The sequence below is a fragment of the Plecotus auritus genome, assembly GCF_963455305.1.
Source record: "Plecotus auritus genome assembly, chromosome: 6".
Lineage (NCBI taxonomy): Eukaryota > Metazoa > Chordata > Mammalia > Chiroptera > Vespertilionidae > Plecotus > Plecotus auritus.
Window position 1 is genome coordinate 20931054 of NC_137773.1, and position 143791 is coordinate 21074844.

The 143791-nt window shown below is 45.6% G+C and overlaps 3 protein-coding genes across 9 annotated transcripts; 2 read left to right on the forward strand and 1 right to left on the reverse strand.

Annotated features, from left to right (window-relative positions):
- Nucleotides 1-14419: 14419 nt before the first annotated feature.
- G3BP1 (G3BP stress granule assembly factor 1) lies at nt 14420-66647 on the reverse strand. 5 transcript variants are annotated; one of them, XM_080674172.1, is made up of 13 exons: nt 66514-66615; nt 65835-65884; nt 45366-45478; nt 42411-42492; nt 41156-41329; nt 35432-35522; nt 34420-34513; nt 32751-32952; nt 31661-31762; nt 31289-31400; nt 30946-31074; nt 23497-23606; nt 16014-18878 (listed from the first exon to the last, which is right to left on the reverse strand). In XM_080674172.1, exons 2-13 carry the CDS (start codon nt 65853-65855, stop codon nt 18672-18674), a joined length of 1437 nt encoding a protein of 478 aa, XP_080530298.1. In that variant the 5' UTR covers nt 65856-65884; nt 66514-66615; the 3' UTR covers nt 16014-18671. The 5 variants fall into 5 exon arrangements, with proteins under 5 accessions (XP_080530299.1, XP_080530298.1, XP_080530302.1 ...); XM_080674173.1 differs by lacking the exon at nt 65835-65884 and having other exon boundaries at nt 14420-18878; nt 66514-66647; XM_080674176.1 differs by lacking the exon at nt 66514-66615 and having other exon boundaries at nt 65835-65924.
- Nucleotides 66648-73294: 6647 nt separating this feature from the next.
- Nucleotides 73295-83913, forward strand: ATOX1 (antioxidant 1 copper chaperone). Of its 2 annotated transcripts, XM_080674432.1 has the most exons (4): nt 73295-73443; nt 78034-78109; nt 81028-81197; nt 83777-83913. In XM_080674432.1, exons 1-3 carry the CDS (start codon nt 73438-73440, stop codon nt 81153-81155), a joined length of 210 nt encoding a protein of 69 aa, XP_080530558.1. In that variant the 5' UTR covers nt 73295-73437; the 3' UTR covers nt 81156-81197; nt 83777-83913. The 2 variants fall into 2 exon arrangements, with proteins under 2 accessions (XP_080530558.1, XP_080530557.1); XM_080674431.1 differs by lacking the exon at nt 78034-78109 and having other exon boundaries at nt 73325-73443.
- A 38514-nt stretch (nt 83914-122427) lies between these two features.
- SPARC (secreted protein acidic and cysteine rich) lies at nt 122428-143613 on the forward strand. 2 transcript variants are annotated; one of them, XM_080675827.1, is made up of 10 exons: nt 122428-122692; nt 132090-132158; nt 133593-133658; nt 134261-134348; nt 135715-135836; nt 136494-136614; nt 138305-138438; nt 139462-139610; nt 141821-141969; nt 142463-143613. In XM_080675827.1, exons 2-10 carry the CDS (start codon nt 132102-132104, stop codon nt 142489-142491), a joined length of 915 nt encoding a protein of 304 aa, XP_080531953.1. In that variant the 5' UTR covers nt 122428-122692; nt 132090-132101; the 3' UTR covers nt 142492-143613. The 2 variants fall into 2 exon arrangements, with proteins under 2 accessions (XP_080531953.1, XP_080531954.1); XM_080675828.1 differs by having other exon boundaries at nt 122608-122692; nt 133596-133658.
- Nucleotides 143614-143791: the final 178 nt, after the last annotated feature.

The window sequence follows — 143791 nt, forward strand, 5'->3', positions numbered from 1 at the left end:
CCCCAGGTGATGTGGGCAAAACCTGGAATCTTTTTCTGAGAAGCACTGACAGAGGGGAGCCACATGGGGGGAGTCTCACACACAAGACCATCCTTTCCCACTACAAACTTGTGTCTATGGAGGAAAAGTTAAATAGAGGGATTGGAACTACCACCAGTTCAAGACCAGAATATCCGCCTTTGAACTGCTATTAGCACCTTTTGTTAGCACGATATTCACTTTATTTAAGGGAGGGGGGAAAGCTCCATTCATGAGTCTTTGAAGAGGCTATTAGCCCCTTTCACTTAGCACTTTATTTAAAAGGAAAATTATTTTTTAATGAAAAAATTAAAGAGGCCCTTCTCCCTACTTTACTCATTGCTGGTCTGAATTCAGAAAGCCTGAAGTCTGGGTGAGTCAGGCAACGAAAGCACCAGGCCCTGTCCGAGACTAGAGACAGTGCTAGTTGTTGAGACATTCTGCCTCCACCCAAAGAGCAAAACCCACAGATTTCAAACTGGGCTCCCTGAATGAAGTGTCCGGAAACTCTCTGAGACAGAAATCACCGGGCCATTTGCCCAACCTCGGCTGGGTCCTTGACCTTCTGCCCATATTCAACTTGCGGGCCCACTGGGAGCTGCCGGGTCTAGCAGACAATATCCAACAGACAACAGAGTGATCTCCTTAGGACACAGAGTGGGGATATCACTGGAATCTTCTCTCGGATTATTCCAAACATGGCATCCCTCACGGAAAACAAATGTGAGTGGGTGCCTGATAGCAGTGAAAGGAACCTGAGTTCTAAGCCTGCCTCTAACCTGCTGGGTGACTTGGGGTAAATGACTTAGCTTTACTTTCTGTAAATGCATGTGGGGAGAGTGGTATAGGTGGCCTCTAACTCCCTCCTCGCTCTAACTGTGCTTGAGCTGGTCTTCGGGACATTCATACAGCAAACAGTCTAATGTCACTCTGATTTCTGAACCTCCCCAGTGGACACGCACATGTATGTGCACACATATGTGGACCCACACAATTCTTGTTGCCCTCCTTTGAAAAATGGCAGATTCATTTTTCCTCTTGCTCTGCTTTATCACAAGGGAACCGTGGTGAGGTAAACATCAACCATTATAAAGTCAATACTAGCATCATGAACTAGGCAGGGCGCATGCTCAAGAAGACATTCTCATAAGTGTATAATGTCGCTAAGGATTTAGCAATAAACTACATGGACTTCATCATTATAGAAAATCAAACTAGATAATTTAGGCCAAATACTTTTTAGGTGGATCCAACAAATAGGACAATACTTTCTTTATTTATGGTTTAGAGGATACCATGGCTTAGCACTACACCTGCCAAGTGCCACTGTGAGGGGGAAACTGATTTAGGTGTAATGAGTAGTTCACTGGTTTTCAAACCCTTTACATGTATAGACCAGTATTTATGCATGAAGGGAGAATTTATGCTGGCACAGAGGAGTTGATTTCACCCACCCCCAAAACTGCAGCTATTCCTAGGAGCCAAATTTAGGAGATAGCAATTAAGCAGACAGATTAATACCAGTAACTTCCCACCTATTAGTTTATAATGTATCTCATTTGTTTCGAGAGCAGCCAAAATAAATGGCTCAGCTCTGCCACCCTCTGGTCCTTTTAAATATTCAAAAGTCCGCTCTTTGCTAAAGCTATCGGGAATGACCAAGGACAGCTGTAAATAGAAAGAAGATTGAGTGTGCATGCTCATGAGAAATACCTTGACTATAGTTCTATTTTTAGTTCAAGTCTAGAAAGACAAAAGGTCATTTGATCCAAATTATTTCTTCTTTTAAGCTTTTGATAAATAAGAAATGTATCCCTCTACAAAGCTCACCAATATTTTTCATAGGCTTTTTTTTATACTGGGGAGAAAGTAAATATGGCAGGAGATGGTTCCTTTCCTTCAAAGTACCCATTTTCATGAGCATCATTACAAAGAGGTGGCTTTGTGAGGCTCTATAATGTTAGGTTGCCAAGTAGATTGGTGGCCCCGCTAAGGTGATACGATCACTGGTAACTCGGTCTTTTGTGAAAATTAGATTCCTTAGTTAATTGCAACACACCGACACTGGAGGGAGTTGTCATTGTGTCTGCAGGAACTGCCTCCTTAGTAGGATCAGCTGGCAAGCAGAGGGCTCGATAGTGTTGCAATCGTGCCAGCTTCAGGACTGGGTTGAAATCTGGGATTTGCCGCCATTCCCCAGTCCAGCTGGAAGCCCAGGCCTGGACAATGAGCACCCCTCTGGAAGCTATCTGATTTATTCAACCAGCACCTGCTGCACACTCTACCCCCCCCCCCCCCCCCCCGGCTGCACACTCTAGGCGATGGGAAAATGGAATTTTCTCTCTGAGCTCTGTTTCTCGGGTTAACCAGAAAGCTTCTCTGAGGGGCAGGTGAGGTCTGCTGAGAAGGGGTGAATGGCTCTCTACCCATGATATAAAGCATCGTTAATTCTTGAACCAACCAGACCAAAAATTCTCTAAACAGACAAGCAGGAAAGAGGTTTTTAAGATATAGCTTAGCTCTTTTCGCTCCACTAAGCCCCTTCTCTTGGATACCCACTCTAGAAGTTTGAATTAAGGACCCCCCTCTTTTCCTGCAGCTCCATGAAGCTAGAAACAGGAGCTTATCCTGGCCAAAGGGAGGAATAAAAGAACTAGGCCTTGCTTGGTTGAGTGGGCTTACTTTTAACAACTTGTATCAGTATAAGGGAGAGCGTATGTTGGAAAGGTTTTGGTCTCACCGTATCCTGAAATTCCAACAATAGAACACCTTGGATAGACTGAAATCCCTGTGGATTTAAACTTTTAAAGCCCTAGTCGGTTTGTCTCAGTGGCTAGAGAGTTGGCCTGTGGACTGAAGGGTTGTCACGGCGTGTGCAGAAGGCAACCAATCAATGTGTTTCTCTTACATCGATATTTCTCTCTGTTCTTCCCTCTCTCTTCTTTTAGTTCAAGTCTAGAAATCACTTTTAAAAATCACTTTTAAATAACTTTTAAAAATCCTGAAATGCTACCTCCCCACCCTAGCCCAATATCAAGAGAATGAAAGCACTGACTTTTTCTGACTGTCCACGCTGAAGATCTGAGGATATCAAAGCGTTCAAGGGTGCCCTGCAAGCATCCCTCCCAGGCCCGAGTGGCCTAGAATCACGAGGGCCCAGGCTAGATGATGCTTCTATCAATTTTTCATCCTGTTGCTTCCTTAAGGATTTCTCAAACTGTAAAGACAGCAATGGCAGGAGATGGGTTTGCTCATACGTGGGTGCTAATTCATGCTGTTTTGATGGAGCTGTGTGGTTATTTAAAGTGATAATTAAGGTGCTTTATCATTCTTTGGAACAGCAAAATGAATTCCAAAGTAGAAATTATTGCCCAATAATTTTTAGGATCATTAAGGCTTTTTCAGCATCCAAACCATTACTTCTTCCTCCGTTGCTTCCCTCCTCCCACCGCCTCCCTCTGTCTGCATCTCCTGTCTCATCAGTCTGCACATCTCATTTTGAGACTAGCCTCTGCAGAGGACGCTGGTTTATTTCTGAGGGGGCAGGGCTGTGTGGGGACGAGAATGGACCAGGAGCTCCTGTCTCATTTGTTTTAAGGCTGCAATTTGTATTCCCTCCACTGGCCCATGCAGTTTGAAATTTCACTGCTCTGAAAATCTCCACGGGAACACTGGGTCGAGAAGTCAGAGTAAAGAGAATGGCAAGCCAAAAATATACCCTTCAGAGAGCCCAGCAACAAAAATGATGTTTTACATAAGGCCAATAACCAGCTACAGAGCAGAACCAGCTAACTAGTCTGAGGATGAAAGGCACTTGCTGGCTGCATGCAGGTTCCAGGCATAATGGGGTTCCCATCCCCACACCTGAGCTGCTTCACAATCACCTGCATTGCCTTGTTCCTGGCCTGCCCGCCTTTTTCAGATCCAGCTGCTTTCTTATGCAACCTTAGAAACCCAGTGTCCTATTTAAACACATCTGCCGTCCAAGATGGACAGAGGTCAGTTAAAAAGGGTCCTCGTTCTGGCACTACCTGGGGCTCACCTTTCTTGGCTGGCTTGCTGCCCTGTAAAAAGAAGGGATTGGCCCTCGCCGGTTTGGCTCAGTGGATAGAGCATTGGCCTGCAGACTGAAGGGTGCCTGGTTCGATTCTGGTCAAGGGCATGTACATTGGTTGCAGGCTCAATCCTGGATGGGGGACGTGCCAGAGGCAACCAATAAATGTGTCTCTCACATCAATGTTTCTCTCTCTCAATTTCTCCCCGTCCCTTCCACTCTCTAAAAATCAATGGAAAAATATCCTCGGTTGAGGATTAACAAAAAATAAAATAAAAAGAGGGGGTTGAAGGAGAATTTTCGAAGCCAAACTCTAGATACTTTCATGGAAAGGGCGTGTTATAAAATGCTCCACTGTTTCCCCATTTCAATGTCACACTTAGAGCCCCTCCCAGGCCTTCTGGGGACAAGTAGGGAGAGGTGGAGACAGAGGGGTCTTGGCCCTCAAGGAGATTACAGTCTTCACTTTCCTGCCATCAGTCAAGGTATTTCCCAGCACCAAGGACTTGCCTCTCAGACTAGCTTCTCACCTGCGAATGCCATCAAACACCAGGACATTGCACCGGGCATTTTAGCTGGCATGTCCTGTGGAGGCTGTGGCCCACTTTCCAGGGCACCTGTGTGAATGCACTCTGCCAGAGCCTCTGGAAGAATCAAAGAGAAGTGTGTCAGAGCAGAACCTCTGAAACTGCCCTCGGGAAGTGATTGCAATGACTCCAGTCCCCTCCCAGCCTGATCCCAGCCCCCAAATAGACATAATTTAAATATAACCAGAAACTTCCAGCAAGATTGAAGAATATTCCCTGTTGATGTGTAGGTGTAGTTACAGGCACAAAAAAATGGTACTGCTCCAGACCATTGGGGGAGGGGGGCATCTAAATTCATACCATTAGCTAGGCTACACTAATAAAAAGAAAAAATACAGCAGGTGTGGCTGGAGTTGGGCCAGCGCTCTCCACTCCAGCTGTCTCCACTCCCCACCCCCAAACAAAACCTCACCCTGGCAACCCTGAAATTGCTTCCACACTCCCGTAGCTCCAACAAACACTGTTTGTCATCAGAAAACACTGCTCCTGTCTTTCCCAACAGGGATGTGTTTATGCTCTATTTCAACAGAACCTCTTCAAAATGTCTATAGGGTGACATGACAAATGTTCTTCAGTCTCCCTTCATCTGGCCCTGGAATTAATGAGAATATTGCAGACAAACTTTTTTCTTGTTCCCAATGTTAAAAATTAAGACTTAAAATTAACACTGTAAAGAATTTTCATATTTCCCATAATAACATGGAAACCATATTGTAAACCACTTCCTGCCATCACCATATAGCTAGCCACTCCTTTGCCCCTGAAAAAGATTCAAATCAGGGATATTTTTTAAAAGACCTCAAAAAGTAAATAAAATAAAAGCCCTCTAAAAGGGATAGCTGTTTCAATAAAACAAATATAGCAAAATGGTAACTGTGTATTCTAGGTGGTTAATATAGTCATCTAAAATGCTTCCACATTTTCTTCAGTTTCCTCGGGCCTCAATTTTTCTATCTGTAAAACAGTAGTCAAGCTTGAAGGGTTTTCCCAGCTGTAAAGTTTTCAAAAGGCCATTTCTCTAGTTGTCTTTTAATTGCAGAAAAATAAGAGGACTTCTCACAGACTCTAAGGTGGCCCCACTCTACATCTCATCCTTTCAGCTTTCCTCTAAGATCCATTCCAGGTTCCCTCGTATGGTGGGAAGGGCACTAGCTTGGAGCTGCAACTACCAAAAGGCACACTATCCTGAACAAGACCATTACCTCTCTGACCTTCAGTTTCTTTATGTGTTCCGGGACAGTAATCTCCACATCACAGGTCCAATGTCCAGGTAAAATGACATAATGACTGCTAACTCCACCCCTACATCGCAAACTGGAAAGCATTCTCAGGATCTCAATCACTATGACTCGCATCACTTCTTCCTGTTTGCCAGAAGAGGTCATCAAAGAGCTTTCTTTACTGAGATAGGCTCCAAAAGGCCAAATCCACCGCCCTGACATCTCACGACCAGCTCAAGGACCCCCTCACTGGTGAATCACTTCATGCTCACTGCTGCGCCTGGGCACGCTTTAGAGACCTAAATTCTACTCCTGGTTACACTGATCAAGCACCTGCATCCCTTTTACCCAGAGATGTGAGCACCCACTGAACAGAAGGCACCATATTAAGCTCTGCAAATAGTTGCCACTCACATGCAGAGAGTGGACTGTGAAGAAACCTGGACTATCACAATACTGCTATTGACCTCCTGTGTCTTTAAATTAAATAACGAAATTTCCACATTGGCCCTGATCTTATTTCTCATTTTACAGTCGAGGACAGTATGCTCCAAAAGTTCCTTTCACCAACCCAAGTTGAAGCCTTGCAGAGTTTGGACACGATTCTAAAGACAATGGGAAGCTAAGATTTGGAAACAGCCTTGACAGGTTTACATCTTCCACTTTCTGTTTTTGACTTTCAACAAATTATTTCACCCCGTGACCTCAGTCACCCACCTACCTCCCAAATTGTTGACTATAAAAATAATTAATGTAGTTTGTCATTAAAAAGCAGAATACATGAGATTAGTCCATTTTAACTGAATCTTATAACTTAATAAAAATTATGGAGCCTTAGGCCTGAGTACTTTCCAGTATACAAAAATTTAACTCCTATAATCTGTTAAATACCAGGGAATACTATCTTGTACTAGAATGGAAATCCATCATCTTTTAGATCAAGAACCAAACAAGACAATCCTCAGTCTTCACCTTCTCAGAACTTGGTCATAAGCAGCATAAACTTTGAGCACCTCCTAATCCAGTGTCTGTACATGATGTGGGGCCATGTTCCAGCTAGAGTTATGGAAGAACCCAAGCGGGGTGAGCAGCAGGCAGGTGGTTATCGATGGCATTTGGAGGACAGTGAGAACACACTCCATTAACAGTCCTGCAGGAGAGATCAGTGTATGCCGGGAATGGCCTAGATTTGCCCGGAATCAAGAGTAAGGACTAAACCTTTTCTGGAGGTCCTCCCTAAATCTGGAATCCCTTTAAAACATCACTCAACTAAGACGAGGCACCTCCTACAAACATGGCAAGGCATGGGAGCCAGAAAGAAGCACTGTCCCTAACTACAGAACTTAAACTTAGTGAAGTGAGATGTGATCTGGATATGAGTTCTCTAACTCAGGGAAAGATGTGGTAATAGAGACCGGAGGAAGAATTCAGAGGCGAGCAATTGGGTCTCAGAGGAACCTCTCTTGGAGAACAGGATAGGTGAGCTCAGACTCCTATTTCCCATAGCAGTTTACTATCTGGATTTATATAATTGTGGTTTCACCTTTTAAATATGAGTAACTACTTCCCCCAAGCGGTGTTCAGGTAAAGAGGGAGCACCTCTATGAGATGCCATTGAAATGAGTATTAAAAGTGGTGGCAGGCCCTAGTCAGTTTGGCTCAGTGGATAGAGCATCAGCCTGTGGACCAAAGGGTCCCGGGTTGGATTCCAGTCAAGGGCATGTACCTCAGTTGCAGGCTCCTCCCTGGTCCGGCCCTGGCCCTGGTCAGGGTGCGTGCAGGAGGCAACCAATCCATGTTTCTCTCACATCATATTTCTCGGGTGAGAATTTTTTAAAAAAATTTAAGTAGAAGCTGCTGCTTGTCTCTCCATCCTTTTGCTTCTGACCTAACAATCCCTTAGGTAACTTGATGTGCACAAACTAGGCCAGACCAGTTCACAGGACAAGGCCTCTGCTTACTACAGTTCCCAGGACTCGGTTGGCCTATCCATGTCTCTCCGCCTGCATCCAGAAGCTTGGCCTTTGGCAGAACAGGACCATGAGCTACAGCAGTAATGCCAGAATGTGTAGGCCACTGCTCTGAAGGCCAGGGCCAGTCCTGCATAGCTCTGCGTGCTGGTGAGACAAAGGGCACTCTGAATGGCCTGTTGAGTGACCTCGTCAGGGTCACTGGGTAAGTAGGTAACTGCTATGTAATTAATTGCCTTGATATGATTTTTCAAAATGTCTCAGCATGGAGAAAGCAGCTGGGCCTCTCAGGGTACACATCAGAAGTGGAAGCTCAGGGAGGAGGTCTCCAAAGTTAGTGTCATAGCCAGGACTAACCTCCCTACACCTGCCTGTCATCAATCTACCTGCTGTTTATTAAATCGCTGTGGCAAGAAGTGCAGTGTAAAAGCAGGGCATCAGAATAAAAGCCTCTTTTCTTACAATGTAAGAGGGGGCAATAGAACTTCCAAAACAATCACTAATGAGGAATGCAGGAAATATGAGAAAGGAGGGTGCCCGAAGTGGACAGAAAACAGATCATGGAGCCTTTCAAGACCTGAGGACCATTTGAGCAGTAGCACCTTAAAGAACAGAGGAAATAGCAGGAGTGAAAACATGGAGGTAAAAAAAAAAAAAACAGGGGCACATACAATGTACAGTGATTATCCGTTTGGTTCAAGTGTAGTGAATGGTAGGCACAGATAAAGCATGGAGTACATCATAACAACCTTAAACTTCTGACAGACCTGGGGCACACCTTCAGGGGCCGAGAGTTCATTCTATCTCCTTCCCATTAGCTGACACTTCCAGCCTCATTCAGATTCTCCTATACTTATTTGGGGGAACTTACCTTTTCCTTCATCTTAGAAGTAGAGTACCCACTAGAAAGTCTCATCTTCAAGGGCATTAATTCACCCCAACATATAGGAGGCACTTAGGCTGTGCTCAGTAGGCACTGGAGAGGGGATAATAGAGTACAATCAAGTCCTGATTCTAGACTGAGATTGCTAGTCTATGGTGACTCTGAAAAACTTTATTCTGGAGCTTCATCTTTTGTCAGCCAGCCAGCCAGCCAGTACTTAGTGCATGCAGGTATTTCTAAAGGAGAGCTTGTGGTGCAAATACTATTACCTTTTGTTGTGCTGAATTAGAAAACAGAGCTGACCTGGTAGGAAAATATAGCATATCCTTTTTATTTTCAGCTGCATCTAGAATGACTTCTCCCAACCTAGATCGTCTCTCCCTAGTCAAAGCATGAAGTCTTGTTCATAGAGAAAAAAAGGTGTGAAGAGGAAGAGCCAAATACGAATTTTTTAAAAAGACAAATGTAACTGGTTTTTAATCAAGTCATTGCTAGTATGCAAAATGAAGTTTTTTTCATAAAGAGTTGCCTTTCTTGGTTAAACTCTTTAGAAAGAATACTGTGGGGGGAGAGATTAGAATTACCTAGCCTAGTAAATGATTGGCCCAAATCTTTTTTTTAAAATGGTGCTTACATATCAAATAATTTGCTAAAATCAAATTTTTTCCACATTAGGTATTTCTGCCTCATTCAAAGGTATGTGTACCGTGCTCTCAGCATGCCGTTTAGCCCGAATATAGTAAGCTTTAAAAGTAGGTGTTCCCATAATGCATTTCAAAGCTTAAAATTTATACCATGAATTTAAGTCATACTATTTCATATTTTAATAGTTCTATTTTCCAAGACTTAATCCATTATAGTATTTTCAGCACTAACAATAGTTAAATCCCAAAGGAGTGCATCCTGCTCGTCTATTGGACAGATGAAATGCCTACCCAATGTGATTCTTGTGCATTTTAGACAAACAATGGTGCAAAGGTCTCAAAAAGAACCCAAGAAAACTATGCAGGCAAGTTCTAATTTCAAGACAAAACACAGCAAGGACCTCAGCTGCCTCTAAGTTTGAAAAACTGGACAGAATACCCATCTTCCCCTTCTGTAATTACACTGAAATGTACAAAGTGAGCCACAAAGTGACCAAGACAAAACCCTTAATAATTTTAAGCCCTCTAGTAAGGTTGTCAAAGGGTGTCCAGCTCTCCTTGTCTGGATCTCATTGTCATGATCGATCTATTGGCTAAAATCACTTCTCTAGAACTGAGAATTACTTCAATATGAAGAACTAGTGTCATTTGGGCAGAGAGCGGCTGATGAATGATTGAAAGACAGTGACTGCTCACTTTCTATGTGTTCAAACACACTAAAGTGCTTCCAAATCACAAATTGTTTGGTCCTCTCTCCCAGGAAGGAGGCCATTTCCAGAGACCTCATTCTCAAACTTGACTGGCCCAGGGAACCCATGGGAGGAGACCAAATTAACTTGCAGCCATAGCTGTGAATACGCAGGAGGCATACCTAGAAACAGGATGAACAGGGCTACTGGTGACATTCAATTCACAGCTAAGACATTAATGAGAAAGCAGTTATTAGATTGATTTAAGACAGTCCAAAGTGAGTTAGAAATTATCAAATAAAAGCTCACTCATTCACTGAGGAAAGGGGTATTTTATTTACGATTTATCATAAACTTAGTTTTTTAATTTTTTTTTTACTCAAGATTATCCACTAAGATAGGCCAGTTTCTGCCAATAGAACCAGTGTCTGATCTCAAGTCTCACCAAAGCAAATGGCTCCTGCGTAACTGCAGTCATCTCCAAAGGATGCACCCTTCGTGTTTGCTCCATTTCATTAGATATCTGCACGAAAGACCTACCCTTCGTCTTAGCAGTTACCTGATTTGATATTTAGGCAGAATTCTTCTGCAAGTGACTTTACATTTCCTTTTTTCCAAAAAGGTAGCTGCCAACTGAAATGTGTTGTGACAGGGGGTGGGGTAAAAGTTCAGTATTAACTTTCAAGAACTCCAGGGTATGTTATCTGAAACCTCACACTTCAATTCATTACACTATATAGCTATTCAAAAAGTTACTTTTAACCCCAAAGAACAGAAGGGCACCCATAATTCTTCAGGTGACAATATCAGTGCAGGCTGTGGAGACTGCTACAGGTAAGAGAACTGAAGTTACAATTCTGTGATTCCCATACTTTAGGGAGATGTAAAATATATGCTGCGCTGGGCAGTGTGAATTAGGTAAGCTACAAAGTGCTTGATCACCTATGATGGAAGAAGTTCAAGATCACTCATATGTCCACAGAAGAGACTACAAAAGTCATAAGCCCACAGAGTAGTAACTGACAGCTAGCCAAAGTAAAAGAGAGTTCTAAGAAATAGCCTAGGGAAATCTTAAACAATTACTTGGCCTGGAAAACTGGGTCAGAATTACTCACAAAGCTCCTCATCCTTTCCCATAAGAAAATGTGACAGTATGTCTTTTATATGGAAATTTCTTTGTATATATGTATAAACTTGGTATGGCCTTAATGCTGCAGTTAAGGATTTGTTTGGCTACCACCTTAAGCAGCGTGTTAAGCAATCGCTTCCTTAATGTAACATTTTTACTTCTTACAGGACTCTTAACCTTAACCAACCTATTCCCTTTTGCCCCTTACTCCTCCCTTTTTTGCATGAAGTCATAAAAGTTATGGCAATTATTTTTTGGCTTGTAAAAAAAAAGTCTATTTCTGCAGTTTGAAGATGGAATGTAAAATTTCTGTGATACATGTATATAAAAATATATTTATTGAACCATCCATATACACATATCCATGCTGATTCCAATGAAAAAAAATTAAAGTTTTCTGAAATTTTCTTTGTGGTTAACCCATAGTTGTTATTATTCAACCAACTTTGTTAGAGAACTTTTGAAGTCTTGCAATTACCCCAGAAAGAAACCTACACATGATCTAGAAATCATTTCACTTACGACAGGCTTTATATTAATTCAAGAAATATTTATTTATATGTGCGCTAGGGAGATACAAATATGACTCAGACACAGATCCTGCCCATCAGGAGCTTACAGTCTAGCAGGGGAGATAGAACACACACATGGGACCATAGTCAGAGCTATGTTTCAGTAAGGTGAATCTAGCATGGGTATCAGTAGGCTGGGGTAAGAAGAGGTCAAGGAAGCCGAGAGGCCACTGAAATTATCCCAGTGAGGAGAAAAGAGATGTGAAAGACTGTTGAGGTAGAACTGATAGGACTTAACTGGACACTGGATGTGGGGAGCAAGAAAAAGGGAAGCAGACAACTTAGACTTGGGGCATGGGTGATGACATGAACTGAAAGAACAATGGAGTAGGTTTGTGAAAAGAAATTAAATTTGGCACATAAAATTCTTCTACGTACAAACAAAATGCCTGGGATATACTGGGCACTTAAGTCAGGCCAAGGATGGAAGTACCTCAAAATGACCAGTGACTTCCTCCCTCCTCTGTCCCCCTCCCTTAAAATTTCCCAACAATCCCCTCCACTATGAAATGTCACAGTGCCTAAAATTTATTCAATTAAGTCCTGGCTCTAGGCATGCCTCCCTTTTGAAAATGAAAACAGAAATACATTAATTCATTCAACTCAACGAGTCATCATTAAATGCCTCTTTCCTATAGTCACTGTACCTTCGGTGGAGTGCAGGGATCAATTTCCCAGTCCTTGTCCTCTAGGAGCTGTGGTCTAATGATGTAGTAAAACAGATACAGGTCATTCTAATTCCAGGTTGAAGGCATAAGTTTTCAGCTAGGAGAAAGGTAGAAAGTGCTCTAGGAACACCTATCTTTTAAAAATGAAGATTGGGACAGACTGTCAAACAAGAGGGACAATGTGGAAGGAAAGAAGATGGGAATGAGTTTGTTGTTCCTCATTTCAAATTCTAGCCAGATCAACCACCAAATAAAGGTTCCCCGGTCCTGTTGCACATTTTTCCTCTCTCAGGGAAAAAGAACAATTAGTTCTTGAACTGGATCTTCAAAAAAATGACTTCGATGGCAAGGGATCTGGACGGGGGAAAGCAGATGTAAGTGTATCTTCAGGGAAGAGAGAGGCACTTGAAGCCACGGAGTCGCAATGCCTGGCCTCTCAGAGGAGTCAGGAGTAGTTCAGGATGGCTGGAGCATCACTTCCACGAAGAATGGGAGAAAACACTGGAAAGGAAGGTTAGGACCCTGATACACACTGCCAGGCACTGAACAGGGTACCTGCCTAAGACCAAATTGCTGCCCCTTAGGAGCTTACAGTTATAACAATACAAGGTGGAAAAGCACCACAATGTACAGAATGTAAAATGCTGACAGATTTAGGAGAAAATTACAGCTGAGTTTCAGCTATTAACACATTAGGATACCCAATAGCTTTCTGACAGCTAGTAGTAAACCCATCCCTGAGGGGAACACATGTTAATGTCCTTCAACAGGCCCTGGTAGAAGTGGGCATTAAGAGAGTTCTAAGGAAATGGAGTAAACCAAGGTATGAAAACTGAGCTACATAGGAGCAACTGAGTGAGCATGTAAAATGTGGTTCCTTCCCCTTTCTCCCATATCCGGACCTTCAGCCAGCCTAGGGAGGACTAGCAATCCCCTCCATGTTACTTCTACAGGACAATCTGGGACTCTGTACCAATAATCAATTCTCTGAGTACCTAGATCTTTGGAAAAATGAAGGTGTTATACAAATCATTTTAGTCCTTTCCAGCACTAGCCTTCTATAATTCAATGAATTCTAGGAGCTCTTCTGTCTCGTGCTAATAATCAGAATTAGAAGAAATCTTTTAAGGAAACATTCAATTGTTTCTCATTTAAAAATTATGTTTTTCTTATAAATCACAAAATGATTCCTATACCATCATTTAAGTTCCACCTCCACCTCATTCACCTTCAAAATCTAACAACTACCGATATGAATTTACTTTTAACAAGGTATGTTCTACAATCTAAGTATGCACTGAATCTTTAAAGGAAGAGAAGTCCTTTTCTTCTCCTTACTCCCTTATGCCAGCTTCTCAGTATGTCTTCATTTAAAAGGGCCAAATCAGTATACATACACAATCTTCAGAAAGACATTTAAGAATTTAAATAAAATCCAAAGTAAAATAGGTGATTCTAACAAAGCTTGGGGAAAGTTTCAGTAACCAAAATGGTTAATTATAACAATAGTTAAAATTGCTTATATCCAGATTAAATAAGATATGATCATCCCTGAAATTACTACCAAAAGTACAGGCAAACTTCCCGTAAGTGGGTTTATGAAAAAATACTTTTGTTAAAATAATTCAATAGTAAACTTTCGGTAAACATCCCCTAAATTTTCTTTTTTTAAGAAAATAAGACACACTGGGTAGATGCAAGTCCCTTGGAATCTGTGACATAGGCCACGTTTCAAAGTGCGAAACGTGTGGATTTCTAGTTGGCCAGGTCACATGGTTTATGGGAGTAATAGTGGAACTGACTTCTAATACTATTTTCTTCTCCCAGGGAACTAAAAAAAAAAAAGCTACCAGGTTCAAGTGGAAATTGGAGGAGGAGAGACTGTCCAAGGTTTCCAAAATAAGTCACATAATCAAAAAGCGAACAACCTTTATTCTAAGCCATACTTTAGCATAAATCAAAACTAAAATAAAACTAGTGATTTTAGGCCACCTCTAATCAACTCTTTATTCATTCAGGCCACGATGAGACTGTTTCATGAAAGCACAAGCAAAGCAGTCTAATTTCAGCATTATTCTGAGCTAGATACATAGTCACTAAAAAGAATATAAATGGAAGTTTTATCTCACATGTGCCACCATTTTTCCTTTACTAAGAATTCACAAGCCTGCCTATGGTCCCCAGAACTTCAATATCACAGTATACAAATGCAAATCCCCAAAGGAATTACTACCTTTAAAGCAGAAATCCTTACATAATTATCTAGTACCACATAGCCAATACTTTACTTGATCATCAAGTTAAATCTACAACCTCATCCCACACAAGACATTGCTAAGTTGCTAACATTCATTCCTAAGGTTTTTAAACATTTGTGAAAGACTACCATGATTATCTAATGCCCATTTTCAATATATTAGGCAGTTAGCTAGAACCTTATATTCAAATAAATGTTGAAGTTGCTTATTTTTCAAAGTTCAAGATTGCTTAACTAAAAGGTCTTCTGTATGTAGTTCCTGCAGAAATTCTTTTAAGTAGCACAAAAATAAAACTTCAATATAAAAGATAATCTTTAGATCAGTAGGTTTGACAAATGCAACCATTTACATAAAAGAAATAGGCCACTCAGCATAAACAATGGTCTACAAATTTAAACCTCATAGGAAGATTATTTCCATATAGATTCTAACAAATTGTTTTCTATAAAGTGCCTCATTTTCCACTAACCCATTAAACTCTACAAGGATTTTCAAATAAAGGGATGAAGAACGTATCAGAGGATGGCAGTTATAAGCACAAAACGTAACTGCTATAAACTCACCTGGATTATGCTCTGATAAAAATATTATTCACTTCCAGATTTCAAGACTGTACTAAATGTATTATCAAACCAGATAAGAAATTAACCTAAGAACAAGTCATTAATATTGTTACCAAATAGTCTGTAAATCAAAAGAAGCCCTAAACAAATCATTAATTATATTATTTACCCTAAGGAAATGAAGAACAGAAATGCTAACCTTGTTATGAATGTTTTATAGACCCTGGTTTTTATATGGTCATATCCTGTATCTTAATATGTCATTCAAATGTACATATGTAGGCATTTTGGTTTTGGAGAAAAAGCATCAGTTTCGGAGGTCAATGTGCTCCTTGCTACATGGATGGTTTGGAGGCCTAGTCACATAGCTGCTCTGATGCCGTTTCTCCTTTATCTATTACTTTGGGGAAAATAGTACCTAATCCAAAGAGTCATGAAAATTATTTTTCCAACCTAAAGTGCAATTCAACTAATACTGTGCAGTAACCTACTCAAATAATTATTTTTGGATTATTCTTTTCACTGCTCCCCAGCAAAAGCTCAAAAAGTTGAGAACACAGGCATACATAAGTCAAGACCAACCTCACCATAAAAGCAAATAAAAGTACTTTTTTAAGTCCCAAGGTGTATTTATTTTCAACAGGTCTTAAAAGACCAAGATGCACATTGAACTAAACTAATCTTATACCTAGTAAGATACCAGGTAAGTAAGTGAAGGGTGTTAAGCTCAGTAGAAAAGAACTAGACACTGGGCCATTCCTAGAAATGAAAAATTGTATTTTAAAACGTGAAAAGGTTGAATATGATGAGCCAATGCTGCCTATAGAAAAATCTTGCCTTATTTTATTTTCACTTTCTACCTGTGCAAATATATTTATCTCTACAGTATCATGTTTATTCCATCAGCAATAATGGAAACAAAGATACCAGGATTTTTATAGTGTTAAAACATGATGCTAAATCCTATATATAAAAGTCCTATGCTATTCAAAACTCCACAATCACCCAAATTCTGATGATCTGAAATTACTGAAGTAAACTTTTGTTTTCTGGGATTATACAATAACTCCCTGCAACAAGTTACAAGCAGCATCTAGCATAATGCTACCTTCTCCAAAAACTTTTTTGAACCACATATTGGTACAAATGAAGGAAAATTAGATAACTTACAGTAAATGTTACTATAATTGCTAAAAGAGCTATCTATTTGCTAATTCATTTATTTTTATTTATCTGAAGCTTTATTGCAAAGGAATGAGTCTTCAACTCCAGTTGTAGTAATCCATCGCTCCGCCCATCATGCATTTATAGAAGTAGAAACTGTTTTTAATGCCGTTGCTTCATTTTTACAGAGCATGTGGCATTGTTGATCCCCACCCACTAAATGCCAAATGCAGTGTTCCCCTCCAACACCCTTCACAATCTCACACATTTCCAATGTCCTCTAGGATATAACAGCCCCAAATTGGGTACCACTGCATCTATTTAGTAGCCTTAAACCTGAGTAGAAAGAACTCCTATTTTGAAATGCATGGTTTAGTATTCACTTGTGAAAAATGACTTCTAGGTTATCCATAATTTATTCTTTACAGTTACTGCAAAAATAACTCAGGCTAAGTTTGTTTTCTTTCCACAAGCTTAATATAAGCTATAGAAGTATAAGCTGAATTTCTCCTAATTATCACTGGCTAGGCCAAATGAAGTGGTTACCAAATAATCATTTAAACTGAACACCAAAACAGCCATGTGATTCAGTTATGTAAGTTTCTTTATATGAAGGAGATGCTGCCAATTTTCAAATATTTGAGGTATTGAGGACCAACTGATAACATCAAATTTCATTTTAGTTTAAGACTACTCCCTTCAGCAAACCTAGTTTCCCAATAACAGAAAAACAAACATTCCTACTCCTACTCACACTATCCTCAAGCAACAGTCCTAAAGATGAATACTGTTAAAAAGAAAATAAGTTAAATTTGATAGCCTTCTTGCCCTTCAACTGGTAAAAATGACATGATACTACACAAAGGCTTGCTTCACAAATGTGTAAACAAAACCTTCACCCAAGTCATACACAGCATTCAACAAACATACTATGTAAAACGAGTATTAGTCTACATTGACAGATTAAATTTTCTTCCAGAAATATTTTAATAAAAATTGTCCATTTCAAATAAACACCTACTGCATGTCCATCGATAAAAGAGAACCAGTAACAAAATAGAAAATTTACCAAATGGCTATGATTTAAAGGAAAAAGACTAGCAGACTACTCAAGCATATCAGCAAAGTCCAATAAGAAAATCACATTCCTTCTTGTGAGCTGATTAGAATTCTGAATAGATACCAAAATAAAATGCTGAGCTATTTAGGTCAAAGAACCTCTACAGAAGCACCCGTCCTCAAGGCATTCCAGTTTGAGACTCAATTTCAGACTGAAGCATAACAAGTGAACAGAAGACGCACAGTGTAAGAGGGGTTCCACAATTCCCAACATACTCTATGAACCTGGAAAAAAAAAATATCTAGATTTTTTTTATTATTATTTTTCTTTAAACAATTGCCAAGACCGGAATCAAAGATAAATAGAAGGCACAACAGTTTTGCTCTGGTTTTGTGTTATTCGGATTGTGGCGGGGAGGGTGTTGTTGTTTTTTTTGTTTGTTTAACAAATACAAATTAAACATGAAAATAAATTCTACTTCAAAATAACCCCTAATAATTTAAGAAAAGCACATCAGTTGCATTCTAGACATTTAAAACCTATCTCACAATTTAAATTTCAACAGTAAAAAGAGTGGATTTTATAATTGTTTTGTGATCACATATCAAAAGAAAAAACTTCACTAACATCTTTTATTCAGTTTTTATCCATATCAGCGAGAATCAAAATTGTCAAATTTTCCAATGGCAGTTTCTCCACAACTAGAAGGTAGTCATGACTCTCAAAAGAAACAATTTTTGGGTTTTTCCTGCCTTCAAAATGTTTATCAAATCCTGTATTTCTCAAAGGCTTTTGAAACATGTAGAAAATAAGTAAGAAATATCCCAATGAATGAAACATACCAAATGTCAGTAATAAGCGACACATTCCTTTGGGGAAATGGCTGTTTAAAAAAAAAAAAATCCAGTCTGTATATGCAAAGCAAGGAAATTCAGTCTTTTTTTTTCTTCTTTAAAAATCCATTTTTCCTAAAATATCATTCCACAAAATTGGAAGTGAAGGAATAAAAGGTGAGGAGAGAAAAGAGGAAGGGAGGGAACACACACCATTAACACAAAAAGTAAAATTGTACAAACTTAAGCAGTTTATAAGAGACCAGGGTCATACTGCAAGATACCAAAGGATGGTTGAAGAAATCACCATTCTGCAGGAATGGGGTTTGTATGCTGCGTGAAGATCAGTGAAGAGCAATTCACTGCCTTGGAGCAATTCCCCTTCCCACTCCAAATCCTGGTTTCTGCACCATGCCTCCACGGGGAGGGCCTCTCATTCCACCACCCAGCCCACCTCGAGGGCCTCCAGGTCCCCGCAGGCGGTTATCTCGCCGGTCTCCTTCCCGGGCAGCTCGATTCTTCTTCTCTTCCACATTCAGACGGACCTCACCCCTGAACATGATGGGCTGTAAGAGTCAAGGTGAGAAGACTTACACACAGTGCTGACCAGCTACCAACTGGCAAGGTTAAAACAAAGTTATTATACAGAACCAACAGCTTACAAATCACCTACGTCCTCACAGTTCAGTTTTTCTTTTAAATTCAGAATACATAATGTTCCCATTAACTAAAACATGGAAAGGTGATCTGGTATGCAGGAGTATGCAGGCTAGTTCAAAAAAGTCCATTTAAACAGCATAGGAGCATAAATAACTCTTTAATTGTACTTTATTAAAGTAGATCTCATTTTCCCATAGAATTACACAAATAGAATATAAGAATTATCATCTTCTCTATGAATTTCAAGGCTTAGAATAAAACCCCATCATCGAATGTGGAAATATTGTGCTGCACATACTTATACAAAGTACATATACATCTCAAAAGCATTAATTTTATCTAAATACTAGTGTCCCCGTACATGGATTAGTGCACACTGAAAGGAAATTAATTAGAATATTTTAATAACGCTATTCACGTCTTGCTAATGAAAAGAAAACAGGATTCTACCAAGTCTCCTACCTATCTACTCCAGGACTTCTGTGAGGATCAAATGAGATGAGGCATGGGAAAATGCTTCACAAACATTTGGTTAAACTGTAAAAATGTTTGCACCTGGCTATAAAGCAAGTCGAGTTCCTGAGCTGAAGAAACTCCAAGGAGGCTAGTCTCTAGGGAGAGGAAGCCAGGTATTGCTACATGACGTCATTACCCGGCACCCACAGCCACCGTTTCCAGGCTGGGCTGGGCTGTGGGCCGCATTTGGCACCATGGGGTCTAAGCAGCGTTGGCTGCAATTTGGTGGGGTGTTACTCCAGGGTGGTGGCGGGCCTGTGTCCCATTGGGGGAAGCCAAATGTTGGTTTGTTGACTTGGTGCCACTTATTTTTAAATGACTAGTGCGCCATCATGGCAGCTCCTGCGTTGAGCATCTGCCCTCTGGTGGTCAGTGTGTCATAGTTACCGGTCAGACTGACGAACACTTAGCTTTTTATATATATATATAATTTCCACAAAATGCTATTTGCCTTAGAATTTTGAAAAATACTGAGGACAATAAAGGTAACATTATCTTATTAAAATGAAAAAGAAAATATATACACGCTAAGTCTTTGGCTTTCCTTTTCACTCAATAAAGCTAAAGTAGGAACAAAAGGTTACTCCAGATTCTAATGAATTCAATGTACACATTTCATTAGCAATCCTGTTTGCTGAAATATTTTTAAAAATAAATATCTAACGGTACTTGCTCTGCAGATATGTGTTCTATATACTTCACATGTATTCTCTCATTTGACTTTCACAACCCTCTAAGGGTTGCTGTTATACCTATTTTAGAGGCCAGCAAACATTTTTACAGTTTAAGGCCAAGAAGGTTGAGGAACTCTCAGCTCATGGGTCACAACATTAGTGAGTGAGTATGGAAGAGGACTGTAAACCAAGCCATCCAGACTGGAAAGTATAAGCTTTGAACCACTACGCTACATGAAAACATGTCAAATATCATGGTCATCAGACTACTTCTGTACTCATAAAAAATTACTGAAGGGATTTCTACCAATACAGTAAGATGAGGGAAAAACCAAGATACATTTGAAGAATCTAAAAGTATACATTTAAAAAAGGCTTTTTTGAATTCTAATTTATACTTTAAATTCTGATTAAACATATATTTATATGTGTACATTTATATTTTAACACAAGATAAATAACAAATATTTTTATATAAAACACTTCACACGCAATCTGAAGCACTGTTCCAGGCAATCTTCTAGATACAATGGGAAGAATAAAATCTTATTAAAATCTGAAAGATTAAAGGGACAGAGGTTTGGGCTGGGATATTTTGAAACATAGTTATGGAAAACATCTCTGGGAGTTATCATAAGGGTAGAAGCAATCTGAATGAAAACGTATCAGACATACAACCCTTTTCTGAGACAATTTACTTCAAACAATTCTTATACATAAAGATACCCTGGATTATGCACATTCATTAAAATAAACAAATTTCTATCTTGGGCAATTAACTAGGAAGCCAGTTATCAAGTCTGACCTCCTTTGGCCCACTGGGAATATCATACGCTGCAAGGCGGGGGTCAGGAACCGTTTTTCTGCTAAAGGCCAGTTGGGTATTTATAACATCGTTCACAGGCCATATAAAATTATCAACTTATAAATCAGGCTGCTATATTTAGTCAAACATTTAATTAACTCACCCCTAATGTCTTGGCAGGGCCAGACCAAATAATTTTGCGGGCTTTATACAGCCCACAGGCCAGATGTTTCCCACCCCTGCTGTAAGGAAACAAAGAATTCAAGGGTGCACCACAAAGGTTGGCCACTAAACCTATTGTATGCTCGATGATGGATTTAGCCACAAAGCCTACTGGAGATTTCTAGGTTCAGTATTCTATGGCCTTGGTGAGATAATAAGCTAGTTTTCTCACTTCTCAAAGTTGTGCAGGAGATGCTTCACAAAAATAGTAGATTCAATGTACACATCTCACTGGCACTCAAGATAATGCACACCTAGAGGTTAAGGCTCACATAATATTATGACTACATCAAACTTTGCAGTATATATCCATTAACATTCTGGAGAACCTCTGGGAAATAATGATCTACAACATTCGTATTACATGGTTAATAAAACTTGTAGTTTTAATTTGCAGATACTGAAGGCAGATTACTGGTTGCCAGGGGCTGGGTAGAGAAGATATGGGAAGAGACTGCTTAATGGGTAAGGGACTTACTTTTGATGAAAATGTTTGGGTTTTTTGGTTTTTGTGTGTGTGTTTTTCTGATTGCTTCCTTTTTTTTTTTTATTTCAGAGAGGAAGGGAGAGGGTGAGAGAGAAATAAACATCAGCGATGAGAATCTGACTGGCTGCCTCCTGCACGCCCTCTACTAGGGATGGAGCCTGCAACGTGGGCATGTGCCCTTGACCAGAATCAAAGCCAGGACTCTTCAGTCTGCAGGCTGATGCTCTATCCATTAAGCCAAACTAGCTAGGGCTGATGAAAATGTTTTGAAACTAGATAGGTGTTAATAAATGTTACTGTACTGTACTAAAGTTATAGGGGGTACCTAGTAAATTATATGAATGTCTAACCACTATACTGCACACCTCATAATATCGAATGTCAATTATAATAGAAACAATTTTTTAAAAGAAACAAACAAGCCTTAGCTGGTTTGGCTCAATGGATAGATTATTGGCCTGCGGACTGAGGGGTCCCAGGTTCAGTTCTGGTCAGGGGCACATGCTCAGGTTGTGGGCTTGATCCCCAGTGGGGGTCATGCAGGAGGCAGCCAATCAATGATTCCCTCTCATCATTGATGTTTCTATCTCTCTTTCCCTTCCTCTCTGAAATCAATAAAAACATATTTAAAAATAAGTAAATAAAATAAAACTAAGATGAGCCAGTGTGCCTCAGTTGGTTGGGCATTGCTCCGTGCACCAAAAGGTTGATGATTTGAAGGTTGATGGTTCGATTCACCATCAGAGCACATGCCTGGGTTGTTGGCTGGATCCCCAGGAGGGGGCGTTCAGGAAGCAACTGACCGATGTTCAGTTCTCACACTGTTTCTCTTTCTCGCTCTCCTTCTCCCTTCCTCTCTCTCTAAAAATCAATAAAAATATTTTTTAAGACTTAATTTTGTTTTGTGAATTTTACCTCAAATTTTAAAAAGTGAGGGTTTTAAGTTCCCATACCCATCTCAGAAAATTAACAATTATTTATCTCTTTGTTCTTCTCTACTACTAGTGCTACAAAAAGTATTTTTTGCCAGTAATGAAAGATGTCAGGGAAGGGAAAAGTTCTTTAAAACTATACAGCAAGACAATTCCATTTCTACAAATCCCTCTGTAATTAGACTAACTGATTTTTTTAAGATATTTTTTTATTGATTTCAGAAAGGAAAAGAGGGAGAGAGGGAGAAACATCAATGATGAGAGAGAACCACTGATCGGCTGACAGTGTCCTGCACGCCCCACACTGGGGATTGTGCCTGCAACCCTGGCATGTGCCCTAACTGGGAAATGAACTCAGGAACCCTTCAGTCCGCCACAGGCCTACACTCTATCCACTAAGCCAAACTGGCTAGGGCAGACTAACAGTAATTTTAGTAAAAGTGGTTTCAGGTAATGTGACTCCAAACCCAGACAATTTATAGAATAAAAGGCAAAGGTCCTCCTAATTATAATCCAGGCAGCGGTTTTATACCAAGACTACCCAGGGCAAACAGGCTCTTAAGCTATCTTAGCTAAATGCAACATTGCATTTCCTGTTGTACACCAGAAGCCACCACCAAGAAAAGGAATTTGCATAACTCTCAGTGAATCAGGAATTATTCTCATCATTCACTTATTAAAAAACTAAGTTATTTAGGCAGAAGCTTTGTTTTTCTAAACTCCCAGGCAGTTCTTTTGATACGAAGGGTCGAACATCATAGAATATATGACCCAAATACGTTGGAATAAATTGCACTTTACATATCACACATAGTTATAAGGATAAATATTCCAAGAGCCAACACACATGCTTATAAACAAACAAAAAAAAGATGAAAAGATGCTTACCCTGTTGCTAAGGACCTTTTGGACAGGCTCAGAATCATCAAACACAACGAAACCAAAATTGGGTAATTTCCCACCACTGTTAATGCGCAGCTCCACTACATTCCCATAATCTGAAAGTGAAATACAAATTCTCAAATAACTTATTAGGATATTTCTTTTAAATATTACACGCACACTATCCAATACGACATGGCTACAGAGTATGTGAAATGTGGCTAGTTCAAAACAAGACATGCATTAAGGGTAAAAACACATGACTCTGAAGACTGATAATAGAAAAACGTATACTATCTCTTACATATTTTTATATGTTGAAATGACAGCTTAGATACCTTGTGTTAAATAATTACATATGGAGAGAAAAAAATGGCGGCGGAATAGACAGACGTGTCCCGAGCCTTATCCCGGAGCAGATACAAAGAACAGCTGAGAGTCACAGGGGGAGTGTCTGTTGGTGAGTTAAGGGACAGCTATACCCCAGGAGAAGGTGGGGGACTGCTGGACGGGGCTCCCCTGACCGGGCAGCCCCTACTGCTGCTGGGTTCCCTCCCGGAGCCACTGGCTCGGACGTGGAGAGCGCGCCATCTTGAAGGGGAAAGTGGATGTTATTGGAAGCCTTAAAATCTACAACTGCGGCACTCACCGAACAGCTGCGAACCCCAGAGCACTGGTCCCCAACTGGCGCAAACACGCGATTCAGAGGAGCTCTACAATCCACCACGGAAAGGTCAGATTTTGCCTGGGATAAGGTGAGGTCTCTGGTCCCGGCGGAAAGAGAAACACCCGCAAAGTGGGAGCTGGAGGACTGGGGGAAGTCTGCACCTAAAAAATCCATGGCTGTTGGGGCTGGCGTGATCCGTGAATGTGGAAGGGTGTCCTCAGAGCTGCTAACAGAGGGGATCTCTAAAAAGCAACCCATTTTGATCTGACACAGAAGGACAGCCTAAAAATTTTTAAAGTGTGTGGGCTGCTTGGACACAAGGGAGAAGGAAGGAATGCGCAAACTTGAGCGCAACCCCAGAGTTTCGCACACTTGGGCTTTTTCCTCTTTGAATCCTTACTTCTGATTGCTAAGCCCAGTGCATGGGATCGCCCAGTTGGGGACACCCTAGGAGACTGCAGGGGAAAGTTGTTTTTCTGGAGCCTGGGGATCAGAGCGGGGAATGACGGTCGGAGAACCAGCTCTGGGGCAGCCCGCTCCCACAAACCGGTATTGAGCGCCACAAGGAAAGCAGGATCTAAGCACAGGCTAGAGAGGACCTATAGACCCGGAGATCAATCCAGAAACACTGCCACCCAGGGGTTGAATCACAAATTGACTGTGTAATCACAAATAAAGGAATACAAATATTAAGACACAATGCCTGCTTAAAAATCAGGACTGGCTTACAACACTGAGGAGCAGTGGAATGCAGGGAACTGCAATACTGTCCTGACTGGGAAACAGGTGAGCCAAACAGAACAATAGAGGAAGTGAATGACCTTCACTACTTCACATTTTTTTTTTTCATCTTTTACTTAAGAAACTAATTTTTTTTTCCTCACTTGATTTTACCTTTTTAATTATTACATTTTTATTTTCAATCAGTATTATTACTACTACTATTTTACCTTTTCTTTAAAGTCTCATTTTATTTTCTCTTCATCTTACTTTGAGATTAGTGTTCTACATTGTATTTTCATCTTTCCTTTAACATCATTCTACTCTATCTCAACTCTACCTTTATGCCATCACTCTCTTCCTAACTTTTCCCTTTTATTGTCGTTCTCTTACCCTTTTCCTGCTTTAGATTTTCCCTATTCTTTCTTTTTACCCCGTTAAAATTTCACCCTACTTATATATCTAATTTCCAATCCCCTAATCTGAGTCCATACACACCTCTCTCTTCACTATCCAAAAAACATTGTTTTTCTCTCTGTCCTTTTGTTGTTGTTTGCTTGAATTTTGATTATATTGATTTTTTTATGCTTGTTTGTGAGACTGTTATGCTTCTTTTTTTTTTGTTTGTTTTTCTGTTTGCTTTTTCTTTCTGTTTTCCCTCGCCTAGCTTGATATTAGTTGTTGTTTGTAGTTTGTATTCATCTCCAGGTACTTGTTGCTGGCATTTGCTGGGATTAGTGGCAGTTCTATTGGAGTTTTCTCCCCATATATATATATATAGTTTGTTCCCCTTTTCTTATTCTTCTTCTTTTCTCTCTTACTTTTTTTTTCCTTTTCCCAATTTCATTTTCGCATGCCTTTCTTTTTTTTTTCCCCCCGCTTCTTCTTTCTCTCCTATCCTCTAATTTGCCTTTCTCTGGTGGTCACCTTCATTTGGGGTTATTAATATCGTTCAGTGCCTTGTGTGTTGTACCTGGTTGTGTTGTATGTTGTATTTTGTCCTTTAAATCAACACAGGAGAGAGAGAACTACATAACCAGACACCCAGAGAAGAGAGACCATGGGGAGACTCTAAAGAAACAGCCCACATATGAAAGAAAAGCAGGCATCACCAGAAAAGGAAGCAAACGAAATGGAGGCAAGCAAGCTGTCAGAGAAAGAATTCAGAGAAATGGTCATAAGGTGGCTGAAAAGAATGGAAGACAAATTCGACAATATGAGTAAGAACCAAGAGGAAATGAAGAAGAACCAAGAAAAAATGAAAAGTGACATAGCTTCTGTAAAGAATTCAATAGAAAGCATCAAGAGTAGACTAGAAGAAGCAGAGGACCGTATCAATGAGCTAAAAGACAAGGTAGGAAAAAATATCGAAGTGGAGCAGCTTCTAGAAAAAAAAATCAAAAAGCAGGAGGAAAGCCTAAGGGAACTTTGGGACAACATGAAACAAAACAACATCCGCATAATAAGAGTTCCATGAGAGGAAACTGAGCAAGGAATAGAAAACCTGTTTGAAGAAATAATGACAGAAAACTTCCCTGATATAGGGAAGAAAAACCCCACACAAATCCAAGAAGCTAACAGAGTCCCAAGCAAAATGAACCCCAAAAGACAGACGCTAAGGCACATTATAATTAAATTGGCAAACTCCAACGACAAAGTAAGAATCTTAAAAGCAGCCAAAGAGACAGAAAGTTACCTAAAAGGAACACCCATCAGACTAGCAACTGATTTCTCAACAGAAACTCATCAGGCCAGAAAGGAATGGAATGAAATATACAAAGTCATGCAAAGGAAGGTTCTGAATCCAGGAATACCTTACCCAGCAAGGCTATCAATCAAAATTGAAGGTGAAATCAGGAGCTTCACAGACAAAAAAAGGACTAAGGGAATTTATTACCACCAAACCAGCAATGCAGCGAAGAAGGAACACGGGGTAAAGAATAAAAATGGCAAAGAAGGACCTATCAATAATAACTTTAAATGTAAATGGGTTAAATGCCCCAATCAAAAGACATAGGGTAACGGATTGGATAAGAAAACACGACCCATATATCTGCTGTCTACAAGAAACCCACCTCAGAAAAAAAGATGCACAGACTGAGGGTGAAGGGATGGAAAAAGGTTTTTCAGGCGAATGGAAATGAAAAAAAGCTGGGGTAGCAATACTTATATCTGACGAATTAAATCTCAAAGTGAAGGACATAACAAGAGATAAGGAAGGCCACTTCATAACACTTAAGGGAGCAATCCAACAAGTAGAAATAACTCTGGTAAACATATACGCACCCAATATGGGAGCACCCAAATACATAAAAAATCTCCTGGAGGATATCAAGGGAGAGATTACAGCAATATAATCATAGTAGGAGACTTTAATACCACACTATCACCATTGGACAAATCCTCTAAATAAAAAATCAGCAAAGAAACATCAATCCTAAATGACTCACTAGACCAGATGGAATTAATTGACATCTTCAGAACATTTCACCCCAAAGCCACAGAATATACATTCTTCTCAAGTGCACATGGGTCATTTTCAAAGATAGACCATATGTTCGGTCATAGGCAAAGTCTCTTCAAATTCAAGAAGATAGAAATCATATCAAGCATCTTCTCAGATCACAGTGGCATAAAACTGGAAATCAACTACAATAAAAACAATCCAGAAATATCAAACACATGGAGACTAAACAGCATGCTATTAAACAATGACTGGGTTACCAGAGAGATCAAGGAAGAAATAAAAAACATCATGGCAACAAATGACAATGAAAACACAACAATCCAAAATCTATGGGACACAGCGAAAGCAGTCTTGAGAGGGAAGTTCATAGCTCTACAAGCCTACTGCAAAAAACAAGAAATAATGGAAATAAATTACCTAACCCTACAACTCAAAGAGTTAGAGAGCAACAAGAAAAGCCCAGTGTAAGCAGAAGGAAGGAAATAATAAAGATCAGAGTGGAGATAAACGACATTGAGACCCAAAAAACAATACAAAAGATCAACAAAACCAAGAGCTGGTTCTTTGAAAGGATAAACAAGATTGATGAACCTCTAGCCAGGCTCACCAAGAAGCAAAGAGGGAGGACCCAAATAAACAAAATCAGAAATGAAAAAGGTGAAATAACAACACCCCCCCGAAATACAAAGGATTGTTAAAAAATACTACAAACAATTCTATTCCAACAAACTGGACAACCTGGAGGAAATGGACATATTCCTAGAAAAATATAACCTTTCAAAACTCAATCAGGAAGAATCTAAACATCTCAATAGAAGAAATTGAAGCAGTCATCAAAAAGCCAGCAAACAAAAGCCCGGGGCCAGCCGGCTTCATAGGGAAGTTTTACCAAACATTCAAGGAAGAACTAAAACCTATCCTCCTCAGACTATTCCAAAAAATTCAAGAGGAAGGAACACTTCCAAGCTCATTCTATGAAGCCAGCATCACCTTAATACCAAAACCAGATAAAGACAACACAATGAAAGAGAATTACAGGCCAATATCCCTCATGAACATAGATGTCAAAATTCTCAACAAAATTCTAGCAAATCGAATCCAGCACTATATCAGAAAGATCATACACGACCAAGTGGGATTTATCCCAGGAATGCAAGGATGGTACAATATCCGCAAATCAATAAACATGATACATCATATAAACAAACTGAGAGATAAAAATCACATAGTCATATCAACTGATGCAGAAAAAGCATTTGACAAAATCCAACACCCTTTCTTGATAAAAACCCTCAACAAGGTGGGAATACAAGGATCATACCTCAACATAATAAAAGCTATATATGATAAACCCACAGCTAACATCATACTCAATGGGCAAAAACTAAAACCATTTCCCCTAAGAACAGGAACAAGACAGGGATGCCCACTCTCACCACTCCTATTCGACATAGTACTGGAATTATTAGCCATTGCAATTAGACAAGAAGAAGAAATAAAAGGCATCCAAATTGGAAAAGAAGAAGTAAAACTGACCTTATTTGCAGATAACGTGATACTGTACATAAAAAACCCAAAAGACTCCATCAAAACACTAATATACTTAACAAATGAATTCGGCAATGTAGCAGGATATTAACGCCAAGAAATCTACGGCATTTCTATACACCAATCGCGAACTTACAGAGAGAGAGACTAAAAAAGCAATCCCATTTACCATCGCACCAAAAAAATTAAGATACCTAGGAATAAACTTAACTAAGGAGGTAAAAGACCTATACGCGGAAAACTACAGGACACTGTAAAAAGAGATAGAGGAAGACGTAAACAGATGGAAGAACATACCATGTTCATGGATTGGGAGAATCAACATCATTAAAATGTCCATACTACCCAAAGCAATCTATAGATTCAATGCACTCCCCATTAAAATACCAACGGCATATTTCACAGACCTAGAAAAAACTCTCCAAAAATTCATCTGGAATAAAAAAAGACCCCGAATAGCCACAGCAATCCTGAGAAAGAACAAAGTAGGTGGGATCTCAATACCAGATTTCAAGCTGTATGACAAAGCCACTGTTCTCAAAACTTCCTGGTACTGGCACAAGAACAGACATACAGATCAATGGAATAGAACAGAGAACCCAGAAATCGACCCAAATCACTATGCTCAATTAATATTTGACAAAGGAGGCAGGAACATACATACAATGGAGTCAAGACAGTCTCTTTAATAAATGGTGTTGGGAAAATTAGACAGATACATGCAAAAAAATGAAACTAGACCACCAACTTACACCATACACAAAAATAAACTCAAAATGGATCAAGGACTTAAACATGACGGGAAACCATAAAAATACTAGAGGAATCCACAGGCAACAAAATCTCAGACATATGACGAAGGAACTTCTTCACTGATACTGCTCCTAGGGCAATGGAAACTAAAGAGAAAATAAACAAATGGGACTACATCAAAATAAAAAGCTTTATTTGACCATCAATAAAACAACAAGAAAGTCCACTGCATGGGAGAACATATTTGCCAATGATATCAACGATAAGGGTTTAATCTCCAACATTTACAGGGAACTCATGCAGCTTAACAAAAGGAAGATAAACAACCCAATCAAAAAATGGGCAACTGATCTAAATAGACTTTTCGAAAGAAGACAGAAGGAAGGCCAAGAGACATATGAAAACCTGCTCAAAGTCACTAATCATCAGAGAGATGCAAATCAAAACAACAATGCAGTACCATTTCACACCTGTCAGAATGGCAACCATCAACAAATCAACAAATGACAAGTGCTGGCGAGGATGCAGAGAAAAAGGAACCATCGTGCACTGCTGGTGGGAATGCAGACTGGTGCAGCCACTGTGGAGAACAGTATGGAGTTTCCTGAAAAAAACTAAAAATGGAACTCCCATTTGACCCAGTGATCCCACTTCTAGGAATATATCCCAAGAAACTAGAAACACCAATGAGAAAGGATATATGCACCCCTATGTTCATAGCAGCACAATTCACCATAGCTAAGATTTGGAAACAGCCTAAGTGCCCATCAGCAGATGAGTGGATTAAAAAACTATGGTACATCTACACAATGGAATACTATGCTGCAGTAAAAAAAGGAGTTCTTACCATTTGCAACAACATGGATGGAGATGGAGGGCATTATGCTAAGTGAAATAAGCCAGGCAGAGAAAGATAAATATCACATGATCTCACTCATTTGTGGAATATAATGAACAACATAAACTGATGAACAAAAATAGATTCAGAGACAGAGAAACATCAATCAGAAAGTCAAACCTCAGGGAAGGTAGGGAGCTAAGGGGGAGAGATCAACCAAAGGACTTATATGCATGCATATAAGCCTAATCAATGGACACAGACAACAGGTGGGTGGGGGCATGAATGGGAGGTGGGGGGTAAAGGGGGGAATAAGGACACATATGTAATACCTTAATCAATAAAGAAAAAAATAATAAATAAAAATAAATAAATAATTACATATGTGGCTCATCTTTTATTTCTATTGGGCAGTGCTGCATTAGATGAATCTAGTCTAGTGTTTAAAACTCAATCACCTACTTTGAAAGAAATCTTTAAGCTCTGATTTGTCAACCTCATGAGGCAGATTGCCAATGAAGAGTTGGTGACTGTCAGGGTGTCTCACGATTCTTCGGGGTTCAACATCACCTTGCTCACCAGCCTCACGGACTTAAGAGAAAACAAAAGCAACAAGGAAAGACAAAGACAGCTTTCAGTGACTATACCATACAAGTGTTTTCTCTTTACCCTAAATAAAGGTAATTTCAACTCTCAGGTAATTTTTTAATCTAAGAAAATATTGAGCACAGCCCTCCCGCGAAAAAAACAAGGTACCCACTTCAAAATCCCCCAAACTGGAAAAGTCATCCTTCTGAGCTCTTACTTGGTCTAGGTCCCCTCTGGGGAGGAATATTTATCCGTTGTTCTCGAACTCTTTGATCCCTCTGAGGCCTCTGCGGTGGAATCTGAGATTCAGGCTTAGACTCTGGGCGAGGCTGAAACATTTCTAAGTTAACTTTTGTGTAAAAATAAAGCAAGCTTACTTTTTTTCTTGTGAAGTTTCCTAGCTAACAATAAGGTTTAAACTAGAATATGACAATTCTCTCTCACACACAAAAATCATTAAAAACTATCTTTTACCCTTCTCCTCTGGTCTTACAATATTAGTTTCCACATTCTCTAAAGCACTATGAAACCACAGTACACAAAATAAAAATAGATTCGCCTTAATATGCAAGCTGAATTAGAAATTTACCTGTGAAGCTGGTACTTTAACAACATGAGGTGGTATCCCAGTAACTGGAACAGCACCACTGGGTGGAAGGTTCTTACTGGTCACAGATGCCCAGGAAAATGTCTAAGGTAACAAACACCAATACCAGCTGATTATATCATACATTAAAACAACATAAAAGCCATTAGTTCTTCATTTCTTGTACATGCATCACATTTTCATAGGCATGGTAGTTTATAAGTATCTTGAGATTACTCTCCCCGCTCCCCATTTACATATTTAGTACTAAAATTTCTTAGAAATGCTATAATATAAACACTGATCCAATGTTATCAACTTTATAATTATCTTAAACCCCTTTTCTATCCATATAAAAATCACTAAATCCTGTTATTTAACTCTGAATTATCTTCTTTCCATCTCCATTGCCATGTCCCTAATCCAAAATATCATTCATTTTCTCTCTCTCCAGAATTAATATAACAGCCACCTAACAACTGATCATTCATTCTCAATCCAGCCAACCCACTTTTCTACCTGCAAGGCACTAAAACATATTTCTTCACAGAGTACCAATTGCAAAGGTTCTGGGAGTTCAGTTATCATCATCCTGATGTGACAGGAGTTACTGAAAAGTTTCAACATTTTGAAATCAGGTTTCTCACCAGGAAAGTAGTTACCATTTCAATAGTTTGCTTCTACTCCTACCATAAAGTTATCCTCAATTAGATTTCATCAAAAAAGGGAAGAAAGTCCATTGTGTCATATTTTTTTTAAAGATACATCACCATTTGTTTATTATAACAAGCATGTAATAATGTGCAATTTAAAAGATGAAATATTAAAAAGATGAGGGTTTGTTGACATGGTGATAAAATAACACCTGAAATTTCTGGTACAAAAAGTATTCAAGATTCCTTAGAGGGGAAAGAAAAGTTACTTTTGATTTTAAAGCAATATGCATCTCTTATCTGAGGCATGGCTCAATGTGTTAAGAAATTTCCCTGAGCCACCAATATGAAAATGCACATACAGAAGTCAACCAAGCACAACAAAAGAGAGATTTAAAGGTAAATAAGAAGGAGAGTAAAAATAAAGACATGCTACACACCCTCAAGTCTTCCTGCGCTGTCTGAGCAATGTCTGTGGGTGCTGGGGAAGAACTCTTCTGAGCATCCTCAGGAGCAGTTTCCTCCAATACTGGCTCACACTTCTCCTCTTGGATTTCAGATACAGGTTCTTGCTCCGGTTCTGGTTCAGGATCAGGCTCAGGTTCAGCAACAGGTTCCTCTAAATGTTCTTCCAAGTCATTGCTTTCACAGAAAAATTTGAGAAATATCATTCTGCCTCCATTGATTTAGCAAAAAATTCTGAAGTATTTATTAATTAACTATAGAGACCTGAACCCAAAAAAGATCTAAGAAATACATGTCTGAGTATTAAAACAAGGCAATTTTTTAGAAAAGCAATCAATGAGTCTGGCCGGTGTGGCTCCGTGGTTGAGTGTCAACCTATGAATCAGGAGGTCACAGTTCAATTTCCAAGTTGCAGGCTCAATCCCCAGAGGCTGGGGGTGGGGGTGGGGGTGTGTGTGCAGGAAGCAGCCAACCAATGATTCTCTCTCATCATTGATGTTTCTCTCTCTCTCTCTCTCTCTCTCTCTCTCTCCCTCTCTCTCTCACCCTTCCTCTCTGAAATTAATAAAAATATGTATTTTTTAAAAACAACAAACAAAAAAGCACTCAATGAGCAAACCTTAACTACAGTTAGATTGGCTCAATTCTCATAAGCAAATGCATCAAAATGGATCAAAACTATTACAATTTTTCCGATCACACAACTCTAATAGGCTGTGAGGAGGGGGCAAGGGTAGTTGAGCTGTTCAATAGGTACAGTTTGTTTTGCAGGATGAAAAGTTCCAGAGATGTGTTGTACAACCATGTGCATATAGTTAACACTACTATACATTACAATTAAATGGTTAAGAAGGTAAATTTTGTTATGTGATTTTACCACACAAATAAAACCTCTCATAATAAAATAGGTAAAAAAAGACATTAGTTATGATTCAGAATAATAGTTCTTTAACTTTCACATAAATCAGTTTGTTAAAGCTGTAGATGCTTTCCCCCCTGAAATTCTAACTCGGTAGGTTTGTAGAACAATAAGTCATTTTCAACCAGCTACGCAGGTGAGTACTGTGATAAGTTCATCAGTACACCTTAAGAAACATTTGAAAATATCCTTTAAGCACTGAATATTAACATTACTGGTATCACATGGCAACACATAAATACTGTAGTAATTTCTATTCCTATCTAACACATTTCTGTTCTGGTTGTAGATTTAAAAAAAAACACCTAAGATACAATAGCACATTAATTGTCTCAGTTAATTAGTGAAATTCTTTACTGCTACAAATCATGTCTGAATTTCTATCAATTTATGCCTAATCTCTAAACAAGTCCTAGTAACTTTATAGCCATCCTCTTCCCCAAAGCATTTAATGCAATGGCTTGCTAGGATGTGTTGGTAAGAAATCCTAACTCTTTTACACTTCTACCCAGAAAAAAACTAAGCCAAAAAGCAACTGGTAGATACTATTTAAATAGTCCTCATAATGCAAAGTATATTGAACACATTATAGATTTTTGTCTTTTGGGAAATTATCACCATTTTCTGAGGTAATTCTGAGATTACATGACTGCCCTCTAACAAAGGGAAAGACCAAACAACCCCAATTCTCAAGCAGCTCTGGACAGAAAAACAGTTTTCCTTACCTGACAGTCTGATCATAGAAAGTTCCAGCATCATCAGGTACCACTTCTGGTGTTTGCTGTCTTTCTTCAGGTTCCTCTACTTCTTCCTCAGATTCTAAGTGAGAAAAGAAACGTAAAGTACTTTGTGCTTACTTAATTCACAAATAAATTCTCTTTCACAATGTTCATCATAATAAAAAAGGCAGACTTAAGAAAAGCAGATATATATTTAAAAAGTCAAGAAAATAAGGCAATTTAGTAAAATCATAGCATAGGCTTTAAGGACACTGTAGTGTCGGGTTAAGAACATGGAATCTGAGGTCATATTGCCAGTAATCCAATACAGGCTGTACCACCAAATCAGCTATATGCCATCAGGAAAATTACTTCTCTTTATTGCAGTGTCCTAATCTATTAAACGGAAACAACAGTGCCTAAAGTACTTACTTATCTATAAGGCCATAGTATTACATAATAAATACAAAGCACTTAGAATCGTCTCAGCCATACAGAAATTGTTCTGAGACAATTCTCCATGGGTCTCCAGTGTTTCTACACATCTTACAATTGAAGCAATGGCTATCCTTTGTTCCAGACTATCTTTTAAGAACATTTACAGAGCAAACAACCTCAGAAAACAGTGTTTCCCTCCAGATACAAGGGCAGGCATGTCCATTCTAAAAGATCTGGGTGGGTTCCCTAAACTTATGGTTCCATTCTTATAAGGCATCCCATTGCAATGCAGGTATCATTTGGACTTCAATGTCCTGTAGAAATTGTGACCAAAAAAATGCTACTTGTTTTTGCTGTAATAGCCTGTCTACCTCTGACTTAGGAGTTTTATGTCTTCTACCAATATCCATTAAGTAGACTAACCTGTTAGCTTCAAGTAGATTAAAAATTCAGGCCCTTCATACATCTTGACAATTACAAGTTGTTAATGAAGAATACAGAGTATAAGGAAAACATTCAAGAAACCCACATTCTTTCAGGTTAATTAATGCCATCAAAAAAATTTAGGCAAGTAACTTACCCTCCTGAGGCTCAGTGACAAAGCCACCGAAGACCTCATCTTGGTATCTGAAGATATCATTGTGAACGTAGAACTTATTTGCAACAGAGCCCTGCAACACCAACAAAAAGTTTTTACTTACTCAGCAGACTTTTAAAAAGCCAAATCACCCTACACTGGCAGTTCTCAACTAAGGGCATTATTGCCCCTCCAAGGAGCTACTTGGCAATACCTGCAGGCATTTCCGTTTTCACATAGGGAGTGCAACTGACAACTATGAGTAGAGGAGAGGGATGCTGCTAAGCATCCTTCAATGCACAGAACAGCCAGCCACAACAAAGACTTATTGGCCTAAAATATTAACTGTGCCAAGGTTGTAAAACCCTACTCTATATTATGGCTATTAAAAACAACACTCAAATGTATGGCTTGCTCTTTTTTATTTTTTTAAATTATAAGAAAAAGTTTACTTAGAAAGCTACATAGGTAGTAGAAGTGATCCAGCTGGGCTGCATAAGCTCAGGAATCAAGTTACAGAGGCAGAGAAGAGCCCTTAGAGCTTAGGAGAGAGAAAGGCAAAGGTAATGTGCCTGGAGGGGTGTGAGTTGGGGGGAGTGGAGAAGGGGAAGGGAAAGGCGCTGGCATGCTCCCAAGTGAAAGAGCTTCAAATACATGGTTTGCTTTACATACCAACAGTTGGATGCCCAAAATGTGATAAAGCTTTAAGGATGTAAGATGCCACAGCCCTCACCTCAAATCATTTCTTGAACAACAAATACCTATTGCCAACTTCAGCAGACATTTTAAATTCCCCAATTCTGTAACCAAGACTATTGATACAAGCACTCAAGAGTGGGGTAGCTGAAAAAGTTTGCCTACACTAGATTAAGATACTCTTGAGTCTAAATCCAACTATGTCAACTACTAGTTATTCAACCTCTAAGACTGTTTCCTCATCTGTAAAAAGGAATACCAACATATACCTTAGATCTTTCAGTATTAAATGAGCTAGACTTTTCCTCTTTTATATCCCAACTAACTCCATGCAGATTCAGAAAGTCATCAGCAGTTTTACATTGTAGATAATCAAAGCCTTCCTCTAAAAATTATGACTACAATGACATGTAATTTTCAAAGACAACTGAATTATTTTATGTTCAAACAGTAAAATGATAGGGGGCTTTTAGATTCACAATCCTAAACAGATTATCTTAAGAATAATGATAAAGAAAACATTTAATCAGCAAGTCCTTAGTGAGCCACTTCCACAGACTTTGCAGATAGGCTTCCTGCCATGGTTCAGTCTGGACCAGTTAGGAAAACAGTACAAAAGCAATTATTCAACATAAATCTGTGGTCCTATATAAGCATGATAACTAAAAAGAGCCAGGGCTCCTTGAAGAAAACAGCTGATCCAGGGCTAGGGCTGGGGCTGGAACTGGAGCAGAGACAGTGCAAGATGAGCCTGAAGCATCTTCTGCCACAAAGTTACAAAGTGATTAAAAGAAAAAAAAAGATACATACACACACACACACACACACACACACACACACACATACAGAAGCTGGCTAAAAGGGGTTCACACTTACCATTTCTGGGACATTTTAGACATTAATATAAAGTTAGCAATGGATTAAATCCATCACATAAAACTTCATGAGTGACAAGATAGGAGAAAAGTCAAAGCTCTTTAAAGTAGAATACCAATTAATATTGAATGATAGAGGACAGAAACCAAAATGGCGGCATAGGTAAGCACCTAAACTGCTGCCTCGCACAACAATTTCAAAACTACAACTAAAAGACAGAACGGACACCATCCAGAACCACAGGAAAGCTGGCCGAGTGAAAATTCTACAACTAGAAGGAAAGAGAAAAGCTCACAGAGAATTGGAGGTACAGCAAAGGGTCTTTGTGCGCGCAGAGAGGAAGGGTGGCTGAGAGCCTGGCTGACTTTCTCTGGCGGAAGGGGGGAAGGAAGCCCCCGACCGCACTGAACCCCAGTTCTGACTGCACTGAACCCCAGTTCCGGGCGAACGCCTGGGGACCCACACTCTTACGGGGGGAGTCTGGACTCTCGAGCGGAGACTCGGGAGCCGGGGAAGGCGGAGGACTGAAAGCGCACGCGCGCTAGTGCGCACAAAGGCTGCGGAGGTTGCCATAGGCTTTCCCTAGTGGAAGGGAGTCAGAGGCTCCTGACTGCACTGAACCCCAGTTCTGACTGCACTGAACCCCAGTTCCAGGCGAGCCCCTGGGGACCCACGCTCTTGTGGGAGGAGTCTAGACTCTCGGGCGGAGACTCGGGAGCCGGGGAAGTCAGAGGACTGAAGGTGCGCGCGTGCGCGCAAGGGCAAGGCTGACGGGAAGCAAAGACTGTCTGCTCCGCCCTGAGACTCCACCCCATCTAAGCTGAGCACAGAGGCTATTGCAATTTGGGAAGTCTAATCCTATAAGGCTGTCTCCAGCACCAAACTTCTCCCAGCATAGACACAGCTGATCCTTACAGCCAACTGGCCTGGAGGTCAATTCCTCCCAGTGATACCAACAACAATCAAAACTTAATTACAACAAGGCTGTACACACAGTCCACAAAGGGGTGCACCAAGAGTGTCCACCTCAGGTTAACTGGGGAGGCAGACCCACTGGGCCATATTGGAAACCTAGCACACAAATCTACCTTACCAACTCAGGGAAGCAGTGAAAATGCGGCGTCATAGAAACAGATCACAAATGAAAGAAATGGAGGAAAATAAACGACTAGATATAGAATTCAAAACCACGGTTATAAGGCTTTTCAAGAATATCCTAGAAAAGGCTGATAAATATAACGAGACCCTCGAAGATATGAAAAAGGACCAACTAGAAATTAACCATACACTGACTGAAATAAAAAATATTATACAGAGACCCAAAAACAGAATAGAGGAACACAAGAATCAAGTCAAAGAATTGAAATACAAAGAAGCAAAAAACACTCAACCGAAAAAGCAAAAAGAAAAAAAAAAAATCCAAAAAGTTGAAGATAGTGTAAGAAGCCTCTGGGACAACTTCAAGCGTACCAACATCAGAATTATGGGGGTGCCAGAAGAAGAGAGAGAGCAAGATACTGAAAACCTATTTGAAGAAATAATGACCGAAAACTTCCCCCACCTGGTGAAAGAAATAGACTTACAAGTCCAGGAAGCACACAGAACCCCAAACAAAAGGAATCCAAAGAGGACCACACCAAGACACATCATAATTAAAATGCCAAGAGCAAAAGACAAAGAGAGAATATTAAAAGCAGCAAGAGAAAAACAGTTAGTTACCTACAAGGGAGCACCCATACGACTGTCAGCTGACTTCTCAACAGAAACTATGCAGGCCAGACGGGAGTGGCAAGAAATTTTCAATGTGATGAATAGCAAGAACCTACAACCAAGATTACTCTACCCAGCAAAGCTATCATTCAGAATTGAAGGGCAGATAAAGAGCTTCACAGATAAGAAAAAGCTAATGGAGTTCATCACCACCAAACCAGTATTATATGAAATGCTGAAAGGTATTCTTAAAGAAGAGGAAGAAGAAAAAAGTAAAGATAAAAATTATGAACAACAAATACATATCTGTCAACAAGTGAACCTAAAAATCAAGTGAATTAAAAACCTGAGGAACAGAATAATCTGGTGAATATAATAGAATCAGGGGCATAGAAAGGGAGTAGAATGATAATTCTCAGGGGGAAAGGGGTATGGGGGGTTCAGGAAGAGTCTGGACAAAAATCATACACCTATGGATGAGGACAGTGGGGGGGGGGGGGGAGGTAAGGGCAGTGGGGTGGGAACCGGGTGGAGGGGAGCTATGGGGTGAAAAAGGAGAAACAATTGTAATAATCTGAATAAAGATTTATTAATAAAAAATAAATAAATAAATAAAATAAAAAACAACAAAACCAAAAAAAAAAAAATATATTGAATGATAGAATCAGATAATCATCATTTGTAACTACTCAGAGTAGCAGTTAGTTCTGGCAAGAATCATCAATGAATGAAAAAACTAGTACATAAGTCTGATGAAGAACGGGGTCTTTGGCCCTAGCTGGTTTGGCTCAGTGGATAGAGCGTCGGCCTGAGGACTGAAGGGTCCTGGGTTCGATTCTGGTCAAAGGTACATGCCTGGGTTATGGGATCTATCCCTAGTTGGGGGGGGGGGGGGGGCTGCAGAAGGCAGCCAATCAATGATTCTCTCTCATCATTGATGTTTCTCTCTCTCTCTTTCCCCCCTTCCTCTCTGAAATCAATAAAAATATATTTTTAAAAAAGAACAGGGTATTTGCAGTCTCAAAGAACCACCCACAATCTACACTAATAAAAGAGAAACATGCAAATTAACCATTACTCCGCTACACCCACCAGCCACGCCCACCAGCCAATCAGGAGTGAGCATGCAAATTAACCCAACCAATATGGCGGCCAGCCATGGAGCTGGAGCAAGCAGGCTTGGGTTGCCCCGGCAATGGAGGAAGCCAAGCTTCCCAACCGGGTCTCAGCTCAAGGCTACAAAGTTTCAATTATAGAAGATAGATAAATCCTAGATACTTGCTTCCAGCCGGCCCTGGCCTCCACTCAAGGAGGCACTGGGGGAAAAAAAAAAGGAGGGGCTGGGACCTTGGGTCGCCGGGGGGTGATCAGGCCAGGATGGGACGGCAGGGGCCGTTGGGGGTAAGCAGACAAGCAGGGGAGCCAGTTGGGGGTGAGCAGGCCAGCAAGAGGGGCAGTTGGGGGTGATCTGGCTGGCAGGGGGGCATTTAGGGGCGAACAGGCCAGTGGCAGGGGGCAGTTGGGGGCAAGCAGGCCGGCAGGCAGAGTGGTTAGGGGCAATCAGGCAGGCAGGTGAGCGGCTGGAGCCAGCAGTCCCGGATTGTGAGAGGGATGTCCAACAGCTGGTTTAGGCCCAATCCATGTAAACCGGCAGTAGGACATCCTTCGAGGGGTCCCAGATTGGAGAGGGTGCAGGCCGGGCTGAGGAACACCCCCACCCCATGCACGAATTTCATGCACCGGGCCACTAGTTTATTTATAAATGAGCAAAGTAAAACTTCAGAGTGGCGAAACCTGTTGACCATTGCCTTAAGTGGCGAAAGTTAACATCACTAATAAGAAGATTAAAGGAAATCAAGAGCCTCCCTAATGAGGCAATGAAAAAACATATGTGTATAACTTAAATCTAATCACAAGAAGTATCAGACAATTCAAACTGAGGCATTCTACAAAGAAACTTGATCATACTCTTCCAAAATGTCAATGCCACCAAAAAACAAAAAATAAAAGCAAACTAAAGAGACATCAGAGCTATACACAATGTGTACTCCTGTACTCAATCTTGGACCGGGGTGGTGGATGGGGATTACTGTAAAGGACATTATTGGGAAGACAACCAAAATTTAAATATGGACTATAGATTAATAACTATATTACATCAATACTTCATGAATTTGATAACTATACTATGGTTATGAAATGCTCACTTAAGTATTTGAAGATGACTAGGCATATTTCTAACTTACTATCAAATGGTTTAGAATTTAAAATAATAGGTTAATAGACAAAGAATTCTAAATGTATGGACAAGTGCTGACAGTGGCTCTAGGTAAGAAGTATGTAGGAGTTATTGTACTGTTATTATAACTTTTTTTTTAGTTGGAAATTTCAAAATGAATACTTTTTTAAGAGATGCACAACCATTCACTGTTTCTTTTTTCATACCTCAGGAGCAAGGACAAATGTCTGCATGAATCTCCTCAAAGCCTGATTGTTATTGGAGAGCAATCCCATCACCTGGACCACCACACCATCATTCAAAGTGGCATGAGCATCAACATGGCGAATCTTAGTGTGGCAATTGGTGAAGTTTTGTGACATCACTTTCCTATGGATTTCCTAAGGAATGAAAGCATAGGTTAATGCCTTAAAACTTACACAATCTCCAACAACAAAAAATTTCCCACATAACACAAGTAAAGAGAATTTACATGTTTAAATTACAAACTATACAGACCCTATTCTGATTCATCTTCTTTTTTATATGTAACAGCTTGAGCCAAACTGATGACATATGCCAGGCAGCAAGATGTCAAATGCTCCCCCATAACTTGCTTTAATATAGTATACTTAGAGACCCGGTGCACAAAATGCCTGCCTGAGCTCCCTCACAGTCCCGGACCCCTCACTGTTTACCTCTCGGCTCGCTGCTCCTTAGCACTGTGGCAGAGGCGGGAGAGGCTCCCACCACCACCACAGAGCACCGTAAGCCCAGCTTCTGGCTGAGCGGTGCACCCCTGGTGGGAGCCCACTGACTGCCAGGAGGCAGCTCCTGCATTGAGCATCTGCCCCCTAATGGTCAATGTGCATCATAGCGACCAGTCTTTGTGCCGTAAAGGTCACTTAGGCTTTTATTATATAGATTATATAGATTCCTCGTGACTACCCCTGAGCCTTTTAAATAATTGTCTTGAATAACACACCTAAAAATATTTACAGCTCTTGCCAGTTTAGCTCAGTGGATAGAGCATAGGCCTGGGGACTGAAGGGTCCCAGGTTTGATTCTGATCAAGGGCACATGCCCAGTTGCCCAGTGAGGAGCATGCAGGAGGCAGCCAATCAATGATGCTCTCTCATCACTGATGTTTCTCTCTCTCCCTCCCTCCCTTCCTCTCTAAAATTAATAAAAATATAGTTAAAAAAATATGTAAAAGTTTATAATAGATGACCCCACGCTAAAACCAATAATCTCATATATAAAAAAAAGCTTCACAATATATAATACAAAATGAGCAATGTGACATCATAAGCATTTCAATAACTACCGTATTAACCAAATAGTTATTAAATACCTGAATTTTTCAAAACTTGACAAATTTGATCTTTCAGTATCAGCAAATCTATTAAGCATGCATCTACCTCAATTTTAGGGATTTTTTTCTAGCTGCTAAACCACCTACATAAAGCTTGGTATGCTTACTTTCTGTCCGTAGACTGCATCTGCTGGCTTTCCATTTGAATCCAATCCCCCGTGGACATAAGAAGAGTTCTTTCCATAAAACCTGTCAAACAGGAATATAATTTACTTGTCTTCTTCCTAAGACCAGGTATTAATTTTTCATGTTTGGTACCTAACTGCCTCAGCGGCAGATTCTTGGAAGCAAGAATGTGCTTTCTTTTTCATCTTTGTATACAATCATGGATCCATCCCCTACATGTCAGTAAACACTGCTGAATGGGAATGGATTTGGTCAATGGGGTGAACACTTATTTTACAAGTCACACCTTCCAGGTTTCAGAGTAGGATGATCATGTTGAGAAGGATCTTGGAGATAAAGTCAGGAAGGCCACTTAAAATAAAACAAAAGTCCCTGTTTTCACTCAAGAAGAAATCAGGCAGCTTTGAAATAGATGAGGACACCTATACTCTCCATAGACTTGGAGAGCCCTTTTGTATCCAAGAATGCAGGTGAGGAATTCCCATTAAACTCATCATGCAAGTGTGTTTTAGTAGTTTTTAGTAAAGTTTGCTGATGCACTACAAGCTGTAGATTTTAATTCCCATAGCTTTTTCATTTTTCTCTATCCTCGACTGCTGTGTTCTCATTACAATACTATACTGGATCAGGAAAGCCAACCCACGGTTAACCACCCTATAAGGATTTCTTGATATCTGTCCTTTATATAAATAATTTTTCACAAATGAGCCCATATGTGCCATTCTACATCTTAACTCTACCTCCCCCACCCCCTAAAAGGGGAAAGATCTGGGCCCACAAGACCCCAAGTATACCTTTTAATTGTTAGTTATTAAAAGGTTGCACGTCAGCCAGTGAAATCAATTCACTGCTGGTAAGCCACTTTTCATACCTCAGAGATAAAATGTGAAAAAAAAGGATGTCTTAGAATCAATAAATATCAATATTGATAAGAAATATATGAATGTACTTGGTCAGTTTCTTTCAACTCCTGCTTCTTAAATTAAAATTTACCTAACTTGTAAGGGTACAGAATAAAATTTTGACCTAAAACACAACAAAAGGCCCAGCCAGTGTTGCTCAGTGATTGAGGGTGGACCCATGTACCAAGAGTGGGTGGCAGTTTGATTCCTGGTCAGAGCACATGCCCGGGTTTTGGGCTTGATATCCTGTGAGGGGCATGCAAGAGGCAGCCAATTGATGTTATCTCTCATCAATGTTTCTATCTCCCTTTCCTTTCCTCTCTCTCTAAAAATATTTTTTAAAAAAACTTTAAAAAATTTTAATAAAAAATAAAACACAACAAAAACTTTGGAGACTTTTTCTACCACTAACAGTCATGAATACCAGCAGATTTTTAACTCTTTAGCATCTTTATCTGCAAAATGAGGTTAACTCTCCTACAATTCCTTACAAAAAAGTTTTGGAAAAGATAAAAAAGAAACAGGTACTAGAAATATTTCCCATTTGTAGAGTACATACATAGAAAAATTGTTAGCATGGTTTTACTTCCATGTTTATTTCATGTTTTGATTTATAACAAGCATGTATTATTTCCACTAAAAAGAGCCCCTAATTTTTAAAAGCACAGCAACACTAAAGTATGTTATTACAAGAACGGTCTTCAATATTCTTCAATACATTCTTACTAAATAATTCATGACTCAACAAAAACCAGCAAAACAATGAACAAACAAAAACATGAATATACCTTTACATTTTCAGGCATTATTTTTCGATAATGTATAAGTTTTGGTAACTTAAGTCTAATTTTTAAATACTATATGTAGCCCTGGCGGGTTGTTCAGTGGTTAGAGCATCCACCTGCAGATTGAAGGATCACAGGTTCAATTCGTGGTCAAGGGCACATACCTTGGTTGCAGGTTCCCCAGCCCCAGTAGGGGCGCAGTGCAGGAAGCAACCAATCGATGTGTCTCTCTCAAGTCAATGTTTCTATTACTCTCTACCCTCCTCCTCCCTCCCTTCACTCTCTCTAGAAATAAATGGAAAAAATATCCTTGGATGACAATTAAAAAATTATCTATATGCTAGAGGCCCGGTGCACGAATTCGTGCACAGGTGGGGTCCCTGAGCCTGACTGATGATCAAGGCCTATTGGAGGGCCGGCCAGGGGGAGGGACCGCGGGAGGTTGATTGGCCAGGGGGCAGAGGGGCCATGGGAGGTTGGCTGGCTGGCACCCCAATCGGGGCCATGGAGGGTGGTTGCTGGCCGGGGGGATGGACTGCCGGAGGCTGGCTGTGGGAAAGCACTGACCACCAGTGGGCAGCTCCTGCATTGTGCGTCTGTCCCCTGGTGGTCAGTGCACATCATAGTGAATGCTCGACAGGTCGTTCTGGTTGTTCATAAGAGCTGCCTCCTGGTGGTCAATGCGCTCCCACAGCGGAAGCACAGCTCAGATGACTGATGGGCGCCAGACGCAGGGCTCATGGCTGGCCACCGCAGCCCGGAAACTGCAGTGGAGCAGCAGCGAGCCTACTAAGTGGCGGCAGCAGGCGCAGTGGGGCCGGGATGAGCAGGAGTGGAAGTCAAGAGCAGCAGGTGGCGCTGGACTGCCGGTTTTGGCCCAATCCCCACAGGCTATGCCGAGGGACCACACCGGTGCACAAATCCATGCACCAGGCCTCTAGTAATAATAATATTTGTATATTCTATTTAAAATGGTATCATTTTAACAACCACAATTTATTGGCACTTATATAAAGCACCATTAGACATTTTGACTTGAGGTGGTAAACACACAATACAATATACAGATGATGTATTGTAGAATTATATACCTGAAACCCATATAATTTCATTAACCCATATCACCCCAATAAATTCAATGAAAAGAAAGCACTATTATGCAACAACCCTACAGGTGACGGATGAATAAGAGAATTTCAAGGATAAATAATCACATACTAAAAAACAGCATTTGAAGGAGAACTTTTACCTGTGCAGCATGTCTGGGGCCTGGTTCAGCAGTGTGTAATACTGTCTCACAAATTCCCGCCCGACCAGCAGGGGACTAGGCTTCTCCATAACCATTGCTTTGGTCAATTCAACCTGGAAAAAAACAAGTTAAATCTGTTCAACCGGAAAGACCAAGTACAAAGGGACAAAGTAGCAGGGGAGAAGATAATCATTTAGCTAAAACCAACTCAAAAGTAAAGACAAGATTACTTCAGAAATTCTTGGTTTTAAAAAGAAATAATTACTATGAAAACAAAACACACAGACCAGGTGAGATTTTATACATTGAAATTTATTGTAATCAGAAAAATACTGGGAGAAAAAAAAATCACTATAAAGAATTAATTCATCGCCCTAACCGGTTTGGCTCAGTAGATAGAGCGTCAGCCTGCAGACTGAAGGGTCCCAGGTTCGGTTCTGGTCAAGGGCATGTAGCTTGGTTGCGGGCACATCCCCAGTAGGGGGCGTGCAGGAGGCAGATGATCGATGTTTCTCTCTCGATGTTTTTAACTCTATCCCTCTCCCTTCCTCTCTGTAAAATATCAATAATATATATATCCTATCTAATAAAAGAGTAATATGCAAATTAACCATCACTCTGCTACACCCACAAGCCACGCCCACCAGCCAATCAGGAACGAATATGCAAATAAACCAACCAAGATGGCTACCACCACAGAGAGCAGGAGGGAGCATGGGTTTCCCCGGCAATGGAGGAAGCCAAGCTTTCCGCCTGCCCTTGCCCACCTAGGCCTCCACTCAAGGCTACAAAGTTTCAATGATAGAAGATACATAAACCCAAACAGAAATGGCGGCAGCCACGGAGCTGGAAAGAGCAGGAGGCTAGGGTTGCCCCCGGCGATGGAGGAAGCCAAGCTTCTGCAGCCCTGGCTGGCCCAGGCCTCTGCTTAAGGCTACAAAGTTTCAATTATAGAAGATAAATAAATTCCAACAGAAATGGCTGCCGCCACGGAACAAGCAGAAGGCTTGGCTCTGCTCCAGGCTACGAAGTTTCAATTGTAGAAGATAAATAAGCCCCAGATATCAGGGCCTCCGCTTGGGTTGCCAGGGGGCGTGGCCAGCCTGCAAACCACCACAGGCCCCTCACCCAGGCCACCCCACGCCCCAAGGGAACCCCCACCCTGATCCGGGACACCCTTCAGGGCAAACCAACTGGCCCCCACCCGTGCACCAGGCCTCTATCCTATCTAATAAAAGAGTAATATGCAGATTGACCATCACTCCAACACACAAGATGGCTTGCCCCCATGTGGTCAAAGATCCTGCCCCCATGTGGACATAAGATGGCCACCACAAGATGGCCAGCAAGGGAGGGCAGTTGGGAGGGACCAGGCCTGCAAGGGAGGGCAGTTGTGGGTGATCAGGCCAGCAGGGGAGGGCAGTTGGGAGGGACCAGGTCTCCAAGGGAGGGCAGTTGTGGGCTATCAGGCCAGCAGGGGAGGGCAGTTAGGGGTGACCAAGCCAGCAGAGGAGGGAAGTTGGGGCGACCAGGCCTGCAGGGAAGGGCAGTTGGGAGGGACCCAGGCCTGCAGGGGAGAGCAGTTGGGAGGGACCAGGGCTGCAGGGGAGGGCAGTTAGGGGTGACCAGGCCTGCAGGGGAGGGCAGTTAGGGGCAAACAGGCTGGCAGGGGATCGGTTAGGCATCAATCAGGCTGGCAGGGGAGTGGTTAGGGGTGATCAGGCTGGCAGGCAGAAGCAGTTAGGGGCAATCAGGAAGGCAGGCAGGCGAGCAGTTGGGAGCCAGCAGTCCTGGATTGTGAGAGGGATGTCCGACTGCCCGTTTAGGCCCGATCCCACCATCCCTCGAGGGGTCCCAGACTGGAGAGGGTGCAGGCTGGGCTGAGGGACACCCAACCCCCCCATGCACGAATTTCATGCACTGGGCCTCTAGTATGTGTGTGTGTGTGTATACATATACATATACATATACATATACATATACATATACATATATATATATATATGAATTAATTCATCATTATTCCCAATATTCAATTTTCTTAAACTGAATATAAGAAACTCAAAGGTATATATTTCCATCCTACCATAATTTTCCAAATTAATTTAACCCAGAGTATTCGAGTTATAAATTACAAACATATTCTTATTTATGGAACTATTTCATTTGAGTATGATAAAATCCAACAATAAATATAGCTTAAGACATATGGGCACATACTATACATTTTTAATCAAACTAAGTCAGAGAAATATTTGGTATCTTTAAAAACAAAACCTGGATGTTCTAAATATGCTCAATTTATTCTATAATGGGACTGAAAATAATGTGGGTAAAAAAAGTTAACAAAATGTTTTTACTCAACAAAATAATCCCTATCACCTCAAAATTATCATGATGATTTAAAGTTAGTAGTACCTTTGAGCATTAAGAAAGGTACCTGACAGATACTAAGCCCTCAATTATTGTCAGTTATTATTTTAAAAGAACTTTAATGATACGATTTTCTAATCATTCTGCTGTATATCTGAAACTAATACAAAATAATACTGAAAGTTAACTGTTATTGAAAAAAATTTCAAACCTAAAAAATAGGAAAGAAAAACTTTGAAAGATATTTGGCATGAGATAATCCTAACTTTTCACTTAAGAGATAAAATTATCTTGAATTTAAACACAGAGGGATATATACAGATTACAGTATCAATTAAGGAGACAAATTTTATTTCAGTTTTCTAAAGGATGGGGAAGCCCTAGCCAGTTTGACTCAGGGTATAGAGCGTTGGCCTGTGGACTCAAGGGTCCCAGGTTCAATTCCGGTCAGGGGCACATGCCCAGGTTGCGGGCTCAGTCCCCAGTGGGGGGCGTGCAGGAGGCAGCCAATCAACGATTCCCTCTCATCATTGATGTTTCTGTCTCTCTCTTCCTCTCCCTTTCTCTCTGAAATCAATAAAAATATATTAAAACTAAAAAATAAAATAAAAAAGGATGGGCAAAATGGACTGAGTTTGGTTTGTCAATTCCTGAATAAGCAGTTTGTGGAGATACGTTTATCCTCACCCACTGCATTTCCTCATTGTTTTTTTTCTTTTCCTTTTTTTTAAACTTTATTTTTATTGTTGATATTATTACAGATGTCCCCATCCTTATTATTCTTAAATCTGTCCCACTTACTTGTTTCACCAGAATGTAAGAAATTATTTGAAGGCCTGTTCTGCATTTTCCCCAAATTACAGCCACTATGAAATAGCTTCCCAGTCATACTGAAGAGTAGTTTGCCTGCAGGCATGGTTATGAGGATATCAGTAACAAGAATTTGGATCCCAAGTTTTAAACTAATAAACTTAAAGTAGACTAACCTGAGGCAGAATGCAAAATTGCTTATTTTTTCGGCTCTTGGTCCAGAAAAAGATAATTCCAGATGTTTTTACTGATCCTAGATTCTTCAGAACTTACAGATTACAGTTGGATATTAAAGGTTCTTAATAGTCATCTACCCTGTAGTTTCTGAGTTTTAAGATTTCCCATTACTTACTTAAACCAGAGCAACTACACTTTATATATTAGAGTTCCCATGTAAATTTTCCTTTCTTAAAAGGGCTTAGCTTCTCACACTAGCTGGTTTGGCTCAGTTGATAGAGCATCAGCCTGCAGACCAAAGGGTCCCGGGTTCGATTCCAGTCAAGGGCATGTACCTTGGTTGCAGGCTGTGCCCCGGCCCTGGTCAGGACTCCTGCAGGAGGCAACCAATCGATGTTTCTCTCACATCAATGTTTCTGTCCTTCCCTCTCTCTCTTCCATTCTCTCTAAAAAAAAAAAAAAATCAATGGAAAAATATCCTCGGGTGAGGATTAACAAAAACAATCCTATATAATAAAGAGATAATATTCAAATTGACCATCACTGCAACATACAAGATGGCCACCCCCATATGGACTCAAGATAGCCGCCACAAGATGGCCAGCAGGGGAAGGCAGGCCTGTAAGGGAGGGCAGTTGGAGGTGACCAGGCCTGCAGGGGAGGGCAGTTGGGGGTGACCAGGTCAGCAGGGGAGGGCAGTTGGGGCTGACTGGACCGGCAGGGGAGGGCAGTTGTGGGCAACCAGGCCTGCAAGGGAGGGGATTTGGAGGTGACTAGGCCTGCAGGGGAGGGCAGTTGGGGGCGACCAGGCCTGCAGCAGACAGGGGCGACCAGGCCAGCAGGAGAGGGCAGTTGGGGGCAACCAGGCCTGCAGAGGAAGGCAGTTGGGGGCAACCAGGCCTGCAGGGGAGGGCAGTTGGGGGCGACCAAGCTAGCAAGGGAGGGCAGTTAAGGGTGACCAGGCCGGCAGGGGAGGGCAGTTGGGGGCAACCAGGCCTGCAGCAGACAGGGGTGACCAGGCCAGCAGGGGAGGGCAGTTGGGGGCAATGGGGCCGGCAGGGGAGGGCAGTTAGGGGTGACCAGGCCTGCAGGGGAGGGCAGTTGGGGGCAACCAGGCCTGCAAGGGAGGGCAGCTGGGAGCGACCAGGCCTGCAGCAGTTAGGGGCGACCAGGTTGGCAGGGGAGGGCAGATGGGGGCGATTAGGCCTGCAGGGGAGGGCAGATGGGGGAGACCAGGCCGGCAGGGGAGGACATTTAGGGGGGACCAGGCCTGCAGGGGAGGGCAGTTAGGGGCGATCGGGCTGGCAGGGGAGGACAGTTAGGGGCGATCGGGCTGGCAGGGGAGGGCAGTTAGGCATCGATCAGGCTGGCAGAGGAGTGGTTAGGGGGTGATCAGGCTGGCAGGCAGAAGCAGTTAGGGGCAATTAGGCATGCAGGCAGGCGAGCGGTTGGGAGCCAGCAGTTCTGGAGTGTGAGAGGGATCCCAGATTAGAGAGGGTACAGGCTGGGCTGAGGGACAGCCCCCCTCCCCCGCCCCGCACAAATTTTGTGCACCGGGCCTCTAGTAAATAAAGGTGATTAAATGTTTAAAAAAAAAAAAAAAGGGGCTTAGCTTCTCCACTGAAAAATCACTAACAGTTGACCCAATGTCAGATTAAAGAAAAAATTCCCAGATCACAGAACTAATTTCAAAATGGTAAACCGGTTTTCCAATTCCTCAGAAACTGGTGAAGTTAATATCATTTTTATTCCATTAAGTTGTATTTACATATTTTCAAATATATTGAGGCTGAACAGAAAGTTTTGCTTCCCTGTCTCATCCAAAATATACAATATATCCACAACATAAAAAGCAATTTAAAGGGAACCTTCATGACAGGACTGATAAACCAGAGAAAGAAAACAGTACAATTAAGTAAACACCGATCTTTTTTTTTTTTTTTTTAATGCCCTTAACCTGAATTGAACCCAAGACCCTTTGGTGGATGGGCTGATGCTCCATCCACTGAGCCACACCGGCCTCCTCCTATCTTTTTCCACTAATTGCACTCCCTTCTCTTCAGTACCATATGCTCTTATTCACTAGGCAATACTACAAATGTCATCATTACTAGGCTAATATAACATCAACGTAACTTTGTCCATTGATACTGTCAAGTAGTTTCATTAAAATATAAATTTCTAAGTAACATTTTATCAAACACTATTTCTCATATGCAACCTTCCTATGCAAAAATCCTAAAAATCCTTTAGGTTGTATATCAAAGGTAAAAAAACAAAAAAAAATTTAAATCTCTAGACCACCTCTAGAATTTCTCTTTTCTCCTTCTGTGAGATTCCCTAGATAATTCAAATTAAAAGAATTTTAAGCCGAGGCCGGTTTGGCTCAGTGGATAGAGCGTCGGCCTACGGACTGAAGGGTCCCGGGTTCGATTCCGGTCAAGGGCATGTACCTTGGTTGTGGGCACATCCCCAGTGGGGGGTGTGCGGGAGGCAGCTGACCGATGTTTCTCTCTCATCGAGGTTTCTGGCTCTCTGTCCCTCTCCCTTCCTCTCTGTAAAATGTCAATAAAATATATTTTAAAAAAATAAAATAAAATAAAAGAATTTTAAAAGCTTATTGGTTTCACCGAACCATTATCATCAACATTTTATTTCAGGTCATCACCATAAAACCAAGTAAGTAAAATCAAACATATTTATATGCTAAATTTATCTACATCACATTTGTACATTTTTCTTAACTGCTATAATTCTGGAACTTGTCAGAGAAATACTTATAATTCACCAAGTTTCCAAACATTAATTTTATTAGTTTACTAGCTTAACATAATTGAAAACTAGGTTTATATTTACAATTTCTGAATTTTCCAAACAGATGGTACTTTATTTGGGGTTGAAATTTTCAACTTCAGAAACATGCAATATAGCTACATTGAAATCAAATTTTCAATACTTTGGTACTAAAGTTACAAGTTTTAATGTCGATCATCAGGGTTGCCTCCAAGGCTTATTTATGTATACCACCGGCACATGTGGTTCCACTAAAATGAAAGCTTTGGCTCTTGAAGTCTCTCCTTTAAGCACTTCTATAATAAACATTGAACAATGCGCCCAAGGGAAACTGTAGCAGTATTTAAAAATAATATTCTTGGCAATTATTTCTCAATAAAACTGGGGGGAAAATTATGTCCACGAGACTGAAATACATGGTATTTTAGTAGAAAGGAACTGTATTGCTTCACTGTTCAAAAAAGGGGCTGATTTCAAAATTAAAATATCAAAGGCTTCAAGAATTCCACATTAGGAAGAATGCAAGCTTCTTACTACATGTTACATTTCTTAAGAATAGAGATCATTTCTTACATAACTTTCTACTCCTAAAACTTAATAGTAGATGAAACATAACAGGAAATAAAAGTTTTCTTTCATTCAACATTCTCACACAAAAGGGGGTTAAAATTTTATGCAAGCAAAATGAATATCTGACCATCCATTTGTCAGGGTTTGTATAATTTAGATTAAGATAGCAGGCATAACATTGTTTCTTTAAAGGTTAAGAAAAGACTATGGTTAAGGTGGCTAGAAGATAAGTTGCCTGACAGGGAACTGACTGAAAAGGATCACGGGAACTGGTTAGGGTGAGAAAAATGCATGTGTTAAGGTGAAAGTTACATGTATATGACTTCACAAACTGAACCTTTACATTCTATGATCTTACTGTTTGTGAAGTACACCTCAAAAATTCTAAAAAAATTTTTTAAAAAAACCTTCCACGTTTAAAAAAAATCCTGACTTTTTTTTTTGGGTGGGGGGGTACATGTAGAAGAGAGTATGGGGGGATAAATGGTGATGGGAAAAAATAAGGAAAAAAAAGATAGCATTTGGACAGGTGTCAATAAAGCTATTTTTGCATGTGATATTAAAAAAATCCTGAAGACATCATAAAATGTATTGAAATAATTAAGATTACTGGACCACTAACAGCATCAGTGACTACAATATGTTTAGGGAAGTTCTTAGCTAATCTAAGATCATACACTTAAAGTTTTGCAAATAAGCGTCTCTATTTAATCACCATTCTCAATAAAAAAGAAATGCAGAAAATGTAGGCAATTTGAGCCCAAAAAATCTGAGTCTATACAGACAGACTCTATCCTAATTAGAAAAATTCTATTTGGTAAATCATCTCTGAAATCTTCATCATTGTTTCTGGCCCAAACATAAAACACAAGCTATGAAAAATATGTGAACTAATGTCATATCTCCTGATAATAAAGTCATTAATCTCACTCTTGTTCGTCATAACTCTCAATTCTATCAAATCTAAAATAATGAAAGTAAACAGACTCAAATGGATTCATCTCAGAAAAGGTGGTGTTTTGCCAATCACTGATTCATTGTGACAATTATAAACTATTAATGAAAACCCACGTTAAAAAGTTCCAACATTCTCCCTCATTTACTAAACACTCCTAGAACACCATGTCCTTTTAGAAGAGGTTTTATACATTTATACAACTATGGAGTCTGGCTGTTCCTAACATAACAGTATATACCCATCAATGGAAACATTATTGGTTAGACTATGATGCATGTATCAAAATCAGGAGTAAGAAACATCTTACTATTGCAATCCCCTTGCTGAAGACTTCCTAAAAGAAGCCATTCTCCCAAGACACAGTAAGTTCGTTAAACAAACATTCCAAATAATTCCAATGTGGAGATCACTCCCTTATTACACTGCTTTCAGAGCAACAGGATATATCATTCTTAGAAATGTTATTTTTATTATTTTATTTATTTTTAAAATGTCTTTGATTTTAGAGAGAGAGGAACATTGATGTGAGAGAAACATCAGTTACCTCCCACATGCATCCCTACCAGGGACCAAATCCACAATATGTTGTCTGTGTATGTTTTACACAGACAACAAAGTAAAGTACAGTGATTGCCAGAGAGAAAGGGGGTGAGAAGAAGATAAAGGAGAGATAAATGGTGATGGAAGGAGACTTGATTTTTAATGTGAACACAATATATACATAATGTATTATAGAATTGAACACTTGGGACCTATATAATTTTATTAACCAACTGGACTCTAGTTACTAGAGGCTTGGTGCACGAAATTCATGCACGGGGGGGGGGGGGGGGGAGGTCCCCCTCAGCCCAGCCTGCACCCTCTCCAATCAGGGACCACCTGCCTGTCTGCCTGGTCACCCCTAACTGTCCACCCCCGCCAGCCAGATCACCCCTCACTGCCTCTGTGTGCCGGCCTGATCGCCCCTAACTGCCCACCCTGCCAGCTAACTGCCCCCTCCCTGCTGGCCTGGTTGCTCCTAACTGCCCCCCTCCACAACTGGCCTGGTTACCCCTTACTGCCCCCCTCTGCCAGCCTGGTCGCCCCTAACTCCCCCCCCCCTGCCGGCCTGGTAGCCCCTAATTGCCCCCCTGCTGGCCTGGTCGCCCCCAACTGCCCCCCCTGCCAGCCTGATCGCCCCACGCAGCCTGCTGTTCAGTCCTTTGGTTGTCCCTCACTAACCCCCCTGCTGGCCTGGTCATATGCAGCCATCTTGTGAGGGTTAATTTGCATATTACCTCTTTATTATATAGGATGTCAGCCCAATATATTCAATAAGAATTTTAAATAATAATAATAATGATAACAATATTCCTGCCCTGACCCATGTGGCTCAATTGGTTGAACATTGTCCCGTACACTTAAAGGTCACCAGTTTGATGCCCCGTCGGGTACATGCCCAGGTTGTGGGTTCGGTCCCTGGTAGGAATGCGTGTGGGAGGTAACTAACTGATGTTTCTCTCACATTAATGTTCCTCTCTCTCTAAAATCAAGTAAATACATATTTTAAAAATAAATAGCAAAATTGCAGACATATGTTGTAGCAATATCTTTACAGACACAGATCCTAGGGCAAGAGAGACTAAGGAGAAAATAAACAAATGGGACTACATCAAAATAAAAAGCTTCTGCCCTGGCCGGTTTGGCTCAGTGGATAGAGCATTGGCCTGTGGACTCAGGGGTCCTGGGTTCGATTCCGGTCAGGGGCATGTACCTTGGTTGCGGGCACATACCCAGTGGGGAGTGTGCGGGAGGCAGCTGATCGGTGTTTCTCTCTCGATGTTTCTAACTCTTTATCCCTCTCCTTTCCTCTCTGTAAAAAAATCAATAAAACATATTTAAAAATAATCATAAAAATAAAAAACTTCTGCACAGCAAAAGAAACCATCAACAAGCCCTAATTGGTTTGGCTCAGTGGATAGAGTGTCGGCCTGCAGACTGAAGGGTCCCGGGTTCGATTCTGGTGGGAGCATGTACCTTGGTTGTGGGCACATCCCCAGTAGGGGGTGTGCAAGCAGCAGCTGATCGATGTTTCTCTCTCATTTATGTTTCTAACTCTCTATCCCTCTCCCTTCCTCTCTGAAAAAAATCAATAAATTTAAAAAAAAGAAACCATCAACAAAACAACAAGAAAGGCCACTGCAGGAGAGAAACCAAGATGGCGGCATAGGTAAACACCTAAACTGCTGCCTCGCACAACAATTTCAAAACTACAACTAAAAGACGGAACGGACACCATCCAGAACCACAGGAAAGCTGGCTGAGTGAAAATTCTACAACTAGAAGGAAAAAGAAAAGCTCACAGAGAATTGGAGGTACGGCAAAGGGGCTTTGTGCGCGCAGAGAGGAAGGGCGGCTGAGAGCCTGGCTGACTCTCTCTGGCGGAAGGGGGAAGGAAGCCTCCGACCGCACTGAACCCCAGTTCTGACTGCACTGAACCCCAGTTCCGGGCGAACCCCTGGGGACCCACGCTCTTACGGGGGGAGTCTGGACTCTCGGGCGGAGACTCGAGCTGGGAAAGGCAGAAGTCTGAAGGCGCACGCGGGCCAGTGCGCACAAAGGCTGCGGAGGTTGCCACAGGCTTTCCCTAGTAGAAGGGAGTCAGAGGATCCTGACTGCACTGAGCCCCAGTTCTGACTGCAGTGAACCCCAGTTCCAGGCGAGCCCCTGGGGACCCACGCTCTTGTAGGGGGAGTCTGGACTCTCGGGCAGAGACTCGGGAGCCGGGGAAGGCGGAGGACTGAAAGTGAGCACGCGCGTGCATGCCAGTGCGCACAAAGGCCGCGGAGGTTGCCACAGGCTTTCCCTAGTGGAAGGGAGTCAGAGGATCCTGACGGCACTGAGCCCCAGTTCTGACTGCAGTGAACCCCAGTTCCAGGCGAGCCCCTGGGGACCCACGCTCTTGTGGGGGGAGTCTGGACTCTCAGGCGGAGACTCGAGCTGGGGAAGGCGGAGGACTGAAAGCGCACATGCGCGCAAGGGCAAGGCTGGCAGGAAGCCAAGACTGAGACTCCACCCCATCCAAGCTGAGCACAGAGCCTATTGCAATTTGGCAAGTCTAATCCTATAAGGCTGTCTCCAGCACCGAACTTCTCCCAGCATAGACACAGCTGATCCTTATAGCCAACTGACCCGGAGGTCAATTCTTCCCAGTGATACCAACAACAATAAAGACTTAATTACAACAAGGCTGTACACACAGTCCACAAAGGGGTGCACCAAGAGTGTCCACCTCAGGTTAACTGGGGAAGCAGACCCACTGGGCCTTATTGGAAACCTAGCACAAATATCTACCTTACCAACTCAGGGAATCAGTGAAAATGCGGGGTCAAAGAATCAGATCACAAACGAAAGAAATGGAGGAAAACAAACGACTGGATATAGAATTCAAAACCACCGTTATAAGACTTTTTAAGAATATCCTAGAAAAGGCCGATAAATATAACGAGACCCTCGAAGATATGACAAAGGACCAACTAGAAATTAAACATACACTGACTGAAATAAAAAATATTATACAGAGACCCAGAAACAGAATAGAGGAACACAAGAATCAAGTCAAAGAATTGAAATACAAAGAAGCAAAAAACACTCAACCGAAAAAGCAAAAAGCAAAAAAAAAAATCCAAAAAGTTGAAGATAATGTAAGAAGACTCTGGGACAACTTCAAGCATACCAACATCAGAATTATGGGGGTGCCAGAAGAAGAGAGAGAGCAAGATACTGAAAACCTATTTGAAGAAATAATCACCGAAAACTTCCCCCACCTGGTGAAAGAAATAGACTTACAAGTCCAGGAAGCCCACAGAACCCCAAACAAAAGGAATCCAAAGAGGACCACACCGAGACACATCATAATTAAAATGCCAAGAGCAAAAGACAAAGAGAGAATATTAAAAGCAGCAAGAGAAAAGCAGTTGATTACCTACAAGGGAGCACCCATACAACTGTCAGCTGACTTCTCAACAGAAACTATGCAGGCCAGACGGGAGTGGCAAGAAATTTTCAATGTGATGAATAGCAAGAACCTACAACCAAGATTACTCTACCCAACAAAGCTATCATTCAGAATTGAAGGGCAGATAAAGAGCTTCACAGATAAGAAAAAGCTGAAGGAGTTCATCACCACCAAACCAGTATTATATGAAATGCTGAAAGGTATTCTTAAAGAAGAGGAAGAAGAAAAAAGTAAAGAGAAAAATTATGAACAACAAATACATATCTATCAACAAGCGAACCTAAAAATCAAGTGAATTAAAAACCTGAGGAACAGAATAATCTGGTGAATATAATAGAATCAGGGGCATAGAAAGGGAGTGGACTGATAATTCTCACGGGGAAAGGGGTATGGGGGGGTTCATGAAGAGAATGGACAAAAATCATACACCTATGGATGAGGACAGTGGGGGGGAGGTAAGGGCAGAAGGTGGGCTGGGAAATGGGTGGAGGGGAGCTATGGGGGGAAAAAGGAGAAATAATTGTAATAATCTGAATAAAGATTTATTTTAAAAAAAATTAAAAAAATTTAAAAAAAATAAAGCTTTACAGAAGAAAAAAAAAAAAAAAAAGCCCACTGCACAGGAGAACATATTTGCCAGTGTTATCTCCAATAAGGGTTTAATCTCCAACATTTACAGGGAACTCATACAACTTAACAAAAGGAAGATAAACAATCCAATCAAAAAATGGGCAAAGGACCTAAATAGACACTTTTCCAAAGAGGACATTCAGAAAGCCAAGAGACACATGAAAACATGCTCGAAGTCACTAATCACCCAAGAGATGCAAATCAAAACAACAATGAGATACCATCTCACACCTGTCAGAATGGCTATCATCAACCAATCAACAAATGACAAGTGCTGGAGAGGATGCAGAGAAAAAGAAACCCTCCTTCACTGCTGGTGGGAATGCAGACTGGTGTAGCCATTGTGGAAAACAGTATGGCATTTCCTCAAAAATGGAACTGCCATATGACCCAGTAATACCACTTCTAGGAATATATCCCAAGAAAACAAACACCAATGAGAAAGGATATATGCACCCCTATGTTCATAGCAGCACAATTCACCATAGCTAAAATTTGGAAACAGCCTAAATGCCCATCAGCAGATGAGTGGATTAGAAAACTATGGTACATCTACACAATGGAATACTACGCTGCTATAAAGAAGAAGGAATTCTTACCATTTGTAGCAGCATGGATGGAACTGGAGAGGCATTATGCTAGGTGAAATAAGCCAGGCAGTGAAAGAAAAATACCACATGATCTCACTCATTTATGGATAATAAAGAACATTATAACCTGATGAATAAAAAGACAGATACAGAGGCAGAGAAGCATCTAACAGACTGTCAAATTATAGTGGGAAGGCTGGGGAGTGTTGGGGGTGGGAGGGAGGTAAGAGTTCAAACGAAGGACTTACATACATGCATATAAGCATAACCAATGGACACAAGACACTGGGGGGAGGGGGGGATGGAGAGAAGGCATGTGCCGGGGGATAGGGGAGGCCAGGGCAAGGTCAATGGGGGAAAAAAAGGAGACATATGTACTATTTGTAATACTTTAAACAATAAAATAAAATGTAAATAAATAAAATAATAATAATATTCCTAAGAAGGATATAAACTGAAATCATTATAGACTATAAAAAATCAGAGATGAAAGAAACAGGACCTGGGAAGGATAAAGGGAAGAGAAGCACTCATTTTTCACTAAAAGAAGTTCACTTTCCACTAATTTTATATCTAAGTTTTAATATTCCCAGTATTTGTGAATGTCATGATATCCCAAAATTATACTGAATGAAAAGGGACAAGAAATACATATTTTTTTAAATATTATATTTTCCCTTAAAATATTTTTCTGGAAATACTAAAAAGGTGCTAGGTTAGGAAAAGGTAATAGTTCTTTACCCCAAGAACTAAAGACAAAATTGACCACTAAGAAATGATTAAGAGAAGTAAAACATGACAAATGAACTTGGAAATTGAGTGGTCTATTTTAAAAATAGTAAATGAGTATTGGAAATACAACAAAAGGTACCCCCAAATTTTCTTTAATGCTTTCACTGGGGAAAATCCTCAACTCCATTCACTAGCTGTGCTCTTGGGCTAGTAACTTGCTATCTGTGCCCCTCAGTTTTTTCATCTGTAAAATTAAAATCCTAATTATAAGAATTGTCTGGTAGACAGTAAGCAGTGAATGTTAGCTTTTAGTACTGTTAATATTATAATTATTAACTATGATAAAAGAAAGCATTTCTATATCCCATCCTTTTCTGTCACAAGACAGTTTATGTATTCTGCTAGCAAAATAAAAATGTAGATTTCCTATGAGAATAATTTTTGTAATGTATCCTGAAATACAGAAGCCCAAACATTCATTGTAAAACTTGACCTTTTTAGAAAACTTTTAGGGTGACTTTATGACTGCAGTGGTCCACCCATACTAATGCTATGTAGGAAGACTTGTCTGTGTGCCCACAGAATATAACTGTCCAGTAAAACTGTAAATCTAAAACTAAATCAAGTACACATCTTAATATCTTAACTTTTAAAACATGCATCTTGGAACTAACTACAGTAGTTTTAGGTATGTTTAAGCCCTGTTAGGTATAAAAATTTCTGCTCTCTTTAAAAAAAATTAACATTAGCCCTAGCAGGTTTGGCTCAGTGGGTGGAGCGTCAGCCTGTGCACTGAAGGGTCCCAGGTTCGATTGAGCCCGTCAGGGTATATGGGGGAGGCAACCAATCGATGTGTGTCTCTCTCTCTCCCCCTCCCTTACACTCTCTCTCTAAAAAAAAAATCAATGGAAAAATATCCTCAGGTGAGGCTTAACAAAAAAACAACAAAAATATTAAGTTTTACTTTTCTGTTAAACATTGCTAAATAATTTATTCTTATGCTAGGAAAATTAGTTTGCTGAATAAAATTAGTATTTCTGAAACAATTTTTACTCATCATAGTCATCAGGAATATTTCCCTTGAGAAAAACTAGTAGAAAATATGTGAAAATGTTTATCTCATTTTATTCCAAATACTAGAGGCCTGGTGCACGAAATTCGTGCACTGGAGCGGGAGAGGGTCCCCCCCTCAGCCCAGAGTGTGCCCTCTCACAGTCCAGGACGCCCTCGGGGGATGTCTGACTGCCACGGAGGCAGGAGAGGCTCCCACCACCACTCACCACCCATGAGCCTGGTTTCTGGCTGAGCAGGGGCCCCCCTGTGGGAGCGCACTGACCACCAGGGGGCAGCTCCTACATTGAGCGTCTGCCCCCTTGGTGGTCAGTGCACATCATAGTGACCTGTCATTCTGCTGTTTGGTAAATTTGCATATTAGCCTTTTATTTTATAGGATTAGCAACTTAAAACCTCTGAGCACTGACCACTCCTTTCTTTTTGGGGGGAGGGCAGTGGGGAAATATATTATAGAGTAGTCCATACAAAAATTACATTTAAAAAAACACAAGATGTGCTCTAGCCCATTTGGCCCAGTGGATACAGCACTGGCCTGCAGACTGAAGGGTCCCGGGTTCCATTTCGGTCAAGGACATGCCCGAGTTACAGTCCAATCCCCAGTAGGGGGCATGCAGGAGGCAACCAATCAATGATTCTCTCTCATCATTGATATTTCTAGCTCTCTCTCCTCCCTTCCTCTCTGAAATCAATTTTAAAAATATGTATTTTTTTTAAGTGTCAGAATCATAAAAGACAAAGGAAAGACAAACTGTCACAGACCAGAGAAGAGAAACTAAGGAGACATGAGGACTAAATGCAATGTGGTGTCCTAGATTGTATCGGGGAAATGAAAGGTGACATTAGTGGAAAAAAAATAAGGAAATCCAAATAAGGTCAATGATTTAGTTAATAGTATTTTACTAATATCAATTTCTTATTTTTGATAAGTGTACCATGATTACATAAGATGTTAACATTAGGGAAGCTGGGCAAAAGCTATATGTCTCTAGCCATGGCTGGTGTGGCTCAGTGGGTTGGAGCATTATCAGTACACTTAAAGATTGCAGGTTCAATCCCAGGTCAGAGCACATATGGAAGGCAGCCCACTGAAACCCACATTAAAAACAGATCCTCAAAAAACACATATCCTCAGGTGAGAATTTTTTTTAAAAAAAAGATGTCTCTACATTGCATTTCAACTCATATAAATCTAAAATTTATCTATCTCAAAAACAACTTTTCCTGAAAGATAAAAACTTCAAGACAGAAATTAGAAAATATAACATGCACTAGCTTTTCTTGGTTTTTAGCATCCCTTTACCATTTCAAAATTAAAAGTTAAGTTAGCTGTGTTTAAGTTAAACAACTATCTATGCTTTCTTATCAAGAAGAAAAGATACTTTATAGTTACTATTAATGCTTCACCTATGAAATTCCTAAAAACATGAACTTCCTAGCCTTTAGATCATACAGCATAGGTGGATACACTCCAAGAAACCCTAAGAGCAAGCTCACAGTTCAAATGTGGTGTGCACTCGAGGCACAGCCTAGGACAGGTAAGTGTCACACTCACGCCATCCTGATTCTGAATCCTTCAGGGTTTTTTTGAATAGCTAGATACACCACATGCTTTACAAAACAGTTTAGACAACTATTTGAATATCAAATTATTAGTTCTCTTTTTAAGTAAAAACATGGGCAAATCTAAGAAATGTGAAAGCAATTTTAAAACATGTAAAGGGCCATACAAATATACAATGTTGTTATATATTCAGTCACTTAAGTTAACAGCCACCAAGGATGACATACCTACAAAATGTGCCCCATCCAGGATGCCAGCTTTCTTTTTCTGAACCATCTAATATTTTTTAAATACCTCAATAGCACACAGGCTAAACAGCTAAGCAATATTATGAGATTGGCCCGAGGACAGAAGGGTAAATCGATCATATAAAGACCTTACTTACTGCCCTCGCTGGTTTGGCTCAGTGGATAGAGCCAACTGAAGGGTCCCAGGTTCGATTTTGGTCAGAGGCACATGGCCCGGGTTGCCAGCTCAACCCCCAGTAGGAGGTGTGCAGGAGAGGCAGCCGATCAGTGCTTCAGTGATTCTCTCTCCCCATTGATGTTTCAATCCCTCTCCCTCTCCCTTCCTCTCTGAAATCAATAAAAGTATATTATTAAAAAAATAAGAACTTACTAAAGCCACAGCCTTTTTTCATATTTACTTTCTGCTTTATAAAACCCACTGTGTCAATTATTCCTAGCTCTTCACCATTATCACCTGGCTTGCAATTTAGCTTTTCCAATCAAGGCCAGACAAGGTGTCCAATAATACTTAAAATAAAAAATTTAAAGTAAACAGAAAGCTTATTTTTGAGATTTAAAAACATAAACCTGCCTACCAGTTCTGGCCCAGTGGATAGTGTCAGCCCATGGACTGAAGGGTCCCAAGTTCGATTCCAGTCAAGGGCACATACTTCAGTTGCAGATTCAATCCCTGGCCCGGGGTTGGGGCACCTGCAGGAGGCAACCAATCGATGTTTCTCTCTTTCTCTCCCCATCCCTTCCACTCTCTCTAAAAACCAATGGAAAATATTCTCGGGTGAGGATTAACAAAAAAAATAAAAAGTAACAACATAAACCTGGTTAACTGCCACAGTGTGATCACCAACTACAAGTGAGATTACAGTTGCTCAATGTAAATTTAACTCCATGGGTGGAAGGACATTATTGCACGAAAGGTTTTGCCCACTAGATGTTAAGAACTGACTAGCCAGGGGAGAAAAGAGCAGTTTGGTGGGTTTTTTTTAGCCTACCTACTCTGACAATTATCTCCCTTTGTAAAGTCAATTAAGTTTTGTGCAAAGCAGTCTTTTTAAGATTTAAAAAAAAAAAAAAAAAAGATTTTTTTAAATGTTCTTTTTGGAAGTGATTTCCTTTTTAATTTTTTATTATTTTTTAATTGATTTCAGAGAGGGAGGGATAGGGAGAGAAAGATAGAAACATCAATGAGGAGAGAGAATAGAATCATTTATCTGCAGCACATATGCCCTTGACCAGAATTGAACCCGGGACCTTTCAGTCCACAGGCCAACGCTCCATCCACTGGCCCAAACCAGCTAGGGCTCTTTAAGTTTTTTTTATTGATTTTTAGAGAGAGAGAGAGAAACATTGATGAGAGAGCAAAACATCAATCAGCTGCCTCCTGCCTGCCCCCCTACCAGGGATAGAGCTGAAACTGGAGCATGTGTCCTCACCAGGAATGGAAATGGCAACACTTCAGTGCACAGGACAACGCCTAACCAACTGAGCCACACCAGCCAGAGCTCCAAAGCAGTCTTAAAGCACAACTAAATGAACATACAATACATATTATGTAAATTCTGAAATATTATTACCTTTAAAAAAACACAGTATTTGCTGAAAGGTCAAGTGAGTCATTTTATTAAACTGGCAAAAAGAAAGAATTTATTTAGGTCACAAATTCAGGCTTTATATTAAATTTCATCTTTTAATTAAACATTTCCTTATCCATCCTAAAAGCCATATACAATTCAAAAACCTTCTAAGAAGCCCTAGCTGGTTTGGCTCAGTGGACAGAGCATCGGCATGCGGACTGAAGGGTCCCGGGTTCAATTCCGGTCAAGGCACATGCCCAAGTTGCAGGCTCCATCCTCAGTGGAAGATGTGCAGGAGGCAGCTGATCAATGATTCTCTCATCATTTATGTTTCCATCTCTCTCTCTCTCCCTCACTCTTCCTCTCTAAAATCAATGAATATTAAAAAAATAAAAGAAAAAATGATTTTAAAAAAACCTGTAAGAATTTAAAACTAACCTCTGCCCTTTATTTTCTATTCAAAGTACTAAAACAAGTAAAATAAAATAATGTAAATTACAAAAAACTGCTGCAAAGTAGGTCACCAACATTTCCACATCTCCTGATGTTCCTTAGCAGACTGTCAGCTGAGAACTGCAAACTGAATTAAAGAACAAAGAACTGCTTACTTTTCTACCAGTTAAGAGAGGCACAAAAGCTTATATTGAAAGGGTTTAACAATAACAAAAGTAACCTCTGACTTGGCTGGGAATCAAGGTGGCACCTAAGTCTTGCATTATTACCATTTTTCTTCAAAAATCACTTGTTCTTGATAAATGAATGCACACGACATCAGCGAGGCTACCAATTTGGGAAATATCAGTTTTCATATTCCTGCTCAACTGATAACCATTTGCCTGAGGCCAAGAACACTTTTTTTTTCCTTAAAAGAATGTGAAGGGGAAAGTAACAAAATTTTTCCCCAATTAATGCATAAGATAATTTCATTGATGTGTCTTACCTCAAGCAGTAATAAAATTAGCTGGACTCAAACTCAGTTTAAATGTAGGTCATTATAGTGTTTTAACATGTGCAAACTTAAAATGCTAATTCAATAGTTAATGGGTGTCTAATCACAGGTAAGTGGCACTGCTATAGGAAGGCAAGTTCCAAGGAAAACAATGTTATATTCTAAGGCAATCTGTTACTTATGGCAACACCAACATACCTACAGCTTTTCAATACAAAATTTTGATCCTACTTTCTGTTAAGAAACATGGGAAGTATTGGGTAAATGGACACACTTACAAATATTAAGCTTCCCGATAGTTTTTAAATTTACTTACAAGGATTAAATTATGAGTTCTCTCTGACTGCAAAAAAATCAAGACCAATCCTAAATAGTGTACATATACACAAAATAGGTACATTTCTTTAAAAAAAAAAAAAAAGTTGAAAGCCATCCCAATCAAAATTCAAATGGATTAAGTCTCAAAACTTTTACTGTACTTTTATCTCAAGTAGAGACATCTGTGGTGTAATGACTTGGACCTGCAACACAGGAACATTTATTATTTCATGAAGCCAGGGAGTATACTGGCTTTCAAAAAACTAAAATATAACTTTACTAGAAAAATATACACTCAAGTCTTTGAAAGTGTCTTCTATGTCTGCATATACACAGGAGCCTAAGAGTAAATGCTAAATAATGAACTGAATGCAGATAGGCTGTCATCCACAAACGATCCCAACTACCAACAAAGGTGAAGATTGCCCACACACCTCAGTCACCCCTAATTTACCTAGCATAAGCTCCAGAGGTCAGATTTACACTGTAACTGAGCACCCTCCTTCCCATTCCTATTTCAAGTTTTAACTCACACATGCTGGCGAGGTCTGAAACTCATGGCTCTGAACCTCATTTTCTTCGATTATATAAAACGAGGAAGTTAAGCTATGTTCTCAAAGGTCTTTCTCAAAAGTCTGCTCCGATTTTTTTTTTAAGAGAGAAATGATTCAGGGTCTAATATCAGAGCCTAACTTCCTGCTGGCGGGAATTTCCCATCATCACGCTGTGAGTTTCAAATCAGACGAGGAACACTGTCCATGTACCCTTGCACTTATTCGTTTTATCGGATACTTTTCCCAGGAGCTTTTAGGGCAGCTCACCCATCGGCTACCCACACGAATACAAACAGAAAGGAAGCCCAAACGCTTTCTCTTCCTTTGTCTTTAGTCCACGTCCAACCCTAGAGTCTCCCTGGAAGCCCAGGACTGGCTCAAGCACAAATGCCGCTGCAGCCTTCGCAGCAGGGCTTTTCGGGGCGGATACTGTCCCCAGGGGACTACCAGTGCTCTGGGGGCCAAGGTGCCCTGGGGCCACATAGGACGCTAGAATAAAGAATAAAATAGGCTCGGGGACTAGGAGTCAGGCAACCCGGGTGAAAACAAGCACCTGCCCCTTACCGTCTGCATGCCTCGGACCATGTCACTCCACCGCGGGACCTCCGAGTCCGCTGTAAAATGAGGGAAAGCATCGAACCTACCTCCCCAGGTTGTGGGAGTAAATGAGAGGCACACAAGTGGCTCAACACAGTGCCTGGCACACAATACGGACTTGGAAAGAATTCGTTATTACCACTCATTACCCATGCATGCACCCACTGCTCCCCATTTACTCCCTGGAAAACCAAAAAGCAGCACTTCTGCTTCCCGGCCGCAAAATCCTTTTCTTATCGCACTTTCGTGACGCTCCCACCCCCGAATAAAAGCTTCCTCTGGCCCAGGCCACGCTGGAGCCCCCTCGCCAGTGGAGGAAAGACCAGCTGGCGCGTGGGGAGGCGGGCGGGAAATGCGGGCGAACCCTCGAGATCGCCCTGGAACCCCGGGCGGCGGCCGCTGCTCGCTCTCGCCCCGCGTGGCAGTTGGGCGCGGCACGCGCACGCGGCGGACACGGCCACGCGCGCCGGCCCGGGGAGGGGGGAGGACGGAGGGGCGGAGAGCCTCCGCGCGCCCGTGCGCCCGCCTGCGGCCGTTGAAGGGGAGGCGCGCCTCACACGGGCGCCGCTCGGTCTTCTCCCTCTCACAACCGCTGCCGCTCTTCCTCGACCCCGTGCCGCACAGCGCCCCCCATACCCTGGCGTACCTGCGCGGCTGAGCGGTAGAGGAACAAGCTTTGCTCCACTGCTCGGAGGAAGGAGAAAAAGCCCACACGCAACTGCGTCCGCACACGCGTGCTCCGTCGCCGGTCTATATAACCGCGACGCAGCCTAACTTGTTGCGGCCAGGTCCGGCAGGCTAGCGACCAATCCCGACTGCGTCCTCTGGGCTCCTCGAGCAGCAATTGGATATCGACTCAGGATGAAGGCGTGACTCTTGATTGGCTTTGACTCATGCCTATGAGACTGTGAGGATCTCGTTTCCCTAGTAACGGATTGGCATAGAGAGGGACCAATTACTTAAAGGGAAGGTGGAAAGGAGGGTGGGAAGGTTTTTGACCGATGTCCACAATGGCCAATAAATGCTTGGGGCCGCTCCCATTCGTTGAAACGTCTTAACCTGGGCGGAGATCCGTTTTCCATTGCATGAGCGGTTGCTCCACAAGGTGGGGCCCGTGTACTTTGGGGAAGTAAACCCCAAGCAACTAGGAGGTGGGAACGAGGGAGTCCAAGGAAGGCCTCGGCCAATCGCAACGCAAGAAAGAGCTGATTGACACGGGGGTTGGACTCCACCAAGGAGACCGAGCCCTAGGGCCGCCGTGCCTTCGGGGGCGGTTCTGAGCCTCTCCAGTCCGGGGCGGGGTCCTTTTTCCTTCTTTCCCTCCCTTGTTAGATCCGGCCCCTGCGGCCCCTCTCCCGCCTTTTACGCAGATCGGTACCAGGGAAACCAAGTGGTAAACTTTCCCCTTGTTTGTTTCTTCTGATGACAACTTTTTATTTCCATGCCGAAGGGCACTTGCTGGCTCCCCCCCTCCCCCAATTAGTCTGCACTAGCGCGGACAACTATTAAGGGTAAGCCAAGGAGAAAGTAACTCCCGTGAAAGAAGTAAAAAGTCACGCGTGAAAGCTGCTGTTGAGCTGGAGAACACACATTTCAGCCCGGCCGTTTGGGGCAAGTGCTGCTGCAGATCGGCCCGAAGGTGCCGCGCGGGTGTTCGCTGAGGTTTCCCCTTTCTGCGGTTGCCAAGGGGCGGTAGTTTGCAAACTCTTTGATCCGCTCGGGCTTCCATGCAACACCCTGTGCATCACGGCCATTGTCATTCGGTTTTCTAATCGCTAGGGAGGAGGGAGCGCTTATTTCTCCAGGCCTTTCCGTCTTTAAAAGGTAATTTGTCAAACTCCTATGTGGACACCCCAGGATTTCCCGAAACAGTTCAACGGCTAAACGGCGATCCGGCCGGGTCCAGTCCACGTCTCTGAGTGTATCGCTGGGCCCTCTGTTGGTGACCAAGAGCATTTTCTATGGAAATACAAAGACACGCCTGGGGCCAGTCTCATTGCAGGCACGTGACCCTGCGGGAGGGGGCTCCCGATAAGTTTTGCAGAGCAACGTGGAAGTGAAGCACGTGGAGCGACTCTGTTGGGAGAGAAAGGGGCGCGGGCAGCCACTTGGTGGCATCCGGGCGCGTCTCAGTTCGCTCCCCAACGCGGGCCTGGCCCCGGGAGCAAAGTGAGAGCGCCCCTCTGCCCCGCACCCCACTCCATCCCCAGGCCTCACTCCGGCAGCGGCCTCGCTCTTTCAGCATTTATTGAGCTGCAAGGGCTGGAATCAGGGCTATCTAGATGCTGTCTCTGCTCGCTGTCCCCCCTTTCAACAGACCAGAGTGCTGCGCTGCGCTGGGCCCGGCGCTCCCCAAACCGGGGACAGGTGTCTTGAGGCTATGAAGACACCAGAGGCAGCTCAGCCCAGAGGAGAGAAGGTTTTCTGGAGTAAGGGACCTCCGGGATCATGTTAGCCATGCTAAGGAATTTGAACTGTATTCTGAAAGCAATGGAGAGCTACTGAAAGGTTTCTTAAAGTTGGACTAAGAAATTTGCATTTTACAAGACGATCCTCCAAATTGAAAAGCTAATGAGAGCAAATTGGCGGAACTTTAAATTCACAGGTTGGTCATTTAACCCAAGTGGTCTGTGATAGGGGTCAAGGCTATTCTTAATTTCATTTGGAGGGAATTTTAAATGATTACAGCTCTTTTTGTAAAGCTAGTTGGCAGTCTCTATTAAATCGTATATATCCCACTTCTTGGTTGAGGGCCACTTTTTTTTTTTTTTTACAAACAGGCATGTACAGTGTGTACATTACAGTATTGTCAGCTTTGTTAGACTATTTGAACTGCAAAAGTAATTGCTCATCAGTTTACAAACTAACTGTTGATGTACATGTAATATAGAATACTATGCAGCAGTTTAAATTTTTTTATTTCTTTATTTGAGAGAGAGGAAGAGGGAGAGAGAAAGGAATGGGGAGAGAGAAAGATCAATTTGTTGTTCCACTCATTTATGCATTCATTGGTTGATTCTTGTATGTGCCCAGCCTGGGGATCAAACCCCCAACCTTGGCATATGGGATGACACTCTGAGCAACCCGGCCAGGGCCCTATGCAACAGATTAAAAGAGAACGACATAGAATTGTACAGATATGGATCAGTATCCAATTGTTAATTGAAAAAAATCTAAGTGCAGAGGAAGAGTTCTAAATTTAAAACAATAGCCATTCCCCCTAGGAATCCCCTAGGTTGGAAGCAATGAGTACTTGAAAGTTTTACATTGAGACTGTGTTTATGTACTGTGTTGAGCAACGGGAGGTAAGAAGATCGGAAGAAAAGGAAGGAAAAAAAAGAAAGGAAGGGAGGGAGAGATTACCAGAGAGGGAATGTGGACAAGACCTCAGGTGGCTGTTGCTGTCTTCCACAAGAGAGAGGGAGTTGACATCTTGTGATAGTTTCCCTACTCACATCCTAAACCCTCAGGACCCAGATGCTAGATGCTTAGAAAATGCTCAATGAGTCATTTACCACCTGTGACTTGCTGGGAGCACTGTTCTCAAGGTGGGGAACGCAGGGGAGATTTTGCCCTCAAGAGACATACGGCCTCGTCACAACTGGGTAGAGGTGCTACTGGCATCTAGTAGGCAGAGGCCAGGGATGCACAGGAGAGCCCCCCATGACAAACTGTTATCTGGCCAAAAAGTCAATAGAGAAACCCTGGTCTAGTTGTTACTGGTGAGACGATGAGACCTCAGTTCTTGTCTTCCTGAAGTAAAGATTTCAATCAAGAGACAACGTGTAGAAAAGCAAGCCAGAACTTATTGGCTGCAGCAGAAATATACGTAGGAGAGTGAAACGAAGAAGGGCATGGAAGAAGCAGCAGGAGAGCCTAGGCTGGGCTGCTTTGGCTCGCTGGGAAGTCAGAAAAAGGGGGCCTTGGAGACAGGGTCAGGGGGTGAGCCCGGGATGCGCTACTACTGCCCATTGCTCCCCTGGTTGCAAGTTTCTCGGGGGTCCTTGGAGTTTAGGAGATACGTGCCTGTGGGGAAGGGAGAAGGGGAAGGGAATGGCCCGGATGTGCTCCCTGCAGGGAGAACTCCCAATGGGTCCTGTGCTTGGGGGCATTTGTCTCTCTCTGGCCGGGTGGGAATCTTTGGGAAGGTCTCAGGGAAGCCGCTCAATAGAATATTCATCAGTTTTCCAGCTGTGTCCTTTCAGGGTCATAGTCTCCACTGATTGGTCAATGCAGCTGGTCCTGAGGCAGCCGTGGCTTCACTTGTCTGGTTTTTCTGCTTTTCTGGGCCTGGAGCTGAAATACAGCTGAGGCCTAGATGTTATCCTTAGGGAGGAAAAGGTCAGGAGGTCTAAACCACATGACTAGTGATATCGCATCAGTATTCTAGGCAGGAAGGGGGAAGGAGTGGTATCTGTTCTCCTTGTGAGAAAAGCAAGAGCTTTCCCAAAAGCCTCTTCTAAGCTTCTAGACTCCTTCCAGACTTCTGCTTCAGACTCTTCGTCCAGAGCCGTATCATATGGGCAAACTGGCTGCAAGAGAGGATGGGAAAGCAAATATGGAGAGATCTAGCCTGTATAGTAGCAAGAGTAAAAAGATTGGGAATGAGTGTTGGATGAACCAACCAATGGTTTCCGCCATAGGGTTGGTGAAATAAACTATGGAACAACTAAACGATAGAAAACGATGTAGCCAAGATAGTAAGGTAGAGCACCTAAGGAAGAATCCCCCCACCTAACCCCACCACCACCCCTAGGCTGAGATCCAGGCTTGGTCCACTGAACTCCCTAGTGGTGGGACTTGCTAGACATCCACCCTCTGGGCTGGAAAACCACCTGCTGGGATGCTGGAAAAAGTTCTTCACAGAAAGAGGCATCTCACTGGAGGCACTCTGCTACGAAAGCACACAAGGGGGTAGGTACTGGGGAGAGCTGCTGGCTGATAGGTGCTGCTGGTCCACCTGCTCAGCAGGAGCCTGGTGCTGGAGAAGCCACCCTGAGAAGCTGGGCCTGGGGCAGCCACACATGCCTAGGGAAGCACACGGAAACCAGGAAGGAAAACCTTTCCCCTCCCAGTGTCTCTGCAAAAACTTGGCTGAGGAAGCTCAACATCCTGCCAGTGGGCAAAGGAAAAATACGTAATGGTCCCGATCCATTTTCACAGAGTAGGCAAAAAGATGGATTGGAGCTGAGAGACAATAACCAGCATGCTATCTCAAAAAGGTTTCATGTGTTAAGATTATAGTTTTCTTCATCCAGTGATTCCCCAAGCCAAAAGGAGGGGTAGGGGGGAGGGCGGACTAAAAGTAGGCCTTGAAATTCAGGGACTATGTATCCAGGCTGAGGCCTAGAAATCTGAGGGTTTTTTTTTTTTAAGTTTATATATTGATTTGAGAGAACATTGATTTGTTATTCCCCTTGTTTATACATTCATTGGTTGATTCTTATATGTGCCCTGACCAGGGATCAAACCTGCAACTTTGGTGTATTGGGACAGCGCTCTAACCAACTAAGCTACCGAACCAGGGCTAGAAATCTGAGGTTTTTTGGTGTGTGTGTGTGTGTGTGTGTGTGTGTGTGTGTGTGTGTGTGTGTGTTGTGTGTTTAATTGATTTGAGAGAGAGGATTGGGGGGGGGGATAGAGAGATAGAGATAGATAGAGAGAGAGAGAGAGAGAGAGATTGATTTGTTCTACAGATTTATTCATTGGTTGATTCATTTTTTAAAAAATAATTTAAAAATACTTTAATTGAGGAAGAGAGAGGAAGAGAGAGATGGAAACATCAATGATGAGAGAGAATCATCGATTGGTTGCCTCCTTCATGCCCCCCAATGGGGATTGAACCTACAACCCCAGCATGTGCCCTGACCTGGAATCTAACCATGACCTCCTGGTTCATAGGTCGATGCTCAACCACTGAGCCATGCCGGTTGGGCAATGGTTGATACTTGTATGTGCCCTGACTGGGGATTGCACCTGCAACCTTGGCATATCGAGACGATGCTCTAACCAGCTGAGCTACCCAGCCAGGGCTCAATCTGAGTTTTTGATAAGCTCTCCAAGCACTCTGTTGATGGAGAATTCTTTGAAACTACATAGACTGAGCCCCTTTGGCAGAATCCTTGGATATTCCAAGGACAGAACCACCTTGGTAGTGTGTGTGTGTGGTGTGTGTCTGAAGTTCCAAATGTTGGCATGCCTGTTTCTCTGGAAGTGGCCTACAGCATCTGCCTCCATCTATCTTCACCCATGGCTGTTGTTTCATTTTCCCATCTCCCTGTGTCTGCCTCTCAGTCTGAATATCTCCACCTCTCAAACCATGCTCACACTTGTCTTCCAAGTTGTGTACTTGCTATTTTGCCTGCCTCCCTCCTTCCCAAATTTCTCATCTATTTGCATCATGTAGGGCCTCATAATGAGTTACCCCAGTCCTCTTTGATATGTGGATTATTTTCTGCTAAAGACAACTGAGTCCTGTTACACTCAAGAGAAACTTGTGTGCCCCCGCCCGCCACTACCTAGAAGAATTTAAATTAGAGACCTTGCCCATAATAAGATTTATGGCCAGAAACAACTTTCTATGACCTATCTGTATGTTAGGGCAAAGTTCTAATTACTGAACTTCTGCTCTTTTTTTTTTTTTTCCTGCTCTTATTCTGAGAATGACCTTCCTTGCCTTTGAAGCCTCAAATACTTGACCTCATCCTTAGCTCAGAATGTCATAGATTCGTCGTTTCCTATATTTCAGAACTCTCATGGACATGGGGTCTCTTGACTCTCTCATGTATGTGGGGTTTCCATACATATGTTACTAAATTGGGTTATTTTTTCTCACTAATCTGTCTCATGACAACTTAATTATTAGACCAGCAGAAAGAACCTTGGGAAGTGGAGGAAAGGCTCTTCCTCCCCCAGACCAGACGAAGGTGTACTCACTCTTCCCTTAGCTCAAATATCCCTCCTGCGCAAGTCTGCTCTCTTGCAGAACCACCTGCTCCCCTCAGGGCTCCACCACGCACAATCCACTCTGAGTTAGCCTTTCCCGCTCCCATGACACGACTCCGTTAACACTGCAATACCGCACGCTTCCTTGGCTCCCTACTTCTCCACTTCTGCATTGTGGATGCCTCGCCAGCTTGGGACTCACTCATAATAGTGACGGAGTGAACACGTGAGGTTGTCCCTTTAGGGAAAGACGGGGTCTGTCCTGGTCACTAAGGGGCCCTCGTATTCCAGCCCCTAATACAACCCTGAAAGGAAGCAAGCTTTCTAAGAAAGGCCAGCAGGCGGCTGAAGCCAGCCCAGTTCGCAGCCTCGCTCACAAGGGGCGGGTGTCCCGGCCACGCCCTCCGGAAGGAGGCGGAATGGCCAACCGCGGCCGGGCAGCTCGGGGCCGGGGCAGGGGGCGGGGCCTAACTGCCGGGGGCGGGCGGGGCCTAACTGCCGGGGGCGGGCGGGGGCATGGCCTGGCCTGCGGGCGGCTCCCCCGGCGCGCACGCCCGGAAACAGCAGCGCCAGCGTACAGAACCCCGAGAAGCGTCGCCTCCGCCGCCCACCGCCACCCTTGGTCATGCCGGTAAGTGGCCCCCCGCCCCGGCCCCATGCAGCCCGTGGCTGCACAGCTGCTTGGCCAGATGTTGCTCATCCAGGGCTCGGGCGCAGCCGGAGCTATCGCCCCTCTTCCCAGCCATCGCCCCTCTTCCCAGCCCTCCCCACCCAGCCCCTGCTTCGGCGCCGCTCCGGAAAATCGAATGTGAAAGCGTTTTTATGTGGAAGTCAGGCTCCAAAGCATCGGAACTGTAAGGCCTCCAGCGATTACAAGCCCAGTCCTTCCCTGCAGAGACGGGGAAAGAGAGCAGCCGAGCTCACCCGGGAGTGGGTGGGGAGCTGGATCTGGTCCCGGTCCCTGCGCCCTCCACCTGGACACGCCTGTCCGGAGAGCTGGCTGAGAAAGAGGGGCGGGCGGTCGGGGGAGGAGGGGTGGCTATTGACTTTCGGATCGGCAGGTTTTCAGAGGTCCGTGTTTTTCTTCCCTTCCCCGCCCACTCTATACAGGGGGACACTGAATGGACCCAGTACTTTTACCCGCCACTTGCTGAACTTGAACCCATGAACCCCAGAGAGGTTCAGGGACCTGCCCAAAGTCTCCAGTTGCTCAATGGCAGAGTTTGGGAAGGCCTGAGCAGGTCTTCGTTGGTCAGTGCAGCTCAGTCAGCCTTTCCGCATATTTCTTGTTGCTCCTGGCCTCATTTTGTAGATAAGAAATTAGGATCATGCCCTGGCCGGTGTTGCTCAGTGGGTTGGGCGACTCCCCGGCACCAAAAGATTGCCGGTTTCATTACTGATCAGGGCACATGCGGTCGCAGGCTTATCCCAGGTAGCAGGCTTGCAGGAGGCAGCCGATTGACATATCGCTCTCACATTGATGTTTCTCTCTCCCTCTCCCTTCCTCTCTCTAAAAAATCAATTTTTAAAACTTAAAAAAAAAAGAAATTAAGGCCTTTTGGCTCACTTTCCCTCTCGGGAGCACACTCCCTGCCTTTCCCGTCCCTTTCTTCATCCCCCACAGGCACCTTACCTTTGGCTCCTAAGCTCCAAGGGCCATTCTTTTGTTTCTGTAACTTGTTTCAGAAGCCCAGCTGGCTCACTTCTACTACCTCTGTAACTTTCTAAATAAACTTTCTCCTATAATTAAAAAAAAGCACAATAAATTAAGACCTTTTGCAAATACAAAAAAAAACAAAAACAAAAACAAAAAAAACGCCAAAGCCCATAACTTACTCAAGGTCGTGGGAGTTGAATGGAGCCAGCATTAATCCCCTTATCTTTAGACTCCCAGTCTCTTCTGGCCTGGCCATGGGCAGACAGAAGTAGTCACACTGGCTAGGGAGGAAGCTTTGATCCCAGTTTGCTCCTAGAGATCCTGGTTGGGTCATGTGGTGTTTAGCTCTTCCCCCCATGGTGCCTCGTTCTCAGCTCTGCCCCCAGTGAGTACTCAGAGGTGCCTCACAGATGCCCTGTGTCTTAGCAGCCTAGCTTTGGGGAAGCTGGTAGGTGAGCCAGTGGCCCCCTGGGCCAAGCCACAAACATCTCAGGTGTCATTTCCCTTGGGTCTTGGCAGGTGCCTTGAGACAAATCCTCAGACAACACAAAGTATGGACTAAGAACCTGACAGGATCAGCCCTCCCAGTTGAGCAAATGTTAGAGGACAGCATTAATCACCCTGGGACCTGGATGGTGGAGGCCACTAGGTTTTTTTGGGGTGTGGCAGTGAGAGGAAGGCCAGCTGGAGGATCACTATTCTGTGCTCACTTCTGGGGATTTTGACAAACAAAAGACCCTTCAGAGGGATGACGGGTATGGAGGGCACTTGGTGGAAGGAGGGGGAGGACTTGTCACCCGAGAAGTTTCCCAAGCACTTGGTATCTCAGAAACCTTTTTGAAAATCTGTGCTTCTGCTTGCCAACCAGATGACCTCAGTTAAGCTGCACCTTGATTTCCTCATCTGTAAAATGGGGATAAAAACTGACCTCCCTGACCCTAGCTGGTTTGGCTCAGTAGATAGTGTCAGCCTGTGGACTGAAGGGTTGCAGGTTCGATTCCAGTCAAAGGCACATGCCTGGGTTGTGGGCCCGATCCCCAGTAGGGGGTGTGCAGGAGACAGCCGATGGATGATTCTCTCTCATCATTGATGTTTCTATCTCTCTCTCCCTCTCCTTCCTCTTTGAAATCAATAAAAATATATTAAAAAACAGACAAACAACAAAAACTGACCTCTCAGGACTGTTGTTAGTGTTAACTGGGAAAATGCCACTGAAATGTTTGGCACAACCACTGACATAGCGAGTCCACAAGAAATGGTAGCTCATGGTCCCCTTTGTTTATTTCAGATTTAGGACAAGTGGGGTAGAACTATAGGCAGGCAGATTTCAAACCCCATTTTAACACAAGGACCACAGTGGTTAAGAGTTTAGGCTTTGGAGACTATGTCCGATCTAGGCCCTGCTACTCACTGTGTCACACTGGGTGAGTGGCCAAACTTCTGAACTTCCATTTTCTTATTTGTCAAAAAGGGATAATTATAGTGATTAACTCATGGGATTGTTGTGATGATTAAACAGTGCAATTCACGGAAGGTGCTTAGAATGAGGAGGCACTCAAATATTAACCAGTAGTAAACTCCCAGTATTCGGGGTGTTCAAAGACTGACTGTCTTGGAGAGTTGAGAAAGAATTCCTTCTGGACAATGTGACCCCACTCTAGTCCCGCCTTTCCAGTTCTGAGCTCCTGTGAAAGAGCTGTACAACTTACTGGATTTTTTCATCGACTTTAAAGGACCCATTTTCAGGTGACAGATCAGAGGCTTTGAGGGGCTGGAGCTGCGCAAAGTCCAGCGTTCGGTGGTGGGCCGGTCTTGGGATTCTCTGTGAAGAACGGCGTATGGCCGAAACCGGTTTGGATCAGTGGATAGAGCGTCAGCCTGCGGACTGAAAGGTCCCAGGTTCCATTCCGGTCAAGGGCACATACCTTGGTTGCGGGCACATCCCCAGTAGGAGGTGTGCAGGAGGCAGCTGATCGATGTTTCTCTCTATCCCTCCCCCTTCCTCTCTGTAAAATATCAATAAAATATATTTAAAAAGAACGGCGTATGCTGTCCGTTAAGTAGATTTCCCACCACCCCCAAATTTACTTTAGCGCTTCGAGTGGAGGGGGAGAACACTGGATTGTAATGTTTGCCACCCAGAAGCCTCCTGCTGGCTCTGGCCACTGCGCTGTGAGGATGAAAGGAGGCCTGTCTGTAGTTTGCAGAAGAAAGCTTCAGATAGCTGGTGATTTAGACCCTTAGCAGCAGAAACTCATGCTACCTCACACGGTGTGCCCACTCTCAGAGCTGCTGCTAAGAGTCAGGGTTGGGGGGTGGGAGGGTAGAGTGGTAGGTGGCAGTGCTAATTGCTGGTCCAGAACCAACAGGATGTCCCTGGAGCCAGGAAAGCCTGGGTTCACATCCCAGCCTCAGCACATGCTTGCCACAGGACTGTGGGCAGTTTAACCCCTGGGAACCTCAATTTCCTCCTGAGTAAAATAAGGTGACCAGCTCCCTTTCCAGGCAAAGATTAACAACTTGCTTTATTGCGATATCCTCCATACTGTGGTGGTCTGGAGTCAAACTTGCACTATCTCCGAGGGATGCAGCAGTGACTTGGACCAAGTCTCTGTCTTCTGGGAGCTCAGCGTTTTGGATATCGTGGAGACTGTGGGTGTCAGGCCTGCATGAAGCGGCCAGGAGCCTGGCTTCCTTCATTGGTCTGCCCTCCGACTCCCTGGGAGCCCATGCAAATCCACTCCCTTCCCAGGCGTTAGGGGCTGCCTCTGAGAATGAAGCATCTGGATGAGGGCAGTGGTCACTGTATATCAGAATCACCCGGGGAGCTTCCTAGCCCTTGTACACACCCCAGCCTATACTTGCTGATCAGAACCTACAGTTTTTGCAAGCTCCCTGGTGATTCTAATGCAGCTGATCTGCGATGCATAAATAAGACCACTAGACCAGCATGGCTCCGAGGATGAGCACCCACCCATGTCACAGTCGATGGTCCTGAGATAGCCCCATAGCTCAAGAATCAGGATTTTGAAGGTGAGACTAGAAACCAACACTTTTAAATATATATATTTTTTTATTGATTTCAGAGAGGAAGGGAGAGGGAGAGAGAGAGAGAGAGAAACATCAATGATGAGAGAGAACCATTGATCGGCTGCCTCCTGCACGCCCCCTCCTGGGGATCAAACTTGCAACCCGGGCATGTGCCCTTGATTGGAATCGAATCCAGGACCCTTCAGTGTGCAGGTCAACGCTCTATCCACTGAGCCAAACCAGCTCGGGCGGAAACCGACACTAAACTAGCTTCCCAGCTGATGGAACTCATTGAGTGCCAGACACTGCTAAAGGAGTTGTGGGGATTATCTCACCTAGTGCAGCAGCCTGTGAGATACAGAGATCCTTAGTTACTCCATTTTGAAGAGAGTGGGGCCCAGAAACAGGCTACGGGTGAGTCTGATGACAGCCAGACCTTGCCCCGTGTCTTGGCCCTTGAGTGGGCCTGCATGCTGGTGGGGTATGTGGGTCTCCCTGCAGGTCTTGGCTCATGGTCCCCTTTGTTTATTTCAGAAGCACGAGTTCTTTGTGGACATGACTTGTGAAGGCTGTTCTAACGCTGTTGCTCGGGTCCTCAACAAGCTAGGAGGTGAGCGAATGGCCCTTGGTTGGGGCTGAGGTGGGGGGAGGCCAATAAACGTCATATTGTATTCAAATGCTTGCAGACATGGAGCAGGGGAAGCTTGGGCTGAAGATGATAATAACAGTACAACTAAGACGCATTGAGTGCTTAGCATGTGCCAGGTACTCTTACTGGCTTTCATTTAATCCTCACCACCATTTAGGGAGCTGCTTTTTTTATTTGGTTAATCCCCACCCAAGGATATTTTTCCATTGATTTTTTTTTAGAGAGAGTGGAAGGGAGGGGGGAGAGACAAAAAGAGAGAGAAACACATGGATTAGTTGACTCCTGCACGGGGACCAAGCCTGCAACCCAGGTACATGCCCTTGACTGGAAGCAATGCTCTATCCCCTGAGCCAAACCGGCTAGGGCTTGGTAGCTTCTTAGACTATCTCCGTTATAGCAGGAGGGAACTGAAGTTCAGAGAGGTTGAGTAACTGGATTGGGATCACACAGCCAATCAATTGGGATCACACAGCTACTGGGATCACCCAGTAGCCAGTAAGCGGCAGAGCTGGGATTTGGCCTTGCCGTCCAGCTCCGGAGCCCTGTCAGTACTAGTCAGTATGTTGGTGATCTCCAGTGGGATCGCTTTTTGTTATATGACACATTTGAGTGTCATTTTCTATTAAGATTTTTAAAATTGTAACAATTTAAAAATTAAACTTTGTAAAAGTCATGTGTAGAACTCCTGAAGCACCTCTTTTGGACATATTTAGAAAAGCTTTATTCTCTTTCAGCTCCCTCAACTCTCAGCTGGGGAAACTGAGGCCCAGAGAGGGCTGAGGGCTGGCCCTGGGGCTCCATGAAGTAATGACTGAGCTGCGAACAGAATTCTGGTAGTGCTGTGGCAGCCGGTCTTCCAAGATTTTCACTTTTAAAACCCTAGATGGTAATAACACCCCCTTTTCAAAGGGCACTTGCAGCAGGTCCTCCGAGTGGTGCATTCCATCTGTGGAATGGGGATGTTGACGCCCGTGCCCCGAGGGGAAGTGTCTTGCCCAGATTCCCACAGTGAGTCACTGGCTGGTTTCTAGTCCTAGTAACTAGAATCTTAAATTGAAAGAAACGGTGGAAAGAACCTGGCTGCTGACTTGTCACGTGACCAGCCTCTTCTCCCCCTGGCCTGAGTTTCCCCGGCTGTAATATGGGGATGTCAGCCTGTGTCTGCTTTTGCTGTGGATTCTTTGAGTGAGCTTCTGCTCAGAAGCGCCTCATATACAGAGTGGCTCGGTCTGGATGAGATGAGGGGGCCACTCTGTACATGAGGACACCTGCCCAGGAGCCTAGGCGGCAAACTTGAAACCCGCTGTGTTCGATGGCCCCAGGGCTTCTTCCAGCTCTATTACACCCCCAAAATAATTATTCCAAAGAGGGGGGAGACACTTCTGAACCGAAAGACAGAAGTCCAGAGTGTAGCACGGATACATTATAGCACCCACCCACCCAGGTGTCATTAGGTACAAATCAGGTACTCAACCTTGTGCCATGTGATTGTCAGGGCCCTTTGACATAGGCTTGGGGATCTGCTCTTGAATTTGGGCAGGTTTCTCCCCACCTTTTACTACTTTCCCTCATTTGGGGGGCCTCTTGAGATGGGTCAGAAGGGTTTCAAGTTGGTTGGGGCCCTGAGGAATCACAGACGAACAGCATACTTGAACTTGGAAAGACCGTAGGGGCTGGCCAATCCAGCTCCTTCAGTACAGATGGGGAAACTGAGGCCTATCCTGGGCAGGACCCAGCAAGTCAGTGGTGAAGCCACACCTAGAACCTGTCAGGGGCCCTCCCTCTGCATTCTGTTGTCTCAACAAGACCCATTCTGCATACTCCCATGTGCCGCTCGGGGGCTTTAAGTTGGCACAGCCCTTGAAGAGGGCAATTTCGCAATAGCAGTTACCATCCAGAAGGTGCCAGGTTGCCCCACGATTTTGATTCTGTGAATGCATGGGACAGAAATACTTTCACAGTTTTTATAAGACACGTTCACCTATGTTTACTATATCACTGTTGTGGTAAGAGTGAGGAACTGGAGGCAACCTCGGTGTCCTTCAGCAGGGGATTGAGTAGACGTGGGTATGTCCACACTATGGGACACAGTGTAGCTGTTAAAAAAGAATGAAATAGGGAGGGGCAGGGGCAGGCTAGAAGGGGGTCAATGGGGGCAGGAAAGGGGGACATATGTTACTTTCAACAATAAAAAATGAAAAAATTAACTAATTTTTTAAAAAAGAATGAAGTATGTATGTGCTACAAGATATCCTGGCCATTGGCAAGTGAAATTCAGCCAGACCTGTTTATATAGGATGATGCCATTGGGAGGATCATTTTTTTTTTTTCATTTGTCTTATCGGAGAGAAAGATTGGACAGGGCCATGCTGTTTGCAGTGATCTCTAGAGGTAGAAGAGAGTAGGGGCCTTACACTTTCAAATTTATTCAGACACATTTGCCTTTTTTTTTAATGGTGTGTGTCTATTACTTTGTTGTTGTTAATCCTCACCCGAGGATATTTTTTCTATTGATTTTCAGAGAGTGGAATGGAGGGGGAAGGGGAGAGAGAGAGAGAAGCAACAATGTGAGAGAGACACATTGATTGGTTGCCTGCTGCATGCACCTGGACTGGGACGGGGTAATGAACCTGCAACCGAGGTACAACCGGGAATCGAACCCGTGACCCTTGGGTGCTGGGCCAATGCTCTAACCACTGAGAACACCAGTCAGGCTGTCTCTACTACTTTTGCAGTTAAAAAGACACTTAAAAGAAGCCCTGGTCTAGAGCAGGGATCAGCAACCTGCAGCCTTACAGGGAGTTTCCTGACCCCTGCTCTGGAAGAAAGGGGAAGGGTGGTTGTCAATGAGCCTGAACTCTTTCTTCCCCTTCCTGCAGGAGTTGAGTTTGAGATCGACCTGCCCAACAAGAAGGTTTACATCGACTCTGAGCACAGCGTGGACACGCTGCTGGAGACGCTGAAGAAAACAGGGAAGACTGTTACCTACATCGGCCCCAAAGAGTGAGGGCCTGGGCCCCCAGCCCGCAGGATGGACCAGAGTGGGCAGGTGGGTGAGGCCCCAGCACTTCGCCAGAATAGTTCATTATCTAATGCACATCACATGTCCAGGGAACCCTTGCGGGGCCTGTGAGTAGAGGTTGCTCTGGGCGATGTCTCCCAGGGCCACTTGTATGACATGGATGCATTTCACAGTCAGCCAGGTCTAAGTAGCAGTGACCCTGAGCAGCGTGCTTTCCACTTTGATAAGCTGACTGTCCATCGGAGATGACACCTATGCCCTGGGCCTTGTGCTCTGTGTGCTGACCAGGTAGGTATGCAGACTGATGCAGAACAGTCGCGTGGCTAAGCTGGATATTCCCGCTGATTTTCTGAAATCCAGGAGGCCAGTAAGAGGCACTGTGCCAGCGCTCTTCACTAGGGAACCGGGGCAGACAGAACTCGTCCACCCAGCGTGCCCTCTGTGCCCAGCCGCAGCCTCAGAGCCCTTCACGGCGCACCCTCCTGGCTGTCACGCCCCACGTAGTGCGTGGGCTGCGTGAATGGCGGTGATTGCCACATCCCTGTGCTCTCACTGTGACTGAGGAAAATGAGGCCTGCAGAGGGGAAGTGTCGTGACTAAAGCCCCATCCAGGTGAATGGCAGAGGCAGGATGGGAGTCAAGCATCCTCAACCCGAGATCTGTAATGGCTGATGGCATTGTCCCAAGTGGCCCGTGGAGAGCTCCCCAGGTAGAGGCGGCCAGCCACAACTGACCGGTGGGACATGTCTGTCCCCGTGAGTACAGCCTCCTTTCTAAAGGTGCCCATCGGAATCTGAGCCAGGGCAGTGTGCTATGAATATAGTGACCTCACATGCTAATGGCTACAACCCACATTCAGGATGAGCACAGGATGAACGGTCAGAATTCCAGGATTCTGATTCTAGCCCAGCCTTGGGCAAACTACGGCCCGCGGGCCAGATCCGGCTGTTCTATCCGGTTCTCTTGCTCTCCCCTCCGCTCCTTTACTTTGGATTTATATTAGTTCACACAAACACTCCATCCATCCTTTTGTTCCGGCCCTCCGGTCCAGTTTAAGAACACATTGTGGCCCTCGAGTCAAAAAGTTTGCCCACCCCTGTTCTAGCCCCACCCTCATTGCACACCGTGACTTTGGACACTTCTGCTTACATGCCGAGACTCAGTCTTCCCTTCTGTAAAAATGGGGCTACAACTCTCCTCTGCTTTCCTGCCTGGCAGGGGTTACTGTGAAATCTCTCCAGGTGCTGCGGACCAGTGTTCATCATTATCCCTGCATCCCTAGGGTTCTGTGGGGGGCTGAGGGATGGACGGAGGGAAAGAAGACAAAAGCTTCCTGAGCTGGTCAAACACATGGGGAGCCCCGGTGCCCACACTGAATTGGAACCTCCCAGCCTGGGCATGTGAATTTTGTAACACCTGCCAGTTGTAAACCATGCTTGGCTTAATGTTTTTCTCATAGTATTTTTAAAAATTGATGTGAAATTCACATAACACGCTGTTAACCATTTTCAAGTGTATCATTCATCAGCATTTAGTGTATTCACAATGTCGTACAATCACCACCTCTCCCTAGATTCAGAGTTTTTTCATCACCCCAGAAAAATTCCCTATACTCATTAAGCAATCTCTCCCCACTGCCCTCTCCCCACCCCATCTCCTGGCAATCACTAATGTCTCCACTTCTTTATTCACCTATTCCGGACATGTCACAGAAAAGGAATCATACAATGTGTGACCTTTTGTGTATGGTTTCTTACACTTAGCGCCATGTTTTCAAGATTCATCCAAGCGTAGCATGGGTCAGTACTTCATTCCTTTCTGTGGCTGGGTAATGCTCATAGTTCTTACTTATTTATTTTGGATTTTTTTTTTTTTTTAAATCATAGGAAGTGTCACACACCTACAAGTAGAGTTGTAACAATGAATTCCCATGTACCCATCACCCAGATCCAACCATTGTCCAGTTGCTGCCATCATTATTTCATTCATGGCCTCTCCCCCCGCCCATACTGTCCCACAGAACATTCCAGACATCATATGCTTTTATCTGCACGTAGATCAGTGACCGTGTGTAGTACAGGAAGGCTCCCCGAGATTCGGTTCACGGCACTGGGTGAGAATCGCCAGTCAAGCGTTTTGCCCCACAAACCCAGGCAGCATCCTCTCTGTCTGAGTCTGCTTGAGAGCCTGCTCAAGGGCCCCCAGTGACTGATTTCAGGTTTGGGAACAAGAGCTAGAATGTTTGTTGGTTATGAAGTCACCTTGAGCATCACTTGGCGGGTTCGTTTGCCCAGGATGCTGTTCATTGCCTTCCCAGTGTAAGTTGAAGCGGGACAGGGAGTGCTGTCCCAGCGGCCCCCAGAGGTCCCCAGAAGAGGCCTCGGCTGTGATTGGCTTAGCAAGGTTACTGGGCTCCAGTCAAGCTGGAAAGCACAGATGAGGAGCAGTGATCAGGGCTAGACACTGGGCTTTTGGGTCTTGTCCAGCACCTGGTTTCCCACGTCCCCTCCCACAACCGTCTCTTAGTGAACTTTACTGCTTCTGCAATGCGTCCACGTGCACAGCAGATGGCGCCCTTGTCCCACCTAACGTCTCATCTTTTCCAGGACCCTCATCCTCTCCTGCCTTCCAGACAGATCTGGAACCTGGCAATCCTGCCCCACGTTGGGAGTTCCTGCGGAGACCCTCACTTGCTCTGCTCCTCCCTAGCTTCCCTGCAATAAAGTCAAACTGCTTTTGTTGATGTTGTCGCGTATGTAGTCCTGACGTCACTTGCTTACACGCTGTGCTGTGATGCTCACACGTTGCTATGAAGGAGGTAACTGCAGTGTTTACTGGGGTTGGAGTTCTGAGAGCTCCTCACTGGGAGTAAGAAACCCAGTGGATTTGGATGCTTTGCTGTGTGATATTTTACAAGTCACTTACCCTCTCTGACCTTTGCTTTTCCTCATGTATAAAGTGAAGGTGTTGGGTCAGATTGGTGATCTTATTTCTTTTCACCACTTCCTTGGACTCCATATTTTGAAAATCTTTTGTCCTATCAAGTGAATGCCAAATGTTAAGACATTAAAAAGGGGGAAGAGGCAATGAAGACAGACTGCCTGGGACAGATTCCAAGCACATGTACTCCTCAGCTGGGCCATTCAACCCCTCAGTGTCCACAGGATAAAATGTGATAATAGCATCTCCTGCAGATGATGGTTGGAGATTAGATGAAGGGACACCTGTAGATCACTTAGAGTAGAGCCTGCCCGTTAGAAGTCACTCAGTAACCATTCTCTACTCACATATGTATGTTTGTGTGTTTCATTAATCTGTAGAAATGTTAGTTACAATTTCAGTCAGCCTAAAAATTAGGATTTCAATCAATCTAAAAATCAATGCCTCACAGCATAGAGTTGGTTCATCTAGATCAAAACAAGGGATGTTTCAGTTTGGGTAACTTTATTTTATGAAATATTTCTTTAAACCAGCAGTTCTCAAACTTTTTTATCCTAAGGCCCATTTATACTCTTCAAAATTATTCTCTCAGAGGGCTTTTGGTTATACACCAAGTGGCCAGATTATTATGATCTCTGAACGCATAATAATCTGGCCACTCAGTGTGTGTGTGTGTGTGTGTGTGTGTGTATTAGAGGCCCGGTGCATGAATTCATGCATGGGTGGGGTCTGGCCAGCCTGGCCAGGGGAGGGCACATGGGCGGTTGGCCAGCCTGCCTGCCTGCCTGCTGGTCAAACTCCTGGTCGAGGGGACAATTTGCATATTAGCCTTTTATTATATAGGATATACACTGAGTGGCCAGATTATTATGCGTTCAGAGATCATAATAATCTGGCCACTCAGTGTATATGAGCCATGTTATATTAGAAATTGAAACAGGAATTTTTGAAACACGAGAGAACATGAGCACATATCCCATCAGCCACTGGGACAAGATGAGGTCACTGCACAGCACTTACTAGTTGATTCCGGAAATTTCACTGTATGATTGTAGGAGAGAAAAAGGTATCTTATGAAAATGGTTTTTACCTCCTGTACTTTCTGAAAGGCCTTGGGGACCACACGTTGAGAATCACTGCTTTAACCATTAACCATTTATTGGGCAGAGACTTGGGACCCTGGGTAAGACATGGCTCTGTATTTGGCCACATGTGACCTTGGACCAGTCACCTAATCTCTCCAGGAGGCAGTTTCCTCATCTGTACAATACACAACCCCTGCACCTAGGGAACCTGGCAGCCAGAAACAGGACTTGGTTTTGACTCTAAAATGTATGCCAACGTTACTTTGGTTTCATTATGAAATTCAGTCCCAGCCATTTCTAGCTTTGTGGTCCCTCAGGGGCACAGGGCCTTTCCCAGCTTTCCTGGTATCTGGGTTTCTGGGCCACGAGATGGCAGTGTCCTTTGGATTTACACATCCTGGGAGAAGCCTGTGTCTGCAGGCTCTGGGAACAGGAACTTGGGGAGTTTTTCCATTTTCACAGCTTCCCCCGAGACCCGGTTCAGGCCGGCTGGCCCGTTGGGAACGCCTGAGGGTTGAGACACTGGTGCCTCTTGGGGCAAGAGGTCTTGGGAGGAGCTCCTCTCCTCTGGCTCTTTGAATCCAAGTTTCCAGCCGAGGCCCCAGAGGAGCTGGGGACGCTCCCACGCCTGCCAGCAGCCCAGCTGGCTGTCCACAGAGCAAATGAGATCACACAGCAGGACGAGCGCTTCGGCAGGGGTAGGGGTGGGAGTGGGAGCAGATGTGTGCTTCCCCCAGCACTGACCCAGCCCACCTTCCCGCCCCCACCTGTGTCTCCCAGGTGTCCCGCCTTTTGTTCATGCTGCCCCACTGTGTATGGAATGATTCCCTCCGTCCGCCTCTCGCCTCGGCCTCAGCCTTGTCTGCATGTGCAGATTCCTTTCCCTCCCTTACATGCCACGGCCTCTGTGAAACTCTCCACAACTGGAAGTAATTTATTTCTCCTCTTGGCCCTCACAGCGCTTGTCCCACCAGCTTGTGTTGTGGCAAAGCTCTTGGTCCACGTGTCTTTCCTGTCTTCAAGAATCAGGCCAGGCGCCTATTCCCTCAGCGCACAGAACAGCCACTGAGGGAATGTTTGATATCTGTGCAATAACTGCCTTTGGGGGACATTTTCCCTCGAGCCCTCGCATTAATCTCATTCATCCTGTCTGGTCCCCAGGAGACAGGGGACTAGCCCCGTGACATTAAGCCATGCTCCGACGTCAGCACATCTGTATTCAGTCTGTTTTCACTGCTTAATAATGACGCGACCTTGGGAAAGTCACCGATTCCTTTGTGCAACTCAGTTTCCTCATCTGTGCATTGGGTTCATAACAATAGCGATCCCAGGTGACTACTTCGACTTAAGAGTCATCGCCTGCCTCATGCTTGATGATGGCATTCCACACATCAGGTTTGAAAACCGAAACATTCAAATCTCGATCCGTTCAACCCTGGCAAACCATGAAAAGTGAAAACGGAACCTCGGGCGTCCTGTGGGAGGTGAGCGGTTGTTGTTCGGGACGTGGCCCTCTGGTGGCATTCTCCTTTAATTGGTGCCAGTCTCTTAAAAAGCCCAAGTCTGTAATTTCTGGGGTGTGTCCCTCAGAGCTGCTTTTAGAATGCATTAGGGGCTGTGGCCACATGGTTTACGTGGACAAGTTTCCCACCTGCTTCCTGAGAGGGGAAGGTCTGCAAAGCTCATGACCGCCCACGGCAGCCTTGAAATAAAACATCAAAGCCTCTGGGAGTAGGGACGTTATCTCCCACGGGCCTCCTTATCCTGGGCTCCGAGCATCCTAATCCCTTAGCACTGTAGAGCCCCGCTGGAGGCAGGCTGTGTCTTGGGTAGGAATGCAGGCTCTGCAGGCCGAGGGTCAGGCCAGCCCGCTGTGCACCAGCTGTGTGAGCTTGGGCAAGTTGCTTCACTGCCTAGGGTCTTGTTTGCTCCACCATAAAATAGGAACAATAGCAACTAGACCTTCTCAGACTCAAGTGAGAGAATGTGCACACAGCGGGTGCCCGGCGCGGCTACTGTCATTATCATTGCAGGATCTTAGGGACGGAGAAGACCTAGTTGGTCATCCAGCTCAATGTGCACGGCCCTCCCTCCGCCGGGCGGCCCTCAGTCTTGACCTGCACGCCACTCCTGAGAGAGTGCCAGGAGCAGCTTGCTCTACCCTGGGCAGCCCTGCGAGGGAAAATGCTGGTGTTGAACTCACCCCTGTCTCCCTGGTACTTCTCACGACTGGGCTGGGATCGTCGTGACACACGGGACATCCGCCTAGCACAGTGGTCGGCAAACTCATTAGTCAACAGAGCCAAATATCAACAGTACAACGATTGAAATTTCTTTTGAGAGTCAAATTTTTTAAACATAAACTTCTTCTAACGCCACTTCTTCAAAATAGACTCGCCCAGGCTGAAAACCGACTTCTGCACATGGGCCACGAAGTTTCAATCCACGGTATGTGCACGCCTACACGTGGTATTTTGTGGAAGAGCCACACTCAAGGGGCCAAAGAGCCGCATGTGGCTCGCGAGCCACAGTTTGCCAACCACTGGCCTAGCCCTTCCCCATGGTGGTTCCTCGGAGGCCAAACAGCCTTCCCTTTCCCCTCCCACCTCCCTCTCTGCTCTACGCCACAAGAAATCCCCAAATGCCCTCCTCAACCTTCCCTCAGAGGCCGAGCTGGAGCTACCAGCCACCAGATCACCGGCCTCTTTGTCGAGGCCCTTTAGATGGTGGGAGCCGAGAAAACAGGGCAAAGGGCAAGCAGTTCTGGGCACCCACTGACCAGCTCACACGGTTCCCGACTCAGCATGGAAAAGCCGGACCAGTTCAGGGCCACAACCTGGGCAGGTCGCTCCGTCTTCTACTCCCTGAGGGCACCTGCTTCCCAGGCGCAGAGCACCCAGCACGGGCTGCGCCCAGGCAGGGCCGGCACTCTCTTTCACTGTTTGAGAAGGTGTCTCTGAACCCTGCCACTTTGCGAAAGGACCCTCAGCAAGGCTGCACCCAACATCAGACCAGGCCCCTGCTCTGCTGTCCCTGCCCCTCCCAGGGCCCAAGTTGGAAACAGCCCTCACTGAGGCCGCCGTTTGTGGTTGTCTAACTCCTGTTGATTTTTGGTCTCAACAGAAGCTGTGATTCCCTCTAGGTTCCTAGTAATTAGAGAGGCCAGAGAAGCCAGGGAGATGGTAGGAAGGGCTGGAGGGAGAGTTCAAAGGCTAAAGGCAGGAGGAGCAACCTGGAGTCACTAAGATCTCCAAACTCCCCTTCCTGTCCCGAGACCCCCTCAGGTCCTCCCACCCTCACCTCTTCCTCAGACCAGATACCTCCAGAGATGGCAGGTGCTAGAGGAAGTCTAGGATGTTAGAACTGGACAGGTCTTTCGAAATAAAAAGATTTAGTACCTCATTTGTTGGTGTTATTATTAATGGAAGTAGCTAACTTCTGATGATACAGAAGAATTATAAACAATTTTAGAACCTTATTTATAAATCACCCCTCCCCACTCTCCACATGACAAAGAAAATCCTTTTACTTTTTGGTGGCTGTCCTTCCAGATCCTTCTTAGGCTTATGCAGTATGTGTAGGTAAACATAAAAGGCAATGCAGCTTAGTGTTTCAAAGTTCAGGCTCTGGCACTAGACTGCGTGGCTTCAGGTCCTCACTCCAGATCTTACTGGTGAGGTATTTGAACCATCTACGCTGCTGTTTCCCCACCAGTAAGTTGGAGATCATTGCAATTATATCTTAGAGTGGTTCTGAGAATTAAACCAGATAATGCACAGAAATCATTGGGCACAGTGCCTGGCACGTGGAAGTCTCAATAAGCATTAGCTATTCTATTAGTATTGATATTTGTAACCGGCTTCTTTCATTAAATATTTCATGGACTCACTTTCATCTCAGATACATGTGTTATCTGCTTCTGCACTACAGTGGCTTAGTTGATGGTGCAAAGACACCATGTGGCCCAAAGCCTAAAATGTTTACCATCCTGACCTCTACAGAAAAATTCTGTTGATCTGTGGTCTAGGTCAGTGATTTCAAACTACTGGTATGTTCTGTGGAAACCATACAGGTAGCTCAGCGAAAAGAGAGGAGTAGATGGTGGAATCCAGGCTCCCAGCACCTTCCTACTAAGATTGATCCTCTTATTGATCCAAATTAACTAATTGTTCCACCAAACACTTAAGAAATTATGGCAATTCTCTACAATCTCTCTCAGAGACCAGAAGCAGAGGGAATACTTCCCAACTCATACGATGAGGCCAGCATGATCCTAAAACCAAAACCAGACAAGACATTACAAGAAAACTATGGACCAATGTCTCTTATGAACATACTCGCAAAAGTCCTCAACAAAAATTAGCAAATCAAATCCAACAATCTCTAAAAAGAATTATATACCACAACTAAGTAGGATTTATTCTCGGTCTGCAAAGTTGGTTCACCATTTGAAAATAAATTAATGTAATCCATCACATAAGCTAAACCAGAAGAATCACACGATCATGATTAAAACTCTTGGTAAACTAGGAAAAGAGGACAACATCCTCACTTGGTAGAGAATATTTTCAGAAAAACTAAAAATAACATCATACTTAATGGTGAGAAACTCGAAGCATTCCCACTAAGATCAGGTACAAGACAAGGATGTCCCCTCTCACCACTGCTTTTCAACATCGTACTGGAAGTCCTTGCTCATATAAGGCAAGAAAATAAAATAAAAGGTATACAGATTAGGAAGGAAGGACTCAAACTATCTTTGTTTGCAGATGAAATGATTGTCTCTGTAGAAAATCCGGAAGAATCGGGGCTTGGAGACCTTCTAGGTTGGTGAACACATCCATGTGCCAGAAGGGTGTGCACCCCAACTTTATGGGGACAGAAGCTTCTGTGCTTGGGATCTGCCCAGACCCCACCCTGTGAACCTCTTCATCTGGCTGTTCAAGTGTATCCTTTATCATTTCCTTTAATAAACTGGGAAACGTAAGTAAGCGTTCCTCTGAGTTCTAGCAAATGATCAAATACAAAGGGGAGAAGGTCATGGGAACCTTGTAATCAAGTCGGACAGAAGTTGTGGGCAACCTGGGGGCCTTCTACTTGCGACTGGCATCTGAGTAGGGGGAGTCTTGTGGAACCGAGCCCTGAACCTGTGGGGTCTGACTCTATTTCCAAGTAAATGGCGTCAAGAGTTCTGTTAAAGTGTAGGACGCCTGGCCAGTGTTGCAGGTTTCCTGGTGTGGCAAACCACCACACATCTGGTGAGCAGAAGGGTCAGAAGTGTTCTGTGTGAAAGTAAAGGGGAAAGACACAGGTGGGAAACGGCAGGCTTTTCTGATACAATCATCTATGGCAAAATGGGAAGATTTATCAAGGCCAGCAGGTAGATACAACGGTATTAACTCTATTATCCTCTAGACTTCATATGCTTGAAATATTTCATAAATTAAAAGAAAAATAGACATGGGAAATATTGCCAATAGTTCAAAAAAGCACACAATGAAAAATAAATATCCCATTCATTTCAGGTCCCTGGTCCTTCTCCACAGAGACACTGATGATTACCAGTTTCATGTGTATCCGGACGAGTCTGCAAATGTGAATTTTAATACTAAAAGAGCCACTCCACTGAGAAGAATCACGAACCATCCCCACCCATAGGGCCTGCACACCCAGGCCTTCCTTTGAAGAGTCCACCTCGTGACCCTGTATTTTTGGACGTTCACTGGAAACCACTCCGTGTCCTCTGTCATTGGACCTGAACCCACCACCGTGTGTGTCTTTTCCAATGGGCAATTATGTGGGCTCTCTTGCTTAACCAGGGCCAGCTTCCCCGGAGCAGGACTGCTTGTCTCTCTGTCGCGTCCTCCCCAGGGTCCCCAGAATGAAATTTTCACGAGCCGAACAACCTGTATTTTAAGTCAGACCATTGCAAACATATCTTCAAATTTTGGTGCAAATCAGTCTGCCATTTTCTTATGATGGGGTGCACAAGTAGACAGGAAGCCACGAACTTCACTTTGTTACATGGATGAAACCCCACTGTCCCCTGCTCTGACCTTTAGGAAAAATGAAAGAGAGAAACTTTCAAAGTGAGAGCACACTTAGCACACAACTCTGTACCCTGCCTTTTCCTTCTTGCTGATCACTATGTCTTGAGATGGTTTCATGCCACACAGTTTTGCCCTTGCAGTTATATATTCATACTGGTTCAATTCTATTTGTGAATATACTGGGAGCTAAAATTAATAGTAATTTTATTCTTTCTAAAATAAAGTCTTCAAAAACAGAAAAAGAAATAAAGACGAATAGCTCTGGCCTCCGTGGCTTAGTTGGTTGAGCGTCGACCCATGCACCAAGAGGTCGCCAGTTAGATTCCCAGTCGGGGCACATGCCTGGGTTGCTGGGCTCGATTCCCAGTAGCGGGGGAGGGTGCAGGAGGCAACTGATAGATGTTTCTCATCTATGTTTCTCTCTATCTCCCTCTCTAACGTCTATAAAAAACATTTTTGTTAAAAAGTCTTCCTTTCTGTTAAGTATAGTGTGAACAACCCATCCCTTTGCCTGGGATGTTCTCAGTCTTCTTACTTAAAGTCCTGTGTGCTGGAAACCCCTCAGCTCTGGGTGAACTGGGATGTTTGTTGCCATGTTTAAGGACTATATACACATTAACCACGTTTGAATAGGAGGTGGTGCATGATCCTCATCTCTGCCCTAAAATATTTTTTAACCAGATATTACCCTCCCACCTCCCTCTCTGCTCTACGCCACAAGAAATCCCCAAATGCCCTCCTCAACCTTACCCATATAAAGTAAGGATTTACCAAGGACTTTCGTTGTTACTGTTGGAAATTGCCTCATGCTTTTAGGAGGCTGCATAATATTCCATTGTATGACTTCCCCATAATTTTATTAAATTTGTTCCCTACCGATGGACATTTAGTTTCTTTCCAGTGTTTTAGTTTCTTACCAGAAATGTCCTTATTTATTCTATAAACTGGCAAATCATGCAGAATAACTTGTTTAGAAAATAAGGTTTTCCTGCTAAAAACAAAACCCAGAAAGCCACGGGATTAAAGACCCTTTCATCTGGGGCCTTCTGTGAGTCTCTTTCTGTCCAGGTGACTTGACTGGGCTGAGGATGAGTTTAAAATGGATTGGCAGCCAATGCCTGGGAAGGAAGCCCAGGCCCGGAGAGGGCTTCCTGGGGTGCAGGAGGGAGGAAAACAGCCCGTGCAGTGGTTCCCAGCATGGAGCGGGTGTTTATCAAGGCGGTGGGAGATGAGCTGGCCAGACTTTGAGGGGTCCAGTGTTGGCTGGGAGCAGGGCTGAGAGACTGGACCCATTCAGCTATGTTCTAAAAGAAGCAGGGAGAGGAAGGAAAAACAAGCCCAGACACACACTGGGTGGCTGCCGGCTGGCCAGGGCTCTTGGTACAACAAGCCCAGTGCCAGGCTGTGGGGCCCAGCCAGCTCGCCCCCTGGAGAACCCACCCCAGACTGGGCAGGTTTAGGTCAGATCCGCAATGGCTTCTTGGGCTGTTAGGAATGGATTTTTACAGAGGATGGGATAATTCAGTACTTTTCCAGAGAGATGGGCGACCTGGGCAAGAAGGGTGGTTTTCTACCATGTTCTGTGTGTGATGCTTGTGTACTCATGCATCTTCACCCATCAAAGGGATTGCGGCATCACTTGCCACACTGTTCTATGCAGAATGCTGTTAGTGACACTCAAGGTCCCAAAGACAAAAAAGTTTGGGAAATGCCAGGTCATCAAAATCAAATGTAATTCTTCACTGTGGGAATTCTCAGACCCTTCAACATGCTAATACTGTACTTCATGAATTTTCCAAAAAGAGATCTATATGTGCCCTGGCTGAGTAGCTCAGTTGGTTAGAGCGTCATCCTGATACCCCAAGGTTGGGGGTTTGATCCTCAGTCAAGGCACATACAAGAATCAACCAATGAATGCATAATGGATAGAGCAACAAACTGATGTTTCTCTCTCTCTCTAAAATTCAATCAATAAAATAACTAAATAAATAAATAAGTAAAGAGTCTTAAAATAAAAGGAGATCTACACAGAGTGGCCAGATTATTATGATCTCTGAACGCATAATAATCTGGCCACTCAGTGTATATTCTATATAATAAAAGGCTAATATGCAAATTGTCCCCTCGACCAGGAGTTCGACCAGCAGGCAGGCCGGCCAACTGCTCATGTCCCCTCCCCCTGGCCAGGCTGGCCGGACCCCACCCATGCACGAATTCATGCACCGGGCCTCTAATATATATACACACTAGGGGCCCAGTGCACAAAATTCGTGTTCTGGGGGGCGGTGTCCCTCAGCCCAGCCTGCCCCCTCTCACAGACTGGGAGCCCTCAGGGAATGTCCTACTGACGGGAGGCGACCACGCTGATCAGGGGAAGGCACCAGCCCCATCACCCCGCTGCTGTAGCCACTGCCAGCCACCACAGCGCCAAGGTGTTTTCATCAACACGGACTCCAGTCCCTTCACCATGAAAAAAATGACAACTTTCTTTAGGCATTTTCAAGATGTGTCTTTCATAGGATATGACATTTCTTTCTTTCTTTCTTTCTTTCTTTCTTTCTTTCTTTCTTTCTTTCTTTCTTTCTTTCTTTCTTTCCTCACCTGAGGATATGTTTCCATTGATTTTTAGAGATTGTGGAAGAAAGAGGGAGAGACAGAGAGAAACATCAATGTGAGAGGGACACTTTGATTGGTTGCCTCCTGCATGAGCCCTGACCTGGGCCCCAGCCAGGGAGGAGCCTGTAACTTAGGTACATGCCCTTGATCAGAATCGAACCTGGACCCTGCGGTCGGCAGGCCGAGGCTCTATCCACTGAGCCAAACGGGCTAGGGAAGGATATGACATTTCTTAGCCCCTCCAGCAGCAGACCTTCATTTTTTCCTCCAGGAGTGTGGTGGAAAAACCCTAGATCACCTTCTTGGAGTCTTCTAACCCAAGTTACCAAGAACACTGCAAGTGGCGGCGTACAGGGAGCTTAGCCAATGAGCGGTTAGGAAAGGTGTTTATGCTTGAACTGGTTTGGCTCAGTGGATAGAGTGTCGGATAGCAGACTGAAGGGCCCCAGGTTTGATTCTTGTTAAGGGCATGTACCTTGGTTGGGGGCACATCCCCAGTGGGGAGTGTGCAGGAGGCAGCTGATCGATGTTTCTCTCTCATTGATGTTTCTGACTATCTATCCCTCACCCCACTTCTCTGTAAAAAATCAATAAAATATATTTTTAAAAGAGAAAAGGTGTTTCCTCTGCAGCTCATGCGTAGAGGACCCCCTGCGTTGTGTCCACTGGGCTATGCGCATGTCTCCGGGGCCCAGAGGGGCATACCCCCAAGGCCGGCAGCCAGCCCCACGTTGTGGGCACCGGGCTGGGGGCGTGGACCTGGGTTGCCGCTTGGCATCGGCACCCGTAGGCCCAGAGTGGCCAGGGGCATTCTGGGACCCCGGCCGCTCAGGGCCTATATGCGGGCCTACAGGCTAGGAGTGGCCTGGGTCCCGAGGATGTTCCTGGGACCCAGGCTGCTCAGCGCCTGCATTGCAAATTAACCCGTCATCTTTGTCTGGTTAATTTGCATCCTCACTCCTGATTGGCTGGTGAGCGTAGTGGCGGTACGGTCAATTTACATGTTTCTCTTTTATTATATAGGATACATACACACACACACACACACACTGAGTGGCCAGATTATTATGCGTTCAGAGATCATAATAATCTGGCCACTCAGTGTATATATTAGAGGCCCAGTGCATGAATTTGTGCATGGGTGGGGTCTGGCCAGCCTGGCCAGGGGGGAGGGGACATGGGCGGTTGGCCGGCCTGCCTGCTGGTCGAACTCCTGGTCAAGGGGAAAATTTTCATATTAGCCTTTTATTATATAGGATATACATTGAGTGGCCAGATTATTATGCATTCAGAGATCATAATAATCTGGCCACTGAGTGAATGTGGAAAGAGCCAGGTCTGTTGTTGGTAGAGGAGGGAATGTCCTGTACTAGAGGCTCTATGTGCAAGCCTTTCCCATCCTTCAGTCATTGGGTGAGGCTGGGACCTTGTATCTAAGGTCCCTTCTCCTGGAAAGAAACAGAAAATGAAATGCTAAAGAGTCAGAGAGAACCTGAGTCTTAGTTCACTCTGCCACTAATTTGCTGATCGATATTAGAAAGTCCTTTTGCCTTTCTGAGTCTCACATTCTTCCTCCAGAGCATGAGGTGGTCAGACTATGTCAGTTATTTCCTAACTTTTTGATAGGAGGAGGCCTTCTGTCAGTCTTAAGCACCATCCCATATAAAACAGATAAAAGTGGCCTTTAACCAATGTGCTTTTAAGGTATATTACATTATTCTAACATGGAAGTGTTTGCCATAAAAGTCAGGATGGAGGCAGTTTCAGGAGCAAGGAGGCAGTTGTGATTGGGGCAGGGCACGCGAAGGGTGTCCAGGGTGGCTGTAAAACTCTTTCCTGACCTGAGTGGAAGTTACAAGAGGTGTTTTCCTTAGAATCATTCAGTAAACTATAAAAATATTATATTACTAATGCATTAAAGAGTCAATCACTGAGATCCCCAAATGTGTCAATTAAGTTGAGCTGCAAAAGGCAGAAGTTCCAAAATAAGAGTTGCTTAAAGAAGATAGAAGTTTATGTTTCTTTCATGTAAATGAATTGTCGGGGTGAGCAGTCCAGAGCACTCAATGAAAGTAAGAACCCAGTGACCATCAAGGACTCCAGGCCCTTCTCTCCTTTGTCAGCACCTTCAACATGAGACTTCCAATGCCAAGGCCAAGAAGCAGCCTGAGCTCCACCATCATGTCCACCTGAGGACCAGCAAGAAGAGGGATGAGAAGGGCAGAGCCCCTCCCTTTAACCCCCCCCCCCCAGCAGCACTCACAGCCTTTACTCACATCCCATTGGCCAAAACTTTATTACACAGCCTAGCTGCAAGTGAAGCTGGGAAATGTAGTCTTCTACTTGGGTGGCCATGGACCCACCCAACTGCAGTATTCACAACAAAGGAAAAAGCAAAGGGTAGATTTGATGACAACCAGCACAATCTGCCACAACACATTAATGGATTTTGGTTTCTGATGTGTTGAAATTTAATGGGTGGCCCATGTCAGTGTCTTTGCTGCTTTTCAGTCACAGTTTGAAATATAGCTTGAGGTAGCCCAACCAGTGTGGCTCAGTGGTTGAGCATTGACCTATGAACTAGGAGGTCACGATTTGATTCCAGGTTAGAGCACATGCCAGAGTTGCCAGCTCGATCCCCAGTAGGGGGTGTGAAGGAGGCAGCTGATCATTGATTCTCATCACTGATGTTTCTATCTCTCTCTCCCTCTCCCTTCCTCTCTGAAATCAATAAAAATACATAAAAAAATTAATAGAGCTTGAGCGATACAAACCAAGATGAATACTAATAGTTAGAGGAACTGCAGAAGCACTTGCAGATACAAATCCCTGAACGAGAAACTCCGAAAGAGCTTTCCCCGCATTCACATTCTAGAATGCCATGAGGGCCCTGCCCCTTCCACGAGCTCGCAGAGGGCTTTCTCCCTGGGGACGGGCAGGGGACTTCAGTTACCTTTGGGACTGAGAACTGTGCTCATTGTTTCGTCTGAGTCAGCACAGCCCCAGCCAAATATCTTGAAAAGCTCTCTGTCACTCAGCAGCCTCCCCTCCCGGGCTGGGAGTTCCCCAGAGGAGGTGTAGTTTACCGAGGCATTGAAAACGCAGAGTTTTAAAGCAGTGGCTGCTTCTCAGCAGGGAGTGGCTCAGACTTCCCCTCCAGAGCCTCGGAGATCTTTATGGCAGAAGGGCCCCCCACCTTTGATTCAATCCTTTCATTTTGCAAAGGAGGAAGTATGGATCCTGGGAGGTTGAGAGATTTATATGAAGTCATCAGCAACTCAGAGCTTGGCTGGGCCACATACTCACTTGTCCTGATACATTCCATTGCCCTTAATGATAATACCTTGAATTTAATGTACACTTTCTATGTGGCAGGCTCTGGGCTAAGCTAACATCACATACATGATCTCATATCATCCTCCCAATAAACCTGAGAGGTAGTTACATTTTTCCCCCTTTTTTGGTCATTTTGCTGATGAGGAAACTGCAGCCTAGACTTGGCTAAGGCCACATTGTCTCTCGGTGTGGAACAGAGTTTGAACCCAGGCAGAGCAATGGCAGAGGCTGCCCTTGAACCTCTATGCTAAGAACTACTGCACCCCATGGCTTGGTATGAGGATGGCAGATCCTACTGTCACCGGAAAGGAGACCGGGCCTGGAGCAGGTCTGCCTCGGGCCTGCCGGCAGTGTGTGAGTTCTTCACTTCGTTCAGGAAAAGATCTCACAACACGAAACCAGGTGATTTTGAGAAAACCTTTATTAAAGCGGGACAGTGAAACAAAGGAGGGCCTGGGGTAGAAGCAGCAGGAGGGAGCCTGGGCGGGGCTCTGTCTGGCTCCCCAGAAATGTTCTAGGAAAGAAGTGGGCTGCTGTCAGCTCACTGAAAAGTCACAGAAAAGGGGGCCTTGGAGACAGGTTCAGGGCGTAAGCCCGGGACGAACTGCCGCTGCCATGTACCTGGGTCACTGCGAAATGCAGCAACTTAATTATTTCCAATCAAAATAAGCAGCAAGCCAGTGTGATCTCATTTCTGTTAACCTTTGAAGTTAACAGCAGTTAAAGTATTTTTTTGCTTTGATGTATGAGGTTAAAAAATATTTTTCATAAAATACAAGAGCAACCAATGTCACCATAGAGATGATGAAAAAAATTCATTGTCTCCTCCTTGGTATTCCATTCCCTGGAAGCCTGCTCTGTACCACAAGACACTCCAATTCCACCAAGTCCTTTCACAAACTGGGACCCTTCTTGTGACTTATCTGTGACAATTTCCATTTTTTTTTTAGGATAAAGGAAAATTTTAATTCAAATCACAATACAGATTATTGGGCACTCTGTAAACCATCATGGCAATTTTTAATAGTATTTATTGTAAATCAAATTTGGGTGCACAGTGGGTGCCCAGAAACCAGTGGGATCATCCTCACTAGCTTCTTTCCAAATTTTTAATAGTTGTTAGCAAACCATTCCAGCAGGGGCGTGCTCTCAGTGAGTTCCTGTCCTAGTCCTGTCTCTTTCCTGTGAAATGGGATTTGTCCTTCTCTTGTTCTGGAGTTAAATTGAGAATTTTCTCCTCTTCCATGCCTTGGCAATGAAGAACATATCTTATTATATCCAGATTTTCATAGACCATTAGAATTTCTACAGTTCCCATTTCTAAAGCCTCTAGTGTATCTTCAACTCCAAAATAGTATTTGCCCACATCCTGGCTGATTTCATCAAAGTATCACCCTATTAATTTCTTCTCTTGAATGAATTTTACGCTGGAGAAGACTTTAGCAGATAACTCATTAGCTTGGTTGAATCCATTTTCACCATCATAGGATATATCAACTAATTTATAACTTTAAAAAATTTTTAACATTTTAATACAGATCAGCCTGTCTCACCACTACTGAGCAGGTCCACTTCACCATGCCACTCAGACATCACATCCTTTCAGAGCACCCTTTGCCCCAATGTTATGTTTCTTCATCAACCTCTTGATTCAGCAGCTTGGCCGAGGGAATACTATGCCCTGCGGTGTGGATACAAAACTTTCCCTAGTATAAAAGCCCGTCCCCTCAGACGAAGTGGGTGTGTTGGTATTTACCATGAGCACCTGTCTCACCCTGTGTGTGAGGCAATCAATTCTCCACAGTACAAAACGGATCCAATGGCGCTTTAAATCCTGGGGACTACAGCCCCCATCCCCTGACACAGGGCCAGCAGCCACTGTCCTGTCTGGCCGTGCCTGTGTTGTATACACAGTGGCGTTGCAGCAGAGGGCCTTTCTGCCTGTGTCACCCTTCCTCTGGGCAAAGAGGCAGAGGGAACATCCAGCCTGATGGGCAGCAGGGTGCTCTCAGGATGAGAAGCACTGTGCAGGCCGTGTGCAGGCCGTGTGGAGGCTATGTGCAGGCTGTGTGCAGGCCGTGTGCAGGCCGTGTGCAGGCTGTGTGCAGGTCGTGTGGAGGCTGTGTGCAGGTCGTGTGGAGGCCGTGTGGAGGCCCTGTGCAGGCCGTGTGCAGGCCGTGTGCAGGTCGTGTGCAGGTCGTGTGCAGGCTGTGTGCAGGCTGTGTGGAGGCCCTGTGCAGGCCGTGTGCAGGCTGTGTGCAGGCTGTGTGCAGGCTGTGTGCAGGCTGTGTGGAGGCCCTGTGCAGGCCGTGTGCAGGCTGTGTGCAGGCTGTGTGCAGGCTGTGTGCAGGCCGTGTGCAGGCCGTGTGCAGGCTGTGTGCAGGCTGTGTGGAGGCTTCGGGGGGTTAGCTCCCTCCCAGCTCTGCAGGCTTCTCCTCCTCCCTCCTCCTCCTCCTCCAGCACCCGAGGACTAGCCTTTAATCTGTCCAGAGGTGAGGAAGAATGGAATGAGGTAATGGGCCTGAGAAACACTGTATCTTAGAGAAGGTTCTAGAAAGGCCCAGGGGCAGAAGGTACTGCTTTTGTCCTTACTCAGACAGTTCTGGGAAGAATGTTGGCGGGGGTTGGGAATGCTGGCAGCCCGTTCAGAGGGAGGCCCAGTTGGAACAGGGAAGGGAATCAGCACAGCTGACCTGCCTCTGTTGAGAGCGCAACCCTGGAAAACTCACTCCGAAACTCCATGTGGCCCAGGCTGTGCAGAGCCACGCGGAGGAAAACAGCCTCACCGTCCAAGGCATTAAAAAGCTCTGTGACCTTTACATTTGTATCTGTGAGAGCATTAAAAAGCTCTAATTACTAACCCATAGAAAACTCCACCTCTATTCTCATCAAATTCACTCATCTCCTCACTTTTATTGTCCAATTGCTAGGAAACTACAAAACCCCACACCCAGAACTTGTGGGTTTTTGTCTCTTTCTTCCTCCCTATTAATTAAGGAAAAAAATGTTTTAAAGAATAGTTTATTGATTTTTAGAGAGAGAGGAAGGGAGAAGAGAGAAACATCTACATGAGAGTGTAACATCGGTCGGCTGCCTCCTATTTGTCCCCACGTAGGATCCAGCCCACAATCCAGGCATGCACTCGACTGGGAACTGAACCAGCGACCCCTCGGTGCATGGGACAATGTCAACCAACTGAGCCACACCAGCCAGGACTAATTAAAAAAGAAATGTTAAGAAATTAAAAAAAAATGTTTAATAATAGATTCACAAGAAGTTAAAAAGATAGTAGTATTCAGAGGTTCCCATACACCCTTTACCCAGCTTCCCAAAATGGTTCCATCTTACACAATTCGTTCCTATTAAATGCGAATAGCTCATCTGATCCTTGTAAGGACTCTGTGAGATGACTATTAGCATCACCGTTTTACCAGAGAAGAAATTGAGTCTCAGAAAAGCTAAATCATTGCTCAGGACCCCCCGCGACTTGGTGCAGAATCAGGGCTTAGATTCACGTGTACTGACTCCAAAGTGTGTGCATGCTTACACGTATTCTCATTCTTCCCCATCCCGGCCCCAATCCCTCCGGGAAAGAGGAAAAGTCCTGAAGAGGCCCAGCCGCCAAAAAGAAAAAAAAAAAAAGCAGTGCTCCACATGCCTCTGAAGAGTGAGGGCCAACTAGGCTTTGCTAAAAGTTGGAGGAGCCTCCGTTACATAGCTGGGCTGTAGAGTCATCAAAATTATGCTTGTGACCCAGACAGCAGCCCCAGACAGTGCTTCAGCTCCTCTCCGAAGCTGGAACAAACTCTGTGCTCCCCTTACGGCTGCTCTCTGCCCCTCCCGTGACTTCCTCCACTCTCCCCTCCTGCGTGGCGTTCCTCTGAAGCCAGGGTGCGGCTCCTCTGCCACCTGGAAGGAATAACATCTCTTTTCTCTTAAAGGCAGGGCTGTAGCCCACCTTGTCTCACAGGCATGAGAAAGAGCTGTAGGCCCACTGAGTAAACAGGAAATCTTGGAGCCAGAAATCTAATCTCTTCTGTTGAATGTGACAGACAACCCAACCCAAACCAGCACGAGCAAAGCAGGGGGTTGACTGGTTCCTGTAAGCAAGAGTCCAGGAGTAGGGCTGCATGTCACATAGGAACGTGCTCTGCCGTGCGTCACAGAAACGTAACTCCGAAAGCTTTCATCTCACTTTGCAAAGCCATCTGCCACCTTAGGAGGATGAAGGGTGTGAGCAGTCGGGGCTGCGGCAGGCCTTCCTATCAGCCTTCCCCAGTGCTATTTGTCCCCTCTGCTCTGCTTCTAGTCTCCTTCCTGCAACCCAAGAAGGAGGAGGGATAAAGGACAGAGGCCCCTCCTTTCCCAAGCTTTCCCAGAAGCCTCAGGCACTGACTTCTGCCTACAAGTCATTGGCCAGAACCTGCACTGCCAGGGAGCCTAGGAAGCCAGGAATGTTGAGCTGGACGGATAGCTCCTGAGCTAACTAACCTGAGGGTGTGTTGATTAGATGGAAGAAGAGGACACAAGTAGCAGCGTCTTCCCCAGGTGGGCATAGGGGCCGAGACCAATGGCTCAGGACCAGTCTCTGTCTCTGTCAGTCTCTTTCTCTCTGCCTCTGTCTCTCAGTATCTCTCCACTCTGCTCTCCATGTTGGCTCCATGCTCACGCGGGCCTCCCCGTGTGACCTCAGGGAGGCTGCTGGTGCACTGGATCTTACATTCCCTCCTAGCTCAGCCCTGAGGAAAAGGCCAAGTTCTTTATTGCGTTCCTGCACTCCATCTCATGTTCCTCTTGAAGGAGTTGCTATGGCCATGATGAATGGGAGGGCGTAGACCAGTCTCTTGCACTTTTTCTAAGCTGGGCTAAAAGTGTAGAAGAGGGTGTTCCCCAAAAGGGAAAAGCAGGCACCGTTCCAAAAGAGGGGGAGATGAATGTTGGTGGCTCCAAATCAAACACAAACTATGCTGGTGGCCCCACCAAATCATAAACAAATATTTACTGCTGAATCTTAGGCATCATCATTTTCAGAGATATTTTTCTCATTAATTTTTAGAGAGAGTGGAAGGGAGGAAGGGAGGGAGGGGGAGAGGAGAGAGAGAAACATCAATATGAGAGAGACACATGGATTGGTTGCCTCCTGCACTCACCCCCAACTGGGGCTGGGGATCAAACTTGCAACCCAGATACGTGCCCTAGATCAGGAATCAAACTGGAGACCCTTGGGGGCTCAGGCTGATGCTCTATCCACTGAACCATATAGGTCAGGGCTGTTCAGAGATTTTTTTTTATGTTTCAGATCAGTGGTTCTCAAAGTATGGTCTGGGGTCCCTGAGAGTCTCTTGAAGGGCTCACCAGGCCCAAACTATTTTCATAATATGACTAAGATGTCATTTGCCTTTTTTACTCATCCTCACACAAGCGTATAGTGGAGTTTTCCAGAGGTTATGTGATGTATGGGCTACATGAGATGTGATGTCATTGCTCTGGCAACTAATGAGATGCGTGCTATGTATTCTTGTGTTTTAAAAAGATCTTAGTTTTAATTTCTAATACAAGTGTAGATAACCCACTGAACAGAAGTTGTTTGGGTGCTCGCTTCAGCAGCACATATACTAAAATCGGAATGGTATGGAGATTAGCATGGCCCCTGCACAAGGATGACCTGCAAATTCATGAAGGGTTCAGAGTAATTTTTAAGAATGGAAGGGGGCCTTGAAACCAAAACTTTGAGAACCACTGGGAGGGTAGTGGAATAGGCCACCCCATGCCACTTTGGTAGATTTGGGAGTGGCCTACTCTGCTACATCAGCTCTTTTTTAGATATTAAGTTTACTTGAAAATCTTAAATAAGGAGCAGTAGACACACTTGTAAGTGTCAATAACAAATTTTAATACATTTGAGGCCATCGTTCGTTCAGCATTTATGTCAGACAGGTTGAGATAAAACCAATGTTGAAGTTTGTTTTGCTCTCACATAAACAGCATTTGCAGGCAAGTCATCGAGAGCTGGGAGAGTGGCTGCAGGAGTACCTAAGACCCGGCCTAGATCCCTTCTCTTCGGTTGCTCTGTCACACTCAGCATGGGGTGTGTACCTCATGGTTCCAAGTGGCTGCTCCAACTCCAAACACCCCAACTGCATTGTCAGCAAGGTCTTTCCCAGGAATTGCATTTACAACTACGGTCCTGTACCGCTTAGCTTGATGGGATACATTCTGGGAAATGCATTGATAGGCAGTTTATTTATTTTTTTTATATATATTTTTTATTGATATTTTACAGAGAGGAAGGGAGAGGGATAGAGAGCTAGAAACATCGATGAGAGAGAAACATCGATCAGCCGCCTCCTGCACACCTCCCACTGGGGATGTGCCCGCAACCAAGGTACATGCCCTTGACCGGAATCGAACTCGGGACCCTTCAGTCCGCAGGCCGACGCTCTATCCACTGAGCCAAACCGGTTTCGGCGATAGGCAGTTTATTTTATCCTTAGATGAAGCACCATAGAGTGCACTTAACACAAACCTAGATTGCATAGCCTACCACTGTGATTGTAGGAGCCGTACTTTCATACCACTGGCGTGCAATAGGCTTGTTTACTCCAGCATCTCCACAAGCACGTGAGCCCTAACAGTAGGTTTTACCTTTTGTGAGGCATTAAGAAATGTCCAAAAATGTAGAGAACTTTCGGGAGTATTTGAGCTAAAACTGACAATTACCAGTGTGGACGAAAGGGGCCACATGCTAACCTGGCAGGCTCAGGGAAGGCCTGCATGGCAGTCTTGTAGACTCAGAGACCTAAAGTAACCACAAGGATGGTCTAAAATTAAACTTTAACTAAAAGCAGTTATGGTGGGTAGTCACCTCCTAGGCCGGTATCTTCACGGACAAGGTCAACATTTACCATAACTGAGCCTATCTGTCTTTTTGCATCTATAATAACACACCCTTTGAAACGTCTAGGTAACTTGTAACTTCCCTTTTTCTGGATCCCCTGGGGCATAACCTAATGTGCTGGTCATTATCATGTAACCTGCCAATCTCAGGAGCATTATCTCAATTCATTGAGGTTCTGCTTTCCGGCATATGTCGACAGTTTGCTCAAATAAACTCACAAAAATTCTTTACAGGTTTCAATCGTTCTTACCTTAACACAGGAACCAAGATCTCAAACGCTCCAAAAAATGACAGTTTTGCAGTTACTTTTTATGCATTGGAGATTAAGAAGGAAAGGTAGGGATGATTACATGAAGGTGGGAGAAAGCAAAGCAGGGACTGGATTACAGGATAATTAATAAGGTTATGTGCTCTCTTCAAGGTGGTTAAGCTTATTTCAAAGGGGTATTAACCTGGATGCACAAAAAAACAATGGACAGGGCGTGGCAAAGGTAAAGATAACCTTTGTATACTAAAGAAGTTCTATGCTGGGGGCGTGACCTGCCCTGTTAGGAATTTAAGATCAGATCACCCTGTGAGGTAACTTTCTGTAGAACTCCTTTTTCATCCACATGCAAATCCACTCCAGCAAGGAGTCCACTTCAAGAAGACTCTCCTGAACTAGCAAATGGCCAGGTACTCCATCAAGAGCCAGAACCCCTCCTCCACCTCAGACTCCTTTGTTTTAGAGATTTTGGTTGAATTTGATAAATGGACCATTTGGGCTACTTGCTTTTTCCTTTCTCTTTCTGAGCTTTAAATTCCCATTCTTATGTTTTAAATTCACCAATAAAGAGTGAGCCCACTATGGCCCTGGCCAGGTAGCTCAGTTGGTTAGACCATCATCCTGATACGCAAAGGTTGCGGGTTCGATTTCTAGTCTGGGCATATACAAGAAGCAACCCATGAATGCATAAATATGTGAATAACTGGAACAACAAAGCACTGTTTCTCCCTTCCTCTCTCAAATCAATAAATACATTTAAAAAATTTTAAAGAAAAATAATAAAAGCCAGTATGAAAAAGAAAGCGTGAGCACACCAAACCCTAGACCCCCACCCTCAATCCCAATAAAAGCAGAACCCCAGGACCGGTGCTCTCCCTCCCTCTCTGCCCGCCACCTCACTGTGTGCCTCCTGGCAGGCCTGGTCTGCTCCAGGGCCTGTCGATAATAAACTCTTTCTCCAGATTTTCCTGATGGTTATAGCTGAAGGGCTTCTTGAAATCATAAGAACTGCAAGGGTCTGTCCAGCCCCAACATTGGGTTAGAAGGAGAGATGTCTGTGGGAAGCGCACTGGGGCCCAGGTGAATGTCCTGGGCATTTCCAGCTGACAGTGTTACCAGAAAGGCCACCTGGCCCTGTGGGTCTGCCCCGGGCCGGCCGGCCGGCAGTGTATGGGTTCTTGACTTAGTGCAGGAAAATTTTCACAACATGAGTCCAGGAGGTTTTTAGAGGATGTTTATGAAAGCTGGGGACAGTGAAACAAGGAAGGGCTGGGGAAATGAGCCCAGGCTGGCTGCTCTGGCTCACTGAAAGTCAGAGTGAAGAGAACTTGGGGACAGGCTCAGGGGGTTTGCCCGGGATGAGCTGCCACTGCCCAGTGCTGCCCTGGCTGCAAGCCTCATGGGGTCCCTTAGAGTTTAGGAGATGCATGCCTGTGGGGAAGAAGAGGGGGGAGCATGGGCATGCTCCTGGGAAAGTGTGTGCTGGACCTTCGTTTTGAGGGGTTTTAAAGGCTGGGCGTTTAGGGCAGGTCTTGACCTTGAATTTTGAGAGAGAGAGAGAGAGAGAGAGAGAGAGAGAGAGAGAGAGAGAGAGAGAGAATGGTCACGTGAGAGGTAGGGAATCACTGACCTTGAATTTTAAAGGATTTGGGTTGTCAGGGAGGTTCTAGGGTGTGCCTCTTTAAAACCTAGGGTTAAACAATTTGTTCTGGGGACGAGACTAGGAGAACAAGGGCAGGTTGAAACAGGCAGGTAGGAGTGGCCCGGGGTTATTATCAGTGGAGAGATGGACTGGAAGAGTCTTCTAGGGAATTTGGGAGAGTTTTCAAGGAAAAAAGTGGGTCAGATCTCTCTCAGCGTCTAGGCTGTTTTTTACGGTCATTAGTTTATTGAGTTCCAAGCAAAGCTCCTTGGGCCATTGAACCCAGAGAATGACTCAGGGCCATAAGTTGAATGACCAGGGTCAAGGTTGGTTTGCTGGGCCTGTGGGGAGGCTGGAGCAGATCATCAACTGGAGGTCACATTCCAGGAAGCCTGGGCAGGACAGGAAGTTGCTTTCTGAGTCTGACAAACTGGATTGAGTGGACAACAGGTAGTAAAATAGTTGCTGTTTTGTTGAGCCTTTTTTATGTGCCGCCATTGTGCTAAGCTTTTATATATATTGGTTTCAGAGAGGAAGGGAGCAGGAGAGAGAGATAGAAGCATCAATGATGAGAGAGAATCACTGATCGCTGCCTCCTGCATGCCCCACACTGGGGATTGAGCCCAAAACCCAAGCATGTGCCCTGACCAGGAATTAGGAACCATGAACCTCCTGGTTCATAGGTCAACCCTCAACCACTGACCCACGCCAGCTGGGCTCTGTTAAGCTTTTTATATGAATTATCTCCCTGAATCTTCTTAACTGCTGCATGGGGATAAATACCAACATACCCACTCTACCGAGGAGAAACACGAGATAAAAAAAATAAAACAATTCTTTGGAATGATTCCTATTTGATGGGGTGAGTTTAAAACTATAATTGGATTTCTTCTTCTTCTTCTTCTTCTTCTTCTTCTTCTTCTTCTTCTTCTTCTTCTTCTTCTTTTTTGTAATCCTCACCCAAGGATATTTTTCCATTTATTTTTAGAGAGAGTGGAAGAGAGGGTGGGATGGGGAAAGGGAGAAAGAGAGAGAGAGATCATTGATTAGTTGCCTCCTGAACATCACCCAGGGCTGGGAATAGAATCCTCGACCTTTTGATGCACAAGCCAATGCTCTAATCACTGAGAAGCATTGGCCAGAGCTGGATTTCTTTATGTCTTCTCAAAGTAAATGGGAAAGTTTGGTGTGTTTATGCTGGTACTTGATGTGAGATGAGGAAGGCTGTGGGCTGTGGTGTTTTGTCTCTCCACATCTATTGACCCTTTCTCCACTAATGGTGTCCTAGTTTTCCCCTGGAGGACCCCTCCTCCCACTTTCAGCACCTGTGTGGGGTGGAAAGACTCTAGGTCCTGCTCCAAGGATAAGAATGCCTCTCAATTTGGTCAATCAGAGAATTTCCCTCCCCCCTTTCCCCCCCCCCCCCCGCCCCCCGCCGTCACAGGAAGCCAACAGCTGTTCTGTCAGCTGCTCTGAAATGCAGTTGTTCTGAAGAGGAAGAGTCAGGACATTTGAGTAGGCAGGAGAACAATGCTTCAGATTCCTCCCAAATGTACCACTGGGCCAGGGTCTGTTTTTCAGAATAGCTGACATTCTCCTGGACATGGCAGCTCACAGCTAGACTTTAAGCTAGCTCTGTGAAGGCAGGGACTGTGTCCACCTGCATCCCAGGGTCAAGCTAGTCCATAGTAGGTGTTTGATAAGTGACTGTTGAATGACTGAATGAGTTGTTACACACATTGATCATTCATTGAATCACAGCTTGACATAATTTGAGGAGTCCTAGAGTTTTTTAGCCCGATCTCTCCCATTTTACAGAGGAAGAAATCAGAACAGGGGGCTTCCAATGAGACCAGACTGAGTGAGAATTAGATTCCAGGCCCCCTGTCCCCAGTCCTGGGCTCACTTTATGATATCAGAGCTTCTCAAGGTGGACACTTAACCATGTTTTTTGTTCTGAAGATGATTTTAGCATGAAATGACACTTAATCCACAGAGTAAGTAAATTAGTTCCTATTCCAGTCTTTTCTAAATAATTTTTATTGATTTTTAGAGAGAGAGGAAGGTAGAGGGGGAGAGAGAGAAACATGGCTGTGAGAGTGGAATATTGATCGGCTGTGCCCTGACCAGGAATTGAACCCGCAACCTTTTGGTGCATAGGAGGACGCCCAACCAACTCAGCCACACCGGCCAGGGCCCCAGTCTTTTCCGAGCTTTCTGAGCACGTGGAGGAGAAAGTCTTAATTTGGAGCTACTAAACTGCTAACACCTTTCTAGCACTTGCTAATCTTTCTGTGTTTTGTTTTTTTTTAAAATATTTTATTGTTGCCGAAACCGGTTTGGCTCAGTGGATAGAGCGTCGTCAGCCTGCGGACTGAAGGGTCCCGGGTTCGATTCCGGTCAAGGGCATGTACCTTGGTTGCGGGCACATCCCCAGTGGGAGGTGTGCAGGAGGCAGCTGATCGATGTTTCTCTCTCATCGATGTTTCTAGCTCTCTATCCCTCTCCCTTCCTCTCTGTAAAATATCAATAAAATATATTAAAAAAAAAAAAAATATATATATATACATATATATATATATATATATATATATATATATATATTATTGTTTTTTTACAGAGAGGAAGGGAGAGGGATAGAGGGTCAGAAACATTGATGAGAGAGAAACATCAATCAGCTGCCTCCTGCACATCCTCCACTGGGGATGTGCCCGCAACCAAGGTACATGCCCTTGACCGGAATCGAACCCGGGACCCTTCAGTCCACAGGCCGACACTCTATCCACGGAGCCAAACCAGTTAGGGCTAATCTTTCTGTTTTTTAACAAAGGGGCTGACTTTGGCTCAGAGCATTCACAAGTAACAGGATTAATTTAAGGTTTTATGGAAAACTTCAAGCATACTTCAAAACAAATAAAATAACATTATCAACCTCCCATGTACCCATCACCCAGCTTTAACTACTATCAATATTTTATCAAGCTTGTTTTACATAGCCACCCCCAGCACACACCCAATCTCCAGTCAAAGCACATACAAGAAGCAACCAATGAATGCATGAATAAGTAGAACAACAAATGGATGTCTCTCTCTCATTCTCTCTCAAAATTCAATAAAAATAAATGTAGTAGTTCCAAAGTAGAACTACAGAACAAGGTATATTCACAGAAATAGCTTTTATCAACAACCTTTCCCCTCTCACTAAGGTAACCATTTCTATCAATTTTTGGTTTACCTTTCAATTGGTTCTCTTTGAAAACATAAGCAAATACATATTCATATTTTTAGTTCTCTCTCCTGCACTCTGAACATTGTTCTGCATCCTGGTTCTTGTTGCTTGTTTTCACTGGAGATCATGTTATAGCATCACACAGACATTCTTCCTGTTCCTTGTTACATTTAGAACTTAGTGGCATACTTTGATTAGCACTGTGTCAGTTCCTTTCTATTTATGACATGTATATCGGTCAAGGTCTTGGCAGGAAACAGATGGCATTTTCAAAATGGGCAATCTGAGAATTCAATCAAGGGGCTGTTTACGCAGACATGGCCCCATGTGGGTATGCCAGAGGAAGGGCGCAGTCCCCAGGGCCAGCACTGCAAGGGGCCTGAGGGGCACAGAAGCTATGGCACTAGGACCAGAGAGGGTTCTGGGGAGTAAATACTCCAACCTCACTCTTCTTCCCCCTCTTCCCAATCTCCTACTGATGTGCCCGCCGCCAATCCCAATGGAAACAGAGGCCACAGGGGTCTCCTGGACACAGGCTGAATGAAGGTCAGCCCTGGTGCCCAGAGCAGATGGGGAGGGTGGAGAGTGCATCCTCGGGGCCAACAAGACACACTGGCATGGCGAGGGATGTTCTTTTTCATGTATTAGTGACCTATGTTTTCCTTTACATTAAATGTACTTATGTTTTAGCCCAGCCTGTGTGGCTCCATGGATTGAGCCTTGTCCCATGCACCAACAGGTCACCAGCCAGGGTGGTGGGCTGGATCCCCAGTAGGGCGTGCGGGAAGCAGGCCATCCATCTCATCCATGTTTCTATCTCTCCCTCTCCCTTCCTCTTTCTAAAAAACCAAGAAATACGTATTTTAAAAACTGTATTTATGTCTTAAAAAGTAAGTTTACATAGTACTAGGGATATGAAGATATGATGAAATGGAGAGGGTGGTGTGAGAGGAGTGAGGCCTGGAGGCCCCAGAGCAGGACCACACTGCCGCCTTGTCTTTAGGTAATGGGCTCTCCCGCCGGCCCCTCTGGACCCGTGAGAGTTGCTAAGAACCATTAGGCAAATGGTTTAATTGGAAAGAGCAGGAGAGGCCCTGGCAAGTCGCAGTGGGAAGGGGTTGGAGAGCCCCTGAAACGGAACCATCTCTCCTGGAGCACCTCTCCCCACCCAGACCACTGCCTTGGCCTCCCTCCCAGGGAGCACAGGGCCCTCTTTCTTAGGCCTTGGCCAGCTGAGCAGCTGAGGGAAGCTGGACACTGCCTGTCCTTGGGGCTGAAAGTCTGGGTTGGAAACTAGAGAAGGACCTTAAGGGGTGGAAGGATCCCAGGCCTATATTCCATCCAAGACCCACCTGGCCCCGGCTCACAGCCAGCCATTCCTAAGGGCGAGATTATGACCTCCAGATGCTCCCCTTTCTCTCCGAGGACTCGGGACCTGGGGAGGCAGGAAGCTGGGAGGTGAGTGGAATAAAGGAGACAGTTTTAGCAGGAGGCATCCCTTCTGCCTTTCCTTGCCTCCATCTCTAGAGCTAATGGCTCACTGAGCTGAGTGATTGAGCTCCTCCTCTGGGCTGGGCCCTGTGCAAACACTAGGGACACAAGGGAGACAGGTACCACTTCTCCCCGCATGACACTCCCAGTGCAGTGAAGACAGATGAGGAAATAGTACGGGGCCTCCAGGACAGGTACCTAACCCAGACCTGGAGTCCGAGAAGCTTTCCAAAGGAAGTGATGTCTAGGCTGAGAATGGAAGGATGGTAGGAGAGAGCAGTTTAAGTCCCCAGGGAAACTGTTTGCAAGCAGGGAAAACAAAGGTAGCAGGAGCATACCAGACGGGCGTGGTTCAGTGGTTGAGCATCGACGTATGAACCAAGAAGTCAGGACACATGTTGAGCTCGATCCCCAGTGTGGGGTGTGCAGGAGGCAGCCAATCAATGATTCTCTCTCATCATTGATGTTTCTATCTCTCTCTCCCTCTCCCTTCCTCTCTGAAATCAATAAAAATATATGTTTAAAAACCAAGGTAACGGGAAGGTCAAGAGATTCTGGTCTGACAGAGCAATTACAAGTGGATCTGGTTAATAGAATGTGTTGGTGGGGGAGGGGGAAGCCAGGGTTGTGGCAGGGAGGGGGGGGGGGCGGTGGTGGTGAGTAGGCTGGAGGGGTTGGCAGGGGCCAGGCTATGCAGAGACTCCTAAGTCACCTTAAGGAGCTTGGAGGGTATGAGGCTAAGGAACTAGAGGTGGTTGCCTGTGGGCCTAGCAGTTTTCAGAGCTGGAGAAACCCTTCAAGACATGGACCCACAACTCATGGTGCCCAGAACGTGGAGGGTGGTTTCAGACATCAACATGCCTCCAGTTCCCAAATGTCTTATGAGTGGCTCCCCTGCCCTCTATCCTTGATCCCACATCTGTGAAAGGCATGGGCCTCAGGCCCGAGAGCGCAGGTGGGAAGGAGGGAGAAGGCCCATTCCTGGCTCCTGCTGGCCCCTCTACCCACCCCTGGCTCTGTTCCTGCTGTCTTCCCGCCACCTGTTCCCTCAGTGTTTGCCTCTTCTCTGTTCCTCCTGCTCCATGTGAACAGTTCCTGGTTCCTGCCCTCTAGGGCCTTCCTTCTGAATCTTGCTTTCTCTACAGTGTTGTTCCTGATCCATCTTTCTTGGGTGGTTTCCTCGCTCCCAGTCTCTCTTTTCCTTAGGCTCTATATCTGCTTCTCTGTTAGAAAAGCATAGACTGGCTGAAACCGGTTTGGCTCAGTGGATAGAGCGTCGGCCTGCGGACTGAAGGGTCCCGGGTTCGATTCCGGTCAAGGGCACGTACCTTGGTTGCGGGCACATCCCCGGTGGGAGGTGTGCAGGAGGCAGCTGATCGATGTTTCTCTCTAATTGATGTTTCTGACTCTCTATCCCTCTCCCTTCCTCTCTGTAAAAAATCAATAAAATATATTTAAAAAAAAAAAAAAAAAAAAAAAAAGAAAAGCATAGACTGACAGGTGGTTATATGCTCATAAGAAATTCAATAGAGAAGTATGAAGAAGTAAATATAAAGGTCCTCACTCCATTTCCACCCTACCCCACCCCCTCTCCAGCAGCGACCACTGTTTATGCTTTTGTATGTATGTATGGCTCACCCTGGTCTCTACTTTGAGCGCTCTTTCTCTCTCTCTCTCTCTCTCTCTCTCTCTCTCTCTCTCTCTCTCTCTCTGTGTGTGTGTGTGTAGATTTGATTGGGTCTCAGTCCCTCTGCCTTCATCTCTTTCTGTTTCTCTGTGTCTCTTTCTCCTGCTTCTCTCTCAATGTCTCACTATCTTTTTCCCTTTCTCTCTCTGGCTCTGCCTCTCACCCACTTCCTCTATCTCATCCCTGTCTCATTCTATGTCTGCCTCTTGTCAAAATATGGTTCTTTAGAAGTTAAAATCATACCCTGGCCAGGTAGCTCAGTTGGTTAGAACATCACCCCGATATACCAAGGTTTCAGGTTCAATCCCTAGTCAGGGCACATACAAGAATCAACCAATGAATGCATAAGTAAGTGGAACAACAAATCAATGTCTTTCTCATTCTCCCTTCCTCTCTCTCTGAAATGAATTGAGAAAATATTTAAAGTTAAAATCACAACTCTCATACAAATAAAACATGTCAGTCAGTGATTTCTTTTTTAAAAATATATATATTTTTATTGATTTCAGAGAGGAAGGAAGAGGGAGAGAGAGACAGAAACATCAATGATGAGAGAGAATCACCGATTGGCTGCGTCCTGCACGCCCCCCACTAGGGATAGAGCCCGCCATTGGGGCATGTGCCCTTGACCGGAATCGAACCTGGGACCCTTCAGTCCGCAGGCTGAGGCTCTATCCACTGAGCCAAACTGACTAGGGCCAGTCAGTGATTTCTTTACACCATGAGGAATTGAGCAGAATGGTAAAACTGACTCAGAGAAGTCAAAGAGAGATCGTATATAATAGGGTGTCCCCCCAAATATATACACACACCTTGAATAATTATAAAGACAGTATTTATTAAAATACATTTCATTTTCAAAATTAAGCTATCAGCTGTTAAAGTGTGTATACATTTTTGGGGGCACGCTGTAAAGGGGCTGAAAGAATGCTGGGGAAAGACTGCAAGATCAAATGCAAGCCTGGTTAATGTCCTACAGGGCATTACAACTAACCTCTGGGGTTCTTCTTCAACTGGACAGAAACCTATGAGTTAACGTGTAACTTTAGGTTCAGTTCCCTAATCAATAGTAAGCAGGAAGTCAAACAAGAGTAAGAATGCATCCCTAGAGAAGAAGCTAATCCTCAGATGGGCCCATAGGCCAGGCCCCAGGCTGACGTTGGAGGACACGCAGGCAACTTTTGTCTGATTGCTAAGATCTGGGAACGTTTTCTCCACATCTGATTCTGTGTGTCTGACTCTTCCTTTAGGTATCTCCTCACCTGTTTCTCTCTTGACCATGCCAGGCTCTGTCAGTGTCTCTGTCTTGATTTGACAAATGCACTTTAGTACCTTTTCCTGGGAGTCAACCGTGTGCCAGGACCGGGGCTCAGAGCTATGGGGAAAAGACAGCCCGATCTGACATGCCCTTGCCACTCTGTCTGCATTTCTTTCCAGAACTGGAAGGAATTTAAATAGAAATTCTGAGCCCTTGGAGGAGAGGAGCTGAGGGTGTGGGACGTGGCAGGGTGAGGGAGGGCCAGCAGCTGCCATGGGCTGTCCTGAGCTCCCGGCTTCAGCTGGCTGGGGCGGAGGTGACTTCACACCACAAGAATGTCTGAATCAGGAGTGTAACTCAAGTTAGAATGGGGCTGGAAAGCGGGCGGCCTAGTGGGGGAAGGGAGAAGTTGGAGATCTGTGTTGGGACCAGGGACCAAGATGGGTGGCTGGCTATGATCTATTGTGGCCCTTGGGTATCCTCTCTGTTCTTGGATTTTAGGAAAGAAAGTTTTCTTTTCCTACGTTGCAAGTGAAAGGGCAGAGCCCGGCCTCTAGAGGGATAGTAGGACAGGCTCAGGACTCATAAGGCTCCACTGGCAAACCTGAGGATCCGAGTGGGGAATCCGAGGGAGGGAGAGAAGCAGGAGACAGAGAGGAAAAGGGGAAACCCTGAATTTGAAGGCTTTAAGTTAAATGACTTGGTGGTTTGCAAGTGGTTTGTTATTAGTGGGAGAACCCTTTGTTTACATGAGAGAGACCCCTATTATTAAAATAGCTAAACAGCTGCCTCTGAGGGTCCAAGGGGCACCCTGAGCCCTCTCATCTCGGTCCTTGGGAATTGTGACTTAACCCAACACCCTCATTTTACAAATGAGCAAACTTAGGCCCAGAGAGGGGAAGCAATTTGCCCAAGTCATTTACTGGTATGGGGTGGGTGTGGAGCCCAGGTCTCAGTGTTCTTTTCAAAAGGATGGGAAGGACAGAAAGAACAGGTTCCAAGCAAAAAGGATGGAGAGAAGAGAAATAGAAGATGGAGGAGGAGAGGAAAGATTAGGAGAGAGAAGGAAGCAAGGGACTGCGTCTCAGGGGCTGTGTGTCTTTAAAGGTTTCTAAACTGGGAGGTTGGACATTAGCCTTTCTTTCAGAAGAATACAGAAGAGAGAGGGTCAGTGCCTTTAAAGAAAGATGAATCCAACCCCTATCAGCAAAGGTATCAAACTGGTGGCTTGAGGAGAGATTTCCCCAGCAGGAGGGTTTTGTGTAGAGAAGGGACCCAAGCCTCAGGGTGGGCACACACTCTCCAGCTTGGCACAGGCCCCATGTGTCCTGGTGTATTGCCTTCTGTCACCTGCCTGCCCCTGAAGACGCCGAGTTTGCCTCCCTGGGAACCCTGGTCTGTCCTCCAGGGATGCACCAGGCTGGTGGTGCAGCCCCTTCCTTTTGCCTGGGGAGGAAGCAGGGACTGCTGGCTGCTGGCCAGGCTGAGCAGACTGCACGGTCCCAGGGAGAGGGCCTCACATCCTCCGGGACTCCCACTTGGTTCCTTCCCTTTTCCCATGGTGCCTGAGATGGTTTGCAAGTCTGTGATACTCCGTGTCCTTGAACAGATTGCCCTTTCTCTCCAGGGCTCGTTTTGTTTCACTAGTAAAGCCAGTGGCCTGAACATAAATTTGTGCATTTCAGAAAAAAATCACTTTTTAAAGTAGTAAAACCATTGTAATAAACAAAATCTTGCCCGGCAGGTATGGCTCAGGGGTTGAGCATCAACCTATGAACCAGGAGGTCACAGTTTGATTTCCGGTCAGGTCACATGCCTGGGTTGTGGGTTTGATCCCCAGTAGGGGGCTTGCAGTAGATGGCCAATCAATGATTCTCCCTCATCATTAATGTTTCTATCTATCTCTCCTTCTCCCTTCCTTTCTGAAATCAATGAAAATACTGGTATATTTTAAAAAAGAAACAAAATCTTCCGCAAAGCCCAATATGTCAGACCGATAAATGTAGTTCTGCTCTGGTTGAAGGAGGGGTGGACTGGGGGACTGGAGACTGCCCTCCTGGCCTTCCTGCTGCCCCCTCAGGGCTCCTGCAAGGAACTCCTAGAACTCAAAAGGGCCGCCTGCAAACCACTGACATGGAGAATCTCAAAGATTCATTACAAGAATATTCTGTCTTCATCTCTCATCATTGATGTTTCTCTCTCTCTCTCCTTCTCCCTTCCTCTCTGAAATAAAAAATATCCTATATAATAAAAGCCTAATATGCTAAGTGTCCGACCATTCAACCGTTTGACCAGTCGCTCTGATGCACACTGACCACAAAAGGGCAGATGCTCTGACCAGTAGGTTAGCTTGCTACTGGGGTCCTGCCTATTGGGAATGGGCGAGACATCCTGGACATGCCCTAGAGCCCTCCTACGGTCCCTCCCCGGGCCCATTGTGCACCGATGGGGTCCCTCAGCCTGGCCTGTGCCCTCTTGCAATCTGGGACCCCTCGGGAGATTTCGGAGAGCTGGTTTTGGCCCTATCCCCACAGGCCAGGCTGAGGGACCCCACCAGTGCATGAATCCATGCACCAGGCCTCTAGTATATATATAAAAAGAAGAGGGCATTGAGGCCTGGCTTGTCCAGGAAACAGTGCAGAAAAAGACTTGGGTTGGAAAAGGAGGTAGGGGCTCAGAAGACCAAATGACTGTCCAGGCTGTCTCTCAGATCGGCTAAGTCACAGCGTCAGCTGCCACGTCGCTGGGCTGGCAGGCTGTCATGATTTCTGGTTCCACAGCTGCTAAAACTGAAGAGAGGTTTGGTTTGTGGGCCACGTCAGGGGACATGTAAGAGCTGCCACATTGTAGGGGTGAGTTATTGGGCTTTCCCCTCCTTCAGAAAAGATATCCAGGCATGTGGGGTTTCAGAAGAAAATTGGTGCCTGCGTGTGAGTGTTCCCTGGACCAGGACCAGCAGCTGCAATATTACAGAGCCAGGATAAGAGGAGACAGAACCAATCCATCGCTGAGCTCCTCCAACCCTGCCCACGGCTGCGAGAGACAGCTCAGGCCAGGCCGGAGGGAGCCCTGCACCCTCAGTCAGAGATACAGAACCCCAGAGAAAGGCTAAAGGGCTATGAAGCCTACAATATAAATCTTTAACATTTAGAAGTGCATTTCCACACCAACAGCAGAAGGTGTTTTCTCAGAGCAATAGGCCAAAGAATTCATCATCTTGAGTCAAATCTCAGTTCTGCCACTAACATCCCAGGTGACCCAGGACAAGTCACTTCACCTTCCTACACAAGGGTGTTGGATCAAATAAACATTTCCCAAAGCGTTTTTCACGGAATGCAGGCTATGTAGGATGCATGCATAAGCTCATAAAATGGAGGGTCTGTAACAGTTAAATGGGGTTAATCAAGTCTCTTTTCTATAGAACTTTTCAGAGCCTTTAATGTTTTAGTATCCCTCAGGAATATATACCCATGAGAAAGATGATGAATGCCACATTAACCAGACTCACTTGAACCTAGGGTCCCCCTTTTTTTCTGAGGACTCATATTTGAGGAATACACTTTGAGCAACATCTAGTAATTTAATGATCTAATAATAAGATAGCTAACATTGATAGGTTATGTTATAATATGCAACAGTAAGCCAAATGCATTATACATATGATCTCATTTATTCCTCTCAAGAATCTAAAGTGGAAAGTTATACTTTACACTTGAGGAAACTGAGGCTGGAGGCTCAGTGAGATGCCCCAAGTTTTCCAGAATTAAATAACTCACAGCAGGACCAATTCCCAGAAACCAGATTCCAAAGCTGAGCCTTTGAACTTTGGTCTTGTGTTTACTGATTCTCTAAAACGCATGCTCACTTGAATTTTACACTGACTTTATACTCAGGAGGGTCAAGTATGATGATCATGCTCATTTTACAGGAAAGGAAACAGGTGGAAGGGAGAGGTGAGCTGCTAACAGACTATAGGCAGGGCCTATGGGCACAGACCCTACTGAGGGCAGAACTGAACTCAGAACTCAAACCAAAGCATCTCTTTTGGTAAGTTTGCGTCAACATGAGAAAGAGCAACCAACACACTATAAACCATTCGTCACCTCAGTGAAGAAGGGGGCTCTGTGTGAAGATGCCTTGGCAAACTCTCACTGAAACCTGGATGGAGGAAGCTAACACAGTGGGAAGAGTCTTGGACCAAATGTTGAGTTTGGACTTTCCATTTCCGCTCCACATGGGCCAGCTGGGTGACCTTGGGCAAGTTCCCCAGGGACACTGTCGACTCAAGCCCAAAATGTACTCGGTGAATCATGACTTTTCTACCTTATAGACTAACTGTGCCATTCAATAAGATTATGGGTCTACAGTCCTTTGTGAGCTGTAACAAGCTGAGGGCACAATCTGAAGCTACTCAATGGGAGAACTGCGAGTGGGAGGGAACTGCTGTGAAATTTCATCCTCCTCTCTGTTTGGCCTTGCCCTGGTCAGTGGCCACTCTGCCCAGGGGACCAATGGCCAGAAGACAATGAGGTCTTTGTGCCCTTCAGCCAATGGGAGGGCCCCCCTGGAGAAAGATACAGTAATAAGACAACAGGCTGAGCCAATTTCCATACCCCAGCCTTCTTAGCTTGGCAGCCTTGACTTTGAGGCAGACATACAAAGGGTACATTTCAGAGTTTTGATATGTAATCTTCAGCCTAAAGGGATCAGCCAGTCCAGTCCCTGCCTCCACAGGCGAGGGGCAGCTAGAGCTGGAGCTGGGAGACCAGGGCTCCAGGCCTAGCTGTCCACACTGTGACCTTGGCCTCTAAGATCCTCAATTTTCCCAGCCGTACAACTGGGTAGGGCCCAAGGGCCCTATTAGCCCTAAGCTTTGAGAGAATAGAAATTCAGCCTGGAATGAAGGATGGGTAGGGTTGGGGCAGATTGGGAAGAGGGGCAGTCTCACCAAGAGTGTGGCAGAAGCAGAGGTATGTACAGGGAAACAATAGAGTGTGTGTGTGTGTGTGTGTGGAGTTGAGCTACTTGTGTGGATTCCTGGCTTCACCAATACGGGACTTTGAGCAAGTTATTTAGTTCTCTGAACCTCTGTATTCTCTTTAAAATGGGAATGGGACTCAGCCAGTATGACTCAGTGGTTAAGCATCGACCTATGAACCAGGAGGTCACAGTTTGATTCCCAGTCAGGGTATATGCCTGGGTTGCAGGCTCGATCACTGGTGTGAGACGTTCAGGAGGCAGCTGATCAATGATTCTCTCTCATCATTGATGTTTCTGTCTCTCCCTCTCCCTTCCTCTCTAAAATCAATAAAAATATAAAAAAAATATTTTTAATGGGAATGGGAATTGTATCTACCTATGGTAGACCCAAAAAAGCACCCCTCCACCAAGATGTCTGCATCCTAAACCCCCATATCCATAAATATATTACCTTAGATTGCAGATTAAGTTAAGGAATCTTTTTTTTTTTTTGGATTCCTCACCCAAGGATATTTTTCCATTGATTTTTAGAGAGAGTGGAAGGGAGGGGGAGAGACACACAGAGAGAAACATCAATGTGAGAGAGACACATCAATTGGTTGCCTCCCATGGGATTGAGCTTGCAACCGAGGTACATGCCCTTGACCAGAATCAAACCCGGAACCCTTCAGTCTACAGTGCGATGCTCTATCCACTGAGCCAAACTGGCTGGGGCAAGTTAAAGATTTTGAGATGGGAAGATTCTTCTAGATTATCCAGATGGGTCCTTATACAAGAGTATGAGGGAGGCAAGAGGGTAAAGTGAATAAGGAAATGTGATGATAGAAGCAGAGGCTGGAGTGACGTGCTTAGAGGATGGAGGAAGAGGCCCTGAACCAAGGAATGCAGGTGGCCTTGGGAAGCTAGTAAAGGCCAGGAAACCGATTCTCCCCTCAAGCCTCCTGAAGGAACAGTCTGCCAACACCTTCATTTGTGGACGTCTGACCTCCAGAACTAAAGCAATAAATGTCCAACTTTAAGTCACCAAGTTTGTGGTAATTTATTATAGCAATAATGAGAAGCTAACATACTACCTAAGTTTATATATTAAGTGGAGATTAATTAAGATAATAGGTATAATGTGCTTTGCCCAGTGTCTGCTCAATAATATTGGATATTATTTCTCTTCCCAGCTTAGTCATAATCATTTCAACAGGCCATCAAGTTCCCACATGCAAAATTTGTTGGTTTTTTTTTTTTTTTTAACCTGTGAGGCCCACTCGGGATTTATGGCCTGGAGAGCTGAACCAATGAGCTCATGACAGTTTCTAATGTATGGCCTTAGGGGATGGTTCCTGGCACTGCTTTTATTTATTTAACTTTCTGCTTGGTTGCTTTCCTTTTTGCCAGACAGCCTCCCTGGTCTCTTTCCAGGGTTCAGATGTCTCGCTCCCTGTCCAGGTATTCCTGCTCTCACAGGGAAACTGGTTGCCCACCTGGCCCCAGTCCAGCTCCAAGAGATGGTCCATCAGGGGGTCCAGGTGACAGACTCGAGTCACCCAGCAGAAAGACAAGCAGGTTCCCAGTGGGGTTGAGAATCTGCCTCTTAGCCAGGAGTGAGGAGACTTGGTGATGAGCCCTAGGTGATTGGGGCCTCAGTTTCCCCATATCTACAATAGAGGTTCTGAGCCCCACCCTGACTCCCTCATAGACTGCTGTGTCGTTCACCGAGACAGTAGATGAGGAAGCACTTTGGAATGGCCAAAGGGTGTAAAAATGGTAGGACTAAAGAGGAAGGAGAAAAGGAAGAGGAGAGACACAAGTCGCCATGTCCCTTCCCAGGTTAAAGTCGCCCATGCTTCAGAGGCTCCTGTTCCCCCAGGGGTGCTCTTACCCCTAAGTATAAACCTACCATGTTTTCCCCTGAGGGATCCCAGCCCAGATGTCCCCACAGGGGCCTGGAAGTGGTCCCCAGATGGGATCACTGTCCCAGAGCTTTAGCTAAGGCCCAACTGGCTTTTCAATTCCTGAACCAAAGGCCACCTCGGCACTCCAGCCACACACTAGGAATAGTTCCATCGGCTCATTTTCATCAGAATCATTATCTTAGTTTATGAAGAAAACACAAAGTTTAGGTTAATTTTAGTCCCTGCGATGCCTAGAAGCTATAGCAACCAATCCTATAAAAATATACATCTGTCCAGATGGCAAAACAGATCTCTGAGGAATCTGCCAGCACCCTGTATGGACAGCCGAGCAGAGCATCAGCCCTGGCTTTGGACCAGGGAGAGGCCTTGGTGGTCATCCAGAGCAGATCCTTCCTTGGAATTCTGACTAGTCCCTTTGAGGACCTGGAAAAAGCCAGGGACCTTCTCTACAGAAAAACACACAGATGCCCAAAATTTCCATCCAATTTTTGTAGGTTTGAGCATCTCTGAAGACCAGCGTTCAGCACGATTCCAGGCTGGAGCCCTATCAGAAAACAATGCCCTCATTGATTCGAGCCAACTATGTGTCGGCTGCTATTCTAGACACCGGAGCACTGCCGTGAGCAAGGCACGTGAAGCCTCTGCTCTCATGGAGCTTCTGTCTCGTCGGGGAGAGTTTCTCATCGTGACAAGTTCGAGGAAGGAGATAAAACAGTGTAAGGTGATGCACTATGACAATGAGAGAGGGAAGGAGGTTGATGTAAGTTTGGTGGTCAGGAAGGCTCTCTCTTAGAGGACATCAGGACAGAGACCTGAAGGATGAGGAACTGTGGGCACAGGAAAATCAGTTGGAAGAATGCTCTTGCTAGAGGTAAGAGCAAGTGCAAAGATCCTGGGGTGGAGTACCGTTGGGGTTGCTGAGGAACTAACAGGAAGCTAGTGGGACTGAAGTAGAGTGAGCAAGGAGGACAATGAGGAGGCGAGAATGTTCTCCGCCTTCTCCCTTTGTATGTTAGTCAAACCCAGTCCATGCTTCAAGATCCACCTCTTCCATGAAGCCTTCTCTGCCTGCTCCTCCCTGGCATCCCTGCCATGAGCCCCGGCGATCTGCCTCAGAGTCTGTCCCACGCGTGTATCCACAGGGCATGTCCTCTCAGCAAGACCCAAAGCTTCTGGAGGTCAAGGACCGGATAGTAATTCTTGTTCCTCCAACCAGGACCGAAAGCACTGAGAAGTTCATGGAGCATCAGTCAGAATCACGTTGAGTGTGGAACCAGCCTGCCAGGTGGTCTTGACAAGTGACTTACTCTCTTTGAGCCTCTGTTTCCTTTTTAGTAAAACGGGCATCATAACAATATCCAGGTCAAAGAGTTGCTGTGAAGATCATTCAGGCCTCAGAGAACCTTGATTACTGTTACTTCTCTGGTTATTATCAATACCATCCATCACCTTATCTGTTCTATACTGATGACACAGATCTCCCAGCTAGAAAGCCAACCTCTTATGTGTCCATTTGTGATGTAACTCGAGTTAACAGTGTTGTTTTTTAGACCATATACCAAATCCTCAGCGAGGATGCCAGTGGCAGCTTCTCTTGTCTGTACAGAGGCCAGTCCTGGCCTGGCCTTTGTCGCAGACACAAGGCCTTTAAATTGCTTTGCCCTTCTCTGCGTTGCCTGATGTTGGGCTCCTGTGAAGATTGCTGTCATAAAATCAAGACACTTGGCCTTGGCTCTGCCCCCGGGGGCCCTTGGGCAATCCCTTGCCCCCTCCCGGCCTCGGTTCCCCTTTGAACAACAGGGAGGCTGTTCTAGGTGATTCCTGAGGCCCTTCCAGCCCTGGCACTCGGTGAGTCTGTTTAGGCAGCAGCCCCAGAACCCAGGAGGCAGGCGGCCGCGTTGGGAAGTCTGGTCAGGACAGCCCACCACAAGGAGAGGAAGAGAGAAATGGAAGACAGAGACAGCTTTGGCTGGGGGTGGGGGTAGGGGCGGGGGAAGGAGGAGACAGAGGAGGGGGAGGGACCTCCCCGGCCCAGAGCTCTGAGTGGTTTCCTGTTGCCTAGCTCTAAACCCCTCCACATTCCCGCAGACCTTCAGACTGTCGGACGGCACTCAGCCTGCTGCCTGCCTGCCACTGAGGTATGCACGACCCTGCCCTGCCTGTCCCTTCTACATCCTACACCCCGGTCCACCCCTCCAGTGCCTGCACAGGGCGGGAAGCTGTGTTAGGGATCTGGGTCAGGGAGGGGGGTGCGCATCTCCTTTGGCCTCCCCTTGAGGGCAGGGGCTACGGACTCCCTGCCTGTTGCTTTTCAGGTGCAATCACAGTGTAACTTCTAGGTTTGCAGAAAATAATCTCACTGTGTCTTGGAGGGAGTCTTCACTCTGTGTCTGGCTCTGGTTTGAGAGGCTGCCTGCCTGTCCCCTTTGCTCCCTTTGCAAATGGGGCAGCCGCCTCCTTCCCTGGGAATCTGATCTGGTCGCAGCTGCAGAGGGGACCTGCCGGCAGCCAGGGTCTGCCCGGCTCCCCATTCCGGGAGAAGAAACTTCCTGGACTCGGGTCTTGGTCAGGGGCTCTGTTTTCTAAAAGGGACTTCGCATGAACAATAAGCTAATCTCCAGAAGGCTAAGGGGGGTTTTACCTTTAATTAGCACCTTACGGAAGGCTCCTGTTTCCCTTGAATTCTCCCTTATCCACATCCGCACCCCCAGACACACACACTGACTCCAGAGGCCCCGGGTCTTGGGCTGGGCATTGCTCCCACCCTGGGCTCCGGGGGTGTAAACAGACAACCACTAGCAGTGGCGCTTAGAGAGTCTAGATCTGAAGACCCAGGCGTCTGCTATGGTCCAGCCAGGGCGCTGGGCCTGAGGTAGGCTGCTGGGTGTGTGTGTGTGTGTGTGGGGGGGGTAGGTGAAGGTGGGATGGGGGGATGTGCTGAGAAGGGGAAAGGGGAAAGGCAAGACCGAGAAGGTTCCAGGGCAGTTTTTCCACACCTCCCGGTTTTGAGAAGTCCAAACCCTACAGAGGACCCGTGCTGCGCCTTTAGGGTATTAGGTCTTCTTCAGATGATGCTCCTCCCGTCTTTTCCCTGCTGGCCCCACTGGCTGGTTGACTTGATGAGTGGGCTTCCTGAGTCCTGGGGGTACGGAGAGAAAAGGGGCCCTGGCATGAGGCAGGTCTTCCAGGAAGCCCAGTCTGCCCAGAAACGCACAGAGAGGCGCACATTTGCCCCCAGAAAGGACAGCATTCTACACAGAACACAAAGAGACAATGTTTTCACCAGCCATACTCTAGGCTGAGTGTCTATGCACCCAAGTGCTAATGGTGGTGTGAGAAGCAAATCGGAAGCAGAATGGCAGACGTTAGGCACACATTCTGCATGTGGTCTTGGGTAAGTGACTCCTCTGGACTTGGTGTCCTGTCTGTAAAGTAAGGGTTGGCCTTGAGGGGCTGTGGGACACCTGACATCCTGTGAGACTCTCAAAGGAAGGTCTCTTAAACGGGGATCCACAGAGCCGCCTGTGAATGGGCTTCAAGGCATCTGCAAGCCCCTTAGAACACTGTGACAGGAGAGAGAGAGAGAGACAGAGAGAGAGAGACAGAGAGACAGCACAAGAGGGTGTTCGCAGCCTGAAAATATTGTCAGATGGATGCACAGCCTGCAAAATAGCCAGAGGGCATGGTGTGGGAGATGGAGTGGATGGGGACTGGGAGCTAATGTATATTTGCAGGAGGATGAAACAGTTTGAAATAGAAATGGCTGGGGGAAGAGAGAGTTAACTCAGCCATCAGCTGCCACATCGACAAAGCCTAGAGCAGAGGGAGGGAGGGAGGGTGGGGTGGAAGTGGGGGAGAGGGGGGTGCCTGGAGAAGGAATCAACTTTTGAAACTTTCTCCAAGTCCCACCCACTGAAAGGCTCTTCTCTGCCTGACTCACTGTGGGAGGAATGCGAGTTGCCACGGTAACCTTTTTCAGGGTTTCTGCCTGCTGGCTGGGAGGGGATGCTGGGAACACTCAAGAGTACATCAGGCTCAGTCTGAAAGTCCCCCACTCCGCTGCATCCCCAAAACTAAAAAAGCAGGCTGCAGGCCCTGCCCTGATTTCCCAGGACCCCAGGGCAGCTATGGGGCTGTGATAAGCTTCCCAGACAGGGTCTTGAAGACCTGAGTTTAGTTCCACCTTTGCCCCGAAGATGCCATTTGACCTTGAACTAACAATTTTTCCTTTCTTAGCCCCATTTCCTTCTTGGTTAAAGAGCAGTAGCAACAGCCACCTGACAGGGAAATTATGTGGGTGAAGCGGGGAATTATGTGGGCTGGCAGGGAAGCACTTGCTAAAATGTGGCCCTCCCGCCTACTGCACGGGTTTTTAGAACTGATGGATTTATGGCATCCAAAGGGTTGGTGAAATCGTTCCCAGATTTTTTTTTTTTTTAAAGGGGGCAGCTCCATCATTTTGGGGGTTGTATATAACTTCCCTTTACTAAAAGTGCAGACAGTCATATTAAAAATACACTATGTAGATTCATTTTGATTTGGGCCTCTTGAGTTTTTCCCAAGAGTATCGTATCCTCCAGTGTTGACTGAGCATTGGTCCAGGCACCAGCAGGGGTGGGTCCTAACTCACAGTGAGTGACATTGGGAAAGACCCTTCCCACCCCTTGGCCTCAGTTTCTCAATCTGTTAAACGGGGAATCTAGCCTAGATGGTCTCTAGTTGCCCTTCCTGCTCTGAAGTCCTGCAAACCTAAATCCACGATGCTGCCTTCATTAGAAGGAAGAGCTGTCCTACATTTTTAACACCCCCTGTTCCCAAACTTGAAAAAGAAACAACAGAGGAGGGGCCCTAGCATCTTGGGTTGCATAACAGTCCTGATAAAATCTTTATCCAACTGTAGAGACTTGTCAGCCACTAGAATGGCTGGGGCTCGCTATTCACAAGAGCAGCTTTTCTTGCTGAAAACAAGCTATAAATAGGAAAGGATGGTGGGAGAAAGGCAAGAGCTGAGGATGTGACATAAACAGGAGAATGTTTGTTTTTGGGTGTTATTTAGATAGGTAGCTAAGTATGCAGAGATAAACAGGGACAGACACATGCCCACGAGGATGCAGCGTATACACATTATTTCCTTTTTTTTTCCAGTATAAACGTTATTTCATCAATAGGCACCTATTGGCACAGCTAAAAATAAATGCCAATCAATACATGAGCAGACCCAGAGGTCATGCACCCAAATCCCTGATACCTTGACTCACAGACAAATTCCAGGTAAATATCCTGATGCATCTGCAAACTCTACCCTCACCTGGACAGGCTGAAACAGACAGATGCTGAGTCAGGTAGACACACACACAGGCACACAGGTACAGCTTCACACAGAAGTCCCCAGTCCATAGGAAACTTACACAGACACACCGGCAGGCGTTCAAACACAACTGCCATTTGCAGCACATATAGATGTACGCAGCCAGACACAACTATAGGTCATGATGGGAAGATAGACACATTACATACATACATACATACATACGTACATACATACAGCACCAGATCACTGTTATATTTCACAGGTAGATAAATTGAGACTCAGCAAGGGAAATAACTCACTCAAGGTCACACAGCAAAGTGTCTGAGCCAACCTTCCAGATGTTTGGAAATATCCAGATGTTCACCTCGCTTTTTTTTCTGGTTTTCATCTGATCAGTGTGTTATCCCGTCTCCACACCTCCCTCTAGGCAACAAGCCCCATGGATAATGAGCAGTATCTCCTCTCCTTTGCTGCCTGCCATGGCCTATCCCAGCCCCCATGGCTTTGTCACTGGAGCAGCCTGGTGATGTGGCTAATAGGCAGCTGCTCTTTGCTTCCTGCTGACTCCCTCCCCGGCCTCTGTCTTTAAAGGAGGGAGGGAGACGGGAGCTGCTGAGCTTTCACTGACCAGGGGGATTAATGAAGCTACCTTTTCTCTGCATCACAGAGCCTGACTCCCAGTCCCAGTCCTGAGATCGGGGACAGCCGGGCTGAGCAGGGCCAGAGTCAGCAAGCAGTGACTTGACACAATTATTTAGAAAAACAGCCTCCTCTTCACCCAGGAGGAGGTGTCTTAGTCAGGAAATTAACTCTGTTCTCACTCTTCAAGCCATAGAGCTCGATGTCTGGAGGGGAAATATGGATGGGATACAAACTCTCTCTGGACCTGGGTTCTTTCAGAAGCTGGGTATCAACAGGAGATCCCTCTGAATCATCTTGTGTTAGTTGTGGCATTAGAATTCCAGACTGACCAGATGAAAAAAGAAACAAAACGAAACAAGGTTAACATCTGAAAGTTTAGCTCAGCCACCCGCTTGCTGTATGACCTGGAGTGAGCTGTTTCCCCTCTCTGATCCTCAGGGTTTGTTTCTAAAACCAGAAACATGACAAAGAGGTTCCATCACATGGCTTGTGAAGTTCACAAGCCATGGCTAGTGGCTGCCAGAAGAACTGTTCAGGATTCAGATGCCACTCTGGACTTCAGGGGGAAAGGTCCTATCATTGATTAGTAATGTCTGCCACATGCACAAGAGGAGCAGGTGGAGGCATATATGCCTCGTATTTGCCATCTTTAGGACTGGGCATTTGGATGTTATTTCTCATCCCCTCCATTTGTGGTCACAGGGATACAGCAGTGGCCCCTAGGGGGAGCCAAGGAGCAGAGCCTGAAGCTCCACCCCTGGGCTGCTCCTAACCACGGTGAAACGTGGCATGGTGAAACGTGGCATGGGTAGACGCCCGATTTCCAGGCCCAAACTCAGGGGCTATTTCTGAATTGCCCCAGAACCTCTTCAATCCTAAGCTTGAGCACCCATAACACCCTAAAATTTTCCCTGCCTTCTTCCCTTCCAGCAAGAAATATTAGGAGTGGAAGCGGAGTTGAGGGGCAAGTTGGGAGAGGTGATATTCCTAACCAGCTGCCTGAGTTGACTCAGAAGTCAAGAACCTTAGGGACCCCCTTGCCCCAGGGTTTTCAAATTGTGTTCATAGGCACCCAGAGAAGCTCCAAGGGCTTCCAGCCCCATCTCCACTCCACTTTTACTGGCTTTTGTTTTCTAATTTCAAGCTGATTTATTGAATAGATAACAATACATTCACATGTTTCAACAAATGCAAAAGGGTTTTAGCTGTTCATATGTTGGACTTCCGCAGAAGATGTCACTGAGAGGAAGGGCTCCCTGGCAATCATAATTTTGAACACACGGATGTAAAACAACCTCCTCCTCGTGTAGATGAGTGCATCAGTGAGGTCCAGAGAGTACAGGAGTTTGCACAGTGAGCTGGGCCACATCGCCAAGACTCAATCTCAGGACTCCCGGCTTTCATGTCGCCTCCAGTGGCTGTGTGGCTCCAAGGCCTGTGAGTGCCAGTGTGGCCTCACGGGCCGCTGTGGCGCCTCTCTGGCGTGGCTCGGCCCTCTTTCCAAGTCCCAGCTCCCTGGCAGGCCTGGCTCACGGGTTCCTTTTTAGCTTCTCGACTTGTTTTCCTCTCTTTGGGCTTGTTTACCATGAACGTGGGTTTTTGAAAGCCTTGTTTCCAAGCCAAACAGTGGGAGCGAGATGCTCGTTTTGCGTCAGCAGCCCAACTAAGAGGCCAGCCTGGAGGCGGGGCTGGTTTCCCCTGGACCCAGAGGAGCAATGTCTCCTTTGTTCCACGCTGACCGCCTTTCTCCCTGGGCCACAAAGAGCCAGGATTCCTGCCCTGGATTCTCCAGGGGGATGGAGATTCTGGGGTCCTTGGGTTTTAAGATGCTCTTCCAAATGACATTAAGCAATGGATTCCCTCATGTGTATCACCCGTGAGTTTTTCAAGGTAGGTGAGTTACTTCCGTTTTACAGATGGAGAGGTGAATTGAGGCCCAGAGAGTGAAGGTCACTCTTCGAAGGTCATGCAACTGCTAAGGTGCAGAGCCAGGATTTGAACCTGTACATTCCATCTCCAAAATTCTATGATTCTGAGATTTCCCCCAGTTCTGACATTCAGCAACTTTCCGGTGTCCAGGGAGACCTGGAGGAAGCCTTTATGTGTGAGGGAGATGAACTGGGGGGCTGGCTGTACTTTTCCATGCCCAGAGTCCTTTCAAAGAGAGAAGTGACCTCAGCCTCAGGTCCCGCTGGCAGCCAGGGTCGGCTTCTCAGCCATCTCCAGAGCAAATAAAGGCAAAGGAAGGGACTTGATGTACCGAACAGGAGGTGGCGGCCGCGGTGGGGTAGGGGGAGCCGTGTCTGCATTTGATGACCACCCAGCCAAGGGAAACATACCTCCTCTTCCTCTCCTGGCCTGGGCCACCTTTCCTCCTGCACCTCGGCCAGTTCACAGCCCAGCTGGGCCCCATTCAGGTGGACACCTGGGAGGGAGCGGCCGCCAAGGGAAACCGAGGTGGAGAGCAGCCAGGGGTGCAGTGGGGCCGTGGGGCCTCACTCAGCCCCGCCACTCACTATCAGGGGCTCTTGGCAGGCTCTCCCCTCCTGGGCATCCGTTCCCTCACCTGTCCCATAGGGTAGAAAGACAGGCCACGAGGCCCCAGTGGGATGCTGGATTGTGAAAACACTTTCGAAAAGATAAACACAGGCATCATCACAAACTCAGGAGACACACAGAAGGGAGTTTGCATTGAATACCGGTCATTTATAGGAAGGTGTTTATATTTCCACCAGGCCTAGGTTTGATTAGCAAAGGTGTGCACGACTGAGAAGCTGAATGTCGGGGTTGGAGCCTGTGTCCTGACCTTGCTGAGGGTACTGTCGCACCCCATGAGCTCTGCGGGATGGGCGCCTGGCCTCGATGGCCAGCGGTGCCTTAGAGAACCTCGGAGATGGCCTGCATGGCTCTGCAGGGGGTGCGGCTGTGCATGAACAAGAACAGCCCGGCTGCTCCCCTTCCCTCGGTCCCATCACCTGGGACTGGTGATGTAGCGCAGGGCGGGACCCAACATTTGGAAAACAACTTGTCCTCCAAGATTTTGGGTCCTTTTTTTCTTTTTTAAAATATGTTTTTATTGATTTCAGAGGGGAGGAGAGAGGGAGAAAGAGATAGGAACATCAATGATGAGAGGGAATCATTGATCGGCTGCCTCCTGCACACCCCCTACTGGGGACTGAACCAGTGACCTGGTTCATAGGTCGACGCTCAACCACTGAGCCACTCGGGCCAGGCTGGGTCCTTTTCTTAATGCTTTCACTTTCTGTATTCCTCCCCCACCTCTATGCCAGTCTCGGAATAGGATTTAGAATCTTTTTCTCTTCTGGCTGCAAAGCTGGGGTCGGAGGAGGCAGAAAGGGTGAGTGTGCTGCTGGGAAATTGCAGGAGGTCATGAGGCAGGACAGGTGGCCGAGCCTGCCCATAGCCGTTCTCTGGTCGGAGAGGCAGCAGGGTTCCTCCGCTCAGATGAAGGACACAGACTCTGGAGACCAGTCTTCCTGCCTCTCCAGCCCTGGCTGAGCTCTGTCTCCAATGACCGTACCTCTCTGTCACTGCAGCCCAGACACGGTGCCTTTTTTGCCCTAGCCACAGTCTCACGTTGGCCTTCAACTTCTGAGAGCCTCAGACAAGTCCCTCATTGACGCTTTCTCTCCAGCGCCGTCCGTCAGAAGCCACATGCAGGAGGTGTTTGACTTGTGTCTTCCAAATGGGGAGGCAAGAAGGGAGATTTTCCACCCCTAGGCCTGGAGGAACAAGCCTACAACTGTGTGCCAGGGGAACATTCCCGAAACTGCCTGGAAAGGGAAGACGGGACTTCCCTGGGAGTCGGGGCCCTGGTGAAGCAGAGCCAAGGCCCCTGGTCAATTCCTTTACATTTTTGTTAGTTTTCTATTATGCACACCCCAGGAAATGGGAGGCGAGATTTGTGTTTATTTTAATCCAACAAAGGAGCGTTAGGGACTCTACTCTCTCCTGCCTGCTTCTGCGATTCACATACTGTCCTCGAGTCCAAGTGAAGATGCTGGTGCCGGAGCTGATGCGGGTACCAAGCCAGCGTGTGCCTGTGGTATTGTAAGGGCCTAGTTGCCACCTCCAAGCTCACCTAGTCTAACGCTCTCAATTAAAGGAGGGGGGCAACAAGGCCTAGAGAGGATGAAGGACTTTGCCAAGTAACCAAAACACCATTGAGGTAGAATAAGAACCCCTGGAATTTCATCCCAAGCCGAGTGGTTTTTCCACACCTCCAAGGTGCTTGGCCAGCTGAGAGGCCTTGGAAGGAACCAGGGATGATAAGCCTGATCTGGAGGTTTGGGGGGGATGACAGAGGGAAGACAAGGCAACCGCTCCCCTTGCCCAAGAGCGGCTTGGGGGCCGAGGGGCTGTGCTTGCTCTGTTTGGCCACAGGAGGGGGAAGAGAGTAGATCAGGCGAAGCCTGGGGGAGGTGAATTTAGATCAGTCTAAGGAAGAGTTTGAAAATGGAAGCACGTTTAGTGAGAACAAGAAACAAAATGTCTTCACCATGGACCCTCTATTAGGGATGGCACAGTTGGCATGGAATTGCCGGCAGGGGGAGGGGGAGGGTCCTGCTTCCAGATCCTACCAGTCATGAGAGTCAAGAGTTCAGCATCGAAGGGGTGAGGTCTTAGCAGTGACCAGGGCAGGAGAGCTTCCTAGATCCAACACACACCCTTTAGCTGTGAAGGGGGAAGAGAACACGCAGCACATGTTCACATTTGGACAGTCTCCCTACAGGATCCGGAGAGAAACTGCCCCTTCTGGGGAGAACGGAGAAGAGTGTGGCCACCCTCACGATTCCACAGGCCTAAGACTATTGTTCTTTGTTTTACAGTGTAGATCTCATTGTCTTAAATTGGCAAGAGGTTGCTGCCTGCTAACTTCTCCCATTGCAGAGGGGAAGTGGGTGGGGGGTGCAAAGGAAGAGGGAGAGGAGGAGGAGGAGGAGACAGGAGACTAATTCTAGAACTGCAGGCCCCTTGGACAGGATCTGGCTCAGCATTGTCCAGACTTGGCAAACTGGCCAATCATCTTCCTGATCACCTTTTAAAAACTTCAAATAATTGTATTGAGAAGGGACTTTGTATCATTACTATAAATGGAAAAACCTGTGTACCTTTGTCATCAGTAGAAGGAAGCTATAAAAATACATACAAGGAAGACAAAACAACTTGTTGAATTCCAACTGGAAATAGTTTCCTGGGGAGGCTCTGAGCCAGGGCCTGCTGTCTGGTCAAAAGGAAGGGAGATGAGTGTTAGGTGCTAAAGATGCCTCAGCATCAACGAAGACGTTCCCATGTAATCAGTGTGGAAAGAGAACTGAGCAGAAGCAGCTTTCTCCACGTCTTTCGCTGTCATAGAACATGTACATCTAAAATTATCTTGTAGGCCTGGCCGCGTAGCTCAGTTGGTTAGAGTGTTGTCTTGTGTTTCTCTCCCTCTCTCTAAAAATCAACAAATAAAAACTTTAAAAAAATAATAAATTATCTTGTATGACACTGGAATTCAGCAACAGAAGGAACCTCCATCAGAAGCCTCCTACTCACTGAAATCTCTCTCCCCGCAGGTTCCCAGCACCATGAAGGCGTGGATCTTCTTTCTCCTTTGCCTGGCCGGCAGGGCCTTGGCAGCCCCTGTAAGTAACTAGAGATCATCTCTGCTTGGTGTCGCCTCCCGCCACCAGCTCAGGGCCATCGAACCTGCCAGCCCTGGATGCTCAGAGGGCACAGGGACTTCCCCATCTCAGTTATTTGTTTTATAAATATATATATTTAAAACATTTTTTAATAGGTTCAGGATAAAATTTGCAATGAAGACCACCAGGTGGAGATTCCGGAGAAAAGAGATTTCCCTGTAATAAGATGAGCTTTTTAGCATCAGAGTTTCTCAGAAGCAGACTAGGATTGCTTTAAAAGGTGGAGACCATTGTGCCACATGAGCAATTCTAGCTGAGGGGGAGCGGTGCTGAGGGGATGATTTAGAAGAGGGCCCAGCCACAGAGTGGGGGTGGGTCAGTTTCTGGATCCATGAGAGCTCTTTGGTTGCAAGCAACAGACCGCAATCTGACTAAATTAGGGAGAGAAAGGACACAGAGGTAGATTATAAAATCAAAGGCCTTGGGGAGGAGTAGATAAAGGAAGTTCCAGGACCTGGGAGGTAAGAACTAATGGACAGTCTCGGAGAGGTTGCCATCTGAATAGATCTGCTCCAACAGTTTTCACTTTTTGAGAGAATGTGCCAAGAAGATTATAAAAAAAAAAAAAAAAAAAAAAAAAGAAGAGTGCCAGTCCGGCCGAGCTCAGGTCCTGGGCCTGTCCTGGCCAGGGGGGTGCGGGCGGGGCCCCTTGACTGACACGGTCCCTCCGAAAACTATGTGGAGGGCCAGGATGGTTGTCCAAAGCTACATGGGAAGCCTTGGCTATGGGAGGGGTGAAGAAAGGTGGGCAGGCAGAAAGAACAGCTTCTTTCAACCCAGGATTCCCTTGTCCTCTCGTCATGAGTGATGGCAGACCCTGGCAATCCTGATAGAGCGGGTAGATTTTGGCAAACATTTTGACAAGGTTAACATTCTTTTTAGAAGCAGCCCCAGCCAGCTAGCAGTCTCCAAGTTATGTTATCTTATTCCTTCCTACTCCAAGTTGACATGGCAAGAAGGAATTGCCTAATAATCATACCAATCATATCACACTTGTGGGGAAGAGAGTGACATCTGGGCAGATCCATGGTGCCCTCCATCCCCTCGGGGTTTGCTTCCCCATCAGCGATGAGAGGCGGTGCTCTGCCCCTGTGGTCTGCAGACTTTTTTGGAGTCGAAGCAGTGGGAATGCGCTCCAAACCAAAGCTATACAAAGACTTCAGATGGATGGCATAACCAGGAGGCGCTCGGAGTGCCATGGGGTCCGTGTCTGGCTTCTCCTTGGCCATGTCGTCCCACCCGGGCGGTCTCTGAGGCACAGCCTGGGAAATCTCCCATGAGCTGCTCCCAGCTTCAGTACTCCAGGCCAGAGGCAGTGCAGAGGCAAAGCCGGCCTTGGCCTTGACCTCTCTGAACCCCATTTTCTCTTCCCAGCAGCAGCAGGAAGCCCTGCCTGATGAGACAGAGGTGGTGGAGGAAACAGTGGCTGAGGTGTCCGAGGTAGGTGGGTGGTGGCCCCTGCCCCTCCCTGCTCCACATGCTTTCCCTGCGGAACCCAGACGGGCTCTGTGGGTCTCCTGCTGGATCGGAGCACTTGTCCCCCTTGTGCACACAGCACAGATGCAAACCCTATACATCCTCCAATCTTGACAGCCTCCTGGGTGCTTCCCAAACCTTCAGTGGAACCCTGCAGGGGGAGCTATAATTTTGAAAGCTTTTATTTCTGAAGCTGTGGGACCATTTTTCTTAGATGATCACCCAGTCTCCCCGTACATCCAGCTTTTGAAAGGGGAGCTGCCCGTGTTGCTGGCAGGGGTAGAGGGCTTGGCACTGCCTCTTGCCCTAACACCCCGGTGGCCTGGACGCCTCTGGATAGAATCCAGGGCACAGCCGGCACAGTGGGGCGGTAAGGTTAGGTCTAAATTCTGCAGCTGGCATTGGTGCTCGGTGACCTGGACCCAGCACAGCTCTCCGGCTTGTCATCTCACCATCCCCTGTGGGAACCTAAAGCTTCCACCAAGTCCCCTCCAGCCTGCAGCCCTTTCTTCCAGGTCTGGGGTGGGGGTGGGGCCAATGGTCTCCTTCTTCTCCCTCCAACCCAGGTCCCCGTGGGAGCCAACCCCGTCCAGGTGGAAGTAGGAGAATTTGAGGAAGGTGCCGAGGAAGCTGAAGAGGAGGTGGTGGCTGAAAGTAGGTCCCTTCCCCATGTTTTGCCACATCCAGTGTTTGCCCTCTGCCGCCTGGGCGTGGGGACAGCCCACATGAGGTTCCTTCCCAGGGAAATGCGGGGGAAGGGGGGGTCCTGCATCCAGGGCGGGCTGTGGAGGAGAAACGGCTTTGACTTGAAGGTTGGGAATATTCTCTGGAATCTGGGAAAGGCCTGTGCAGCCAGGCTGTCCATGCTGGGAGCGGCAGGAAGGGAGGTCCTCGGCTGGAAACGGCTGCTCCCTGCACAGCTCTTCTCCCTGATTCCAGAGGGGGTTCGCACTCTCACGGGGTCACTGGTCCCCCAGCTCCGCGATGGCCTCTACCTGAGCCCAGGCCCCACACAGGAGCAGACCTGAGCACACCTTCCATACTCCTTAGCTTACGTAATTTTCATGCAGCCCGAGGCCTGGATCCCTGGCCTAAGTATCTGGTGCTGTCCATGGAGTTAGTGCCAGAGAGAGAGAGAGCTAGGGCCCCTGGCTCCAGGCCACCAAACTGGCATCTCCATCTCCAACGTGGACTTGGCAGGCAAAACCACCCACATGTGCATTTCGACTTGGCCCCTCTGCGAGCACCCTCGGACTGCTTGCTTAGCTCCTGGTCCAGCTTGCCAGCCCTAACAGGAAATGATGCAGAGGGCAGCTCCTCGCCCCGGGGCTGTGGAGGATCGGCATAAGAGCACTTGGCCCAGTGCCCTGCAGAGCAGGCGTCTAATAAAATGACTAAAATCCCCAAGTCAAGCGTCAGGAGGAAAGGCTAGATGCGCTCTCATCCTGAGGGCACAGAGCTTTGCTGGATGCAGGGGCGTCCATTGAATCCTGTTCCTTCCCCTCCACGTCCACCTCGTCCGGTGTTTACCAGGCACTGCGGCTCCATTGTTCCCTGTGGCCTCGGAGCCCTTCTCCCTTTTCCTCTGCAGCCTCTCCGGCTGTTTTTGTTGGGACTTGCAGCTTCCTGGCTCCATGATGGTTGACTTTCCCCCATCGTTCTAGAAAGTCTATTCTAGAATCCAAAAATGCCTCACTGATTGATCACCTGAGAGCTCAGAACACACTGCTTGCTTCGGTCCTCAGGGGAGCCACATGGCATCCCGGGGTCATAGACTGAGCCTACAGCACCCCCAAGCTGTGCCTGAACATGATCTCAGACTGAATCTCTTACCCCAAGACTGAGATAACTGCTCCCCTAAATGCCAATCCTGGGCTCAGCAGAAGGGAGGGGAGGGCTCAGCTGCCCCAAGCCCAGGGTAGGGGGCACAGGCGAGGGCTTCTGGCCAAGGATAGGACTGGATTGGGTTGGGGAGGATGTGCTGGGCCGGGTGGTGTGACTGCATGCCCTGCACTCCCAGACCCCTGCCAGAATCACCACTGCAAGCACGGCAAGGTGTGCGAGCTGGACGAGAGCAACACCCCCATGTGCGTGTGCCAGGACCCCACCAGCTGCCCTGCCCCCATTGGCGAGTTTGAAAAGGTGAGCACTGAGGGGTGAGGCGGGGCCGGGGGATTGGGCCCTTCCCAACACACAGTGTCTGCCCAGCAACCTGTTGGCTTGCTGGTTCTACTGAGCAGCTCTAGTCTGTAAAGCCTCCTGGGTTAACTCTTCTGCACACTCTGCCTTGTTGCCATCTCCAGCTTTAATTCACCCCATCCACATCCTCCAGTTTTCTCATATCTCAGCCCTGACTCAGTCGTGCCTCTGCTCAGAGACCAACCATGGCTCTCAGCATGGCCTGAACATTGGCCTGGGATGCCAAAGACTGGGTTCTTTTTAAATAATACATATAATTTTTATTGATTTCAGAGAGGAAGGGACAGGGAGAGATAGAAACACCAATGCTGAATCATTGATTGGCTGCCTCCTGCACACCTCACACTGGGGATCAAGTCTGCAACCCGGGCATGTGCCCTGATGGGGAATCGAACTGTGACCTCCGGGTTCACAGGTCGATGCTCAACCACTCAGCCACTGAATTCTTGTCACAGCCGCACCATTAACTCACTGTATGACCTTGGACTAATCGCGGTCCTAGCTTGGCCTTCGTGTCCCCATCTCTGAGATAGGCGAGGAGGGTGGTACCAGCAAAGGGCTTTGGGAATGAAGGTGAGGTGCTCTATGCTTTGCCAACAGGTGTGCAGCAACGACAACAAGACCTTCGACTCTTCCTGCCACTTCTTTGCCACCAAGTGCACCCTGGAGGGCACCAAGAAGGGCCACAAACTCCACCTGGACTATATTGGACCCTGCAAATGTGAGTCTCCTGGGGCCCTCCAGCCTCCATTTGGGGAGAGAGCACTGAACTGGCTTGGTATTGACTTTGCCACCCCTGTGCTGTGAGATCTCAGGCAAATCTCCTCCCCTCTCTGAGCCTCGGGGTTTATGTTTATAAAATGAGATGATTGTCCATGAGTAGGTTCCTCTCAGCTCTGCATTCAGGACATTGCCTGGGAACAACTGGGCAGTTGTGAAAGCACAATAGCAGGGAGAATGTTTTTCCTCCAATGATGAGGAAGTTCTTCTATAGGGCTAACCCAAGTCTTTCCTGCTTCAACATTGTAAAGTAAAGATGAGGTCCCACCTGGTACTATAAAGTGTTTTTAAACTATTGAATGCTTTAACCTTGAGGTATGCCTGTCAATTCCCTGTAAGCCCCCGTTACTCAGTATTGTCAGATCCTTGGCCCTCTTATTCCATTATATTCCTATCTGCCCGCTTCAGACACATGATTAACTACCCTATTCTAGAAACCTGGGAATCAGGTGTTTGGGGGAAGAAGTGCCAGGGTGTTGTCTGGCTTTCTGTCAGTGATGCCAGGTGTAGATTCAGCTGGCTGAGGTGCCTCCTTCAGTGCTGGCAGCTTCCCTATCATTTGAAACACCCAAGGCCACATCTGCTCCCCAGCCAAGACAACATCCACGTTGTGTGCTGTACATTCTGGCCCCAGATGGCCCTGGAGAGAGCCACGCACCTGCCTCAGGTGTGCAGAATGCAGAAAGGCGGAGGGGAAACCCAGGCTCTCCCATGGTCAGCCCACCTCTCCAGTTTTGGGGCCCAGGGTGAGACGTGAGAAGGCACAGGCCTGAACAAGGGGGAATGTTGGTAGGAGTTTTGGGCAGTGAGACTGAGGAGTGTGCCAAGGAGCCTTTTACCAAGTGGCTCCTGCTGTCCTCTGGGGCCTGCTGCTCACTCGCCCCAACTCCCAGTGTTTCCATCACTGAGCTCCTCTTCCATCCCCAGCTGTGGGTGAAGAGACAGTGGTCCTAACCACCGAGGGGCTCTCCGAAGGTCTAAGGATGAGGGAAAGACAGACCCCTGTGCCCAGGCAACCGCATGCCCTGGATGCTGGATGAGGCTCTGATAATGTGGCCTTGAGCAAGTCCCTTCTCTCCATGCGAACCACTAATAAGTCTCGTAAGAGGGGAGACTTTGATGAAATCTCCAGGTGCAACATTCTGGGATTCTAAGTTCCAAAGACCAGGATGGAATCATTATCACTAAGAATGTTCTGATGGTTAAACAGTTCTGACACCCCACTCCCCCCACTGCTGCTAAGCATAGCCTGTGGACAGATGTTATTCTTCAAACACCTCCCAATAGTTGACATCACCAGCCTGGGTCCTAGGCCCATCACTCAGAAAGGTGCAGGAGCCACTGGAGTGAGCCATTACCCTCAGCAGGTCAAGGCCAATGTCAAAACCAAGGGAGCAGCAGACATGCCTTTGAGCTTTTCTGTTTGCAGAGCGTTCTTCCCCACACCTGATCTTTGCTCGTGTGGTGTGAAGAAACTGTGACCCAGAGAGGCCGAGTCACTGTGCCAAGGTCACTTTTAGAAGTGTCTGTAGGATGAAGGCATGAGGCGGGGAGAGAGGCCCAGCCAGCCTGTTGGCCCCAGGCAGGGAGAGTTGGGGTCTGTGCTGACACCCTGGTATTTTGGACCCTAGACATCCCTCCCTGCCTGGACTCCGAGCTGACCGAATTCCCCCTGCGCATGCGGGACTGGCTCAAGAACGTCCTGGTCACACTGTACGAAAGGGATGAGGACAACAACCTCCTGACCGAGAAGCAGAAGCTGCGGGTAGGTGGTCTCTTCCCAGGGCGCCTGCCTGGCCCTGAGCTGGCCCCAGCCTGTCCGAGATCCACAGTCCCAGTCCCAGAGCTAGGCCACCAGGTGCAAGCCTACATCCCTGCTCTGACAGGTGCCTTATCCTGGGCGCTGACACGGGCTTTTCCTCGCTGCCTGTGGAGGTTCAGTGTGCACAGTCCTACCTTAAAGGCTCTGAGAAGTACTGTAATGAAGAGACCTGCTGCTCACTTGGTTTAGCTCACTGTTAAAGAGACACAAACAACCCTAGCACTTTTTCCTTCTGGTCTGTGGCTCTTGAACTTTAATGGACATATCAAGCATGGGGGAGTATTGACAAAATGCAGATTCCCGGGCCTGGGCCTCCTGGATCGGTGTCTCTGTGAAGAACCCTTGGAGATCACCCAGGCCCCCACCTTTGTGGATGAGATGCTGATACCCCGTCTATGCCACTTCCCTCATTTTGAACCCTGGGCTTGGCCGATTTCTGCCTGCTCTGGCCTCCTGTCAGGGTGGGGGGCACCCTGCCTGGCCCAGACAGTTTCCCTAGGCCCTCTGTCACACAGTGTCTCTGCCTCCACTGTGGGAACCCCTTTCACGTCCCGCGTGGTTCAGGGTTCTGGTTCAGGGTTCTGGTTCAGGGTTCGGGTTCTGGAGAAGGCCGCACACAAATGAAAAAAGACTAGAGAAATATTAATTTGGGAAATGGGGTCCAGGCGGAAGCCCACCTCTAGTGGAAGGACTACGCTTTGCTTTGGCCTTGACATCCCTTTTATTCAGGTTTGGGATACACCCAATGCCCTTAGGCAGGTAATTCCAGTAACAGGCAGATTATCTTATCAGTAAGGATTTACAAGATTATTTGGTGGGGAAGTTGCTTCAGCTACCATTGTCTCAATTAGATAGGGAGTGGTTGGCTCTGACCTTTCAGAGCTTCAAGGTTGACCAGCCTTCCAAGGTTCCTTGTCCACACCTTTCTAATTAGTGAGACAATGATCGGTTTCCGGCACCCCACAGGTGAAGAAGATCCACGAGAACGAGAAGCGCCTGGAGGCTGGAGACCACCCCGTGGAGCTGCTGGCCCGGGACTTCGAGAAGAACTACAACATGTACATCTTCCCTGTGCACTGGCAGTTCGGCCAGCTGGACCAGCACCCCATTGACGGGTAAGGCCAGGCCCCAGGAGCACAGAGGGCAGGCTGCCCTGGCCCCGGAGTGCACAGGCATGGGTCAGAGCTGGCAGGTGCCCTCGGTACAGCCAACAACCCTCTCAGCCTCCTCTGATGCTCCCAGCCCTGGAGCCCACAGTGGGCCCTGGGACTGGGGCAGGAAGGAGAGGCGTCCAGAGAAAGGATATAGAACTGGGGCGGCGGGGAGGGGGGGCGGGGCGGGCAGGGCGGGGAGAAAGCAAGAGACACTCCTTAAGCCAGGAGAGGCAGAGGTCAACGGAGCCTGACAGTCCTTCCTCAGCCCTGTGAGTGCTGGCCTTGGGCGTCCATTCCTCCAGGGAAGGAGTGCCAGACTCCAGACGGGGTGGTGCGGGCTGAGGTGGGGCAGCCTGCACGCCCGCAGTCCTTCAGCGAGACCCTGAGACCCAGCCCCACAAGGCAAACCGGCCCTGGGGGTTCGTAACAATTCACAAAGCCAGTCCCATCACATCGCAGCCTGTGGTTTGGTTGTTCTTGCCTCTCGTCCCGATGAGTTATGAAGGCTGTGCAACCGCCCGCAGAATAGGCAGGCAGTGGGCCAGTGAACACCCTTTCCTGGGTGTCCATGTGTCCCAGTCTAGGCGGGGGACTTAACGGTAATCGGACTGACACGGGCCCTGCCCCCAGGAGCGCACACTCTGGGTGATGGTCTAGCACAGTGGTCGGCAAACTGCAGCTCGCGAGCCACATGCCGCTCTTTGGCCCCTTGAGTGTGGCTCTTCCACAAAATACCACGGCCTGGGCGAGTCTATTTTGAAGAAGTGGCGTGGAAGAAGTTTAAGTTTAAAAAATTTGGCTCTCAAAAGAAATTTCAATCGTTGTACTGTTGATATTTGGCTCTGTTGACTAATGAGTTTGCCGACCACTGGTCTAGCAGCTAGACTCTAGCTGGACCTCACAATGGAAGGGAAAGGGAAAGACGCTCGGGAAGGTGCAGGCGGTGGCTTGACCAGCTGCGGCCGAGCAGGGGTTGTCACCCTCACGGAAGCTCCTGGCCCTGCCTGGCTGTGTTCCTGGAGGAACACGTGGCTTGGGGAGCTCGCTGTGCCCAGGGATGCTCGACTCCGGGAGGCTCATCTCACTCAGGCACCAGCCCTTGTGCCCGGAGCCTGCCCGCCCTGTTGGTGATCTCCTTGGCTGGGGTCTCCTGAGCTCTGGGAATTCCCTGCTGCTTCTCTCCCAGGCTGGGATCTGACTGCATCACTCCCTGTGGGAGGGAGGGGAAAGGTCAGGGGAACATCTGGAGCTCGGGGCAGAGCGACTGGATCCCACCACAGGGAAGGGGCCAGGAGGGAGGTTTCTAGGTGGGGCTGCAAGGGACTTGCATCTGGAAGAGCAGACCAACCTGGGCCAGGGGCCCAGCCTCCCCTCTTCTTGTCCCGGAGCTGCAGAGCTGCGGGGTGACTTGCGCGGGACCCTAACCTTCCCTGGGCCTCAGTTTTCCTGCAGGTACACAACAAAGGGGAGGGGGTTCCTTCCGTGAGTTGGGCGGGGCAGCGAGGGTCTGGGGATTGGAGAGAAAATTGGAGTCACATTGCAGCCCCTTGGGAAGAGGGTTCTGAGGACAACCAGTTGAGGGCTCTGAGGAACAAGGGAAAATCCTACATGAGCTCTGGAGTCAAGGTCGAGCGGGAGGAAGAGGAACGGGGACAGGGGTGAGAACTAGAAGGCCTCCCTCTCGCAGTTACATCCCATATAAACAAATTAAAGCTCTGTGGGGAAGGTTAGAGGCCCTTTGGCCCTCCCTGCCAGTCCCAGTTCCTTCCCACGCTCCTCCCCAGAAGTCATCACTGTCCTCAGTTCGATGCCTCTTTTTAGACTCTTTCTGTGCATTTGCAGCTGTAGAACTGTGTGTCCCTAGGCAACAGGCTTGGCTTCATACCAGATTTTGATCTACCAATAGCAGAGGTGCTGAAATTTTCATCTGAAGTTTCTGTGCCCCTGATTTTTAGCCAATTAGGAAACAAACGCACCAAGAGACCTTGGTTATGAGCCCATGGGATCTCAGAACTGGAAGGGCCCTTAGGCATCGTGGTTAATGCCTCCCCTTCTGATGGAGGGGGAAGCTGAGGCTCAGGTGGGGCAGTGCTACTTTCTAAGTCCCAGCAGACCAGTGGCTTTCTCACGCCTAAGGCCCTTCCCACCTCCCTCCTCCCCACCCCCTGCAGGTACCTGTCCCACACCGAGCTGGCCCCACTGCGTGCACCCCTCATCCCCATGGAGCACTGCACCACCCGCTTTTTCGAGACCTGTGACCTGGACAACGACAAGTACATCGCTCTGGATGAGTGGGCCCGCTGCTTCGGCATCAAGGAGAGTGAGTGTCTGAGCAGAGGGGCTGCTGGCCTCCGCCTCCCTCCCCTCTCTTCTGTCATCTGACTGACACGGGCCCTGCCCCCAGGAGCGCACACTCTGGGTGATGGTCTAGCTGTCCTCTGCCCAGCTCTGCTCTCTGCCGAGTTAACTCCTATCTGCTCTCCCTGTGGGGTGAGCCTCGCTCTCTCAGCGCTTCCTGACTACCAGGCGGTCTCTTTCTCTCTCCCTTCCTCGAGCATTAGCATTAGCGCTCACTCTGCCTCGCCTTATTGGGGAACTGGCAGGTACCTAGAGAGGAAAGAGGAAACATAACGTGGCATGTGTGTAAGTAACAGGGACAGGGAGACTGGAGTGTTCAGTCACCGACTTCCTGGATGACCTTGGAAGGTCACCTGGCCCCTGGTCCTGGGGATGGGGGATCCCTGACTCCTCGGGAAACACGCCTTGTGCATACGGGCCTGGTGTCTAACTCTGCTCTCTCTTCTTGTTTGCAGAGGATATCGACAAGGATCTGGTGATCTAAGTCCACACCTCCTCCCGCAGTACCGGATCCTCTCTCTTTAACCTTCCCCTCCCTGTTTCCCCCAAAGTTTAAAATGTTTGGATGGTTTATTGTTCTCCCTGGGGACAAGGTGCTAATATAGACGTAACTGAACACATTAACGGTGCTAAAAATGGAAATTGTAACCCAAATCAAGACATTCTTAGCGGTAACTCTGCCTCTTGCTCACCCACTAACGGTCCCGTTTTTCTCTGCCCATTGTCTTAGTGGCAAAGGGGTGGGGACTTTGATCTGTTCACATCTGCCTTCAACACATACTGCATCTTCAGATTTGCCCTTGAGTTCTCTGTTTCAAACTCATGCTCACCAATCAGATTCTGTGTTAATTTTATTTCAGGGTGTTGGCTGCCGGTGGAGTGGGTGGGGGTCTTCCCCACCTGGCCTGAAGGTGGCAAAGGGAAGTTACAGACAAGTGACGTTGGCAGGAATGTTTCTGGGACTAGAGGGTGGGGGAAATCCTGGAAACCCACCTATGGAACAGCAGATAACCAGTCTTGCTTGCCCGGGGCTGTGTTTGAAAGCATGTAAGCTCTCACTCAGACCCAGCTCCTCAGCACTCCCCTCATCTTTCGGTGCCATTTCCTCCCCACCTTAGGCTGTTTATTCAAACTTTTGGGAGCAGTGGACCATCAGTTCTCTGGAATCCACGCAGCCTCTGGGGGTGAATCTCCACATGCTACAGGGCCTCTCCCCTCCTAGCTATCTGGGAGAGGCAGGACTAGGATGCTGTTCAGCCAGGAAAGCCAAAATCAGGAGTGAAGTGTGGAAAGTTGGAAAATAGAAAAAGTGGAGTTAGTGAATTCGTTTTGTTTTTGAGTTTTGTTTTTTTTCTTTTCATTTTTGGATGAGGGGTCTTTCCCTTGGTTTCTAGCATGTTTTTCCTTTTCTCCACTCCCCCATTTTCCATGTACTAACCAAGAGAAACTTCAAAGTCAATGGGATGGCCAGATCTCACAGGCTGAGAACTCCTTCACCTCCAAGCATTTCATGAAAAAGCTGCTTCTTATTAATCATTCAGACTCTTGCCATGGTGCAGAGAGTTTGACAAATCTTTCAAAATAAAAGTAACGACTTAGAAACTGCCTTCCAGAGTGATTGTGTATGTGTCTCAGTCACCTCGCCACCCTGACATGCAGACCCATGGACATAGGTGTTTGTGCGCACGGCTACACAAATGCAAACTTTTGCAAACACACTTATGCTTTTGAACACACACCTGTACACACACAGAGGCTTATTTATGCACAGGGAATGTATGGTT

Bases quoted from the DNA above. Each gene is read 5' to 3' on its own strand.
- G3BP1 (XM_080674172.1), bottom strand. From the start codon at position 65,855: ATGGTCCGAGGCATGCAGACG. The intron at 45,479-65,834 runs GTAAGGGGCAGG...GTTTTTTTCCAG, and splicing joins TGGTCCGAGGCATGCAGACG to GTTGAATTGACCAAAGCAAT. The intron at 32,953-34,419 runs GTAAGGAAAACT...TTTCTGTGAAAG, and splicing joins TTCTATGATCAGACTGTCAG to CAATGACTTGGAAGAACATT.
- ATOX1 (XM_080674431.1), top strand. From the start codon at position 73,329: ATGGCCTGGCCTGCGGGCGGCTCCCCCGGCGCGCACGCCCGGAAACAG. The intron at 73,444-81,027 runs GTAAGTGGCCCC...CCCTTCCTGCAG, and splicing joins CGCCACCCTTGGTCATGCCG to GAGTTGAGTTTGAGATCGAC.
- SPARC (XM_080675827.1), top strand. From the start codon at position 132,102: ATGAAGGCGTGGATCTTCTTTCTCCTTTGCCTGGCCGGCAGGGCCTTG. The intron at 133,659-134,260 runs GTAGGTGGGTGG...CCTCCAACCCAG, and splicing joins CAGTGGCTGAGGTGTCCGAG to GTCCCCGTGGGAGCCAACCC. The intron at 138,439-139,461 runs GTAGGTGGTCTC...GGCACCCCACAG, and splicing joins CCGAGAAGCAGAAGCTGCGG to GTGAAGAAGATCCACGAGAA.